This window comes from Mobula birostris, chromosome 29 (assembly GCF_030028105.1).
Source record: "Mobula birostris isolate sMobBir1 chromosome 29, sMobBir1.hap1, whole genome shotgun sequence".
NCBI lineage: Eukaryota > Metazoa > Chordata > Chondrichthyes > Myliobatiformes > Myliobatidae > Mobula > Mobula birostris.
In genome coordinates this window covers 30,412,604-30,556,782 of record NC_092398.1, presented here as the reverse complement: position 1 = coordinate 30,556,782, position 144,179 = coordinate 30,412,604, and the positions used below count along the sequence as shown (strand labels likewise).

The 144,179-nt window shown below is 49.8% G+C and overlaps 1 protein-coding gene across 3 annotated transcripts; it reads right to left on the bottom strand.

Annotated features, from left to right (window-relative positions):
* Positions 1-42,248: 42,248 nt before the first annotated feature.
* On the bottom strand, positions 42,249-140,269 carry gripap1 (GRIP1 associated protein 1). Of its 3 annotated transcripts, XM_072246234.1 has the most exons (29): positions 140,019-140,067; positions 132,540-132,851; positions 128,115-128,181; positions 125,751-125,812; positions 120,598-120,624; positions 119,864-119,971; positions 114,384-114,534; positions 111,520-111,707; positions 110,981-111,029; positions 102,519-102,589; positions 100,577-100,624; positions 98,718-98,749; positions 90,977-91,024; positions 88,982-89,081; positions 88,026-88,103; positions 85,130-85,222; positions 78,798-78,932; positions 65,867-65,941; positions 65,257-65,469; positions 64,059-64,172; positions 61,337-61,414; positions 60,701-60,796; positions 58,211-58,267; positions 55,044-55,143; positions 53,424-53,545; positions 47,590-47,706; positions 47,145-47,238; positions 46,041-46,195; positions 42,249-44,407 (listed from the first exon to the last, which is right to left on the bottom strand). In XM_072246234.1, the coding sequence occupies exons 4-29, from the start codon at positions 125,808-125,810 to the stop codon at positions 44,315-44,317; spliced, it is 2,502 nt and encodes an 833-aa protein (XP_072102335.1). In that variant the 5' UTR covers positions 125,811-125,812; positions 128,115-128,181; positions 132,540-132,851; positions 140,019-140,067; the 3' UTR covers positions 42,249-44,314. The 3 variants fall into 3 exon arrangements, with proteins under 3 accessions (XP_072102335.1, XP_072102333.1, XP_072102334.1); XM_072246232.1 differs by lacking the exon at positions 132,540-132,851 and having other exon boundaries at positions 140,019-140,269; XM_072246233.1 differs by lacking the exons at positions 85,130-85,222; positions 132,540-132,851 and having other exon boundaries at positions 140,019-140,269.
* Positions 140,270-144,179: the final 3,910 nt, after the last annotated feature.

The window sequence follows — 144,179 nt, the reverse complement described above, 5'->3', positions numbered from 1 at the left end:
TGACTGCAGTTCCATCCACCTACAGTTTGAGCCACTTTACACCCGCTCGTTAATGCAAATATCTAATCAGCCAATCATGTGGCAGCAACTCAGTGCATAAAAGCATGCAGACATGGTCACGAGGTTCAGTTGTGGTTCGGACCAAACATCAGAATTGGGGGAAGAAATGCGATCGAAGTGACTTTGACAGTGGAATGATTGTTGGTGCCAGACGGGGTGGTTTGATTATCTCAGAAACTGCTGATCTCCTGGGATTTTCGCACACAACAGTCTCTAGAGTTTACAGAGAATGGTGCAAAAAAAAAAGAAATCCAGTGAGTGGCAGTTCTGTGGGTAATAAAAAAGAGGTAGCTAATAAAGTGTATAAAACCACAAGGGACATTGATAGAGTCTCTTTCCAGGGGTTAGGGATTCAGATCTCGAGATCAGAGGTTTAAGGTGAGAGAGAGAGAGAAGAAACTGAAAATGGATTGGAGGGGCAACTTTTTTCACCCAGGCGGTGGAGGGGCACATCTCTCTTCACCATCGTTAATACCTACAGGGGGCACTGCCATCATCAAAGATCCCACAATCCGGGCCATGCCATCTACCATCGGGCAGGAGGTACAGAAGCCTCTAACCCCATGCCTCCAGGTTCAGGAACGGCTAATTCCCTTCAACCATTCAGTTCTTGAACCAACCGGCAGAACCCTAATCACCGCCTTGGTACAGCGGCCCTGTCACCACTCCCTGATCACTTTACACATGGGCTTTCTGCAATTGGCTTCATTGTTTGTTGTTCTCATTGTGAGATTTAGAGTCACAGAGCACTTCAGCACAGAAGCAGGCCCTTCAGCCCATCTAGTCTGTGCCAACCTGTTCTTTTGCCTAGCCCTCACCCAGACCTCCCTCCATACCCCTTCCATCCATTTACCTACCCAAACCTAAGTGTTTAAATCAAACCAATATCCCACACTTGCGCTGCTATCCACACTCTCACCACCCTCTGAGTGAAGATGTTCCTCCGCACGTCCCCCTTAAATCTTTCACCTTTCACCCTCAACCTATGACCTCGAGTTCTAGTCTCACCCAACCTCAATGGAAGAAGCCTGCTTGCATTTACTGTCTGCCTGTCTGTCTGGGTACCATATCCGATGTGGACGTTGGTGACCTTGGTTTTCCATATAGATCTATCCTTCGTTCTTTGGATGACTTCCATTTCCTTGATGTGTAGCCACCTGGCTATACTTTTGATGTACATAAGCCGAGATCCTCCTCTAGGTTTGCTCCCCTCAATCTTTCCAGAGAGAATGAGTTTTTCTAGCTCATGCTTCCGCATGATGTGTCCTAGGAATCTGAGTTGTCTTTCTCTTATTGTTGGTATGAGTGATTGAACTGCTTGGGCTCTTCTGAGAACTTCTTCATTTGATGTGTGTGTGGTCCATGATATTTTTAACATTCTCCTGTAGAACAATAATTCAGCTGCTTCTAGTGTCTTTTCCATTGCTGGAGAAATGGTCCAGCATTCTCTTCCATAAGTCAGGATAGAGTAAATGTGGCACTGCAGTATATCTGTATACCCTATCTGTAACCCTCATAATTTTGTATACCGCTATCAAATCTCCCCTCAATCTCCTTATGCTCTGGGAAGTCCTAGTCTATTCCACCTTTCCCTGTAGCTCTGATCCTCTAGTCCCAGCAACACCCTTGTAACTTTCTCTGAAGTACCTCAATCTTATTGACATCTTTCCTGTAGGTGGGTAACTAGAACTATGCACAATAACCAAATTAGGTCTCACCAGCATCTTACACAACTTAAACTTAACATCCCATCTCCTGTACTCAATGCCCTGGTTTCTGAGGGCCAGTGTGCCAAAAAAGCATGCGTGCGCGCGGGCACACACACACACACACACATACACACACACACACAAACACACACACCACACACACACACACACACACTCACACAAACACACACACACACATGCACACACACACACACACACATACACACACACACACCACACATGCACACACACCACACACACACACACACACACTCACACAAACACACACACACACATGCACACACACACACACACACATACACACACACCACACACACACACATACACACACACATGCACACACACACGCGCACGCACACACACACACACACCACACATGCACACAAATACACACACACACACACACAAACACACACACACACACACACATGGATGGAGCCATCACTATGGAGGCTTCCTGGATGGAATATGAGGGGTTGCTTTTCTGCCCTGAGAGTGGTCTATGGTCCATGGACCGACACGTCGGAATGGGAATGGGAGTCAGAATTAAAATGGTTGGCCACTGGGAAATTCCGCTTTTCGCAGATGGAGCTGCGGTGTTGGACAAAGCGGTCGTTCATTTGGCGACGTGTCTCGCCAGCGTAGAGGAGGCCGCATTGGGAGCGCTGGACACAATAGACAACACCAACAGATTTGCAGGTGAAGCGTTGCCCAACCTGGAAGGATTGTTTAGGGCCCTGAATGGAGGTGACTGGGATAAGTGCCGGGAGGGAGGGATAAGTGGGCAAGGGAATCATTCCTTGTCCATTTGTCCCCGTGGAGAGTTGTGGGGGGAGCTAAAGGTGTGTTTGGTGGTTGAAGGTGCTGGAAGTTGTGCTTGTGGAGGCTCCCAGGGTGATAGGTGAGGACAAAGGGAACTTACCACTGTTACTGCTAAAGCCCGCTTTACAAACCCTGTAACGGAACGTCCAAGGACTTATGAATGTGTATTCCCAGGTCATCTTTATTTTACATCACACCTCAGTATACCACCCTGAGAGTCTAACCCTGGTTTGTCCTCACAAAAAGCAACACCTCACACTTGCCTGCATTAAATTCCATCTAATATTTTTCAGCCCATTTTTCCAGCTGGCCCTGATCTCGCTATAAGGCTTGATTGTCTTCCTTGCTGTTCATTCCCACCCCGTCTGATCTTCGCTGATCCATGTTGCGCCTCGGAAGCTGCATGCATGGGAAGGTTTTAAGCAACACACATAAAAGTTGCTGGTGAATGCAGCAGGCCAGGCAGCATCTCTAGGAAGAGGTGCAGTCGACGTTTCAGGCCGAGACCCTTCGTCAGGACTAACTGAAGGAAGAATGAGTAATGGGAAGGTTTTACATGTTTTGAGTTATCCCTGTTCTACGTGTGACAAAAGAACTTAATTTTCACTTTCAATCTATAATGAGTTGCCAGGGGAAAGGGGTAAAAGTAGACACAATTACAACAATATTGAAGATTGAAGCTCAAAAATTGATCGGTGCTCCCTCCACACCATCCCATCACACACTCCCGGGGTCAGACACAGAGTGAAACTCCCTCCACACTGTCCCATCACACACTCCCGAGGTCAGACACAGGGTGAAGCTCCCTCCACACCGTCCCATCACACACTCCCGGGGTCAGACACAGAGTGAATCTCCCTCCACACCGTCCCGTCACTCACTCCCAGGGTCAGACACGGAGTGAAGCTCCCTCCACACCGTCCCATCACACACTCCCGAAGTCAGACACAGGGTGAAGCTCCCTCCACACCGTCCCATCACTCACTCCCAGGGTCAGACACAGGGTGAAGCTCCCTCCACACCGTCCCATCACTCACTCCCGGGGTCAGACACGGAGTGAAGCTCCCTCCACACCGTCCCATCACACACTCCCGGAGTCAGACACAGAGTGAAGCTCCCTCCACACCATCACATCCTATCGAACTCTTACAGTATACCTTCGTGTACCTGAACTCAATTCTGTCTATTTCCATTCCAACATTCGGATCCCGAAACCCCACACATCTGTGTCTGATAGTCAATCTGGATCCAGTCCGTGGACTTGGCTGGAATATTGACAGGATAGAGTTCTCAGTGTATGGATTGTGAATATGTGGATTGGAATATTTAAGTGGAATGTGTAGTCAGAAAAGATGTACATTATATGCCACAATCAGAATGTAGGGATGTGATTGTATGGATCAATATGAGTGGTTCTTGAAATATGGATCAGAATTTATTGATTATCATACAGTTATTTCCAGAGGATAAATGTGTTGCTGAAATTTTATAAGGCATTGGTCAGACCACATTTGGACTATTGTGAGCAGTTTCGGGCCCCTTATCGAAGAAAGACCAACAGAAAGCAACTGGAAAAAAAACATAAGGAGACAGAAGTTGAAATCTGAAGGTAAGCTAGCCAATAATTTCAAAGAGGATACCAGAAGTTTTTCTACAGATATATAAAGAATAAAAGAGAGGCGAGATTGGATTTTGTACCATTGGAAAATGATGCTGGGAAGTAATGCAGGACAAAGAAATGGAGCTCCCTCCACACACATCACACACTCCCTCCGTCCCATCGCACACTCCCGGGATCAGACACAGAGTGAAGCTCCCTCCACACCGTCCCATCACACACTCCCGGGGTCAGACACAGTGTGAATCTCCCTCCACATCGTCCCATCACTCACTCCCGGGGTCAGACACAGAGTGAAGCTCCCTCCACACCGTCCCATCACACACTCCCGGGGTCGGACACAGAGTGAAGCTCCCTCCTACACTGTCCCATCACACACTCCCGGGGTCAGACACAGAGTGAAGCTCCCTCCACACCGTCCCATCACACACTCCCGGGGTCAGACACATAGTGAAGCTCCCTCCACTCCATCCCATCACACACTCCCGGGGTCAGACACAGTGTGAATCTCCCTCCACATCGTCCCATCACTCACTCCCGGGGTCAGATACAGAGTGAAGCTCCCTCCACACCATCCCATCACACACTCCCGGGGTCAGACATAGCGTGAAGCTCTCTCCACACCGTCCCATCACATACTCCCGGGGTCAGACATAGAGTGAATCTCCCTCCACACCATCCCATCACACACTCCCGGGGTCAGACACAGTGTGAATCTCCCTCCACACCGTCCCATCACACACTCCCGGGGTCAGTTTTTCTTAGTATTTCATGTCACTCTTCTCTGTGGAAGACACTAGCAGTGTGCCAGAAATTTGAGAGTGTCAGGGAGCAGAAGTGAGTGTGGTTGCTATTGCTATGGACAAGGTTCTTAGAAAGCTGTAAGTTCTGAAGGTAGATACGTCTCCTGGACCAGATGGACTGCAGCCCAGGGTGCTGAATGAATTATCTGAAGAGATTGTAGAGGCTTTAGCAATGACCTTTCAAGAATCACTAGGTTCTGGAATAGCTCCAGATGAATGACAAAAACTGCAAATGTCTCCCCACTCTTTAAGGAAGGAGGGAGGCAGAAGAAACAAAATAGTTTGATTTCAGTGATTGGGCAGATGTTGGAGTCCTTTATTAAGGATGAGGTTCTGGGGTTCCTGGAGGTGCTATGATAAAGTAGGCCAAGTCAGCATGGTTTTCTTAGGGGGGTTTCTTGCCTGACAAATCTGTTGCAGTAATGAAGTTCCTCTCGTCCTCATCTGCCACCCTGTGAGCCTCCATCATCCCCTGCAACTTCCGCCATCTACAAAGGGTTTTCTACCGCCAAACATAACTTTACCTCTCCCCCTCTCTCTCTGCTTTCTGCAGGGATCACTCCTTCCGTGATTCCCTTGTCCATTCATTCCCTCCCCACTAATCTCCCTCCTGGCACTTATCCCCATAACCGGCCCATCCAACTCCTCCCTCGCCCCCACTCAGGGCCCCAAACAGTCCTTCCCGGCGAAACAACACAAATCTGTTGGGGTCGTCTGTTACATCCGGTGCTCCCGATGTGGTGTCCTCTACATTGGTGAGACCCTTCGTAAATTGGGGTACCGCTTTGTCTTGTGCCAAGGGGAGGCCACGGTGAAGGAGCAATGTCTGGGTAGCCTCCAACCTGATGGCATGAATATCGATTCCTCCTTCCAGTAGAATAACTTTTCCCTCCTCCTCCTCTCTTCTTCTATTCCCCACTCTGCCCTCTTACCTCTTCTCAGCTGCCTGTTACCTCCCCCTGGGTGCCTCCTCCTTCTCTTTCTCCTCTGGTCTACTCTCCTCTCATATCAGATCCCTCCCTCTCCAGCCCTTTACCTTTCCTATCCTCCTGGCTTCATGCATCACCTTCCAGCTATCCTTCTTCCTCTCCCCTCATCTTTTTATTCTGGCATAAACATTCCCCATTCCGGTTAACCAAAGAAGGGCATTGGCCCAAAATGTCAACTGCTTATTCACTTCCGTAAATGCTGTCTGACCTGCTGAGTTCCTCCAGCACTTTACGCACGTTGTCTCAATTTCCATGCTCTGCAGACCTCCCTGTGTTTAAAATCTGTTGGAATTCTTTGAGGAAAGCAGGATGGGCAAAGGAGAATCAGTGGATGTTGTGTACTTGGATTTTGAAAAGACCTTTGACGAGGTGCTGCACATGAGGCTCTCAGCAGGATGAGAGCCCGTGGTATTACGGGGAAGATGGATAAAGCAGTGGCAGGAGGCAAAAAGTGGGGACAAGGGGAGCTTTTTTCTGGCTGGCTGCCGGTGACTAGAGGTGTTCCATGGGGGTCTGCGTTGGAACTGATTCTTTTTATGTTATATGTCAATGATTTGGATAACAGAGTTCAAAGGTTTGCGGCCAAGTGGTGGAGGGGCAGGTGGTGCTGAGGAAGCAGGGGGGTCTGCAGAAGGACTTGGACAGATGAGGAGAGTGGGCAAAGAAGTGGCAGATGGAATACAGTGTCGGGAAGTGTGTGGTCAGGCAGTTTGGTAGAAGGAATAATGGTGTCAAACATTTTCTAAATGAGGAGAAAATTCAAAAATCAGAGGTGCACGGGGACCTGGGAGTCCTTGTGCAGGTTAACTTACAGGTTCAGTTTGTGGTGAGGAAGGCAAATGCAATGCTAGTATTCATTTCACGAGGACTAGAGTATAAGAGCAAGGATATCATGCTGAGGATTATAAGGCACTGGTCAGACCGCACTTGGAGAATTGTGAACAGTTTGGGGCCTTACCTAAGAAAGGTTCTGCTGACATTGGAGAGGGTCCAGGGAAGGGCCCTGAAATGATTCCAGGAATGAAAGGTGCAGTAGGAACAGAGCTTGCTGGCTCTGGGCCTGTACTCGCTGGAGTTCAGAATGAAGGGGTTGCAGGGGGCGGGGGGTGGAATCTGAATGAAACGTATCGAAATTTGAAAGGCCTCGATAGAGTGGATGATTCCTTTAGTGGGAGAGTCTAGGACCAGAGGGCACAGCCACAGAATAGATGAGTGTCTGCAGAAGCCAGCTCATTGAGTATATTGAAAGTGGCGTATGATAAGATCTTGCTTAGTAAGAGTGTCAGCATTTATGGTGAGAAGGCAGGAGAATAGAGAGTTCAAAGTACATTTACATCACCATAACCAATCCTGAGGTTCATTTTCCTGCAGCAATCACAATAAACACAGATAAAGACCATCGAATTTGTGGAAGACTGCACCCAACAAGACAGGCAAGCAACAAATAATTTGCAAAAGACAACACACTGTGCACATAAAAAAATAAATAAGTGAGCAATAAATATTGAGAGCATGAGATGAAGAGTCTTTGAAAGTGAGTCCAGAGGTGTGGGAACATTTCAATGATGGGGCAAGTGAAAATGAGAGAAGTTATCCCATCTGGTACAAGAGCCTGATGGTTGAGGGGTAATATCTGTTCCTGGGGGTGTGAGTCCTGAGGCTCCTGTACTTGCTTCCTGATGGCAGCAGCGAGCAGAGAGCATGTCCTGGATGTTGGGAGTCCCTGACGATGGAGGCTGCTTACCTGCGAGATCGCTCTGATTAGATGTGCTCAGTAGTGGGAAAGTCTTTCCCCGTGGTGGACTGGGCTGTGTCCAGCACTTCTCCAAGGATTTTCCCTTCAAGGGCCTTGGTGTTTCCATACCAGACTGTGATGCAGCCAGTCAATATACTTTCCACTACACATCTAAAGAAATTTGTCAAAGTTTTAGACATCATGCTGAATCTTCGCAAACAGTTAAAGGAAGAAGAAAGAGGTTCTGCTGTGCATTTAGGTTCTGAACCCAGGACAGATCCTCTGAAATGATGCACTGAGGCATTTAAAGATGCTGACCCTCTCCATGTCTAATCCCCCTCCCCCCCAAAGAAGACTGGCTCGTGAAACTCCAGTTTACTCCTCCTGTATTCAATAATCAGCCATGAGGCAATAACAGTGCACACTCGATGGGCCAAATGGCCTAATTCTTTGACCATGTTCCTTAGGTCTTATTGCTGCTCCCACAGCACAGAGCTCCCTCCTCACCACCCCTCCCTCGCTGTAGAACTCCTTCCTCACCACCCTCTCTCGACGTGGAACTCCCTCCTCACCACCCCTCCCTCCTCTTCATCCCTCCCTCACTGTAGAACTCCCTCCTCACCATCTGTCCCTCCCCACCACCCCTCCCTCACTGTAGAACTCCCTTCTCTCCATCCCTCCCTTCTCATCACCCCTCCCTCACTGTAGAACTCCCTCCTCTCCACCCCCCTCACTGTAGAACTTCCTCCTCTTCACCCCTCCCTCACTGTAGAACTTCCTCCTCTTCACCCCTCCCTCCCTCCTCACCACCTCTTCACCCCTCCCTCATTGTAGAACTCCGTCCTCACTGCCCCACCCTCAGCACAACACTGCCTCCTGCTGGAAATTGTTGCCAGTGTCATTGCAAACCTCGAGGCCTTGAAACGTCCATCAGAACCAAGATGTAAAATCCCACCCTCCACAAAGAACTGGGAGGTGAGTTTGCATTACAGATGTGTAAATGAGCTCTGTGTGAATACAATTCCAGTCAATGTGTCACACACCCTACCCCCCACTGGCAGGTTGGAGTTGATCTCAAACTACTGATAGCAGAGAGATTCTCTGAATATCATCCCGCACTCCCGGGGTCAGACACAGAGTGAAGCTCCCTCCTCACCGTCCCATCACGCACTCCCGGGGTCAGACACAGACTGAAGCTCCCTCCGCACCGTCCCATCACGCACTCCCGGGGTCAGACACAGACTGAAGCTCCCTCCTCACCGTCCCATCACGCACTCCCGGGGTCAGACACAGACTGAAGCTCCCTCCGCACCGTCCCATCACGCACTCCCGGGGTCAGACACAGACTGAAGCTCCCTCCGCACCTTCCCATCACGCACTCCCGGGGTCAGACACAGACTGAAGCTCCCTCCACACCGTCCCATCCCACACTCCCGGGGTCAGACACAGACTGAAGCTCCCTCCGTACTGTCCCATCACACACTCCCGGGGTCAGACACAGAGTGAAGCTCCCTCCACACCGTCCCATCACACATTCCCGGGGTCAGACACAGGGTGAAGCTCCCTCCACACCCTCCCATCACACACTCCCGGGGTCACACACAGGGTGAAACTCCCTCCACACCGTCCCATCACACACTCCCGGGGTTAGACACAGGGTGAACCTCCCTCCACACCGTCCCATCACACACTCCCGGGGTCAGACACAGAGTGAAGCTCCCTCCACACCGTCCCATCACACACTCCCGGGGTCAGACACAGAGTGAAACTCCCTCCACACCGTCCCATCACACACTCCCGGGGTCAGACACAGAGTGAAGCTCCCTCGACAATGTCCCATCACACACTCTTTGAACACTGAGGAAGTTTACATTCTGTATATGATCCCTGGGTGACCCCCCCCCCCCCCAGAACATCACCACTCCCAGGGGAGTGGAGGAACATCGGGATCAGTTGATGTACAAACTCACGGCCTTGGGTCTAATGCCTATTGATCGTTTTCTGCCGTATTTTTAGATTTTGCTTATGAGCCTGACTGCCGCGGCCAAGTGTGTGTCCTGATGGGAAAATCTGTTTGTCATTCCTCTTCCAGGAGTCAAGCTCTGCCTGAAACCACCTTCCCACTATGTTGCTTCTGACGGGCCAGGTGGCTTTCCAGTGGTCTCCTGCACTGCTAGTGCCCGGGGTTACAAAGAGATCTAGATGCCGGTTTCTGACGGGCTGTGGGTGGGGTGAGGGGTCTCTTCGAAAATGCCCTGTACCAGGTCATGAGGGAGGGGATGGGAAAAGATGGGTGAATTGGTTAACCGGAATGGGGAATGGAAACAGAGGGAAGTAGGTGTACCTGAAGTTAGAGAAATCGATGTTCATGTCATCAGGGGTTGGAGGTACCTCCTTCTCCCTCTGACACCCCTCCTCCTTCCCTTTCTCTGACAGTACACTCTCCTCTCCTATCAGACTCCTTCTTCTTCTGAATCTTACCCCTCACCTATCACCTCCCCCACCCACCTACCTTCCTGCTCATCTATCACCTGCCCCTCAACCCCTCCCCCACCCACCTACCTTCCCCCTCACCTATCACCTGACCCCTTCCCCCAACCACCTACCTTCCCTCTAACCTATTACCTGTCCCTCAACCCCTCCCCCACCCACCTACCTTCCCCCTCACCTATCACCTGACCCCCTCCCCCACTCACCTACCTTCCCCCTCACCTATCACCTGACCCCTTCCCCCAACCACCTACCTTCCCTCTAACCTATTACCTGTCCCTCAACCCCTCCCCCACCCACCTACCTTCCCCCTCACCTATCACCTGACCCCCTCCCCCACTCACCTACCTTCCCCCTCACCTATCACCTCCCAGTTTGTGCTTTCCCTACCCCCACCTTCCGATTCTGGCTTCTGCCCCCTTCGTCTCCAAACCTAATGAGGGTTCTCTGGCTGAAACTGTCGACTGTTTGTTCCTCTCCGTAGATGCTGCCTGACCTGCTGAGTTCCTCCAGCATCTTGTGTGTGTTGCTGTTTATCGAGCCACTCAGCGACCCCCTGACTTAATCCTAGTCCAATCACGGGACAATTTACAATGACCAATTGACCTACCAACCAGTACGTCTTTGGACTGCGGGAGGAAACCGTGGCACCTGGAGGAAACCCACACGGTCACGGGGAGAACGTACAAACTCCTTACAGACAGTGGAGGGAATTGAACCCGGTCGCCTGTTTTGTAAAGCCTCGTGCTAAGCTCTATGCTCCCACGTCATATTTGCATAGCTCGAGATTTCCAGCTACTATAAACTAGGAGTCTAATCTGACACTGCAGAGGGTTATCAGGGGTTCAGCAGCAGTTGCTTAACCGGGCTGAATATGGAGAGCTTAGATTCCTGGAATTTGACCCAACTTCTCCACGCCGACTATATCTGACTACGTTTGGCCCATATTCCTTTAAACCAGGGGTTTCCAACCCAGGGTCCATGGACCCCTCAGTTAATGGTAAGAGCTCTGTCCCATAAAATAGTTGAGAACCCTTCTCTAAACCCTTCCTGTCCAAGTGCCTTTTAAATGTTGTGTTTGGTGTCAGGGCGGAGAAATTTCTCTACCAAAGGAGATGTAAGGAGCTTCCTCCTCTGCTAGCCTGCAGGTCACCCTGGGGCGAGGTGTGGCACCCGCTTAGCCCCCTGATCAGGGTCATGTGAAGCCATGGGAGCAGGTGGTGGATGGTCGTACGAGTAGCTGGTGCATATCAGAAGTCCTGTTTATGCGACCACTGACGCCTGGCAGACAATCTCTGAATAGTATTGATAATGGCTGGGGTCACCTGACGTGTAAAGACACTGCCCAGATGAAGGCAATGACAAACCACTTCTGTAGAAAAATTTGCGAAGAACAATCATGGTCATAAGACCATGATCGCCTGTGTCATACGACGGCACATAATGATGATGTCATACAACACAGCACAAAATGATGATGTCATATGATACAGAACAAAATGATGATGATGATAATGATTGCACCTTCTTGTTCCATATATCCACCATCCTCTGGGTGGCAATAACTCCCCCTCACATCCCCTTTCAAATCAAAGTCCAAAGTAAAATTAGATTATTAGATTATGAGGACACTCAGTCCTTGTTTATTGTCATTTAGAAATGCATGCATTAAAAAATGATACAACGTTCCTCCAGAATGATATCACAAGAAAACACGGGACAAACCAAGACTAAAACTGACAAAACCACATAATTATGGCATATAGTTACAACAGTGCAAAGCAATACCATAATTTGATAAAGAACAGACCATGGGCATGGTAAAGGAAGTCTCAAAGTCCTGATAGACTGATCTCACGTAGCAGCACCGTTGGAAGCACCCTGAGTCCGTCTGAAAACTTTGAGTCTCCGACCAGCCCCTCCGATACAGCCTCTCTGAGCACCATCCTCTGCCGAGCACTTCGACCCCACCCCGGCCGCTGAGCAACAAGCAAAGCCGAGGACTCGGGGCCTTCTCCTCCGCAGATTCTGGATCACACAGTAGCAGCGGCAGCGAAGCAGGCATTTCAGAAGTTTATTATCAAAGTGCATATATGTTACCATACACTACCTTGAGATTCATTTTCTTGTGGGCACTCTCAGGTAAAAGTAAGGAATACAATAGAATTTACCAAAAAAACTCTGCAAAGAGTGACAAACAACAGCGTGGAAATGAGCGTGCAATAACAAGTATATCCCGAACTTGATTTGTAAAAGGTGCTTGGAAGTGAGTCTCTAAGCTGTGGAATCAGTTCAGAGTGGAGGTGAGTGAACCCTGGTTCAGGAGGCTGATGGTGGTAGGGTGATAACTGCTCCTGAACCTGGTGGTGTGGGACCTCCTGCCCGGTGGGAGTAGTGGGAAGACAGCACCGGCTGGGTGGTTGGGGTCCTTGATGATGGATGCTGTCTTCCCATTGGCAGCGCTCCTTGTAGACGTGCTCAGTGGTGGGGAGGGCTTTCCTGGGATTGACTGGGTTGTGTCCTGCACGTACCGAGGTCTTTTCTGTTCCTGGGCTCTGGTGTGTCCATACCAGTCCATGATGCAGCCAGTCAGGATCGTCTCCACTGTTCGTCCAGAGAAGTTTCTCGAAGTTTTGGATGACATGCTGAATCTACACAAACTTTGAAGGAGTAGGGGCACCGTTGTGTTTCCTTTGTACTGGTCTCGGGACAGACCCTCTGATATGGTAAAGTGAAGGCATCGTCAGTCTTGCCAGACCACGGATCAGCACCTGGAAAGTCTTCACTCTCCAGGGCGCAGGCCCGGGCAAGGTTGTATGGAAGACCGGCTGTTGCCCATGTCTCCCCCCTCCACGACACCGATGGGCATTAGGACCCATACAGCTTGGCACCAGTGTCGTCGCAGAGCAATGTGTGGTTAAGTGCCTTGCTCAAGGACACAACACGCTGCCTCGACTGGGGCTCGAACTCATGACCTTCAGGTTGCTGGTCCAATGCCTTAACCACTTGGCCACGTGCCCACTCTAAAAAAAACAAACAAACTTTAATTTACTCTTTTAGAAATCAGCGTGCTTTCTCTGTACTCAGAGAAGCCAGAAGTGTTTGGGGAGACAAACACTTCAGGTCGCTGGTCCGATGCCTTCACCACTTGGCCACGTGCCCACTCTGATGTGGTACTGCCGAGGAATTTAAAGTTGATGAGCCTCTCCACGTCTGATCCTCCGGTGAAGACTGGCTGATAGACTCCGATTCCTTCCTGCTGAAGTCAAAGTTCAGCCCCTTGCTCTTGCTGCTACTGAGTGAGAGGTTGTCATCGTGGCTTCACACAGACAGACGCTCAGTCTCCCTCCTGTTTGGTGATTCGGCCAACGACAGCGGTGTCTCCAGCTAACTGGCACACGGCCTCGGAGCTGTGCCTGGCCTCACGGTCACGGGTGTGAAGGGAGCAGAGCCGGGAGTACGCACACAAGACTTGTGGTGCATCTAAGCTGATGGGGATGTTGCTGCCATTCCAAGCTAACTCCCCTACCCTGGGGGAAGAGACCGAGGCTTTGCGAAGAAGGGGGTGGTGGAAGACGCAAGGGAACGAGTCGCAGTTCATCCTGAGTAGCAGTCTGATAGAGCACTCTCTGATCCCCGGGCTGTTCCCAGAGAGCTGGTGGACCACCAGCTCGGTGAAAGGCTCCCCTCGGTCTGCCAGCACACCGAGGCGCCCGTAGAGGGGTGCTGCCGACTGGCTCGTTCCAAGCCGCAGGGGTGCCCGCTGAGGGTCGCAATGGAGTTCGGTGCAGCCATCGCAAGGGCTCGGTCGCAAAGGACCACAGCGCAGGATTCTCCTGCTAGAGAGTGAGGGGCCGGGTCGGGTGATTATTGTCGTAGTGCACCACCTCAGGGGGCCAGAGGAGAGGCAACAGTCCTAGTGCTTTGAAGCATTGTTTGCAGTAACACACTGACTATCAGTGTTAGACTGAAGACGCGTTGCACCATTTATTATAGAGTCATAATATTTGGCCCATCTAGTCCGTGCTGGACTATAATTCCCATTGACTATAGTCCCACCGATCTGCACCCGGACCACTGCCCTCCATTCCCCTCCCATCCACATACTTATCCAAACTTCTCTTAAACGTTGAAATCAAACCCATATCCACTGGCATCTCATTCCACACTCTCACCACCCCCTGAGTGAAGAAGTTCCCCTGAAACACTTCACCTTTCACCTTCAACCCATGACCTTTAGTTCTAGTCTCACCCAACCTCAGTGGAGAAAAGCCTGCTTGCATTTACCCTATCTATATCCCCCCGCCATAGTTTTGTAGACCTCTATCAAATCTCCCTTGATCTTCTACCTTCCAAGGAATAAAGTGCGAACCTATTCAACTTTCCTCTTAACTCAGGTTCTCAAGATCATTGTAATTTTTTCTGCACTCTTTCGCTCTTATTGACGTCTTTCCTGTCGGTGGGTGACCAGAACTGCGCACAATGCTCCAGGTTAGGCCTCACCAACGTCTTATACAACTTCAACACAACATTCCAATCTGCAGTACCCAGTGCATTGACTTATGAAGGTCAATGTGCCAAACGCTCTCTTTATTTCACTATCTCCCTGTCACTTTCAAGGAATTATGGCTCTGTATTCCCAGATCCCTTTTCTACCGCTCACCACAGTGTCAACCGTTCACCACAGTGTCCTACCGCTCACCACAGTGTCAACCATTCACCACAGTGTCCTACCGCTCACCACAGTGTCCTATCACTCACCACAGTGTCCTATCACTCACCACAGTGTCCTACCATTCACCACAGTGTCCTACCGCTCACCACAGTGTCCTACAGTTCACAACAGTGTCCTATCGCTCACCACAGTGTCCTACAGTTCACGACAGTGTCCTATTGCTCACCACAGTGTCCTATCACTCACCACAGTGTCCTATCACTCACCACAGTGTCCTATCGCTCACCACAGTGTCCTATCACTCACCACAGTGTCCTACCACTCACCACTGTGTCCTATCACTCACCACAGTGTCCTATCGCTCACCACAGTGTCCTATCACTCACCACAGTGTCCTATCGCTCACCACAGTGTCCTACCGCTCACCACTGTGTCCTATCACTCACCACAGTGTCCTATCACTCACCACAGTGTCCTACCACTCACCACTGTGTCCTATCACTCACCACAGTGTCCTACCATTCACCACAGTGTCCTACCGCTCACCACAGTGTCCTACAGTTCACAACAGTGTCCTATCGCTCACCACAGTGTCCTACAGTTCACGACAGTGTCCTATTGCTCACCACAGTGTCCTATCGCTCACTGTGTAAGACCTACCCTGATTTGTCCTTCTAAAGTGCCAATACAGACCTGTGCAAAAAGCTTAGACACATGTGTTGTATATATTGAGGGAGCCTAAGACTTTTGCACAGGACTGTAGTCATTTTATGTATTGCACTGTACTGTTGTCACAAAATAAACACAAATTTCATTACTTACATGAGTGCTGATAAATCCAATTGTGATATGGCTCTCTATTGTGGACAGACAGTGGGAAGGGGGCAGGGAGAGGGGAATCATGCTTGGGAAAAGGGGAAGGGAGAGGGGAGGGAGCAGGAAGCACCAGAGAGACATTCTGTAATGATCAATAAACCAATAGTTTGGGATCAAATGACCTTCCCTGGAGTCTCAGGGCCAGCCTATACTCACGTCACCCCCTACCCCACCTCCCCCCCGGCCCTGCTTCTCTGCCACCTGTCCCACACCCCTTCCTCGCCATTCCCGACGCCCTTTGCCCCCAGCAGATTTACAAACTGGCTGTCCGCTCCACGTTGACAAGTACAGTGCTGTGCAAAAGTCTTAGGCAGCCTAGCTGTGTACACGCAGACATCGGGCCTTCCCCAGCCAACCCGCAGAGATTCACAAACACCGGGCTCCGGTTACCGGGCCTCGAATTCTGGATTTCTGACTGACCTTCGAGCTTCGGTCTTCAATGTCAAAGGACTCACTGGTGACAGGGTTCCCAGCACCAGGTCTCGGACCCCCAGGTCTTGTGGCTAGTGTACTCATGGGGGCCACCGGCCATCGCTTCTCCATCCCACACGGAACCCCGATGCCAGGACATGCCAATAACTCTTTGGCCTGGATGGGAGCCGTCAGCCCTCATCGTCGCTCGTCTGCTAGCCCAACATTCTGGTTCTGCTCAGTTACACTCAGGGGCCATTTTGTTAGGTACACCTGCTCTTATCTCATCAGCCAATCACGTAGCAGCAACTCAGCGCATAGAAGCACGCAGGCATGGTCAAGAGGTTCAGACCAAAGATCAGAATGGGGAAGAAATGTGATCTAAGTGACTTTGACTAGGGAACGAGGGGTCACAGTTTAAGGATAAAGGGGAAGCCTTTTAGGACCGAGATGAGGAAAAATTTCTTCACACAGAGAGTGGTGAATCTGTGGAATTCTCTGCCACAGGAAACAGTTGAGGTCAGTTCATTGGCTATATTTAAGAGGGAGTTAGATATGGCCCTTGTGGCTAAAGGGATCAGGGGGTATGGAGAGAAGGCTGGTTCAGGGTTCTGAGTTGGATGATCAGCCATGAACATACTGAATGGCGGTGCAGGCTCGAAGGGCTGAATGGCCTACTCCTGCACCTATTTTCTATGTTTCTATGAATGATTTTGGTGCCAGACGGGGTGGTTTGAGTATCTCAGAAACTGCTGATCTCCTGGGATTTTCACACACAACAGTGTCTGGAATTTACAGAGAATAGTGTGAAAAACAGAAAAAACATCAGGTGATGGCAGATCTGTGGGTGAAAACGCCTTGTTAATGAGAGAGGTCAGAGGAGAATGGCCAGACTGGTTCAGACTGACAGTAACTGAAATAGCCACACGTTACGATAGTGGTGGGCAGAGGAGCATCTCTGAAAGCACAACTTGTCAAACCTTGGCGTGGATGGGCTCCAACAGCAAAGACCACGGACACGCACTCAGTGGCCACTTTATTAGGTACAGGAGGTGCCTGGTGCAATGCTCGCTGAGTACGTGTCCCTCGGGACTTCAGTCACTTGCGGCCTCTCTCCCGGTGAACCTGTTGGTCGCAGTTGGCGTTGTCACCTGGCGGGAAGACGCAGGAAATGACTCGAATTTAATCTCTGGCCCATGGAGAGGCCACTGCACAGGATCGGGAAACACTGCAGAGGGATGTGAACTCGGCCGGCCCCATCACGGCACGAGTTCCCCCACCATCAAGGACATCTGCAAAAGGCGGCATCCATTACGAAGGACCCTCCCCACCCAGGACGTGCCCTCTTCTCGTTTCTACCGTCAGGGGGGAGGTACAGGAGCCTGAGGTCACACACTTGACGTTTCAGGAACAGCTTCTTCCCCTCTACCAGCAGATTTCTGAATGCACAATGAGCCCGTGAATGCGACCTCAGTACTCTTTTTCTTTTTGCACTAATTTAATTTAGTTTTTATACACAGAATCTCTCACTCCCTCCTTTGCCCGTTAGGCTCCTGGTTTTTAGGACAACAGTGAAGTTCGCTGATTCCTTCATTGTGTCAGAGGCTTCTTACCTGTGCTACACAGTATATAGTTGGTATTGCAATTTATAGTTAATTTATATTATGTAGTGCTTCCTCAGACCAACATTTTCCTGACATATATCAGTGATGTTAAAGCCGATTCTGATTCTGACTACACCCCCACCCCCCAGGCTTCCCGCAGGGTGACCTTGGCTGCAAGACACACTGTCCAGTCTCCTGCTCAACTCTGCAGCGAGTGAAGGACTCGCTCCGGCAGGAATTGTCGAGTCAGTTCGGAAGGCAGGGTCGGCCCTCCCTGAGAGTCCTTTCCAGCCTGACTGACATCCTCTCTAATCACTGCTCGAAAGACTCGGTGCCAGAAGGCGCAGAGTGCAGAGATTCATCAGCAGCTGTGGGAAGGGTGCCACAGAAGCCGGAAAGATTCACAAAAGATGTTACCAGGACTGCAGATGTCCTTGATGGTGGGGGAACTCGTGCCGTGATGGGGCCGGCCGAGTTCACATCCCTCTGCAGTGTTTCCCGATCCTGTGCAGTGGCCTCTCCATGGGCCAGACATTAAATTCGAGTCATTTCCTGCGTCTTCCCGCCAGGTGACAACGCCAACTGCGACCAACAGGTTCACCGGGAGAGAGGCCACAAGTGACTGAAGTCCCGAGGGACACGTACTCAGCGAGCGTTGCACCAGGCACCTCCTGTACCTAATAAAGTGGCCACTGAGTGCGTGTCCGTGGTCTTTGCTGTTGGAGCCCATCCACGCCAAGGTTTGACAAGTTGTGCGTTCAGAGATACTCCTCTGCCCACCACTATCGTAACGTGTGGCTATTTCAGTTACTGTCAGTCTGAACCAGTCTGACCATTCTCCTCTGACCTCTCTCATTAACAAGGCGTTTTCACCCACAGATCTGCCATCACCTGATGTTTTTTCTGTTTTTCACACTATTCTCTGTAAATTCCAGACACTGCTGTGTGTGAAAATCCCAGGAGATCAGCAGTTTCTGAGATACTCAAACCACCCCGTCTGGCACCAAGAATCATTCCCCGGTCAAGGTCACTTAGATCACATTTCTTCCCCATTCTGATCTTTGGTCTGAACCTCTTGACCATGCCTGCGTGCTTCTATGCGCTGAGTTGCTGCTACGTGATTGGCTGATGAGATAAGAGCAGGTGTACCTAACAAAATGGCCCCTGAGTGTAACTGAGCCGAACCAGAATGTCGGGCTAGCAGGCGAGCGACGATGAGGGCTGACGGCTCCCACCCAGGCCAAAGAGTTATCGGCATGTCCCGGCATCGGGGTTCCGTGTGGGATGGAGAAGCGATGGCCGGTGCCCCCCCCCCCCCCGAGTACACTAGTCACAAGACCTGGGGGTCCGAGGCCTGGTGTTGGGAACCCTGTCACCAGTGAGTCCTGGGTCGACATTGAAGATCAAAGCTCGAAGGCCAATCGGAAATCCAGAATTCAAGGCCCAGTAACCGGAGCCCGGTGTTTGTGAATCTCTGCGGTCCGATGTCTGCGTGTACACAGCTAGGCTGCCTGACACTTTTGCACAGCACTGTACTCGTCAACATGGAGCGGACAGCCAGTTTGTAAATCTGCTGGGGGCAAAGGGCATTGGGAATGGCGAGGATGGAACGCCCGTGGGATGCGCGTTGGGGGTGACAGAGGAGGAGTGCCAGGGTGGGGGTGGAGAGGGTGCAGACACCCCCAGCCCTGAGACCCCAGGCAAGGTCATTTGATTCCAAATTATTGGTCTATTAATCATTACAGAATGTCTCTCTGGTGCTCCCTGCTCCCTCCCCTCTCCCTTCCCCTTTTCCCGACCATGACTGTCCCTGCCCCCTTCCCACTCTCAGTCCACAATAGGGACCCGTATCAGAATCAGGTTTACTATCACTCACATGTCATTGTTTTGGTGGCAGCCGTGCAGTACAATACATAAAATTACTACAGTATTGTGCAAAGGTCTTGGAGCATTCTGACAGGCTGCACCACTGACTGGTATGGGGGGTCGGGGGGCTACTGTACAGGACCGAAAGAAGCTGCAGAAGGTTGTAAATCTAGTCAGTTTCATCTTGGGTACAAAGTATCCAGGACATCGTAAACACAAATCTGCAGATGCTGGGGTCAAAGCAACACTCACAACACGCTGGAGGAACTCAGCAGGTCGGGCAGCATCCGTGGAAACGATCAGTCAATGTTTCGGGTCAGAACCCTTCGTCAGGACTCACCCAGGACATCTTTAGGGAGCGGTGTCTCAGAAAGGCAGTGTTCATTATTAAGGACCTCCAGAACCCAGGACATGCCCTTTTCTCACTGTTACCATCAGGTAGGAGGTACAGAAGCCTGAAGGCACACACTCAGCGATTCAGGAACGGCTTCTTCCCCTCTGCCATCCGATTTCTAAATGGACCTTGAACCCGTGAACACTACCTTACCTTTTTTTAACATATAGCATTTCTGTTCTCTGCACGATTTTTAATCTATTCGATATACGTATACTGTATAAAGTATACTGAATGAGATTTACTTAATTATTTATTTTTTTCTCTTCTATGTTATGTAATGCATTGAACTGCTGCTGCTAAGTTAACAAATTTCATGTCACGTGCTGGTGCTAATAAGCCTGATTTTGATTCTGATAACACACACAAGTTGCTGGTGAACGCAGCAGGCCAGGCAAGGAGGAGGTACAGTCGACGTTTCAGGCCGAGACCCTTCATCAGGACTAACTGAAAGAAGAACTAGTAAGTAATTTCCTTGTGTTTGATTGTGATTGTGATTCTTGGGCACCCTAGCTATGTATATGTCTGTGTATGTGTGTGTGTTATGTGTGTGTGCGTGTGTGTGTGTGTGTGTGTGTGTGTGTGTGTGTGTGTGTGTCTGTGATAGCGTGTGAGCACCCGAGATTTTTGCACACCCTGTATGGAGGCTGGAGGCCAAAGATGTCCTGTCCTGGGACTGGAGCGCTGTCCATGTGCTTGGGAGGGAGGGAGGAATGGGGCTTGTTTCACTGTTACTTTTCTGCTGCTTGCCGCGTTCCGTGTTTCTCTGCCGAACACGGCCGGCATGTCATGCCAACGCCGGAACGCGTGGCGAAGCTTGTGGGCTGCCCCCAGCAAATCCTCGCGTGTGCCGGTTGCCAAACGCAAATGACGCCCTGATGCACGGGCCATCAATAAATCTGAATCTGTATTCCCTCGCTGATGTGAAATTTGTTTTGCAGCAGCAGTACAACTGCAAAGATATAAGATCACTATAAATTATTAAGCAGGTGATGAGTGCAAAATAAAAACAAGATAATATTCACGGACCTTTGAGAAATCCGATGGGGGAAGGGGAAGGAGCTGTTGCTGAATCGCTGAGTGTGTGTCTTCAGGCTCCTGTACCTCCTTCCTGATGGTAGCAATGTGAACAGGGCACGTCCCAGATGGTGAAGAGGGCACGTCCCAGATGGTGAAGAGAGCATGTCCCAGATGGTGAAGATGGCACGTCCCAGATGGTGAAGATGGCACGTCCCAGATGGTGAAGAGAGCATGTCCCAGATGGTGAAGATGGCACGTCCCAGATGGTGAAGATGGCACGTCCCAGATGGTGAAGAGAGCATGTCCCAGATGGTGAAGATGGCACGTCCCAGATGGTGAAGATGGCACGTCCCAGATGGTGGAGAGAGCACGTCCCAGATGGTGAAGAGAGCATGTCCCAGATGGTGAAGATGGCACGTCCCAGATGGTGAAGATGGCACGTCCCAGATGGTGAAGATGGCACGTCCCAGATGGTGGAGAGAGCACGTCCCAGATGGTGAAGATGGCACGTCCCAGATGGTGAAGAGGGCACGTCCCAGATGGTGAAGAGAGCATGTCCCAGATGGTGAAGATGGCACGTCCCAGATGGTGGAGAGAGCACGTCCCAGATGGTGGAGAGAGCACGTCCCAGATGGTGAAGAGGGCACGTCCCAGACAGTGAGGGTCCTTGATAGTGGATGCTGCTTTCCTGAGGCTTTGCCTCATGACAATGCCTGCGATGGTGGGGACGATGGTGCCTGTGACGGAGCTGGCTGGGTTTACAACTTTCTGCAGCTTTTTCTGATCCTGTGCAGTGGCCCCTCCACACGGTGATGCAGCCAGTCAGAATGCTCTCCATAGTACATCTGTAGAAATTTGCCGGAGTCATTGGTGACATACCAAAGCTTCTCAAACTCCAAATGAAGTATAGCTATTGGCATGCCTTCTTCACAATTGCATCAAAATGTTGGGCCCAGGATAGATTCTCAGAGATGTTGACACCCAGGAACTTTCCACTGCTGATCTCTCACTGAGGAGTGTTGTGTGTTCCCCTGACTTCCCATCCTGAAGTTCACAGTCAATTCCTTGGTCTTTCTGATGTTGAGTTCAAGGTTGTTGTTGTGACACCACTTAACCAGCTGATCTACCTCGTTGCTGTACACCTACTCCTGTACGCCCACTCCTGTGTGCCCACTCCTGTATGCCCACTCCTGTGTGCCCACTCCTGTACGCTCACTCCTGTATGCCCACTCTGGTATGCCCACTCTTGTATGCCCACTCCTGTGTGCCCATTCCTGTATGCCCACTCCTGTATGCCCACTCCTGTGCGCCCACTCCTGTACGCCCACTCCTGTAGGCTCACTCCTGTACACCCACTCCTGTGTGCCCATTCCTGTATGCCCACTCCTGTATGCCAACTCCTGTGCGCCCACTCCTGTACGCCCACTCCTGTACGCCCACTCCTGTATGCCCAGTCTTGTATGCCCACTCCTGTATGCCCACTCTTGTACACCCACTCCTGTATGCCCATTCCTTTGTGCCCACTCCTGTATGTCCACTCCTGTATGCCCACTCCTGTGTGCCCACTCCAGTATGTCCACTCTTGTACGCCCACTCCTCTACACCCATTCCTGTACGCCCACCCCTGTATGCCCACTCTTGTACACCCACTCCTGTATGCCCACTCCTTTGTGCCCACTCCCGTGTGCCCACCCCTGTATGCCCACTTGCCACCATCTGAGGTTCTGCTGGCAACAGTGGTGTCATTAGTGAACTCACCGATGGTGTCTGATCTGAGCCTGGCTACACGGTCATGGGTGGAGATAGCGTGGATGGCCAGCACAGGCATGATGGGCCAAAGAGCCTTTTCTAAATGTGGAAATTTCGGAGATCCCAACTCATTAACAGTGGAAGATATCACAGTTATCCCAGCAATAATAGAAAGACAAATCATTATAGAAGTAAGACAAGAGAGCACGAACGAGGCAAGCTAGCAAGCCTAAATCCAGACAAGTCCCTGAATTGGTTGGCTTATCGAAGATGTTGACTGCAAAATGCCCTGGATTCTGGCGAGTTCCCAAAGAAACTGGCCAACAGTAGGCTGCTGTCCAAGAAAGGAAGAAAGCAGTGGTAGGAAACTATAGACAAATTGATCTCACTTTGGGCTTCATTATTACAAAGGTTAAAAAAAGTCCCAGGGTAATGGGACAAAGACAACCTAGTTCTATCGGACAAAATAGCATTTGATCAATTTTCCGGGTCCTCTTGGGGATGTAACTAAGAGGGTGGATAAAGGGGATCCAGTGGATGTAGTGTATCTGGATTTACAGAAGGCATTTGATAAGGTGCCACAGGGTTGGTGTTAACTCACGGATAATAGGGGACTGATAGGAAGCAGGAAGTCAGGGTGTAACTTGGAGGATGATACTGAAGGTATCAATCAACTCCAGTTCAGACGTGGGCACTACTGCAGAGTAGCGGTTAGTGCTGCGCTATTACAGCGCGGGACGTCAGAGTTCAGATTCCAGTTCTGAACCGCGTGGGTTTCCTCCGGGTGCTCTGGTTTACTCCCACATTTCAAGGTCATACCACTTAGTAGGTTAATTGCTCATTGTAAATTGTCCCATGATTAAGCAAGGGTTAAATGGGGGGGGGCTGCTGGGTGCTGCAGTTGGGAGGGCCAATTCAGTGCTGTACCTCAAGTTCCAGTCCAACTTCCAGTCCAAGTTCAGGTTCAGTTCCAAGTCCAAGTTCAATTGTCATTCACCCAGACATGAATACCCCTAAATACAGCCAAACGAAACAGTGCTCTTCTGAGGCCAAGGTACAAAACGCAGAACCAACAGACATACACAGCACAAGGCACACAGACCACATGTAGGACAGCAGTAAACATTCAGTCACACAAAATAAAACTATATATATGATGATATGATTATGAAGACATGTAGTCCTCTCTTATTGTCATTTAGTAATGCATGCATTAAGAAATGATACATTATTTCCTCCGGTGTGATATCACAAAACACAGGACAGATCAAGACTGAAAAAACTGACAAAACCACATAATTGTAACATATAGTTACAACAGTGCAACAATACCATGACTTGATGAATAAGTCCATGAGCACAGTAAAGTTCAAAGTTTCTCAAAAGTCCCACATCTCACGCAGATGGGAGAAGGAAGAAAAACTCTTCCTGGCATGCCGACCACAATCTGACTCTGAGTCATCTGAAAACCCCAAGCTCTGATCAGCTCTCCGACACCGAGTACTGAGCGTCCTCTCTGTCCGAACGATTCGACCTTCTTCTCAGTCACCAAAAGCAGGCAAGGCTATCCACGGCCTCCTCTACTGTAAAGATGAAGCCACACTCAGGTTGGAGGGAAAACACCTTACATTCCGTCTGGGTAGCCTCCAACCTGATGGCATGAACATTGACTTCTCAAACTTCCGCTAATGCCCCACCTCCCCCTCGTACCCCATCCGTTATTTATTTATATACACACATTCTTTCTCTCTCTCTCTTTTTTCTCCCTCTGTCCCTCTGACTATACCCCTTGCCCATCCTCTGGTTCCCCCCCTCCCTTGTCTTTCTCCCTGGGCCTCCTGTCCCATGATCCTCTCATATCCCTTTTGCCAATCACCTGTCCAGCTCTTGGCTCCATCCCTCCTCCTCCTGTCTTCTCCTATCATTTTGGATCTCCCCCTCCCCCTCCCACTTTCAAATCTCTTACTAGCTCTTCCTTCAGTTAGTCCTGACGAAGGGTCTTGGCCCGAGACGTTGGCTGTACCTCTTCCTAGAGATGCTGCCTGGCCTGCTGCGTTCACCAGCAACTTTGATGTGTGTTGCCTGAAATTCCAGCATCTGCAGATTTCCTCGTGTGTATTGCTTTTCATTGTACTTTATCAATTTATTCATTTACGGGATGTGGGCATCGCCAACTAAGCCAGCATTTATTGCCCATCCCTAGTTTCCCTTGAGAAGGTGGGGATGAGCTGCCTTCTTGAACCACTGCAGTCCCTGAGGTGTAGGTACACCCGCAGTGCTGCTGGGGGGGAATTCCATGATTTTTGACCAGCGACAATGAAGGAACAGTGATATGTTTCCAAGTCAGGATGGTGAGTGACTTGAGATTTCCGCGTGGTGGTGTTCCCAGGTATCTGCTGTTCTCGTCCTTCTAGATGGTTGTGGTTGTGGGTCTGGAAGGTGCTGCCTTGGGAACTTTGTTGTCTTGTTGCAGTGCATCTCGTAGATAGTATCTTGAAGTCCAACGCTGATGCCACTGCACCACTGGCTGTATCTGCATTACAGACGAGTAAAGGGAACTACAGAGGATGAGAGAGGAGCTGGCCAAAGTCGACTGGAAGGGGACACCAACAGGGATGATGCAGAGCATCATTGGCTGGAGTTTCTGGAGCAATTCTTTGTATCGATCTCGTGATGAACAAGTATTCTAAAGGGAGAATGAGGCATCATTGGCTAGAGTTTCTGGGAGCAATTCTTTGTATGGATCCCGTGGTGAACAAGTATTCTAAAGGGCTGGCAAGGGAAGTTAAGGAGCATAAAACCAAAAGAGAGGGCAAAAAGTTGTAGGAAGCTGGACAGTCTTTTAAAAATCAACAGAAGGCAACTAAAAAACATGAGATAGATTAATTATGAAGGTAAGCCAGCCAGTAATATCAAAGAGGATACCAAATGTTTCTTCAGATATATAAAAAGGTGAAAATGGATATTGGACCGATGCTGGAAATGTCATAATAAAGGCCAAAGAAATGAAAAATTAACCTAATAAGTATTTTAATCAATAAAACCGTAAGAGATAGGAGCAAAATCAGGCCATTTGGCCCATCAAGTCTGTTCTGTCATTTCATCATGGTTGATCCATTTCCCTCTCCTGCCATCTACCTGTAACCTTTCATGCCCTGACTAATCAAGAATCTATCAACTTCTGCCTTAAATGCACCCATTTAAGGTTATAGCCCGGACTGGCTGACTGGTAGGAGGCAAGGAGTCAAGGTAGGCCCCCTATACTGGCTGGCATAGTGGTAGGTATTGGGACCACTTCTCTTCATGTTAAGTGTCATCGATTTGAATGATGGAGCTGGTGGCTTTGTGGCCAGGTTCGTGGACGATACAAAGATAGGTGGAGGGACAGGTAGTGTTGAGGAGGCAGGGAGGCTGCAGAAGGACTTGGATAGATTGGGAGAATGGGCAAAGAAGTGGCCGGTGGAATATGGTGTCTGGAAGCATATAGTCACGTAGGAGGAATAAAAGCAGAAATTATTATTTTATAAATGGGGAGAGAATTCAAAAATCTGAGGTGCAAAGGGACTTTTTAGATTAGGTTATGAGGACAGTGAGTCCTCGTTTATTGTCATTTAGAAATACATGCATGCATTAAGAAATGATACAATGTTCCTCCAGAATGATATCACAAAAAAACAGGACAAACCAAAGACTAACACTGACAAGACCACATAATTATAACATATAGTTACAGCAGTGCAAAACAATACCATAATTTGATAAAGAGCAGACCATGAGCACGGTAAAAAAAAGTCTCAAAGTTCTGATCGACTCTCGATAGCCCCCGATAGCAGGCGGCAGAAGGGAGAAACTCTCCCTGCCATAAACCTCCAGGCACCGACAACTGCCGATGCATTGGAAGCACCCGAACGCAGTCGACTCTGAGTCCGTCCAAAAATTTCGAGCCTCTGACCAGCCCCTTTGAACACCATCCTCTGCCGAGCGCTTCAACCCCGCCCTGGCCGCCAAGCAACTAGCAAAGCCGAGGACTCGGGGCTTTCTCCTCCGGAGATTCTGGATCACACAGTAGCAGCAGCAGTGAAGCAGGCATTTCAGAAATTTCACCAGATGCTCCTCCGTGCCCTCACGTCCGTCTCCATCAAATCAGGATTGTGCACGGCACCCTACTTGACAGATTACAGATATCATTCACCGGAGTGTCTGCGCGGGCTGTGTCGCGCCGCCATCTTCTCCTCCTCCCTTTCACCCTTGTGCAGGATCACCTAAAAGTTAACCGGCAGGTTGAGTGGGTGGTGAGGAAGACAAATGCAAAGCTAGAATTGATTCTGAGAGGACTGCAATGTATTTATTTATTTAGCCATACAAGGAGGAGAAAGCCCGTTGGACACTTCGAGCCGCATTAACCCCACAACCCCTAATCACGGGACAATGACCAGTTAACCTAGCCGGTACGTCTTTGGACTGTGGGAGGAAACCAGGATCTATAGGGCACTGGTCAGATGGCACCTGGAGTACTGTGCGCAGATTTGGGCCCCTTATCTGAGACAAGACGTGCTGGCATTGGAGAGGGTCCAGAGGAGGTTCACGAGAATGACTCCAGGAAGGAAAGGGTTAATGTATCAGGCTTAGTCAGGGTGTCAAAGGTTACGGGGAGAAGTGGAGAATGGGCTTGAGAAGGATAATAAATCAGTCATGATGAGGAACAGACCCAATGGGCCGAGTGGCCTAATTCTATCTCCTATGGTAAGGCAGCATCCATCATTAAGGACCCCTGTAGTCTAGAGCAGGCCCCCTTCTCATTGCTAGCATCAAGGAGCCCGAAGAGCCACACTCAGCGAATCAGGAACAGCTTCTTCCCCAGTGCCATTGGATTTCTGAATGGACATTGAACCCGTGAACACCACCCCACTTCCCTTTTTGTTCTGACTGTTCACTTATTTCAGTACTTTGGAGCAATCCTGCGCCTTTGCTCTGCATTCCTGCTGCAGGATAATTCTCATGCCAAATGCAGTACTGTGCACATACGTACAGACAGGGAGCCTAAGAGTCTAGTATTTGTCAATGTGGAGCAGAGGGCGAGTTTGTAAAGCAGGCGGGAGCAAAGAATGTCGGGAATGGGGAGGGTGGAGCGCTGCGGGAGGGGTGCGGGTCGGGGGGCAGAGACGGAGTGCCAAGAACCAGTGGTGGCGTGAGGGCAGACGCACTCAGCTCTGAGACACCAGGCAAGGTCATTTGATTCCAAGCAATTGATTTATTGAGCATTACAGAATGTCTCTCTGGTGCTTCCCACTCCCTCCTCCTTTTCCCAACCAAGATCCCCCTCTCCCTGCCCCCTTCCCACTCTCACTCCACATCAGAGACCCATATCAGAATCAAGTTTATCATCACTCACACATGACATGAAATTTGTTTCTTTTTTTGTGGCAGCAGTACAGTGGAATACATAAAATTACTACAGTCCTGTGTAGAGTCTTAGCCACCTGAGCTATGTGTATGTGCCTCAGAGTCTGTATAATGTATCTAAACAAAGAGATTCTGCAGAGTAACACACACACACACACACCAAATGCTGGAGGAGCTCAGCAGGTCGGGCAGCATCTATGGAGATAAATTCAGAGCTGATGTACCAGGCCAAGATCCTGACCAGGAGAATAAATCTAATCCTGACATGAAGAAGGCCGACTGCTCTTTCGCATCTGTGGAATCTGAGATGCCCACGCCTCACCCTCTGCTCCTGCTGCGGTGAAATCCCTGGCTTTTCAGTCATGCAGTTCACCTGCATCGGAACTGTCCGTTTCTGCCAGTCATTGCTCTGGCTTGGAGTTCAATATTTTTTCTTTCGTAGTGTATGGGTCCGGCCAATTGGCCAGGCCTCTGGCTTTCCCATTAGCAGCACATTAGGCAGAGCAGGCGGGTTAATCCAATCTTCAGTGCTGCTCGCTCTCATTGACCACTTTATCAGGTGCACCTATACATCGGCTCGTTACTGCAAGTATCTAATCAGCCAATCACGTGGCAGCAACTCACTACATCAGAGCACGCAGACATGGTCAGGAGGTTCTTTTGTTCAGACCAGACATCGGAACGGGGAATGAGTGGGATCTAAGTGACTTTGACCGTGGAATGATTGCTGGTGTCAGATGGGGTGGTTTGAGTATCTCGGAAACTGTTGACCTCCTGGGATTTTCACCCACAACCGGGAATGGCGTGAAAAACAAAAAGCATCCAGTGAGCAGCAGTTCAGCGGGAAAAACACCTCGTTAACGAGAGAGGTCAGAGGAGAATGGTCCGACTGGTTCAAGCTGACAGTAACTCAAATAACCACACGTTACAACAGTGGTGTGCAGAGAAGCATCTCTGAGCACACAATATCTCGAATCTTGAAGTGGACGGGCTACAACAGCAGAAGACCATGGAGACAAACTCAATGACCAGTTTTGTCGGTACGGGGGTAGCTAATAAAGTGGCTGCTCAGTGTAATTGTCACATTAACTGTTTTGATCTTGCCTTACTGGTGATATCCTGCTCACCCCCTCCATCTCCCTGATTGGGTTTCACTTTTCAAAAAGCTCATCAGGTCGGCCAGGGTGTGTGGTGGGGTGGGGGGATGGACCTGTGACGTTTCGGGCCGAGACGCTTCACCCTGGACTGGAAGAGTAGGAGGAAGGCAGCTGGTATACAGAGGGAGGGGTGGATCCAGCCCCGGAGGGGGTGACAGGCAGATGGGGGAGCGAGGCAACAAGAGATTCTGCAGGTGCTGGAAATCCGGAGCAACAAACACTCACAAAATGCTGGAGGAACTCGGCAGGCCAGGCAGCATCTATAGAGGGGTATAAACAGTCCTCTCCATAGATACTGCCTGAGATGCTGAGTTCCTGCAACAGCTTGGAGCAGGGAGAGTGGAAATAGTGACAGAGGCTGGGCGGTGATGGGTAGATCCAGGGAGGAGGGAGAGTGGGAATAGTGACAGAGGCTGGGAGGTGATGGGTGGATCCAGGGAGGAGGGAGAGTGGGAATAGTGACAGAGGCTGGGAGGTGATGGGTGGATCCAGACGAGGAGGGAGAGTGGGAATAGTGACAGAGGCTGGGAGGTGATGGATGGATCCAGGGAAGAGGGAGGGTGGGAATAGTGACAGAGGCCTGGAGTTCATGGGTGGATCCAGGGAGGAGGGAGAGTGGGAATAGTGACAGAGGCTGGGAGGTGATGGGTGGATCCAGGGAGGAGGGAGAGTGGGAATAGTGACAGAGGCTGGGAGGTGATGGGTGGATCCAGGGAGAAGGGAGAGTGGGAATAGTGACAGAGGCTGGGCGGTGATGGGTGGTTCCAGGGAGGAGGGAGAGTGGGAATAGTGACAGAGGCTGGGAGGTGATGGGTGGATCCAGGGAGAAGGGAGAGTGGGAATAGTGACAGAGGCTGGGCGGTGATGGGTGGTTCCAGGGAGGAGGGAGAGTGGGAATAGTGACAGAGGCTGGGAGGTGATGGGTGGTGACGGTGGACAATGATTCCCCCAGGGAGTTTACTTAGGAACAGAATTAGGCCATTCAGCCCATCGAGTCAGCTCTGCTATTCTATCATGGCTGATTTATCATCCCTCTCGACCCCATTCTTGTCTTCTCCCCCGTAATCTTTGTCTGTCTGATTAATCAAGAGTTTTAAATCTAGCCAATGACTTGGCCCCCATGGCCATCTGGGCCAATGAATTAACGCAGCAGCATGATCTCTGATTCTGAATGATAGAGGTAGACAGCACAGCAATAGGCCATTCTGCCCATTAGGTAATGCTAGCCAAGATGCCCCTTCCAAGCTTGTCCAATTCACCAGCATTGCATCTTCTACCTCTTTCCCCTCTATGTCCCTGTCTGATTGTTTTTTAAAGACCGATAATGTACCTCGGTAGCAGAGTGAAGGTACATCTCTACCAAAGGAGGTGTAAGGCGCTCTTTCCTTCCGCTAGCCTGCAGGTCACCCTGGGGCAAGGTGTAGCACCTGCTTAGCCCCCCCCCCGCCCCGATCGGGGTCACGTGAACCCATGGGAGCAGGTGGTGGATGGTTGTACGAACAGCCGGTGCAGGTCACGAGTCCTGATTATGTGACCACTGACACCAGGCAGACAACCTCTGAAGAGTATTGATAATGGCTGGGATCACCCGTCTTGTAAAGACACTGCCCAGAAGAAGGCAATGGCAAACCTCTTCTGTAGAGCGATTTGCCAAGAACAATCATGATCATGGGAAGACCATGATCGCCCATGACAGTACGACACAGTGCATGATGATGATGTCATATAACATGTCACATAATGATGATGATGAAATTGTACCAGCCTTAACATCCTCTGGCGTTACTTTCCACATGATATCTCCCTTTGCATGAAAAGGTTATGCACTGGGGCCTCCAGATGGTGACACAACCAGTCCGAATGCTCTCTGGTGTACATCTGTAGAAATTTGCCAGAGTCCTTGGTGACCGAATTTTCTCAAACTCCTAATGAAGCGTAGCGCAGCTTCTGACTGGCTGAGTTAGATCTGAGGAGGGAATTATTGATGTCGGAGACAGAGCTGAAGATTCTGGGTCTACGCTCACTGGAGTTTCACAGGACGAGACTGATTTGACAGGATCCATGGAACAGTGGGAGGAGTGCGGTAGAACGAATCGGACTGGGAATACAGATCCAAAATCCCTTGTAAGTGGTGTTACAGGTAGATAGGGTTGTAAAGAAAGCTTTGGACACATTGACCTTCACAAATCAGGGCACTGAGTACAGGAGCTCGGACGTTATGCTATGCCCAAGTCATATAAAGACGTAGACTACTTACTAAATGGGGAGCAAGTTCAGAATCCAGAGGTGCAAAGAGGTTTCGGAGTCCTGGTGCAGGGTGTTTGCAGGAGGACTTCGATTGGCAGGATGGGAGACGGGGAAGTGCATGGTCATACTCTTTGGTAGAAGGACGAAAGGCACGGACTATTTTGTAAACGGGGAGAAAATTTAGAAATCAGACATGCAAAGGGACTCGGGAATCCTCCTGCAGGATGGAGGTTAACTTGCAGGTCCAGTTGGTGGTGAGGAAGGCAAATGCAACGTTAGCATTCATTTCATGAGGACTAGAGTATAAAAGCAGGGGTATAATGCCGAGATTTTGGTCAGACTGCATCTGGAGTGTTCGGAGCAACTTTGGGCTCCCTATCTAAAAGATGACGTCCTGGCTTTGGAGAGGGTCCAGAGGAGAAAATCATCACAGAAATGATCCCAGGAATGACAGGGTTAACATATGAGCGAAGCATTTGATGGCTGAGCGCTGGAGCTCAGAAGGATGAGAGGGGATCTCATTGAAACCTATCGAATATTGAAAGGCCGAGACGGAGGGTAAATGGAGAGAGTGTTTCTTATAGTTGGAGAGTCGAGGATCGGAGGGCACAGCCCCAGAATAGAAAGACGCCCTTATAGAAACGAGATGAGGAGGAATCCCTTTAGCCAGAGGGAGGTGAATCTGTGGAATTCATGGCCACAGATGGCTGTGGAGGCCAAGTCATTGGGTATATTTAAAGCCGAGGTTGATAGGTTCTTGGTTAGTCAGGTTATCAAGGGGTTGAGAGGGATAATAAATCAGCCACGATGGGAAGGTGGAGCAGACTCGATGGGCCGAACGGCCTGATCTTATGTCTTATGGTCTTAGAGTCAGTAACGTCAGGAAGGATCCCACCTACCCTGCTCATGGACTGCTTGTCGCACCCCCTTTGGGGAGGGGGCTGCATAGCTTCCAAACAGTTACTTCCGCTAACCGGTCAGGCTGATGAACCCACTAACCTACCCCTCCCAGCACTGCTTTATCATTCCTGTCAGTCACCTTACGTACAGACACTCCTGTGCCCAGCGTCACTTCGTGCACAGTCACTCTGCGTTTATCAGCTATCTTAAATATTTATATTTACTGTGTTTTTTATTATTGTGCTCTTTATCTCTTTGTGGTTTATTCTGTGCTGCACCGGATCCAGATACACAATTATCTTGTTCTCCTTTGCACTCGTGTACTGGAAATGACATTAAACAACCTTGAATCTTCAATCGCGGCCTGCTGAGGCGTAATAGGGAATATTATGTTCACTTCCGGTCACCTACCTACAGGGAAGAGATCAATAAGATTGAAAGAGTGCAGAGAAAATTTACAAGGACGTTGCCGAGACGAGGGTCTGAATTATAGGGAAAGGTTAAGCAGCTTCCGATTTTATTCCCTGACTATAGGAGAATGAGGGGAGATTGGACAGAGGTATACTAAATTATGAGGGGTAAATACAAGCAGACTTTTCCCACCAAGTTTGGGTGAGACTACAACTAGATAGAGGTCATGGGTTAAGGGTGAAAGGTGAAATACTTAAGGGGAACATCACAATCAGGTATGTGAAGTGAAATTTGTTAATTTAGCAGCAGCAGTTCAATGCAATACATGATCACATGGAAAAAAGGAAATAAATAAGTCAATCAAATGAATAGATTAAAAATGATGCAAAAACAAATAATATGCAGTTTTAAAAAATGTGAGGTAGTATTCATGGGTTTAATGTCCATTTAGGAATCGGATGGTAGAGGGGAAGAAGCTGTTCCTGAATCGCTGAGTGTGTGTCTTCAGGCTTCTGTACCTCCTACCTGATGCTGACAGTGAGAAAAGGGCATGCCTGAGTGATGGAAGTCCTTACTAATGGATGTTGCCTTTCTGAGGCATCGCTGCTTGAAGATGTTCTGGTTACTACAGAGACTAGTGCCCATGTTGGAGCTAACTAGTTTTATAACTTTCTGTGACTTTTTTCGGTCCCTCACACCAGACAGTGATGCAGCCTGTCAGAATGCTCTCCACAAGTTTTCAAGTGTTTTTAGTTGACAAATCAAATCTCTTCAAACTCCTAATGAAACATAGCCGCTGTCTTGTCTTCTTTATAGCTGCATTGATATGTTGGGACTGGGTTTGATCCTCAGAGATCTTGACACCAGGAACTTGAAGCTGCTCACTCTCTCCACTTCCGATCCCTCTAAGAGGATTGGTGTGTGTTCCCTCATCTTGCCCTTCCTGAAGTCCACAGTCAGCTCTTTGGTTTTCCTGACGTTGAGTACCAGGTTGTTGCTATGACACCACTCAACTAGCTGGTATGTCTCACTCCTGTAAGCCCTCTCGTCTCCATCTGAGATTCTACCAACAATGGTTGTACTGTCAGCAAATTTATAGATGGTATTTGAGGTATGCCTGGCCACACAGTCATGTGTTTATAGAGAGTACAGCAGTGGGCTAAGCACACACCCCTGAGATGCCCCAGTGTTGATCGTCAGCGAGGAGGAGATGTAAACCTCAATCCGCACGGATTATGGTTCTCTGGTTAGGAATTCAACTGCAGAGGGAGGTACGGAGGCCCAGGTTCTGTAACTTCTCAATCAATGCTGAGCTCTAGCGGATGAACAGCATCCTGACATGGGTGTTTGTATTGTCCAGGTGGTCTAAGGCCGTGTGAAGAGCCATTGAGACTGCGTCTCACGTGGTGAGAGCGTGGAATGAGCTGCCAGCGGAAGGGCTGGTTGCAGGCTGACTTGTAACGTTAAGGAGAAGTTTGGATAGGTAGGAGTATGGAGAGCTATGGTCTAGGTGCCGGTCGACGGGACTAGGCAGAATAACAGCCTATTTCAGCACGGACGAGATGGACGAGATGGGCTGAAGGGCCCGTTTCTTTGCTCTCGCGTTCTGTGAGTGATGGTCAAATTTCCAGCGGCGAATCCCTCCGGGATCGAGCCAAAAGAGTGGCTGCTGGATCCCATGGTGGTTGTTGGGGGCACTTCTGCGGATATTTGGGTAGAACCCCCACCCGTCCGCGCAAGCTCCTCAGGAAAGGCCATTCCCGGAAGGTGGCGGCACACCCTGTCGACCTGCAGCATGCGAGGCAGAACACGACGCACTCATCTCCCCTCTCAGTCCAGCGTGTGTCCCATCGCTTTTAATAGAGCACTTTCGACGCCGCTAAGAATTGTGGGTAAAGACAGCCACCATTGGAGTTTGCAGAGCCTATCCGCGTTTCACCCCTGTTCACCCTCTCCAAACCTTTCCCTTTCCCTCCTTACAGCACCACACCAATTCCCAATTTCAATAGTTCCCCTTATGTTAGATTAACTCACTCAGCAACTACAGGCCGTTTGCCCTTGCTTCTTAATGACAATTCATTACCCTTCCCTCTCCAGTTCTTTCATCTCTGTACGTAGCCGATTTCAATCCCCATCTGTGGTCCAAAGGTATTACTGATGAGCGTAGCGGTTGGCGTAACGCTATTATAGAGTCAGCAACTCGGATTCAATTCCCGCCACTGTCTGTAAGAAGTTTATTCGGTCAGGTCCTGACAAAGGGTCTCGGGCCGAAACATCGACTCTTTATTGCTCTCCACATGCTGCCTGACCTGCTGCAGTGTGTTTGTGTGTGTGTGTGTGTGTGTGTGTGTGTGTGTGTCTGTGATAGCGTGTGAGTGTGTGTTAGTTACTTGGAGTGAGTTGGTTAGTGTTGTTTGTTAGTATCTGGGACAGATAATTCCAAAGACTTCTCATATCAGTTACAGGTGCCTGAAAATCCCCGAACACTACTTCAGTACAGACCCACACTCAGCGATTCAGGAACAGCTTATTTCCCTCCGTCATCGGATTTCTGATGGACCATGAACCCCTGAAAACTACAGCATTTTCCTCGACTCTTTCCTATCCCCCTTGGTTCAGTTCCTTCCCACCTACATCTGCGGCACCACACGCTCTCGATCTTCTCAACAACTTTCAATTCCTTTGCCTTTGACGTCCAGTCTTTATACAATTCAATCTCCCATCAAGAAGGCCTTAAAAGCTCTCCGCGTCTTTCTTGACAACAGACCCGACCAGTTCCCTTCCACCACCACCTTACTCCTCCTTCTGGCAGAACTGGTCCTCACGCTCAACAATTTCCCTTTTGGCTCCCCCCCCCCCGCCCAATTTCTCCAAATTGGAGGTGTAGCCATGGGCCCCAATGCCAGCCTTTTCGGTAGCTACGTGGAGCAGTCCACTCTCCAAGCCTTCCCCGGTAATACTCCTCTGAGGACTGCATTGGTGCTGCTTCGTGCACTCACACTGAGCTCGTCAATTTCATCAACTTTGCCTCCAACTTCCACCTTGCCCTTAAACTCACTTGGTCCGTTCCCGACATCTCCCTCCCCTTTCTCGATCTCTGGAGACAAACCGCCTATCGATATATTTTTTAAAAACCTAGCAACTCCTCTGGCTATCTTGACAATACCTCTTCCCACCCCCATCTCCAGTTAAAAAAAAAATCCCCTTTTAGATTAGGTTAGATTAGATTCAACTTTATTGTCATTGTGCCGAGTACAGATACAAGGCCAATGAAATGCAGTTAGCATCTAACCAGAAATGGTTTTCTCCGTTCCTTTGTCTCCACCGCATCAATTCCCAGGATGGGGCTTTCCTTTCCATGATTTCAGAGAACGGGGTTTCCCTTCCTCCACTATTGGCGCATCTATTCCATTTCCGAGCCATCAGCCCTCACCTCATCGTCCCGCCTCCTTAACAGAAGCAGAGTTTCTTTTGTCCTATAACCGTATGGGCATAAAGCAGGGAAACAGGCCCTTCGGCCAACCCGTCCATGCCGACTGGGGTACCCACCAAGCTGGACCCATATGCCTGCGTTTGGCCTGTGAATCGTAGCCATCTACGTACTCGTGTAAATCTAGTTTTGAATATTAATATGATTGCCTCCGGCTTCACTCTGTGTGTGGGAAGTTGTCCGCTCTTAAATCTCTTCCCTCTCACCTTAAACCCGTGCCCTTTAGTTCCTGGCAAACGAAACGTGTGCATTTCTTACTTCAGTGGTGGGCAAGTTGTTGGAGAAGATCCTGAGAGGCAGGATTTATGAGCATTTGGAGAGACATAATCTGATTAGGGACAGTCAGTCAAGGGCAGGTCGTGCCTTACGAGCCTAATTGAATTCTTTGAGGAGGTAATAAAACACATTGATGAAGGTAGAGCAGTGGATGTAGTGTATATGGATTTCAGTACGGCAGTTCATAAGGTTTCCCATGTAAGGCTCATTCAGAAAGTAATGAGGCATGGGATCCAAGACCTTGCTTTGTGGATCCAGTATTGGCTTGCCCACAGAAGGAAAAGTGTGGTTGTAGATGGTTCATATTCTGCATGGAGGATAGTGACCAGTGGTGTGCTTCAGGGATCTGTTCTAGGACCCCCCCCCCCCGTTGTGGTTGTGATTTTTATAAATGACCTGGATAATGAAGTAGAAGGATGGGTTAGTAAGTTTGCTGATGACACAGAAGTTGGGGCTGTTGTGGATGGTTTGGAGGGGTGTCAGAGGTTACAGCGGGACATTGATAGGATGCAGAACTGGGCTGATAAGTGGCAGATAGAGTTCAACCCAGATAAGTGTGAAGTGGTTCATTTTGGTAGGTCAAATCTGAAGACAGAATATAATATTAATAGTAAGACTCTTGGCAGTGTGGAAGATCAGTGAGATCTTGGGGTCCATGTCCATAGGACACTCAAAGCTGCTGCGCGGGTTGACTGTGTTGTTAGGAAGGCATATGGTGTGATGTTCTTCATCAACTGTGGAACCGAGTTTAGGAGCTGAGAGGTAATGTTACAGCTACAGTATATAGGACTTTGGTCAGACCCCACTTGGAATACTGTGCTCAGTTCTGGTCACCTCACTACAGGAAGGATGTGTGCAGAGGAGATTTACAAAGATGTTGCCTGGATTGGAGAGCATGCCTTGTGAGGAGAATAGGTTGAGAGAACTCAGCTTTTTCTCCTTGGAGTGACCTGATGGAGGTGTATAAGATGATGAGAGGCATTGATCGTGTGGATAGCCAGGGGCTTTTTCCCAGGGCTGAAATGGCTAACATGAGGGGGCATAGTTTTAAGGTGCTTGGAAATAGTTACAAGGGGGATGTCAGAGATAAGCTGTTCACACAGAGAATGGTGGGTGTGTGGAATGCACTGCCAGCGACGGTGGTAGACAAGGACACAATAGGATCTTTTAAGAGACTCTTAGATAGGTACATGAAGCTTAGAAAAATACAGGGCAATGCGGTAGGGAAATTCTAAACAGTTTCTAGAGTAGGTTACATGGTCAGCACGACATTGTGGGTTGAAGGGCCTGTAATGTGTAGATTTCTGTCACAAGGATAGTTACAGAAAACCTTTCTTATCAAATGCAATAAGCCTATCCAACAGTTCATCTCTGTGCAACGGGAGAACAACGGGAGAACACACATTATAGTACAATAGTCTCTGTTTTATTATTTCCTACATTATTACTGTGTATATTAGTATTCTGTACTTTATTATTAGTTAAGTCTGCTAAGTGTGTTTTTAAATGTTGCTGCTGTAATGAAAGAATTTCCCACTCGGGATCAATATTTATTATTATTTATTTTTTGTATTTGTACTTTTTCACATTTGCATTGTTTGCAAGTCTGTGTGTAGTTTTCATTGATTCTGTTTAATTTCTTTGTTCTACTGTGAATAAATCTCAGGGCAGTTTACGGTGATATATACGTACTTCGGTAATATATAAATAACATAGAGAGATTTACTTATGGACCAGACGGACTACACGCCAGGGTTCTGAAAGAGGTGGCTCAGGAGATTGTGGAGGCACTGGTAGTGATCTTTCAAGAATCACAAGATTCTGGAATGGTTCTGGAAGAGTGGAAAATTCCAAATGTCACTCCACTCTTTAATAAGGGAAGAAGGCAGAAGGAAGGAAATTAGCTTGAAATTAGCCAGTTAGCTTGATTTCAGTGTTGGGAAAAATGTTGGAGTCTATTACTAAGGATAAGGTTTCGGGGTACTTGGAAGAGCATGATAAAATAGGCCAAAGTCAGGATGTTTTCTTTAAGGGCAATCTTGCCTGACAATTTTGGTGGAATTCTTTGAGGAAATAACAGGCAGGATAAACAAAGGAGAGTAGTTGATGTTGTGTATTTGGATTTTCAGAAGGCTTCTGACAAGGTGGCACACATGAGGCAGCTTAATAAGTCCATAGCATTACAGGAAAGATACTATCATGGAGAGAGTAGAGATTTACTAGAATGTTGCCTGGGTTTCATCTCCTAAGTTACAGAGAAAGATTGAACAAGTTGGGTCTTTATTCTTTGGAGCATGGAAGGTTGAGGGGGGACTTGATAGAGGTATTTAAAATTATGAGGGGGATAGATAGACTTGACGTGGATAGGCTTTTTCCATTGAGAGTGGGGGAGATTCAAACAAGGGGACATGAGTTGAGAGTTAAAGGGCACAAGTTTCGGGGTAACATGAGGGGGAACTTCTTTACTCAGAGAGGGTAGCTGTGTGGAACGAGCTTCCAGCAGGAGTGGTTGAGGCAGGTTCGATGTTGTCATTTAAAGTAAAATTGGATGGATATATGGACAGGAAAGGAATGGGGGGTTATGGGCTGAGTGCGGGTCGGTGGGACTAGGTGAGAGTAAGAGTTCGGCACGGACTAGAAGGGCCGAGAGGGCCTGTTTGCGTGCTGTAATTGTTATATGGTAGAAGATTGGCTAATTGGCAGAAGGCAGAGTGGGAATAAAGGGGCCTTTTCTGGTGACTAGTGGCAGGGATCAGTGTGGGACCGCACCTTTTCACATTATATGTCGCATTAGCTGAAGAAATTGATAGTTTTGTGGCCAAGTTTGTGAATGAGGATAGGTGGAGGGGCAGGTAGTGTTGAGGAAGCAGGGGGTCTGCACAAGGACATAGACGGACTGGGAAGAAAAGTGACAGATGGAATATAGTGTAGGGAAGTGTATGGTCATGCACTTTGGTAGGAGGAATAAAGGCATTGACTATTTTCTAAACAGCAAGAAAATTCAAATATCAGAGGCACAAAGGGACTTGTGAGTCCTCCTGCCGGATTCCCTAAGAGTTAAATTGTAGGCTAAGTCGGAAGGCACTTATTTTGAGAGGACTAGAATATAAAAGCAAGGATGCAAAGCAGAGGCTTTTTAAGTCACACACACAAAAAATGCTGGTGAACGCAACAGGCCAGGTGGCATCTATAGGAAGAGGTACAGTCGACATTTCGGCCCAAGTCGTTGACTGTACCTCTATCTATAGATGCTGTCTGGCCCGCTGCGTTCACCAGCATTTTTTCTGTGTGTTGCTTGAATTTCCAGCACCTGCAGATTTCCTTGTGTTTGCGGCTCTATAAGGCATTGGTCAGACTGTACTTGGAGCATCGTGAGTAGTTTTGGGCTCTTATCTAAAAAAAAAGGTGCTGGCATTGGAGAAGGTCCAGAGGTCCAGAAGAATGAAAGGGTATGAGGAGCATTCACAGGCTCCGGGCCAGTACTCACCGGAATTTAGAAGAATGGGGGATCACATTGAAAGGGTCTATGTTGGGTAATCTAGGACCAGAGAGCACAGCCTCAGAATAGAGGGACATCCTTTTAGAACAGAGATGAGGAAGAATTTCTTCAGCTTTCCGTCGCCCAGTTTCTAGTCCTCCGGGATCTCTCCAGAATGCAGAGAACTTTGCAGGCAACACTTTCAATAGGCCGACTGGTCCAGACACTTGCTAGGATTTTGGCTCGTTCATTTGCCTTGTTTGCGCTCTGTAGTCCTGTCCTTTCTCACTCAGTGGCCACTCTATTGGGCAGCTCCTGAATCTGATAAAGTGTATGTTGGTGGTCTTCTACTGCTCCGTCTGGTACAAGCAAGCATTCCGCCGTCACAGTCACTTCGATCGCAACTCTTCCCCATTCTGATGTTTGGTCTGAACAACTGAATCTCTTCACCATGTCTGCATGCTTTCCTGCACTGAGATGCTGCCACATGATTGGCTGATCAGATATTTGCATTAATGAGCAGGTGAACCTCACACTGTGCGTAATGGCTTCTTTATCTATTATTGCTGAATGGATGGTGAACCCACGAACACACTCACTATTCCTTTCTTTCAATATTTATTTCAGTAACTTTTAACATTTGTTTATGCCTTGCACTGCACTGCTGCCACAAAACAGCAGAATTCACAAGGCTGGTCAGTGACAATAAAGGCGACTCTGAGGCCGATGCCACCTCCCGGCAGCTCTACCACCTCACTCATACACTCGGGGCCGATATACCCATCCACCCCACACCTCTGTGGGACGTGGGTGGGGGTGGGGAAGGGGAGAACCACATGGTCAGAGAAGGACATGCAAACTCCATGCACAGAGATAGTGGCAGAGATGGGCTTTCAACCCAGGTGTCTGGACCTGTAAGGCAGTGGGTCTATCACTGTGCCACTGAAAATGTCTATGGAGAGTTCCACACTAATCCCCTAAGGGGCCAATGTGAGCTTTATACACCTGTTATGATATTTTCTAGTTTATTCCCGCAACCTATGGTCTTTTAAGGGTTAAGACATTTTACTAATCCTGTGGTTTAACACTGTGCACCCCCGTTGTTCAAACCATTTCCATCAATAAGTAGCAACAAGCAGTCTGTGGGTCTCAGCAGGTTGATGCTCAGAGAGAAGCTGAAATTTAATTTTGTTGTGATCACTCTTCCTCCCAAGAGATCCTTCAATGATCTCACCATACAACGTCAGATTTAAAACAGTCTTCAAATGATCTGAAATGCAGTTGCAAACTTGCCCGAGCAGGTTTATCAGCTGCGGCTATATTCCACTGACTGCTTCCTCGTTTCTTCAACCACAGTGTGTGGTGGGGGGGGGGGTCATCTGCACCCCTCTCCACCTGGAACACGTTGTACAAGTTCACTTACTGAGTCAAACACATTCTCTCTGGCAGAGTCACCACTGCTATAGGCTTAAGCAGATCCTACCAGTGGTGTGTGCACTTGGGTACAGAGACTCAAACAGAAATAAGTTCCTTCACCAACTCTTAAGCGGAGAGGAAGAGTGAGGGGGAGTGGAGGGTGGAGAGGGTGAGATAGGGGAGAGATGGTAAGAGTGTGAGGGGGAGGGGGAGATGTGTGAGAAGGGGGTGAAGGGGAGGGGGAGAACGGGAAAGGGGAGAGAGGGGGAGAGGAAGGGGGAGGGAGAGGGGGGAGGAAAGGGGAGAGAGGGGGAGGAAAGGGGAGAGAGGGGGAGGAAAGGGGAGAGAGGGGGAGGAAAGGGGAGAGAGGGGGAGGGGGAAGGGGGAGAGAGGGGGAAGGGGGAGAGAGGGGGAAGGGGGAGAGAGGGGGAAGGGGGAGAGGGGGGGAAGGGGGAGAGGGGGAGAGAGGGGAGGGGGAGAGAGGGGAGGGGGTGGAGGGTGGAGGGGGAGGGATGAGGAGGAGGGGGTCAGAGATGACTCACTGGTGAGACTGTCCATCCTCAGGAACTATGGGTGTAAGATTGATGAAGAGGGAGTTAGAGAGAGAACAAGTCAGTGCACGGACGAGTAACCTGGCAGAAACACTTTATTCCACTCCTGTTCCAGGCAGCTCAGTGACAACAGGACAGGGAGCACGAGCACCAGGGGAGCTACCCCCACACAGTCCACGGGAGGAGAATCTTCCCTGTCCCTACCCCACGGGGCAGGGGGATGTGATGGTGGGGCTGCAGAGAACTGGACACACTCCACCTGACCTCACCCCCTCCAGCTGTGACTCGGAGAGGGAGACTCGGAGCACATGGGGCTAGAGCAGGGGGAAACACATTTTGGCCCACCGCGACCGCTCCGACCGTCAAGAACCTGACCTGCGCCGATCCTATTGAGTAACGCACAAACACACACTCATGCACAGACAGGACAGGATCGAAGGCAGGTCTCGTGCGCTGAGAGCTGGCAGCTCTACCCGCTGTGCCACTGTGGCAGGGAAGGCGCAGTGCCTCAGGCGTACATCCGTAATCCACCCTGTAGGCTTTCCCTGTTTCTACACCCCTGCCAAAGCGAGGATGTAATGCCAAGGCTTTATAAGGCATTGGTCAGACTGCACTTGGGAGTGCAGTGAGCAGTTCTGGGCCCCCTGTCTAGGAAAGTATGTGCTGGCATTGGAATGGCTCCAGAGGAGGTTGGTGTAAATGATCCTGGGAATAAAAGGGTTAACGTATGAGGAGCGTTTGAAGGCTTTGGGCCTGTATTCACTTAAGCTTAGAAGAATGAGAGGGGGGAATTCATTGTAACCTCTCGAATACTGAAAGGAGTGGAGGTGAACAGTATGTTTGCTACGGTGGGGGTGGGGGGGGGGGGTCTAGGACCAGAGGGCACAGCCTCACAACACAAAGAACAGAGACCTGGAGCGATTTCTTTAGCCAGAGATGCACCTGTGGAATTCGTTGCTTGGAGGCCATGTTGCTGGGTATAGCTAAAGCGGACGTTCTCGATGCGTCACAGTGCCAAAAGCAGGAGGATGGGCTTGTGAGGGAAAATAAATCAGCCGTGATGGAACGGCAGAGCAAATTCGATGGGCCGAATGGCCCAACGCTGCCCCCACCATACTGTGGAACAGGATTAACCCTTCTATAGTCACAGGGAGATGCCAGGCTCACAACATGAGAGCGTGAGAAATTAACCCTTATGCAGATTTTTCCCACTCTCCCGTCGTCACTGGACAAGCCAGCTCCGCCAGGGGCGGGGAGGGCAGGGGAGCAACACGAGGTGCTCGCCAACATCTTCCATCAGAAGACACACTTGGCCAAAGCAGTCAGGCTGATAAGCAAAATCTAAAGATATGGCAGAAAAGGATCACTAGGCACTAGACCCAAGGCAGTGAGTTTGTACGTCACCTGATCCCAATGTTCCTCCACTCCCCTGGGTGTGGTGATGTTCCGGGAGGGGGCGGGGGGGGTCACATGGATGGTATACAGAATTTAAACCTCCCTGTCCCTCCTCAGTGTTCAAGGAATGTGTGGAGGGAGTTTCACTCTGTGCCTGACCCCGGGAGTGTGTGATGGGACAGTGTGGAGGGAGCTTCACTCTGTGTCTGACCCCAGGAGTGTGTGATGGGACGGTGTGGAGGGAGCCTCACTCTGTGTCTGACCCCAGGAGTGTGTGATGGGACGGTGTGGAGGGAGCCTCACTCTGTGTCTGACCCCAGCAGTGGGTGATGGGATGGTGTGGAGGGAGTTTCACTCTGTGTCTGACCCCGGGAGTGTGTGATGGAACGGTGTGGAGGAAGCTTCACTTGAGGATGTGAGGAGATCCATTGTTACAGATGAGAACGTTATGTAGAAACAAAATCCCTCGGTTTATCCCACAGAGTGAGGAAATATGAGGTGGGTGGGTGGGGGTCAGGAGGTGCAGTTACAGTCAGACAGACAGGCAGGCTCCACAGGAATGATTAGCAGAGAGGAGAGGCCCTCGGGAATTTGAACAAAACCATAGACTGCTTTATATTCACACTATACATTACATATATATATATAGACATCTGCTTTATATATACACACGCATTATGTACAGGTGCACAGTGTGGGCTGGGGGTCTCTCCCCCATCTCGCAGTGACCGGTTGGTTGACAGGCCCTTCAGCTGTGAGCGGGAGGCTCGTTCACTTCGTCACCTAGTGTTGATTGAGCTTTGCTCAGTCTCACCAACTCCTGAGACATCACCTCCAGGTCCTGCGGTTGGGGGGGTGGAGGGGGAGGGAGAGAGATTGTGGGTGGGAGAAGTATAAGGGGGTCACAAAGACAGAAGGGATATGGATTGGGGAGGGGGGGGATTCACAGTTGGGGAAGATGGGACACAAGGAAAAACAGGGATATCCAATCATAATAGGGGAGTGCCGGAGCCCCACCCTACCCCTCCCTTGGGACCCCACATCCCTCCCTCCGCTGGGGAATCGGCCCAGTCCTCCCATTGCCCCTCCATTGAGATGTTGTCCTGTGCACTCTTGGGCATCACCCTGCTCTGTGCCCCAACCCTGCCCAGCCTGGCCCTGCGCCCCAACCCTGTCCAGGCCAGCCCTGCGACTGGACCCTGCCCTGCGCCCCCACCCTGCCTGGTCCTGCGACTGGACCCTGCCCTGTGCCCCCACCCTGCCCGGTCCTGCGACTGGACCCTGCCCTGCGTCTCCACCCTGCCTGGTCCTGCGGCCGGACCCTGCCCTGCGTCCCCACCCTGCCCGGTCCCCGCGGCCGGACCCTGTTCAGCCTGGCCCTGAGGCCGGACCCCTGCCCTGCGCCCCCACCCTGCCCGGTCCTGCGGCCGGACCCTGTTCAGCCTGGCCCTGAGGCCGGACCCTGCCCTGCGCCCCCACCCTGCCCGGTCCTGCGGCCGGACCCTGTTCAGCCTGGCCCTGAGGCCGGACCCTGCCCTGCGCCCCCACCCTGCCCGGTCCTGAGGCCGGACCCTGCCCTGCGTCCTCACCCTGCCCGGTCCTGAGGCCGGACCCTGCCCTGCGCCCCCACCCTGCCCGGTCCTGCGGCCGGACCCTGCCCTGCGTCCCCACCCTGCCCGGTCCTGCGGCCGGACCCTGCCCTGCGTCCCCACCCTGCCCGGTCCTGCGGCCGGACCCTGCCCTGCGCCCCCACCCCTGCCCGGTCCTGAGGCCGGACCCTGCCCTGCGCCCCCACCCTGCCCGGTCCTGAGGCCGGACCCTGCCCTGCGCCCCCCACCCTGCCCGGTCCTGCGGCCGGACCCTGTTCAGCCTGGCCCTGCGCCCCCACCCTGCCCGGTCCTGAGGCCGGACCCTGCCCTGCGCCCCCACCCTGCCCGGTCCTGAGGCCGGACCCTGCCCTGCGTCCCCACCCTGCCCGATCCTGCGGCCGGACCCCTGCCCTGCGTCCCCACCCTGCCCGATCCTGCGGCCGGACCCTGCCCTGCGTCCCCACCCTGCCCGGTCCTGCGGCTGGACCCTGTTCAGCCTGGCCCTGAGGCCGGACCTTGCCCTGTGTCCTCACCCTGCCCGATCCTGCGGCCGGACCCTGCCCTGCGCCCCCACCCTGCCCGGTCCTGCGGCCGGACCCTGCCCTGCGTCCCCACCCTGCCCGGTCCTGAGGCCGGACCCTGCCCTGCGGCCCCACCCTGCCCGGTCCTGGGGCCGGACCCTGCCCTGCGTCCCCACCCTGCCCGGTCCTGCGGCCGGACCCTGCCCTGCGTCCCCACCCTGCCCGGTCCCTGCGGCCGGACCCTGCCCTGCGTCCCCACCCTGCCCGGTCCTGCGGCCGGACCCTGCCCTGCGTCCCCACCCTGCCCGGTCCTGCGGCCGGACCCTGCCCTGTGCCCCCACCCTGCCCGGTCCTGCGGCCGTACCTTCTGCAGGTGCATGTTCTTGGTCAGCTGCTCCTCCAGCATGTTTTGCAGCTTCTTGTTCATCTCCCGCACGTTCTCGTCGCCCGGCTTCACCAGGTCCCGCAGCACACTGCCCAGGCCACTGCGCTCGCCCGGCCCATGGCCCATCGTCACATCTGTGGGCACAGGGCACAGGTCAGCAAGCAACACAAAGGCAGAGGGGATGGGTCACAGGTCAGCGAGCAACACAAAGGCAGAGGGGATGGGTCACAGGTCAGCGAGCAACACAAAGGCAGAGGGGATGGGTCACAGGTCAGCGAGCAACACAAAAGCAGAGGGGATGGGTCACAGGTCAGCGAGCAACACAAAGGCAGAGAGGATGGGTCACAGGTCAGCAAGCAACACAAAGGCAGAGGGGGGGCTCACAAAGGAAGTCAGAGAGAAGGAGGGAGTGAACGAGACAGAGAGGCGAGATAGAGATATTACGAGACAGAGAGCGATAGTGTGACAAAGTATGAGAGACAGAGAAGGGCAGGGAGGGAGAGAGAGAGGACACACACACTCAGACAGAGAGGGGGATGGGGGGAAGGGAGAATGTGAGACAGAGTGTGAGACACAGAGAAAAAGGGGGAGGGAGAGAGGGGAAGGAAGAGAGGGAGGTGTGAGGAGGGGAGGGGAAAGGGAGGAGAGGAGGGGGAAGGGGAGAGGGGAGGGGGGAGGGGACTGTGTGAAAAGATACAGAGGGACTGAGAGGTTACCAGGACTGCTGTGGCCCTGAAGTTGGTCAGGAGTATGCACTGCAATGCCAATGTATCCTGGCCATTTCTCCTCTTCCTGTCGTCACCAGCCAGTTAACTGAGTCCACTGGTCTCATACACCTGACCGTCTCTCTCTCTTTATCTCCATGTCCCATCCTTCTCTGTCTGTCCTTCCTCTCTGCCACCCTCTCCCTCTTCCCTCAGTCAAACCTGGAGCCAGGTGAATGGACAGGGGCCGGCACAGCGGACCCGAGTGCCTGTCGTCCTTCGTCATCCCAGGACCCAGGACCCAGGCCTCTGGTACATACTTTGTCCTGTCCATCCCCCTGGTGCTGGAGATGTCAATGCATCCCTGACGGACACTCACCAATCCGGCTGTCCATGACGTAGGTTTCGATAATGGAGCTCTTCCTGCACAGGTCGTCTGCCATCGAGGAGCAGCTCACCTCCAGGTGCTTCACCTGTGGGCAGAGGTGGGATCTCACAGTGAGCCAACACAGCATGGGCGGGAGAAAGAGAGGGTGAGAGAGGTGGCGGGGAGAGAGAGGGAGGGACAGTATGAAGGGTGAGGGTGGGAGGCCGTGATGGGTGGTATTGAGAGAGAGGGGAAAGGGGGTGGGATGGGGAGAGGGATAGGGGAAGGTGGAAGGGGTGAGGGGTAAGAGGGTAGTAAAGGGTTAGGTTCATTTTCCCCTTCCTTCTGTCCCTCCCCTCCTTCCTTCTGCCTTTTCCCCACCCTCTCCTCTTTCTTCCTGCTCCCTCCCCTCCCTCTCCCTTTCCTCCTGCCCCATCCCATCCCTCTTCTCCCTCACCTTCTCCTCCAGCATCCATTTCTCCTGCTGCACTTCAGCCAGCCTCTGGAACAGGTCAGAGATCTCGTCGTCGGACAGGTCTGCCGGTCGCTGTGACTGTGGACTGCCCGTGTTGGACTGTGGGGTCAAGAGAAGCAACAACTGAGAGATGGGGAGAGTTCGGGCCACACCCCAGCGCGCGTTCCACCAGCTCCATGATCCTTTCCTTTTCTCTGGCACCCTGAAACCCCTCCACAACCCCCCCCCCCCGAATATTTCCCATCAGCTGAGCTCCTTGGGCAGAGAATTCGAAGAACTTCCCATCTTCTGGCTGAAGAGATTTCTCTCCATCTTTGTCCTGAACCCTCTTGAGATCCACTGGCTTTAGACTCGCCAAGCGGGGAGATACCATCCACAAACTTGAACGTGGCCCCATCCTCCCCATCTCATCAAGCCTTGCAGGATCTTAGAAGCTCACATCTTCCTGGAGGAAGCAGCCCTGGTCTGCTTACACTCTCCTCATGGACCCACCTCCAGAAATCAACATTCACCCTATCCTCATTATATGCGTCTTCAGACTATGCAGATTCAGTTATGCGAGGAACCTATTCTACCAACTTCATGTTATATGCGTCCAAAACTCACAGTTATGCAAGGAGCACTGATTACCCACCAATGCAAGTCACGTGCGCACGCCTCACAGTCTCACTCCCGCCAGTCTCGCATTGGTTTTGGCAACGCGTGGATGTGCGATCTTGCGCTCTTAAACTTTTGTGTTTTTACCGACGGTGCAGTGATTTTGTGCTTGAAATATTTAACTACGCCTCCTAAGTGTCCGATGTCAAGTCCTGGGCCATCAGCCGAGTGGCAGAGAACCGCTTTAACACTTGGAAAACAAGCTGGAAATTATAAACAGGGCAGCATCAGGTGAAGGTAACACAGCTCTGGGACTCTACCCTGTGCAGTTGTGGGCTTTGATAGCTGAGTTAGGCATCACACCAAAGCAGGTGTTTAATGCAGACGAGACCGGGCTTTTTTCGAACAGTATGCCGAAACGTACTTACATAAGTAAGGATGAGAAAACTGCGTCAGGTTTCAAGGCAGCAAAGGATAGATTGACTTTGCTTTATGTGTTCCAACGCCGAAGGAGACTGTAAGATGAGCCGCTCTTAGTTTACCATTCACTAAAGCCCCGTGCTCTTAAGGGTTTGAGTAAGAATATGCTTCCTGCCCACTGGGCAGCTAAAAAGAAAGCATGGGTCACTGGTCAAATCTTTGAAGATTGGTTTGCTAATCATTTTGCTGTTGAGGCTGAACACTACTGCCAGGAACAGAATCTTGCTTTTAAAGTTCTTTTGTTGCGTGACAATGCACCAGCCCGTCCTAAACATTTGGACAGCATTCATCCTAACATAACAGTGCGTTTCCTGCCGCCTAACACATCGCTGATTCAACCACTCGACCAAGCTGTGATATCCACATTCAAGGCGTATTTTTTTTACGGCGAACTGTCTCTCAGATGCTGCAAGCAACAGACAGTTTTGAAAATCCCGGGAGTTTACCAATGGTGAGGGAATGGTGGAAGCCCTTCAACATCAGACATGCCATCAACAACACTGGTGAATCCTGGAAAGAGGTCAGGTCTTCCACTCTGAAGCAACTGGCAGAATTTTTTTAAGGCTGCGGAACACTTGGCACAAATGGCAATGGACATGGACCCAAGTTTAGAACGGAGTCAGCATTTCAGTCATTCCCTGCAGTCAAGCCTTCTTCCCTACGAGCAAATTTATGCTGAAAAACAAAATGTTGCCAAGCAAACAACCCTCACCACTTTCTTCACACCGACGTAATCTCCTGCTGCCGGCAGTACTGAGAGTTTTGTGAATCTTCCTTCACCCCTTGCTGTCCTTGATGATCCTGACGACACACAACCATCCACCTTATCCATGTAAAGCTGCCTGACACCACAACAGCTACTCATCTCCCGGAGCCAACACACCTGCCACTATTGGTGAGTACCTTACACCCTAGTAAGTTACCTTTCTATGATTTCTTACGTTGAATATTACCTTAAACTGATGAAATATAATATGAATGTTGCCTTGTGGTACTGCTTTTGTGTCGTATTGGTATGAAAATGTGAATGAATTACAGATAAAACATATTTAGGAAGCCCTCAAGAACTCATCCCTATTTTCTCCCTTTAAATAATTCGACTTTGAGGAACGTATCCCCAGCATATAACGAGGATAGGATGTTTGCCGCACTCCCTCGATCCCTTCCTTGGGAAAGGGGACCAGACTCATGCACGGTATTCCAGTCTCACTGGGATTCTTTATGTAAAACATGTTTGTTCCTAACTCAAATCTCCTTGGCCCAATCGGTAGAGCCTGTCCTAATTCACTTTCCAAGGCTGCACCCAAATGCAAACATTCTTTTTATTGTCTCATCTCCTCCCCTTTGCTGAAAGCTTAAAAATTAATTTCTCATTTGTTTCAAGGCCATCGATCTCACCGTCGCCCCTACTTCCTGGCTTTAAGAAATCTGGTGTGTCCAGTTGACTCTTACTGATTGTTTATTGATGCACCCCAGAAAGCATACTATCTAAACGCACGACAGCTCGGTACGGCAAATGATCCGCACGTGACCCCAGAGAGCTGTTGCCACAGCTCAGCACATCATGGAAACCAGCCTCCCCTCCACGGACTCTGAATGTGCTGGCTGCTTTAGCGAGGCAGCAGTAAGTGTAGGCAAAATCACCTGCCCACCCTGGACATTCTCCCTTCTTCCTTCTCCCATCGAGCAGAAAATACGTCCCGCCAGGCTCAACGACGGCTTCTCCACTTCTGTTATCGGACTTCTGCAGAAACCGCACAACCTACCTGGTTATGATTGTGCACTTTACCGTCTACCCGCACTTGCTCTGTAGCGTTTACACTTTGGCTGAGAGTGCAGTAGAGTACCAGCACCCGGGTTCAATTCCTGCCACTGCCTGTAAGCAGTTTGTACGTTCTCCCCACGAATGTCTGGGCTTCCTCCCACACTCCAAAGACATGCCTAACGGTCGGTAGATTGATGTCCCGTGATTAGGCTAGGGTTAAATCGGGGGTTGATGGGTGGAGTGGCTTGAAGGGCCGCTACCTATCACCCTATAAACAAATAACTTCTGCACTGTTGTTGTTTTACTGTGTTCTACCTCAATGCGCTGTGTAATGATCTGATCAGTATGATCAGTCTGCAAGACAACTCGAACATATGGCAATAATAAACCAATGCTAATACGACACAGGAGGCCATTCAGCCCATCTCTTACCTTGCTTGCTTCCTGATATCCCGTACTCCCCACATGAACAACCTGCGCCCTGCACAACCTGAATCACTGCGTCAGTACAGCAACACTGTGACCAGCTTGCACTACAATGGACACTTTAGTGTTAATGGTGCTTATTTTTATACACACTCAGTGGCTACTTTATCAAGTACACCTAAACACGAGGAATTCTGCAGATGGTGGAAATTCAAGCAAGACACATCAAAGTTTCTGGTGAACGTTCACCAGCAACTTTGATGTGTGTTGCTTGAATTTCCACCATCTGCAGAATTCCTCGTGTTTATGTTTTTAAATTCACTACTGCGAAGCCTCTTCTGTGATGCCTACACTGAAGAAGTTAAAATCTTCTCTTCGACGGGAGTTCAGTGAAACCATCAATAGAGTTCCCCTGGTCCTCACCTACCATCCCACCAGCCTCCGGGTCCAACATATTATTCTCCGTAACTTCCGCCACCTCCAACGGGATCCCACCACTAAGCACATCTTTCACTCCCCACCCCTCGCTTTCCGCAGGGATCGCTCCCTACGCGACTCCCTTGTCCATTCGTCCCCCCCATCCCTCCCCACTGATCTCCCTCCTGGCACTTATCCGTGTAAGTGGAACAAGTGCTACACATGCCCTTACACTTCCTCCCTTACCACCATTCAGGGCCCCAGACAGTCCTTCCAGGTGAGGCAACACTTCACCTGTGAGTCGGCTGGGGTGATATACTGCGTCCGGTGCTCCCGATGTGCCCTTCTATATATTGGTGAGACCCGACGCAGACTGGGAGACCATTTTGCTGAACAGCTGCGCTCTGTCCGCCAGAGAAAGCAGGATCTCCCAGTGGCCACACATTTTAATTCCACATCCCATTCCCGTTCTGATATGTCTATCCATGGCCTCCTCTGTTGTAAAGATGAAGCCACACTCAGGTTGGAGGAACAACACCTTCTATTCCATCTGGGTAGCCTCCAACCTGATGGCATGAACATTGACTTCTCAAACTTCCGCTAATGCCCCACCTCCCCCTCATACCCCATCCGTGATTTATTTATATACACACATTCTTTCTCTCTCCCTCTCTCTTCTTTTTCTCCCTCTGTCCCTCTGACTATACCCCTTGCCCATCCTTTGGGTTTTTCCACCTTGCCCACCTTTCCTTCTCCCTGGGCCTCCTGTCCCATGATCCTCCCATATCCCTTTTGCCAATCACCTGTCCAGCTCTTGGCTCCATCGCTCCCCCTCCTGTCTTCTCCTATCATTTTGGATCTCCCCCTCCCCCTCCCACTTTCAAATCTCTTACTAGCTCTTCCTTCAGTTAGTCCTGACGAAGGGCCTCGGCCTGAAACGTCGACTGTACCTCTTCCTAGAGATGCTGCCTGGCCTGCTGCGTTCACCAGCAACTTTGATGTGTGTTACACCTGTACACCTGCTCATTAATGCAAATATCTAATCAGTCAATCATGTGGCAGCAACTTCATGCATCAAAGCATGCAGACATGGTCAAGAGGTTCAGTTGTTGTTCAGACCAAACATCAGAGTGGGGAAGAAATGTGATCGAAGTGCCTTTGACTGGGGAATGACTGTTGGTGCCAGATGGGGTGGTTTGAGTATCTCAGAAACTGATCTCCTGGGATTTTCATGCACAACAGTTTCTAGAGTTTACAAAGAATTGCGTGAAAAACAAAAACACATCCAGTGAGCAGCATTTCTGTGGGTGAAAACGCTGTGTTAGTGAGAGGGGTCAGGGGACAGGTTCAAACCGACAGGAAGGTGACTATAACTCAAATAACCACCCGTTACAACAGTGCAGAAGAGCGTGAATTGTTCCCCACCCCGAGTGTGAGAGTGAAGGGTTTTGGTGGGGGGGTTTGGAATTGAGGGGAATGAGAGGGTGGTTCATGATCAGTACATACTCAGTGAGCCAAAGGGTCTGCTTCTATGTACGTGAGGGAGAAAAGCCCCTGGGGAAGGAAAGAGACACTCAGATTAGAAGATTCAACCACTGACTGAGAGCCTGGTGTGGGGACTTCGGTGCACAGGAACGCAAGAGGCCACAGAGAACATACGGGGCATTGTGTCAGGAAGGTGACCCTCTCTACCCCACCAACTGGACCATGCCCTCTTCTCAATGCTGCCATCAGGTACAGGAGCCTGAAGACCCATACATCAAGTTTCAACGATAATCTCTTCCCCACTGCTGTCAGGTTCTTGAATGCTAGGTCGTACTGTATTTCCATGAACTTGGGAGTTATTCTGTCCTGTTAATCTATATTACCTTACGTTAATCACATTCATTTTAATGAAGTACATGTTAATTCATGCTAATTTATGATTGTAATGAACTGTGCTGTTTCTGCGAAGAGCTAACTACAATGGCATTTGGCGATGTACACCTGTGACAACAAAAGCTGCAGTTGTCGACACGGTTCAGCCTCTCCTTCGTGAACTTCTTGCTGACTCGGTAAATCAGCCAGCATCATCAAGAATCCCCACCCCGGACATTTCTCCGTTCTCCCCTTCTCCCAGTGGGCTACTCACCTTGCTGCCGGACGCCCCCTCCTTGATGGCCTCTCGGTAACTGAAGGAGGAGACACTGCTACTGTCACCTGTCTGCGTTCGACTGGGCGAACTGATCTCTGCCAGCATCAGATCCTCCAGGCCTGAAAGAGATGGAGAAGATGAAAGGGGGTTTAGGATGAAGTTAGGGTCGAAATGTCTAGCAATAGATGGCATGAGAGGGAACGTCACTGGAATTCGTCGAACATTGAAAGGCCTAGACAGTGTGGAGAGGATGTTTCCTGTGGTGGGGGAGTCTAGGATCAGAGGGCACAGCCTCAGGATAGAAGGGCATCCCTTTACAGCAGAGATAAGGAGGAATTTCTTAGCCAGAGGGTGGTGAATCAGCCAGGGAGGACAAGTCATTGTGTGTATTTAAAGCGGAGGTTGGTAGGCTCTCGATTAGTTCTGGGGTGAAGGCAGGAGAATGGGGATGAGAGAGAAAATAAAGCGGCCACAATGGAATAGCACAGCAGGCACAAATGGCCAAATGGCCTCCTACAGTTCCTATATCTTGTGCATTAAGATTAAAGGAGAAAATTTAGAGGAGACATGCAGGGCAAGTTTTTTTTAAAAGCACAGAGTGGTGGGTGCTGGAGTGTGCTATCAGGGAGATAGGGTAGAGAGGGTAGAGATGTTTCAGAGGCTCTTAGGGATGCAGGGATTGGTGGGATATGGACACTGTGTAGGCAGAAGGGATTAGATTAGACATTTAAGTACTTGTTTAACTAGTTTGGCTTAACTTCAGTAACTGTTGCTGTACTTTACTGTTCTAAATTCAGAGTAAAACCAGCCTCAGGGAGTGGCAGACCCACCCACACTCAACGAATCAGGAACGGCTTCCTTCCCCTCTGCCATCAGGTTTGTGAACAGACAAGGAACCCGTGAACACAACCTCTCTATTTCCCTCTCTTTTGGCAATGCTTATTTCTGACAACAAAGTTGTAAAAAAAAATGCATTGCACTGCCATTGCAAAACAACAAATTTCATGACGTGTGTCAGTCACGAGAGAGAGAGAGAAAGAAAGAAAGAAAGAGATGGGCTGGGGTTGTATTGGTATCTAAGTGTGTGGTTTTTACTCTTGGTGTGCTGAAGGGCCTGGTTCCATGCTAGCTCTTTCTTTGACTACTGAGTACAGTCCTCACTCCCAGGAGTACATTTTCCATTTGGTCGCTAATCCTCTTTCACGGAGGCACCAGACAGCCATTAGCGACCTTGGAAATTGGGAGGAAATTAGACACATACAGACAGACACACACACACACACACACACACACACACACACATACATACATACAGTCATGAAGAGGATGTACCAATTCTATGTACACGCACACACAGAGTCATGGGGAGGACGTGCGTACACACACACACACACACACACACACACACACACACACACACACACACACACACACACACAGAGGACAGCATTCGGGATCGAACACTGGTCCCTAGTGGTGCGAGACAATAGCCCTACTCACTGTACTGGAACTGGGGATGAAGCAGATTTGTTACGAGAGGACACTGCAGGGATGGGGAGGTCTGCGTTAGCCCTTCCTCCCATGCCTGCCCAGCTGAGGGGGAGGGGGCCAGCCTACCTGTCCTGGACTTGGTGTTGGTGAGGATGTCCTGCAGCCGCTCCTGAAGCTTGTCGGCCCTCTTGCGTTCGAGCTGCAGCTGCCTCTTCAGGTCCTTCAGCTGAGGAAGAGAAGGTGACCGAGAGACAAACAGCGTCAGCAAGCAGCAAAGACCCAACCCGCTACGCCTGCTTCCAGTGTCGATGGAGGGACCTCTTCACTGCGTTCAGGGGCAATCGCACCGCCTGACCCTGAGCAGGTGCACCCCGTCCAAATGGACGCAGGGAAGGTGCCCCTCAGCAGGGGCGAGAGTGCACAGCATCGAGAGTGTTGCCAAAACTCTTGGGTGAAAGGGAAAATGAGGTGCTGCCACAGTATCATGGCGGTTAGCCCGACCCTGTTACACCTTGGGGTGTCTGTAAGGAATTGGTATGTCCCCACCGAGCCTGCGTGGGTTTCCTCCGGGTGCTCCGGTTTCCTCCCACAGTCCAAAACCGTACTGGTTAGTAGGTTAATTGGTCATTGTAATTTGTCCTGTGATCAGTGAGTTGCCGGGTGGTGAGGTTCGTTGGATTAGAGGGCCCGTTCCACTCACAGCACGCTGGAGGAACTCAGCAGGTCGGGCAGCATCCGTGGAAATGATCAGTCAACGTTTCGGGACGGAACCCTTCATCAGGACCTGTGTGTGTGTCCTGATGAAGGGTTCCGGCCCGAAATGTTGACTGATCATTTCCACGGATGCTGCCCGACCTGCTGAGTTCCTCCAGCGTGCTGTGAGTGTTGCTTTGACCCCAGCATCTGCAGAGTATTTTGTGTTTAGGGCCTGTTCCACACTGTGTGTCTCAATTAAGTAAATGAGGGGAAACTTCTTCTCTCAGAGGATGGCGAGAGTGGAGAATGAGCTGCCAGTGCAAGTGCTCCTTGTAAGTGGCAGCACAGGCAAAAAGTGTGCTTTTGGCACATTGGCCTTCATAAATTAAAGTATTGAGTACAGGAGTTGGGATGCTATGTCGAAGTTGGTGAGGCCTAATTTGGAGTATTGTGTGCAGTTTTGGTCACCTACCGACAGGAAAGATATCAATACAATTGTAAGAGTACAGAGAAAATTCACAAGGATGTTGCAGGGACTGGAGGGCCTGAATTATAGGGAAAGGTTGAATAGGTTAGAACTTCATTCCCTGGAGCAGAGGAGAATGAGGGGAGATTTGATAGAGATATGCAGATTTATGAGGGTTATAGATCGGGTAAATGCAAGCAAGCTTTCTCGCCAACACTGAGGTTAAGTGAGACAAGAGGTCATGGGGCAAGGCTGAAAGGTGAAATATTTAAGAGGAACGAACCTGAGGGGGGGCTTCTTCACTCAGAGTACAGAACGAGCTGCCAGTGGAAGTGGTGGATGGGGGTTCGAGTTCAACATTTAAGAGAAGTTTGGATAAGTACTTGGAGGACTACACTCCAGGTGTGGGTCAATGGGGCAAGACAGATTAATAGCTCAGCACAGATTAGAAGGGCTGAAGGGTCAGTTTTTCTGGTGTCTTGCTCTGTGACTTGAGTGACGGGGAGGGTTTGGGCAGGCTGGGACTTTATTTCTTGGAGCATAGGATTCGGGGATGGGGGGGTGGAAAATATGAGGGGCAGAGATAGCGGGAGAATGCATACAGTCTCCTTCACCCAGGACTCAAGGGCAGAGGTCTAGGTGAGGGGCAGAGATTTAACAGGAATCGGAGGAGCATCTTTCTCATGCAGAGGGTGGTCCGCATGTGGAACGAGCTGCCAGAGGAAGAGGCAGGTACAATAACCACTTTTATAAAGATGTTCGGGCAGGTGCATGAACAATGATGGCGAAAGAGCGGCCAAGAGATTTCCCTGCCGGGGAGGTAATACAGTGCTCACTGCCCTTGGTGGGGAAAGAGGCTCGGGTTCAGGAGGGGCAGTCAGAGTGGCTCCAAGCGAGGGACCGCAGTGCCTCCTGTAGATGGTGCAGCCACAGTGGCAGAGGGAGGGAGCGTTTCAGAAGGTGCCGGTCGATAGTGGTGCCCTGTCCCGGACTGTACTGAGCTCCTTGACAGTTGTTAGAACCACCCCTTCCTAGGGGTGTCTTGTCACACACCTGACTTGTAGACGGGGGAGGTACTGCAGCAGATGTGGAGTGCATGGACTAAAATCCACCCAGCATGAGGGAATGTCCCATCACACTCCTGACTTGTAGACACGTGGAATATAATGTGGTGGATGTGGAGTACATGGACTAAAATCCACCCCCAGCATGAGGAAATGTCCCATCGCACTCCTGACTTGTAGACATGTGGAATATAATGTGGTGGATGTGGAGTGCATGGACTAAAATCCACCCAGCATGAGGGAATGTCCCATCACACTCCTGACTTGTAGACATGTGGAATATAACGTGGTGGATGTGGAGTGCATGGACTAAAATCCACCCAGCATGAGGGAATGTCCCATCACACTCCTGACTTGTAGACATGCGGAATATAATGTGGTGGATGTGGAGTGCATGGACTAACTCCACCCAGGCAAGTGGGGATAGTCCTATCACACTCCTGACTTGTAGATGTGGGAGAGGTAATGTGGACCAATTCCATCTAGGCATGTGGGAGTGTCCCATCACACTGCTAACTTGTGGATAGGGGAAAGGTAATGTGGCGGATGTGAAGTGCATGGGCTAACTCCACCCAGGCAAGTGGGGAGTGTCCCATTACATTGCTGACTTGCATATAGGGGGAAGTGGTAATGTGGTGGATGTGGAGTGCATGGACCAATTCCATGCAGGCAAGTGTTGAGTGTTCCGTCACACACCTGATTGTAGATGAGGGAGTATCCCGTCAGGTGGATGGGGGAAAGACCTTGGGGCTTCAAAATGTGATGACTTGCCGCAGAACCCCCGCCCTCCAATCCACATGAAGAGCAGTTTCTCTTCCCTGCTCTGGATTCTAGGAGAACCGGCTGCCACCATGCAGATGAAACGGTGGCATTTCCCCCTCCCTCCATGCACAGCAAGAACCCAAACCTTTCTTGTTGGAACCGTGGGTGGTGGTGGTGGTGGAAGAAAGGGTGGGTGAGGAGGCCCTCTCCAGACCTCAAGGTCTCGGATCCTGACTGAGAAGCGATCCAATCACAAGTCCCCCCCCACCCACCGATATTCGCCGCCCACACACCCTTCAGCTTACCGCAGAGCTCCCTTTCTTCTCTAGGATCCGCTGACCATCCACCGTGTCCTTGATTTCCTGAGGGGGAGGGGGAGGGAGGGGAGGGACACGTCAGCCGTGGATTAATGATGCGCCCAAGTAGCACACCCAGAGCAACCATTGAACAATCTGCTGGAGGAACCTGGAGGAGGGGGTGCGGACAAGATCAGTTTCTGCAGACAGAAGAAGAATGGCTGCTCTCTTGGGTCGAGGCCTTTACCGCTCTTCCTAACAGGACAAGACCAAGAGGGGATAAGACCATAAGACACAAGAGCAGAATTAGGCCATTCAGCCCATCGAGTCTGCTCTGCCATTCCATCATGGTTGATCCCAGATCCCACTCAACCCTATACACGTGCCTTCTCGCCATATCTTTTGATGCCCTGACTGATCATCTTCTGCCTTAAATATACCCACAGACTTGGCCTCCACCACAGTCTGTGGCAGAGCATTCCACAGATTCACTATTCTTCGGCTAAAAAAAAATCCTCCTTACCTGTTTTAAAGGCTTGCCCCTCAATTTTTAGGCCGTGCCTCTAGTTCTGGATACCCCCACCATAGGAAACGTCCTCCCCACATCCACTCTACCTAGTCCTTTCAACATTTGGCAGGTTTTGATGAGATTCCCACGTATTCTTCTAAATTCCAAACACTCCTCGTATATTAACTCCTTCATTCTCAGAATCATCCTCGTGAACATCCTCTGGAACCTCTCCAGCAACAGTACATCCTTTCTGAGATATGGGGCCCAAAACTGTTGACAATATTCCAAGTGCACCCTGACTAGTGTCTTATAAAAGCTCAGCATTATCTCCTTGCTCTTATATTCTATTCCATTTGCCTTCTTTACTATGAACTCAATCTGTAAATTAACCCTCTGGGACTCTTACACAAGGACTCCTAAGCCCCTCTGATGTTTGAACCTTCTCCCCATTTCGATATTAGTTTGCACTATTGTTCCTTTTACTGAAATGCATTATCATACATTTCCCAACGCTGTATTCCATCTGTCACTTGTTTGTCCATTCTTCCAATCTGTCTAAGTTGCATTGCTTCCTCAGCGCTACCTACCCCTCCACCTACTTTCATATCATCCGCAAACTTTGCCACAAAGCCAACAAATTCCATTATCCAAATCACTGATAAACAATGTGAAAAGTAGCAGTCCCAATACTGACCCCTGAACAACACCAGTAGTCAATGACAGCCAACTGGGATGGATTGTTTCAAAGGCAGGGAAAGAAACAACAATAGACAATAGGTGCAGGGGTAGGCCATTTGGCCCTTCGAGCCAGCACCACCATTCACTGTGATCATGGCTGATCATCCACAATCAGTACTTCGTTCCTGCCTTCTCCCCATATCCCTTGACTCCACTATCTTTAAGAGCTCTATCGAACTCTTTCTTGAAAGCATCCACAGAATTGGCCTCCACTGCCTTCTGAGGCAGAGCATTCCACAGATCCACAACTCTCTGGGTGAAAAAGTTTTTCCTCAACTCTGTTCTAAATGGCCTACCCCTTATGCTTAAACTGTGGCCTCTGGTTCTCGACTCCCCCAACATCGGGAACATGTTTCCTGCTTCTAGCATGTCCAATCCCTTAATAATCTTATACGTTTCAATAAGATCCCCTCTCATCCTTCTAAATTCCAGTGTATATAAGCCCAGTCGCTCCAATCTTTCAACATATGACAGTCCCACCATCCCAGGAATTAACCTCGTGAACCTACGCTGCACTCCCTCCATAGCAAGAGTCAAATTTGGAGACCAAAACTGCACACAATACTCCAGGTGTGGTCTCACCAGGGCCCTGAACAACTGCAGAAGGACATCTTTGCTCCTATACTCAACTCCCCTTGTTATGAAGGCCAACATGCCATTAGCTTTCTTCACTGCCTGCTGTACCTGCATGCTTACTTTCAGTGACTGATCAACAAGGACACCTAGATCTCGTTGTACTTCCCCTTTTCCTAACTTGACACCATTCAGATAGTAATCTGCCTTCCTGTTCTTGCCACCAAAGTGGATAACCTCACATTTATCCACATTAAACTGCATCCGCCATGCATCTGCCCACTCACCCCAACCTGTCCAAGTCACCCTGCATTCTCATAACATCCTCCTCACATTTCACACTGCCACCCAGCTTTGTGTCATCGGCAAATTTGCTAATGTTACTTTTAATCCCTTCCTCTAAATAATTGATGTATATTGTAAATAGTTGTGGTCCCAGCACCGAGCCTTGCGGTACCCCACTGGTCACTGCCTGCCAACCTCGCTTGGCCCCTCTTATTTTGATCTCTCGTTTGAACAGGTGACCACACTTCCATCCCAGGAGGGAGAGTTAAGAGTGTATCAGAAAGTGAGGGTGGGATTTTTATTAATGGGGGGGTGGGGGGGATACTGGGGGATGGGGTCATCTACAATTGGACATTTCTGCGCTCTGTCAGAGGGGGTAGGAGGTATGGTACCTGCCGGAGTTTGGCGATGGTCTCTCCATGTCCGTCACGCTCTCCCTCGACCCGGGACAGCTCCTCCCGCACACTTGCCGTTTCCTGCTCCTTGGCCTGGGATTGGGGAGTGGGGGACGGCAGACACACAGACATCAGTGAACTAGGTGCTGGTGCGAGCCCACAGCAGAAACCAGCAGCCCCTTGCTGCCGGCACAGGATGATCCCACACACAGCCACACAATGACTGTCATCTGGTGTTCTTGTTTCTGCACACCACCCCACCAGGGGCACTGGGGGAGACAGGGTCGCCCCTCCTACAGCCCGGTGCTCCCTCTCCGCCGCGCAGCCCTCCCTCCCGGCTGCTCTCGCACTCTGCGGTCCTCCTGCCCTCTTCACCACCCGTCCCAAAGGCACAACACTCCCTTCTCGGTGGCCTTCCTGTGGCGCAGTGCTCCCTTTTCATTTCCTCTCCCATGGTGTGGTGCCACCAACTCAATGCTCCTCCGCAGGGAGGGACGGACGACGGGGAATGAGGGAGTGTCACGCTGTGGGGAGGGAGGGACGATGGGGAGGGAGCACTGAGCCGCACCACAGGAGGGAGGAACAGTAAGGAAGGACATGCTACAGGAGGGAACTCCACGCAAAGGAACGTACCTGCAGCTCGAGAGCGTGGGCTTCCTGCAGCTGCTTCACGTTCTCCTCGTGTTCCCTCTGCTTCTGCTCCACCAGCTCCTGCAGGGTAATGATCACAGAATCTCAGATTACTAGACACCGGAGTAGAACCCGGTGCGGTTTCCTGCTACTGTAGCCCATCCACTTCGAGGTTTGACATGTTGTATGTTCAAAGATGCTCTTCTAAATGCCACTGTTGTAACGTGTGGTTATTTGAGTTACTGTCACCTTCCTGTCAGCTTGAACCAGTCTGGCCATTCTCCTCTGACTTCTCATTAACACGGCAATTTCACTGGATTTAAAACACATTTTTCACACCATTGTCTGTAAACTCTGTTGTGTGTGAAAATCCCAGGAGATCTGGAGAGGCATAATATGATTAAGAATAATCAGTATGGCTTTCTCAAAGGCAGGTCGTGCCTTACGAGCCTGACTGAATTTTTTGAGGATGTAATGAAACACATTGATGAAGGTAGAGCAGTAGATGTAGTGTATATGGATTTCAGCAAAGCATTTGACAAGGTACCCCATGCAAGGCTTATTGAGAAAGTAAGGAGGACATGGGATCCAAGGGGACATTGCTTTGTGGATCCAGAACTGGCTTGCCCACAGAAGGCAAAGAGTGGTTGTAGACGGGTCATATTCTGCAGGCAGGTCGGTGACCAGTGGTGTGTCACAGGGATCTGTTCTGGGACCCTTACTCTTCATGATTTTTATAAATGACCTAGATGAGGAAGTGGAGGGATGGGTTAATAAATTTGCTGACCACACAAAGACTGGGGGTGTTCTGGATAGTGTGGAAGGCTGTCAGAGGTTACAGCAGGACATTGATAGGATACAAAACTGGGCTGAGAAGTGGTAGCTGGAGTTCAATCCAGGTAAGTATGAAGTGGTTCATATTGGTAGGTCAAAAATGATGACAGAATATAGTATTAATGATAAGACTCTTGGCAGTGTGCAGGATCAGAGGGATCTTGGGGTCCGAGTCCATAGAATACTCAAAGCTGCTGCGTAGGATGACTCTGTGGTTAAGAAGGTGTACGGTGCATTGGCCTTCATCAATTGTGGGATTGAGTTTAAGAGCCGAGAGGTAATGTTGCAGCTATATAGGACCCTGGTCAGACCCCACCTGGAGTACTGTGCTCAGTTCTGGTTGCCTCACTATAGGAAGGACGTGGAAACCATAGAAAGGGTGCAGAGGAGATTTACAAGGATATTGCCTGGATTGGAGAGCATGCCTTACGAGAATAGGTTGAGTGAACTCTGCCTTTTCTCCTTGGAGCAACGGAGGACGAGAGGTGACCTGATGGAGGTGTATAAGATGATAAAAGGCATTGATTGTGTGGATAGTCAGAGGCTTTCTCCCAGGGCTGAAATGGCTAGCACGAGAGGGCACAGTTTTAAGGTGCTTGGAAGTAGGTACAGAGGAGATGTCAGGGGTAAGTTTTTCATGCAGAGAGTGGTGAGTGCGTGGAATGGGCTGCTGGTGACAGTGGTGGAGGCAGAAACGGTAGGGTCCTTTAAGAGACTCCTGGATGGATACATGGAGCTCAGAAAAATAGAGGGCTACTGGTAATCCTAGGTAATTTCTAAGGTAAGGGCATGTTCAGCACAGCTTTGTGGGCCAAAGGGCCTGTATTGTGCTGTAGGCTTTCTATGTTCTATCTGAAATACTCAAGTCACCCCATCTGACACCAACAATCATTCCACAATCAAAGTCACTTAGATCACATTCTTTCCTCGTTCTGATGTTTACTCTGAACAACAACTGAACTTCTTGACCATGTCTGCATGCTTTTATGTATTGTATTGCTGCCACGTGATTGGCTGATAAGGAATTTGCATTAACAAGCAGGTACAACCAATGAAATAGCCATTGAGTGTACATAAATAACTTGGATGAAAACATGGATGGGTTTGGCGGCACCGTCGAGGGTGTAGAAGGTTGCCAAAGGATACAGCAGGCTATAGGTCAGTTGTAGATACGGGTGGTGAAATGGCAGATGGTGTTTAATCCAGGCAAGTGTGAGGTGTTGCGCTTTAGGAGACCAAATAGAAAGGAAAAGTACACAGTGTTGATGCAACGAGGGATTTTGGGGTCCATGTGGATGCAAAAGTCAACCAGGATAGTAAAGACAGCATGTTGCATAATCTGCTTTATTAGGGGAGGGGATGGGCTGCGTGCACGCATGGTGGGGGGGGGGGGGCGCGACGGAGGGGACGGACCGCGTGCCTGGGGGTGGGGGGCAATGGAGGGGACGTACTGTGCGCATGGGGGGAAATGTAGGGGACAGATTAGGCACTGTGGAGCACAAACTGGTGGGCTGAAAACCATGAGACATAGAAGCAGAGTTGGGCCATTCTGCCCACTGAGTCATCTCCTCCATTCAATCATGTTCCACAAGGGGCAATGGAGGTGGAGGTGGGAGGGCAAGATGGATAAAGATAAAAATTTAGTCTATGTGTCACATGTACGTACATTAAAATGTCAGTTGTGTCCATGACCAACACGCCCATAACATAGTAAGCCTAAGCCATACGTCCTTGGACTGTGGGAGGAAACCAGAGCACCTGGGGGAAACACACGCGGTCACGGGGAGATCGTACAAACTCCTTATAGGCAGCAGCGGGAATTGAACCGCTGGCCCTGTAAGAAATTGTGCTAAGTGGGCAGGGAGGCTGCCCGCCACCCCCGCAGCCTCACCTCTGCTTCATTCAGTCTCCTCTGGAACCAGCCCTTGGCTCCCTCCGCAGCCTCCAGCTGCTGCCTCAGCCCCTCGGCGGCCTGTTGCAAGCTCTCCAACTCCCGGCCCCGGGCCTGCGTGGGGAGGCAGCAACAGGGTTAATGTCTCACACCCACCCCCCAGCATTCCAGGACTCCCCCCAAGCCCAAATCCAAATCCCTCCCTCACCGATGCCAGCCTCCATACCGTACTCCCACCCCACCCCCACTGTGTAGTCAGGCCTTCTCACTCAGCAGAAGGTCCCACCTTGCTGTTCTGACACCCGGCCCTGATACCCTCTCCCCTCAAATACCCCTCCTACTGGCACTAGCCGCCATCACACCTCCCTCCCCATCCTGCCTGATTGATTGCAATTTCACTCACCCACAGCTCCAACTGATTCTACCCTCCCTCACCTCCATTACCACAGTTCCCCTTACTCCTTGGCCTCCATACACCTCAGGACCCCTTCACCCTTCTCATCTCCTCCTCAGCCTTCCCATTCACTGTCCTCACAGCTTCCTCCCTTCACTCTACTCCCTCCCCTAAACCCATTTTCCTCTCACTCCCCTCTCCCACCTTCTCTTCTCCTCCCTCCTGCACATTCTCATTGACCCCCACCTCCTCCCCTCAGCCACTTCCCCTCCCTCCTACAGTCACCTCTCCACTCTTCCCCTCTCACCACCCTTCACTTCCCACTTCCTCCTCAACTCCCACGTCCTTCCACATCTCCCCCTCCCCTATAACCTCCCCCACCTTATCACCCCTCTCTCCCCTATCATCTCCCCTTCCCCTCACCTCCCCCCTTTCTGCTCTCTGCCATTCCCCTCACCTTCTTCTCTGGAGCAGTGCCCTCAGTTCCCTCCCTCACCTTCTCCTCCCAGAGTAAGGTCCTCACTCCCTCTTTGCCCCTTCCTTCCTGACCTTCTCCTCCCGAGCTGGGTCCTCAGCTCCCTCCCTCTCTCGTTGCTGTTCCCTCCCTCACCTTCTCCTTCCCAGCTCCTGCTCCTGGAGATGGGCCCTCAGTTCCCTCCCTCCCTTCCTGACCTCCCAGAGCTAGCCCCTCCCACACTCACCTTCTCCTGGAGATGGGTCCTCAGCTCCCACCCTGACCTTCTCCTCCCGGAGCTAGACCCTCCTCCCTCCCTGACCTCCCGGAGCTGGCCCTCCCTCCCTGACCTTCTCCTCCCGGAGCTGGGCTTTCAGCTCGTCCTCGCTGTGATTCTTGTTCTCGTACAGCTCGCGCAGCTCCCTCTCGTACTTGGCGCGGACGGCCAGCACCTCCTTCTCGTGCTGCAGTTTCAGGTCGCCCACCGCCTCCTTGTGACGGCCCTTCTCCTGCTGGATCTCGATGGCCAGCTCATCTAGCATGGCCTTACGCTTGTCCGCTGACTGCGGCACAGCTCGACAGAAGTTGGGGGTGGGGGAGACACGCAGTCCAGGATGGGACAGGAATGTGGAGTGGGGAGGGGTGGTAGAAGGGGTTTGGGAGAAAACACAGAGAAAGTTAGCACACTCCTGAGAACTCGAGAATGCACGTGAGATAGAGATATAGAGGGATATATACAGAGAGTGAGAGCTGAGATAGGGACAGAGGGAGGGGGAGAAAGGAAAGAGAGATGACAGAGAGGTATGGAAGGGGAGGGTGACTTGTGCAGAGGGTGGACGGAGAGGAGGTTGAGGGAGACTGTGGGCATCTCGGGGAGGGGGGGGAGGAGAGCACGTGTGTGCCAGCTCCAGGTAAGCGGTTCGGGTGGGGTGGGGAGGGACAGCAGATCGGAGATCTCACCTTCCGAGCCTCCTCCAGCTCCTGCTCCAGCTGCTGTACCTGCTCTAGGAGCAGCCCGTTGGCTTGCGTCACACCCTGCACAAGAGGAAAGGAGAGAAGAGGGACAGTTCAGCAAGGACGTAATGCTGGGAATTTGTATGGCTTTGGTCGGACCTCATGGAATATTGTGAGCTGTTTTAGGCCCCCCATTTAAGGAAGGATTTGCTGGCATTGGAGAGGGTCATGAAAATAATCCCAGGAATGAAAGGGTTAACATAAAAGGTGTGTTTGTTGGCCCTGGGCCGGTATTTGCTGTTGTCAGAAGAATGGTGGGGTGGGGAGGGAAATCCCACTGAAACCTATCAAATGTGGAAAGGCCTAGATAGAGTGATGTGGAGAGGATGTTTGCTATATAGGGACAGCCTAGGACCAGAGGGCACAGCCACAGATTAGAGCGACGTCCATTTAGAACGGAGATGAGGAGGAATTTCTTTAGCCAGAGGGTGGTGAATCCATGGAAATTTTTCCCACAGACGGCTGTGGAAGCCAATCATTGAGTATATTTGAAGCAGAGGTTGACAGGATTTTGATTCGACAGGACGTCAGAGGTTACGGGGAGAAGGCAAGAGAATGGGGTTGAGAGGGAAAATAAGTCAGCCAAGAGGCCAGATGCCCTAATTCTGCTCCCATGTCTTATGGTCAAAGGCAGGCCAATGGGGTTAGCTGAAATCAGCATCTTGGTTGGCTTGGACGATTCGGGTCTGATTCCACCCGTGACTTGGACTCTGAAACACGGAGGGGAGACCTATACACACTGCTGCTGGTGAGCGCAGACCTATGTGGATAGGGTGGAGAAGAAAGCTTTTGGTTTGCTGGCCTTTATTAATCAGAGTATTGAGTATAGCAGTTGGGATGTAATGCTGAATTTGTATAAGGCATTGGTGAGGCCAAATTTGGAGTATTGTGTACAGTTCTGGTCACCGAATTATAGGAAAGATGTCAATAAAATTGAGAGAGTACAGAGGAAGTTTACTAAAATGTTGCCTGGGTTTCATCTCCTAAGTTACAGAGAAAGGTTGAACAACTTGGGTCTTTATTCTTTGGAGCATAGAAGGTTGAGGGGAGACTTGACAGAGGTGCTCCCGGTGAAGACAGACCTATACACACTGTTCCCGGTGAGCGCAGACCTATACACACTGCTGCTGGTGAGGGCCTCGCTCAGATTCCCTGCTCTTGTTTAGTACTTTGCCCACAGATTTGCATGTCAGGACTGCTGCGGGCTTCACCCTGCCCGGGCATCGTTCACCATCTCGTGTTCCAGTGGGCACGCCATTGCGGGACAGTATTGCATTTGTCTTCCTAATCACTGGTGATTTGTTGACTATGAAGTCTACCTGCACCTACGACACAGACAGAGGCTATCTGGCCCATCAGATCTGCGCTGGCAGAGGAAGTCACTCGCTCCATTCCCCAGCCCGTTCTCTGCATCCTTCCAATCTGCTGTATCTCCATCCAAATCCCTACTGACGGTGACAGTGGGACGTTCTCCTCCACCCCCACCAGCAGTGTGTCCCACATTTCAACTACACCCCTGCACAGCCCTTCCTGCTCTCACTTACAAGGATTGGCCCACGCCTCTGTCTCACACTGGCTCCTGGCCTCTCTCACTGATTATTTTTCCCACCGAGGTGGAGGAAATCTCTCATCTCATTGCTTGTCTTCCGACTGATCTCTATAGTGGGAACAGGAACGCTGGCTGATGCTGTCTCTGTCCATCTCTTTCTCTCTCTCTCAAGGGTGACTGGGCAGTGATGGAGAACAGAAACCCTCTCTGATTCTTTCTCTCCCCACTCTCTTCCTGCCCACCCCCCATCTCTCCGTTTCTCTAGCCCCGGGGTGACGGTGCAATTATGGGGAATAGGATTCCTGTTTGAATCCCAACCCCCTCTCTCTCTCTAACCCCGGGGTGACTGGGCAGTGATGGGGAGGAGGATTGCTGTCCGATTCCCCTCTCTCTCCCACCAATCCATCGGTCTCTGGGTAGCAATGGGGAGCAGAAACCCTGGCAGAGGGGGAACAGGAGTGTGTGTAGTCTGATCCCTCCACCCCTCTCCAACACCGGGTTCACTGGGCAATGATCCTCTCGCTCTCTTCCCCGCCACTCCGCCCCCCCATCACAGCCAGCTACAGAAGGCCGTTAACAGCTTTAGCAGTACTTAATGCAGGAAGGTATCGCCGATATTGATACAGACTTGTTATCAAAACCTTGGCAAGATGAATGAAAAATCCTATTATCTAAATGCAGGGAGACAGCAGAGTGATTCACAGATGCGAGTGTGCAGCTACTACAAGTAATTAATAATTATTGATGTTAGTGTTTATTGTGAGGGGAATTGAATAAAAATCAGGAGAGGTTCTGCTTCAGTTTTACAGATCTGGAGCTCTGTGGACACCATCGGTCTCCTTGAGTGCAGAAGAACATCAATGCTTTGGGAGCAGGTTCGGAGAGGGTCGACTAGAGGAGAGTTCCAGACGCCGAGGGCTTATTAGCGTGACAGGGCATTCGACTGAAACAGCCAAGATCCTGAGGAGTGGGTATTCTCTTCTCCAAGAATCTGGTAAGGAGTCAGTATCAGAAGCGTGGGTTTTCCCCCAGTGCTCTGGTTTCCTCCCACAGTCCAAAGACGTACCGGTTGGTTGGTCATTGTAAATTCTTCTGTGATTAGGTTAGGATTAAATCGGGGGATTGCTGGGCAGCTCGACTCAAAGGGCCAGAAGGGCCTATTCAGTGCTGTATCTCAATAAATAAATAAATCAGAATCAGGTTTAAAGTATGTCGTGAAATTTGTTGTCTTCGTGGCAGCAGTACATTGTGATACATAATAATAGAAACAAAAACTGAATTAACAGTAAATATATTTATGAAAAAGTTAAATTCAATAAGTGGTGCAAAAACAGAAATAAAAAAGTAGTGAGGTAGTGACCATGGTTTATTGTCCATTCAGAAATCAGATGTCAGAGGGGAAGAAGCTGTTCCTGAATCATTGAGTGTGTGCCTTCAGGCTCTGTACCTCCTCCCTGATGGTAGTGATGAGAAGAGGGCACGTCCTGGTATCACTGCTCATCAGAAAAGTGAGGGGGTGCCTGTTTAAGACAGGTGAGGTGATTTTTATTTTGAAGGTGATGAATCTTTGAAACGCAACAGTAAGATCAGGAACATTTGATGGCTCTGGGCCTGTATTTGCTGGAGCTTAGATGGATGGTGGGGGGTGGGAAATTTCATTGAAATCTACTGATAACTGAAAGGCTTAGATAAAGTGGTCAATGAAAAGCTTCTTCACACATATCAATTCATTACACAGTGCACGAGGTAAAACAATAACAGGATGGAGATTAAAGTGAAACAGCTACAGAGAAAGTACAGTGCAGGCAGACAATAAACAGGCAGAGCAAGGCCATAATGAGGTAAACTGTGAGTTTAAACTATCTACATACCGAGGGCACGTTACGACAGCTGCCTACTCTACTGACGCACGGGGGCTGAAGATACAAGCACTGCCCCTCTGGAACTGGGCTGAGATCCTGGGCTTCTAGCTGCCTAGCAGGGAATCTCTCGGGTATTGAGGATTTTGTTTTGAAAAAGCAGGCTAGCAGATTAACCAAAATTAGGCCATTCAGCCTATTGAGTCTTCTCCACCATTCTATCATGGCTGATTTACAGCATCACTCTCAACCACATTCTCCCCGTAACCTTTGATGCTGTCTCTAATCAACCTATCAACCTCCGCTTTAAATATACCTAATGACTTGGCGTCCACAGCCATCTGTGCCAATGAATTCCACAGATTCATCACCCTCTGGCTAATGAAATTCCCATTCATCTCTGTTCTAAAGGGCATTCTTCTATTCTGAGGCTATGCCCTCTGGTCCTACACTTTAACCAGGCCTTTAATCAATAGGTTTCAATGAGACCTCCACTCATTTTCATAAAATCAAAACGAGTCCAGATGCCCAAACCCTTTCATTCCCAAAACATGTTTTGAGGAGCTCCTCTGGACCCTCTCCAATGTCGGTACATCCTTTATAAAATAAGGGGCCCAAACCTGCTCATAATACTCCCAACTGCGGTCTGACTAATGCCTTACTTGGCCCAAATCCATCTAAACTGTTCCTCTCCTTATACCTGTTTGAATGTCTTTTAAAAATTGTTACTGGTCCCACTTCAAACATTTCCTTTGGCAGCTCAGCTCATTCCATACACCCACATCGAAAATCAGTCGTTCAGCACCCCTTTAAAACCCTTCCCCTCTTGCTGGGTTTAGACTCCCCTACCCTGGGAAAGTCTGAGACCATTCACCTTCTCTGTGCCCCTCATGATTTCTTTGATCACTCCTTGGCTTCCTGCACTCCTGTTCAGCCTCTCCTTACAGCTCCTGTCCCAGTCCCGTTCCCGTTACCGAACACAATATCTATCCTGTACCCTCTCCAGTCCCGGTCCTGTTACCGAATACAGTTTCTGTCCCGTACCCTCTCCAGTCCCGGTCCCCTGACCGACACAGTATCTGTCCCGTACCCTCTCCAGTCCCGGTCCCCTGACCGACACAGTATCTGTCCCGTACCCTTTCCAGTCCCGGTCCCGTGACCGAACACAGTATCTGTCCTGTACCCTCTCTAGTCCCAGTCCCGTTACCGAACACAGTATCTGTCCCATACCCTCTCCAGTCTCTGTCCCGTTACTGAACAGAGTATCTGTCCTGTACCCTCTCCGGTCCCGGTCCCATTACCGAACACTGTATCTGTCCCGTACCCTCTATGGTCCCGGTCCCATTACTGAACACAGTATCTGTCCCGTACCCTCTCCAGTCCCGGTCCCGTGACCGAACACAGTATCTGTCCTGTACCCTCTCTAGTCCCAGTCCCGTTACCGAACACAGTATCTGTCCCATACCCTCTCCAGTCTCTGTCCCGTTACTGAACAGAGTATCTGTCCTGTACCCTCTCCGGTCCCGGTCCCATTACCGAACACTGTATCTGTCCCGTACCCTCTACGGTCCCGGTCCCATTACTGAACACAGTATCTGTCCCGTACCCTCTCCAGTCCCAGTCCCATTACTGAACGCAGTATCTGTCCCGTACCCTCTCCAGTCTCAGTCCCGTTACCGAACACAGTATCTGTCCCGTACCCTCTCCGGTCCCAGTGTCATTACCGAACACAGTATCTGTCCCGTCCCCTCTCCAGTCTCAGTCCCGTGACCGAACACAGTATCTGTCCCGTACCCTCTCCAGTCCCGTTCCCGTTACCGAACACAGTACCTGTCCCGTACCCTCTCCCGCCTCAGTCCAGTTATCGAACACAGTATCTGTCCCGTACCCTCTCCAGTCCCGGTCCCGTTACCAAGGACAGTATCTGTCCCGTACCCTCTCCAGTTCCAGTCCCGTTACCGAACACAGTATCTGTCCCGTAACCTCTCCAGACCCGGTCCCTTGACTGAACACAGTACCTGTCCCGTAACCTCTCCAGACCCGGTCCCTTGACTGAACACAGTACCTGTCCCGTACCCTCTCCAGTTCCAGTCCCGTTACCGAACACAGTATCTGTCCCGTACCCTCTCCAGTCCCAGTCCCATGACCGAACACAGTATCTGTCCCGTACCCTCTCCAGTCCCGGTCCCGTTACCAAACACAGTATCTGTCCCCTACCCTCTCCAGTCCTGATGTCTTTACTGAACACAGTATCTGTCCACTACCCTCTCCAGTCCTGGTCCCGTGACCAAACACAGTATCTGTCCCGTACCCTCTCCAGTTCCGGTCCCGTACCGAACACAGTATCTGTCCCGTACCCTCTCCAGTCCCGGTTCCGTTACCGAACACAGTATCTGTCCCGTACCCTCTCCAGTCCCGATGTCTTTACTGAACACAGTATCTGTCCACTACCCTCTCCAGTCCTGGTCCCGTGACCAAACACAGTATCTGTCCCGTACCCTCTCCAGTTCCGGTCCCGTGACCGAACACAGTATCTGTCCCGTACCCTCTCCAGTCCTGGTGTCGTTACCCACTCCAGTCCCGATGTCTTTACCGAACACAGTTTCTGTCCCGTACCCTCTCCAGACGGGGAAGGGGAGTGGGGAGGGGGGAGAGAAGAGTGGAATAGAGACAAAGGGAAGGATAGGGGAGGGTGAGTAGGTGAGTGGAGAGAGTGTGAAGCATAAGGAGTGAAAAAGAGAAGAAAAGCTATCTTGGATGTGGGTGACACTGAGTGGTGGTGGACAAGCCGAACAAGAGAGGTTGTAAAGAACAAACAGTTGTCCTCAGTATGGCAGCTCCAGCTCAACACCAGGGCAAACAGACAGTGTCAAGACCTCCCTGTCCATTCACCTGCGGGGTAAGATGCCTGAAGCAGTGATAATGCTGCAGGCAACATGAAATATTGAACAGCAGTGAATGAAATATTTATAACAGGAAGATACAGGGAAGGCAGAAGGTCTCTTGGATCATTCCATTACACCAGAAATATACAGTCCATGAAACATTAAGCCTTGGCACAAATTATTTCTCACGTTGGCCAAATCAGCCGGTAATGCTGGGACTTTGCAGTATACAGTCAGTACTGTGGAAACAAACCAAGTGGCTTATTGGCTAGCGAGCAGATGGGGAGGCTAGTTAGTGTGATATACAGGTGGCCAGGTTTTGGGTCTCCAGGGAAAAAAATGACTCAGTACATCTGTGCTACATTGTGCTTCCAAGATCTCGGTACCCAACCCTAGTGTTATACACTGACTGCCTTGTCCCCATCGGTACGTCACCCCAGCATTACACAGTGACAAATCCGTACCCCAGTGTTATACAGTGACAGACCCATCCCCACCGGTACCATACCCGTGTTATATAGTGACAGACCCGTCCCCACCAGTACCAGTGGGGACGGGTCGGTCACTGTATAACACTGGGGTACGGTACCAGTGGGGACGAGTCTGTCACTGTGTAACACCGGGGTACGGTACCAGTGGGGATGAGTCTGTCACTGTGTAACACCGGAGTACGGTATCAGTGGGGACGGGTCTGTCACTGTGTAACACCGGGGTAAGGTACCAGTGGGGACGAGTCTGTCAGTGTATAACACCAGGCTACAGTACTGGTGGGGACGGGTCTGTCACTGTATAACACCAGGCTACAGTACCGGTGGGGACAGATCTGTCACTGTATAACACCGGGGTACAGTACCAGTGGGGACAGGTCTGTCACTGTATAACACCGGGGTACGGTACCGGTGGGGACGGGTCTGTCACTGTGTAACACCGGGGTACAGTACCGGTGGGGACGGGTCTGTCACTGTATAACACCGGGGTACGGTACCAGTGGGGACGAGTCTGTCACTGTGTAACACCGGGGTACGGTATCAGTGGGGACGGGTCTGTCACTGTATAACACCGGGGTAAGGTACCAGTGGGGACGAGTCTGTCAGTGTATAACACCGGGGTACGGTATCAGTGGGGACGGGTCTGTCACTGTATAACACCGGGGTAAGGTACCAGTGGGGACGAGTCTGTCAGTGTATAACACCAGGCTACAGTACTGGTGGGGACGGGTCTGTCACTGTGTGACCCCGGGGTACGGTACCAGTGGGGACGGGTCTGTCACTGTGTAACACCGGGGTACAGTACCGGTGGGGACGGGTCTGTCACTGTATAACACCGGGGTACGGTACCAGTGGGGACGAGTCTGTCACTGTGTAACACCGGGGTACGGTATCAGTGGGGACGGGTCTGTCACTGTATAACACCGGGGTAAGGTACCAGTGGGGACGAGTCTGTCAGTGTATAACACCAGGCTACAGTACTGGTGGGGACGGGTCTGTCACTGTGTGACCCCGGGGTACGGTACCAGTGGGGACGGGTCTGTCACTGTATAACACCGGGGTACGGTACCAGTGGGGACGAGTCTGTCAGTGTATAACACCAGGCTACAGTACTGGTGGGGACGGGTCTGTCACTGTGTGACCCCGGGGTACGGTACCAGTGGGGACGGGTCTGTCACTGTATAACACCGGGGTAAGGTACCAGTGGGGACGAGTCTGTCAGCGTATAACACCAGGCTACAGTACTGGTGGGGACGGGTCTGTCACTGTATAACGCCGGGATACAGTATCTTTGGGGTGAGGGTAAAGGTCATCGCCAGTACAGCAGTCAGCCGATGAAAGGATCGTATAAAGGATATCCTCAGCATGGCCTTGGCGGGTGAAAGGATAGAGTAAAGCTCATTGTTAGCACGGCGGTCAGACACCAAAAGGACAGCGTAAAGGTCAGGATCAGCACAGCAGTCGGCCAGCGAAAAGTGAGGCTGAATGTCATCTTCAGCATAGCGGTCGGCTGGCATAATGACAGTCTAAAGGTCTACATCAGCACAACCGATGGCTGGCAAAAGGATAGGGTAAGGGTCATCGTCAGCATCACTGTCAGCCGGGGAATGGACCGGGTGAAGAACGGTGATCGGCCAGTGTAAAAGTCATCATCAGCATCGTGGTCGGCCGGTGAGAGGACAGAGTAAAATTCATTGTCAGCACGGTGGTCAGCCAACAAATAGCCCACTCCATTCATTGAAGCCAGAGGAAGCACAAAAAAAAAATCAATTTTGAGCATTTAATATTAATGGGAATGTCTAACCTTGCTTTAACCCTGAAATTGTACCGCAATGGTGATATTACCCACTCGATGGCACTCTAAATAATGTAGCAGGTAAAGGGGAAAATAAGGCGGTTTGGCAGTCAAATTCAAACCACAAAATCAAAACCAGAACTTGCTGAACTTAATCAGGTCTGTCATTGTACGATACCGGGGTACAGTACCAGTGGAATCGGGTCTGTCGCTGTGTAACACCGGGGTACGGTACCGGTGGGGACGGGTCTGTCACTGTGTAACACCGGGGTACGGTACCGGTGGGGACGGGTCTGTCACTGTGTAACACCGGGGTACGGTACTGGTGGGACAGGACCATCAATATATAACACCGGGGTACGGTACTGGTGGGGACAGGTCTGTCAGAGTGGAGAAGCCTTCATCCCGTTGGTATGAACATTGATTTCTTTTCCAGATGAAAAGTTTTCACTTCCCCCTTTTCTCTTGTTCTCTTGCCCACTCTGGTCTGTTAACTCTTCTGTTCACCTCCCCCTAGGTCCCCTCCTCTTTCCCTTTCTGCTGTGGTCCACTCTCCTCTGCGATCCGACTCCTTCTTCTCCAGCCCTTTACCTTTCCCACACACCTATCACTTTTTAGCTTGTCTTCCTTCCCAGTCCTCCACATTTAAATTCTGGTGTCTTCCCCCTTTCTTTCTTGTCCTGAGGCAGGGTCTCAGCCGGAAACGTCAACTGTTTATTCAGCTCCATGGATGGCTGCCTGATCTTGTGAGTTTCTCCAGCATTGTGTGTGTGTGTGTGTGTGTGTGTGTGTGTGTGTGTGTATATCACTATTACTGCCGTTCCTTAATCTGTCTCTCTGCTCGGCATCCCCACCTAGAGGCACCTACAAGTCACTGCATGCACTGATTCCCAGGGAAAGGACAGTACACATGAGGAATCCTGGCACTGTGTGTATGTGTGCACGTGTTCTCCCTGTGCCAGTATGTGATTTTCTGGGTGCTCCAGTTTCCTCCCACATCCCAATGACCTGTGGGGTTGGGGGATTAATTGACTGTCGTAAACTCCCCAGCCCAGAGTTCGTGTGAGGGAGAATGAGATGGGTTGGGGTTATATTGGTATTACAAGTGGGTGGATTAATCGGTGTTGAAGGGTTCATTTCCATACTATCTCTTTCTATGGCTACTCACTGCTGTTTAGATGAGTGAGGAGGGGCTGGATCTCATTGAAACCCATTGAATGTTGAAAGGCCGAGATAGAGTGGACATGGAGAGGGTGTTTCCTATAGTGGGAGAGTCTAGGACCAAAGGGTGCAGCCTGAGAATAGAGGGAAGTCCATTTAGAACGGAGATGTGGAGGAATTTCTTTAGCCAGAGGGCAGTGAATCTGTGGAATCTGTGTGGAGGCCAGGTCGTTGGGAGTATTTAAAGCAGAGGTTAAGTTCTTGATTAGTCACGGTGTCAAATGAATAAACTCTTCTTGGGCTTCCAGCCGGGTACAGATATCAATTATAACCAACGTTTCGATGATAAACTCTGCCATCTTCATCAAAGGCTACAGGGAGAAGGCATGATGGAGAATGAAGCTGACTCAATGGGCTGAATTAACTCGTTCTGCTGTTATGTCTCATATTGTGCAGTCCTCATTTCTAGGAGTACATTTTCCAGTTGGTCTCTAATCCTCTTGCACCGCGGAGACACCATGCAGCCATTAATGACCACCATGTCTTTGGATGTTGGTGGAAATTGTAGCGCGCACACACTGAATTGCAGGGAGTATGTCTCAGAACACACATACAGTCACAGGGATTTTGTGTCTCTCCCTCACACACAGTCATGGGGAGTATGTGACTCACTCTCTCCCTCACACACACAAACTCACACTCACACACAAGAAAACACTGCTGCAGTGGGCAAGGTCACTGAAGCTGAGGCATCAACACTAACTGCTGTATTACCAAGCCGTCCTTACGAACGACAAAATTTCGCTGAAGCATCGTTTCAACTCTGATAAGTTTCCATTAACCTATTAGAGGTTTGTCTGCGAGGTTTCGATTCCCACTTTGCCGAGACATGTCATTTCATATTCTATTAAACCTGGCCTTTCTCCAATTGTTTATGCTTGCCTTGAACCCGACTATTTATTCTTCTAGTCTGAAGTTTACCTTGTGATTGCTGCTTCCCAGATGCTCCCCTGGATACTAATCCTAGGTCATTTCGGTTGGTTCCTTCCCCAAAGCCAAGCCAGCTTCAATGTCAGGGCATGTGCGTTTCCCTAAATTTGCTTTGGAAATTAGACCATAGGAGTAGAATTAGGCCATTCGGTCCATCGACTCTGCTCTGCTATTTCACCATGGCTGATTTATTATCTGTCTCAACACCATTCTCCAGCCTTCTCCCCATCACCTTTGACACCTTTACTAATTAAGTCTATCATCCTTGGTCTCTACAGCCATCTGTGGGTTTCCTCTGACATTCTAAAGACGAATGGGTTAGGGTCAGTGAATTGTGGGCATGCTACGTTGGCAACTCTTGGAGGCTGCCCCAGCACATCCCCGGAAAGTGTGGGTCGTTAATACAAACACATTTCACTGGATATTTTCAATGTACCTGTGACAAATAGGGCTAATCTTTGAGCTTTTCATGGCATTTATACAAATACCCTGGGTATGTGAGCATATGACGATGACATAGACATGAGAAATTCTGCAGATGCTGATAATCCAGAGAAACACACACAAGATGCCAAAGGCAGCATCTATGGAGATGAATGAATAAACGTTCTGGGCCGAGACCCTTCATCAGGACTGGGAAAGATAGGGGAAGACGTCGGAATAAAAAGGTGGGCGAGGGGAAGGAGGAAAGCCAGGTGATAAATGAAGCCGGGTGGGCGGGAAAGCTCAAGGGCTGGACAGGAAGGAATCTGACAGGAGAGGAGAGTGGACCATAGGAGAAAGAGAGGGGAAGCACTAGGGGGAGGTGATAAGCAGCTGAGAAGAGGTAAGGGGTCAGGGTAGGGAATAGGAGGAGGAAGGGGGAAGGATTTTTTCTTCTGGAAGGGGAGATAAATATTCATGCCATCAAGTTGGAGGCTACCCAGACGGAATAAAAAAGTGTTGCTCCACCACCCTGAGGATGGCCTCATTGTGGCACAAGAGGAGGCCATGGACCATCATGTGGGAACGGGAATTAGAATGTTTGGCCACTGGGAAATTCAGCTTTTGGAACTTGCCACTGGCCAAACATTGCAGCACAGTACAGAGACAACAGTACAGCACCCTGTTGGTGCACAACAGCACTATGTTGTTGTGCTGCCCTTTTAACCTAGTCTGAGATCAATCAAACCCACAAACATACCCATCTGTTTTTCCTTTCACCCATGTGCCCATCTAAGGGTGTCTTAAATGTTCCTAATGTATCTGTCTCAATTAGAGAAGGTGCAGAGCAGATATATCAGGATTAGGGAGCACGCCGTTACGTTGGAGAGTTGAGCGAGCTTGGGCTTTTCCCTTTGGAGTGAAGGATGATGAGAGACGTACAAGATGACAAGACGCATAGATCGAGTGGAAAGCCCAAGACTTTTCCCAGGGCAGAAAAGACTAATAGGAGAGGACATAATCTTAAGGTGACCATAGACATAAAACATTACAGACCAATACAGATTCTCTAGCCCACAATGCTGTGCCAACCTTTTAAGCCACTCTATGATCAATCTAACCCTTTCCTCCAATGTAGCCCTCTAATTTTCATGTACCTATCTAAGAGTTTCTTAATTGTCCCCAATGTATCTGCCTCTACCACCACCTCTGGCAATGCGCCCATACGCTTACCACTTTCTGTGTAAAAACCTTGCGTCTGACACCCCCCACCCCCACACACTTTCCTCCAATCACCTTAAAGTCGCACTGCCTCCTATTAGCCATTGCAGCTCCGGGAAAAAAGTCTCTCGCTGATCACTCGATCTATGACTCTTAAAATCTCATGCACCCCTATCAAGTTGGCTCTTATCCTGCTTCGCTCGAGGAGAAAAGCCCTAGCTCGCTCAACTTATCCTCAAAAGAGAAGTTCTCTAGTCCAGGCAGCATCCTAGTGAATCTCCTCTACAGCAGCTCTAAAGCTTCCACATCCTTCCTATAATGAGGCGACCAGAACTGAACACAATACTCCAAGTGTGATCTGACCAGAGTTTCAGAGCTGCAAGTAAAGGTCTGGAAGTAAAGGTCTGCAGAAAATAGTAAAGACAATAACCCCAAACTTCTCGAACCGGCTGAACACCTGGTAGAAGCAGGCAGCCTTGGGGGAGCAGCTCCACACTGGACCTCACCTGCAGCTGGCTGTTGAGGTCGTCCCGCTCGGCCACAAGTCCTTCCACCTCGCCCTGTCGCTGTTGGATGTCAAGGGTCAGAGACGTTACCTGGTCCCGCAACTGGTTCACCTCCTGTGTCTTAGCTGTCTGGATCTGTTCCGGGAGAAATAACAGCAGTCAGGCACAGGAACTGAGCTGTCCCATCGCATACTCCCAGGGTCAGTTACAAAGCGAAATTCTCTCCACTCTGTCCATCACACACTCCCAGAGTCAGGCACAGAGTGAATTCCCTCCACACTGTCTCATCACACACTCCCGGGGTCAGGCACAGAGTGAAGCTCCCTCCACACTGTCCCATCACACACTCCCGGGGTCAGGCACAGAGTGAAGCTCCCTCCACACTGTCCCATCACACACTCCCGGGGTCAGACATAGAGCGGAGCTCCCTCCACACCATCCCATCACACACTTCCGGGGTCAGACACAGAGTGAAACACCCTCCACACAGTCCCATCACACACTTCCGGGGTCAGACACAGAGTGAAACACCCTCCACACAGTCCCATCACACACTCCCGGGGTCTGACAGAGCGAAACTCCCTTCACACCGTCCCAACACACACTCCCGGGGTCAGACACAGAATGAATCTCCCTCCACACTGTCCCATCACACACATCCCGGGGTCAGACACAGAGTGAAGCTCCTTCCACACCGTCCCATCACACACTCCCGGGGTCAGACACAGAGTGAAGCTCCCTCCACACCATCCCATCATACGCTCCCGGGGTCAGTTACAAAGCGAAGCTCTCTCCACACCATCCCATCACACACTCCCGGGGTCAGTTACAAAGCGAAGCTCTCTCCACACTGTCCTATCACACATTTCCAGAGTCAGGCACAGAGTGAATTCCTTCCACACTGTCCCATCACACACTCCCGGGGTCAGACGCAGAGTGAAGCTCCCTCCACACCATCCCATCACACACTCCAGGGGTCAAACGCAGAGTGAAGTTCCCTCCACACCGTCCCATCACACACTCCAGGGGTCAGACACAGAGTGAAGCTCCCTCCACACTGCCTGTTAGGTTCAATGCAGAGCAAGTCTCCTGCTGCATTGTCAGCATGAAGGGGATTACATATTGTTCACCACCTGCTTTGTGGCTCCCGGTGATGATGCTTCAGGCAAGACTGGGACTCCACCTGGCTGTTCCCAAGATGGAAACCAGTATTAAAACATTTGCTTAAAAGGAATACTTTAAAAGAAACTGGTTTGTTCATGGCAAAACCACCTCTGAGGATCAGGCAGGGTCACTGAGGGGAATGTAGTAGATACTGTACATATGTGAGAGAGGGGGCTGATAAGGCTTACTTTAACTCTGTGCCCTTAGAATGCATGGTGAGACAGGGCAGAGCAGAGGTTCCCAAACTGTTTTATGCCATGGGGCCTTACAATTAACCAAGGGGTCCATGTATCCCAGGTTGGGACCCCTGTTGCAGAGACAGCTTTAGTTGGAGAGCAATGAGGGTAGTGAATACTCTGACAGAGTATGAGAGGGGCCTGACCAGCAAAGTACAGTAGGCTTAGTTGCATTGTGTCTAACTACACCCTGGAAATGTGTGATAAGGGAGTTTTACTCTGCGCCTACACTCAAAGAATAGAGAGAGCCAATGAGGACGGCAATATGTGTGAATGTTCTAAATGCACCACACTGCAGACAATCAGAAGTTGGTACTAATGGAGACAGCAAGAAGTCAGCAACGCAATTGGAGAGGGAGAAAGTTGTGAAATACTGATACTTCTGCCTGAGCTGAAGAGCAAAAGTGTGGGGAGAGGGCAGGAGAGTTTGTCAATAAGTATCTTCTCCCCAATGAAGGATGCAGTATTAATTCCCAGCTAAGAGCAGAGATATGTTCTCCCCAGAATGGCTGGTTGTATACTCACTGGCCATTTTATTAGGTACACTTGTTTGTTAATGAAAATATCTAATCAGCCAATCATGTGGCAGCAACTCAAAGCATAAAAGCATGTCGACATGGTCAAGAGGTTCAGTTGTTTAGACCAAACATCAGACTTTGACTGTCAAATGATTGTTGGTATCAAGCAGGGTGGTTTGAGTATTTCAGGAACTGATCCCCTGGGATTTTCATGCACAACAGTCTCTAAAGTTTACAGAGAATGATGTGAAAAACAAACATCCAGTAAGCAGCAGTTCTGTGGGTGAAAATGCCTCGTTAATGAGAGAGGTCTACTTCCTCAAGATCACCTGCCTTTCCACCCACCTTCATATCATCTGCAAATTTTGCAACAAAGCCAGCAATTCCATCATCCAAATCATTGACAGTTAACAAACGGAATCGGTCTACCACACAGACCCCCGTGAAACACCACCAGTCACTGGCAGCCAGCCATAAAAGGCTCCTTTTATTCCCATTTTGTCTCCTGCCGGTTTGGTTGCCGGCCACTCGACCATGATTTTCAGTCGGATGCTGGCCGCTCGGAGAGATTTGGTCGGGGGTGGGCGGCTGGCGCTCGGCCGGGGGCTGTGGTCGAGTGGTCGGCGACTTGGGCCGGCTCCCCCACTGGATTTAGTCTGGTGAGGAGGGTGTGAGGACACCCAGCAGGACTGAAAAAAACAAGGCCTGACAAAGGGCAGATGAGCTCCTTGTGAGCCAACGGCCATCTTCCCTGGAAGAGATTAAAGCCTCACCACGCATCCATAAATCGTACGCTATGCACCTAGTTAGAAGAGACATGATGAACTTGGGCGCTGCACCGTGTGCCTGACCTGCCCAAGGCCTCCGCCTAAGGAAGGGCCAAACCCGAGTTCGGCGGGGGCAGCGGCGGGCGGTGCCAAGGCGGCCAGCGAGAACAAGCTGGAGGAGAGGCTGTACTCGGTGCTGTCGCAAGATCGAAGATGGAGGTGCATAGCCGCCAACTCCAGATTCGGGACGGCACCCACTGACTGACTGACTCCTGCCAGTCAGCTACTGCTTTATCCATGCTAGGACCTTTCCTGTAATACCATGGGCTCAGAGCTTGTCAAGCAGCCTCATGTGTGGCACCTTGTCAAAGGTCTTTTGAAATTCCAAGTACACAACATCAACCAATTCTCCTCTGTCTATTCTGCTTGTTGGTTCTTCAAAGAATTCCAGCAGATTTGTCTGGCAAGATTTTCCCTTGAAGAATCTAGTGATTCTTGAAAGATCGTTACTAATACCTCCACAATCTCATCAGCCACCTCCTTCAGAACGCTGGGGTGTAGTCCATTTGGTCCAGGTGATTTATCTACCTTTCAGACTTTTCAGTTTCCCAAGATCCTGCTCTCTGTTTATGGTGACTTCACACACTCATGACCCCTGACACCTGGAACTTCCACCATACTGATAGTCTCTTCCACAGTGAAGACAGATGCAAAACACTTATTCAGTTCGCCCACCATTTCCTTGTTCCCCCATTTCTACCTCCCCAGCATCTCTTTCCAGTGGACCAATATTCACACTCGCCACTCTGAAGAAACTTTTGGTATCTTTTTTAACATTACGGGCTAGCTTACTTTCATATTCCGTCTCTACCTTCTTAATGACTTTTTTAGTTGCCTTCTGTTGCTATTTAAAAGTTTCCTGATTCTCCAACTTTCCAGTAACCTTTGCTCTATCATATGCCGTCTCTCTGACTTCTAGGCTGGTTTTGACTTCTCTTGTTAGCCACAATTAAGCCATCTTTCCTTGAGAATACTTCTCCTCTTTGGGATGTATATATATTCTGTGCCTTCTGAATTGCTTCCAGAAATTCCTGCCATTTCTGCTCTGCCGCCATCCCTGCCAGTGCTCTTTTCCAATCACTTCTGGTCAACTCCTCTCTCATGCCTCTGTAATTTCCTTTACTCCACTGTAATACTGATATCTGACTTTAGCTTCCCCTCGCATTTCAGGGTGAATTGGATCATATCACGATCACTTTACCCTACGGGTTCTTTTACCTTAATCAATTCTGGCTAATTGCACAACACCCAATCCAGAAAAGCTGATTCCCGAGTGGGCTCTAAAAAGTAGGCATTCTAGAAATTCCTCCTCTGGAATCCAACACCAACCTGGGTTTTCCCAATCTATACCTATATATTGAAATCCCCCATAACTAATGTAATATTGCCCTTTTGCATGCATTTTCTATCTCCAATTCTACCTTGTAGGCCATATTCTTACTACCGTCTGGGGGTCTGTATACAACTCCCATCAAGGTTTTTTTACCCTTGCAGTTCCTTAGCTCTATCCACAAAGTTTCCACACCTTTTGACCCTATGTCACCTCTTTTTAATGATTTGATTTCATTTTTTACCAACAGAGCAACAGTGCGCCTTCTGCCTTCCTGCCTCTCCTTCGATGCAATGTGCATCCTTGGACATTAAGCTCCCAGCTATAATCTTCTTCCAGCCACGATTCCGTGATACCTACAACATCACACCTGACAATCTGCAACTGTGCTACAAATTCAGCTACCTTATTCCCTATACTGTGTGCATTCAAACGTAACACCTTCAGTCCTGTGTTTGCCCTTTTCGATTTCGTCTGCTTTCTACACTGCAACTCACCCTGTTGACTGGAATTTTACCCCATCAACAGCCTCTCCTCACTACACATTGCCTCGGTTTGTAAACCAGCTACCTCATCTTTCAGCACCAACGTCCACCTTTCCTACGATACTTCTCACATTGAAATATACGAAGCTCAGAAGTGGCAGATGGACGACACTGTCAGGACATGTACAGTCTTGCACTTTGGGAGAGGAAATGAATGGTTTACTATTTTCTAAATGGACAGAAAATACAAAAACTAAGGCGCAAAGGGACTTCGGAGTCCTTGTGCAGGATTCCCTAAAGGTTAATTTGCAGTTTGAGTCTGTGGTGAGGAAGGCAAATGCAACATTAGCATTCATTTCAAAAGGACTAGAATATAAAAGCAAGGATGTAATGCTGAGACTTTATAAAGCACTGGTGAGGCCTCATTGGAGAATTGTGAGCAGTTTTGGGTCCCTTATCTTAGAAAAGATGGAAAGGATTCAATGGAGGTTCACAAAAATGATTTCAGAATTAAATGGCTTGTCATATGAAGAGAGTTTGATGGCTCTGGGCCTGTATTCACTGGAATTCAGAAGAATGAGGAGTGACTTGAATATAACCTATTGAATGTTGAAAGGCTTTAAACAGTGGATGTGGAGAGAAAGTTTCCTTGGTGGGAGAGTCCAAGACCAAAGGACATAGCCTCAGAATAGAGGGGCATTCTTTAAGAACCGTGATAGGAAGGAATTTCTTTAGCAAGAGAGTGGAGAACCTGTAGAATTTGTTGCATGGATGGCTGTGGAAGCCAGGTCTCTGGGTATTTTTAAACTGGAGGTTGGTAGGTTCTTGATTAGTCAAAGGCTACAGGGAGAGGCAGGAGAGGGGGGTTAAGAGGGACAATAAACCAGCTCAGATGGCCTAATTCTGGATGCTCCCTCACAGGATGCCTTCACCATCCTGTGGAAGAGACACACAGCACAGAAATGTGGTCTGTGACTCCAGCTTTCAAAAACAAAGCAGAATAATTCACCCCCTCCCCACCCACCAACTCAAAATTTAGGTTCTGCTTTGATCGGGGGCGGCGGGGGGCATACTGTAGGGAACTCAGCCTCAGATTCCAGTGAGACAGAGGTAAAGACAAACCACTTTCCCCAGAGTAGTGACGGTGTGGAAATCTCTTCCCAGGGAACCAGTAGGGGTTACCTCATTAAATCTATTTAAAACACAGTTAGTTAGATGGTTGCACTGGGATCCGGAGGAAAAGCAGGCGGGTGATCACAGCCAGAACACCCTTGATCTAATTACATGGCAGAGCAGACTCAACAGGCCAATTGCCAACACCTGCTCCTGGCTCTTATGTTCTAATGAACCGCTGCAGTCCGTGTGGGGAGGGAGGGAGTTCAATAGATATCCAACTCCGAGCGGCTGGCGGAGCTCACTCCCTTGCCCCTCCCGGGTTTAGGAGCGGACAGGGTGCGGTGCAGCAGCAGACACTGAAATGTACTGCTCGATGCACAAAAGGACCAATCAGGTCGCTTTCTCTAGGGCGAGCACAGGAAGAATGGGCCGAGCAGCCCCCACACTGGTGCTGATATGTTTGGGGAGGGGAGGACACAGAAACAAGGTGGGGGCGGTGGGGAACTCAGCGCCGGGAACAGAGAGGGAGACGGGCCTGGTCGCTGCGAGATCCCCCTCCCTCCGGCACCTCAAAGCTGACCACCACCCTGAGTGGCGATGGTGATCACGCGACCTCGGCGAGCCTCCACCCCGCTTTGACGCTGTGGCGCTGGTACCTGCTCGAGTGCAGCTAGGCCGGTGCGGAGAGCATCGTTCTCAGATAGCATGCTCTCCACCTGCTCCTGACACTCTGCGCTCTGACACTCCATCTGTGGTCACAGCACCGGGGCGGGAGGGGGGGGAGAGAGGGGGAGGAGGGGGGGAGAGAGGGGGAGGAGGGGGGGAGAGAGAGGGGAGGGGGGAGAGAGAGGGGGGGAGAGAGAGGGGGGGGAGAGAGGGGAGAGAGAGGGGAGAGAGAGGGGGAGAGAGAGGGGGAGAGAGAGGGGGAGAGAGAGGGGGAGAGAGAGGGGGAGAGAGAGGGGGAGAGAGAGGGGTTCAGGGGAGGGGGGAGAGAGAGAGAGGTTTGGGAGAGGGGAGAGAGAGGGGGGTTCGGTGGAGGGAAGAGAGGGGGGTTTGGGAGAGGGGAGATCAGGGAGAGAGGGGTTCGAGAGAGGGGAGAGAGGGGTCCGAGAGAGGGGAGAGAGGGGTCCGAGAGAGGGGAGAGAGGGGTCCGAGAGAGGGGAGAGAGATTATAAGAGGGAAGGAGAGAGAGAGAGAGAGAGAGATGATTTATTCAAACAGCCCAGTTACACAAAGACATCCAGGACAGAACAGGGGAAGCAGACACCAAACAGTACAGAGTGGAAGACAGATTGCAGACAGGGGATGTTGTGGGGTGAATGGACACTGCATTGGGTAGGCACTGACCAGAGTGCAGGGGGTGGGGAGAACAGAAGCACGGAGATAGATTCTTGTGGGGAGGTGAGAAATGTGTGTAAGCAAGGAGACCTTGGGGGGGGAGAATCCTCAGGGATGATGGGTGGGGGAGTTAGAGTGTGAAACACACAGACCTCAAGGACGGTGGGGGGTGGTGGTGGATTGACAGTGTGGGACAGAACACAGTCCCTGGGCTGGGGTGGAGTGACTGAGGACAGAACACAGTCCCTGGGCTGGGGTGGAGTGACTGAGGATGGACACAGTCCCTGGGCTGGGGTAGATTGGCTGAGCAGGACGGATACAGTCCTTGGGGTGGGGTTGCTATGCAGCCATGAATTGCGGAAGAGGGCGAGATCTCTGAAAGGAAATGCGAAGCGGGGGGAGGGAGCAGCAGCAGCTGAAGGGGAAGAGATGGAGGACGAGGGAGGGGAAGGAGTAACAGCCACATGGACACTGCTGTACAGCGTTACATTCCACACAGCCAAACGACAAAGCGCGATTGTTCCGCTGACGCCTCTCTGGGGGGCTGGTGAATGTTGTGTGGATGACGAAGAGGAGGGTGGGAGTGGGAGGTCTGAGTGCTGCCTTGCAGACTGAACTCTCAGGAAGTTGGGCTTCAAACTGGGAGGTTTAGAATGAAGCAAATGAAGATCTGCTGTGGAGCAGAACATGTAGCAAGATGGAAGGTCAACTGGGTGAGCACATCTGCCCCATCGCACAGAGCCAGCAGCCCAGGAATGCCCCCAGCAGCCATGCATTCACTGAACCATGAACACCAGCAGTCAGGACCCCTTCCCATTAAGTCCCGTTGACCACACTCCCATCATGACCCACCCCTTCCACTCAACCACACTATCCACAATCCCAACTGGATCCAACCCCTTGCCATTCACTCACAGTGAGACCCCACCCCTTCCCATTCACTCCCACAGTCCATACTCCCAATGGGACCTCATCCTTTCCCATTCACTCCCACAGTCTATACTCCCAATGGGACCTCATCCTTTCCCATTCACTCCCACAGTCTATACTCCCAATGGGACCTCATCCTTTCCCATTCACTCCCACAGTCTATACTCCCAATGGGACCTCATCCTTTCCCATTCACTCCCACAGTCTATACTCCCAATGGGACCTCATCCTTTCCCATTCACTCCCACAGTCTATACTCCCAATGGGACCTCATCCTTTCCCATTCATTCCCAATGGGACCCCACTCCTTCCCATTCACTCTCAATGGGACCGCCCAATTTCCTATCCACTCACAGTGATCTCACCCCTTCCTATTCACTCCCAGTTGTCCGTACACCCAATGGGACCTCATCCTTTCCTATTCATTCCCATTGGGACCACACCCCTTCCCATTCACTCTCAATAGGACCGCCCAACTTCCCATTCACTCTCACAGTCCACACACCCCATAGGACCCACCCTTCCCATTCACTCCCACCCTCTAATCTCCCAATGGGATCCCACCCCTTTCCATTCATTCCTACCATCCACACTCCCAACTGAACCCCATTCCTTCCCATTCACTCCCACCGACCACACCCCCAATGGGGTCAAACCCCTTCCCATTCATTCCCACCATCTGCACTCCCAATTTGACCCCATTCCTTCTCAGTCACTCCCAGTGGACCATACCCCTTCACATTCACTCCCAGTGGACCATACCCCTTCACATTCACTCCTAATGGGACCCCTTCACATTCACTCCCAATGGGACCCCATCACAGTCACTCCCACCGTCCACACACCCAATGGGACCCCAACACTTCCCATTCACTCCCACCATCTAATCTCCCAATGGGGCCAAATCCCTTCCTACTCACTACCAGTGGAACCCCACCTCTTCCTATTCATTCCCAAATGGAACCCACTCTTTCACATTCACTCCCATTGGGACCCGACTCCTTCTCATTCACTCACAGTGGACCTCACCCATTCATTTTCATTCCCAAAGAGACCCCACCCTTTCCTATTCACTCCCAACATCTGCACTCCCAATGGGACTCCACCCTTCCCACTCAACTCACAGTAAACCTCACCTCATTCACTCCAATGGGACCCCACCCCTTCCCAATCTGCACTCTTTCCAACCAATCCCATTCAGCTGGACACAGAAAGTGAACGATGCATGGAGGCTGGGAGGGAAGCTAGGACACAGGGCCGCTGACAGACACCTCACCAACTTACCTGATCTCGGACACCCTGCACCATCACCTCGTGTTCCTTCTGCACTTTCTGCAGGTGCTCCTTCAGATCTGATAGACTCTAGACAAAGTGAAGATCCATGTAATTAAGAGCAGTATAATTCTTCGTGAACCAGAACCCCAGCTATGGGTAAATAGCCTCACTGCCTTGTGGGCAGCCTTGGGAGAGACAAAGGCTACGGGAGTAAAGCCAGACACCAAATTTGAAGTGGAGCCCCTAGGGCAGCTGGACATCACTGAGCATCGTTCAGGCAGCTCCTGCAGCCAAACTGGTGCCAAACGTACTGCTTCATAAACTTTCCTTTGGACTACACTGATGAGGCTGAGAGGGGGATCTGGACGACTGGGCATCTCAGGATCTCCATACCTTCTGGGCAGGCTTGTGATGATCATCACCCATTGTCCTTCAAGACAGACGGATGCAAACCACCAACTATAATTCCAGTCAGAGATCGTCTCTGAAAAGAGAGATTTAAACATCTCTCCTTGATCAATGTCTTGGGGGTCACAACCCAACCAATCACTCAAATACTGTACTCTGGCGAGATCAGAAGGTGGGGGTCCTGCAGTAACTGACTCACTGCAACACACCAAAACCTACCCACCGCCTCCACTGTCTACAAGTCAGAAGTATGACAGGACACTCCCCACCTGCCTTCATTAGTCCATGCACTCCTCATCCGCCACATTACTGCACACCGCCCCCACCCCCCCATTCTACAAGTCAGGTGTGTGTCGAGACACTCCCCACTTGCTGGGTGAAGTAAGTCCATGCACTCCACATCACCGTACAAGTCAGGAAAATGAAGGGGTGCACCCCACTGCCCCCTTATCTGGCTGGCAGCTCGCGTAACCTCGCACCTGGTTCACTATCCACATTCACAATCAGTACCTGATTGGCTGCCCACGTACCCCGCCCCCCCACCCCTACCCCCGTACCTGATTGGCTGCCTGGGCTTCTTGCTGTAGACGCTGGTTCCGGGCAGTCAGAGCCTTCATCTCCTCATCCCTCCTCTGCTGGATCTCATCGATCTTCGTCCTGGAGAGAAATGGGCAGGGAGAATGGGGGGGTGGGGTGAGAGACAGGGGGTGGGGGAGATGGAGGGAGAGACAGGGAGTGGGGGGGATAGAGGGAGAGAGGGTGGGGGGGATAGAGTGAGAGAGGGTGGGAGGGGAGGAGGAGGGTGGGAGAGGGGAGAAGGAGGGTAGGAGGAGGGAGGCAGGAGAGGGAAGAAGGGAGTGAGTGGGGAGGTGGGTGGGTGTGGGGAGACAGGAGACAAGAGGGAGATGGTGGAAGGATGTAAGAATGGAAGGGTGGGAGGAAGAGGGGAGGGGTGTGAGGAAGAGGGGTGGGAGGAAGAGGGAAGGGGTGTGAGGAAGAGGGGTGGGGTGTGAGGAAGGGGGGAGGGGTGTGAGGAAGGGGGGATGGGTGTGAGGAAGACGGGAGGGGTGTGAGGAAGAAGGGAGGGGTGTGAGGAAGAAGGGAGGGGTGTGAGGAAGAAGGGAGGGGTGTGAGGAAGGGGGGAGGGGTGTGAGGAAGAGGGGAGGGGTGTGAGGAAGGGGGGGGTGTGAGGAAGAGGGGTGGGGTGTGAGGAAGATGGGAGGGGTGTGAGGAAGACGGGAGGGGTGTGAGGAAGACGGGAGGGGTGTGAGGAAGAAGGGAGGGGTGTGAGGAAGAAGGGAGGGGTGTGAGGAAGAGGGGAGGGGTGTGAGGAAGAGGGGAGGGGTGTGAGGAAGAGGGGAGGGGTGTGAGGAAGAGGGGAGGGGTGTGAGGAAGAGGGGAGGGGTGTGAGGAAGAGGGGAGGGGTGGGAGGAAGAGGGGAGGGGTGGGAGGAAGAGGGGAGGGGTGGGAGGAAGAGGGGAGGGGTGGGAGGAAGAGGGGAGGAAAGAGGGCAAGAGAAGCAAGATCGTGTGAATGGACAAGGGAGCTGGGATGTGCTGTAGACGTCTAAAGAGGTGAGCTTGAGAAGCCAAAGCTTGTACGTGTGTGCAAAAAGGAAGAAAGAGCCCGGCTCCCGTGCCCACTCACATGGTCTTTCCCCCTTTTGCACACACGTGGTACCATTCCAGCCCTCTCAGAGCGTGGGCCCAGGGGATATTTTGTCTCCATCCAGCACTCTCCCACAGTTAGCCAAGACCTTTTCCCTTCTCACACACCCCTCATCACGGTAGCTCCCACGGGATCGGGAAGTAACGGGTGGCAACGAGTCCGAGTTCAGGAGGAATTAGTGTGGAGTCAGGGCCAAGTAATGGTGAGGTAAACGGGCTGAGACGGGAGAATCTGGAGCAACAACATACGATCCACAGCAGGACATCAGTGGCCCAGGCTGCCTCTATTGCTGAGAGGGAATCACTGACATTTGGGATTGAAACCTGAAGTAACACTGGGAATTCCTCTCGACTCTGACTCTCTGCCGAGGGTGCTTGATGCCCCTGGGGCAGAACATACACCAGCTTATCTAACAGCAACGTCAGGCCCTCTACCACTGCTGAGAGAGAGCATACTCTGTCTGCCTCTCCATTTGTCCCACTGTCTGTCTCTCTCCACTCACTCCCCGTTGATTCTTGCACCCCCTCTCTCTCTTAGTATGTCTCCCTCTCCCAGTCTGTATCTCTCTCTCTCTCACTCTCTGGCTGTGTCTGTCTGTCCCTGTCCCTCCCTCTCTCTGGCTGTCTCTCTCTCTCTCTCTCTCACTCTCTGGCTGTGTCTGTCTGTCTCTGTCCCTCCCTCTCTCTGGCTGTCTCTCTCTCTCTCTCTCTCTCTCTGGCTGTGTGTCTGTCTGTCTCTCTCTCTCTGGCTGTCTTTCTCTTGCTTCCTCTCTGGTTGTCTGTCTCTCTCTCTCCCTCTGGCTGTGTGTCTGTCTGTCTCTCTCCCTCCGGGTGTGTGTCTGTCTCTGTCTCTTCATCCTGTGTCCCGGTTATCAACTATTGTACCTGCTGTCGTTGTAGAGAGCCTCCTTTTCGGTCTGAAGGCGCAGGAAGCTAGGTAGAGAGCAGAGTGTGAAAGATTAGCACTGAGCACAAAGAGAGGACCGTCCCATCATACACTCCTGGGGTCAGATACTGAGTGACACTCCCCCTACACCGTCCCATCACACAATCCCAGGATCAGATACTGAGTGACACTCCCCTACACCGTCCTATCACACATTCTCGGGGTCAGATACTGAGTGACTATCCCCTACACTGTCCCATCACACACTCCCAGGGTCAGATACTGAGTGACACGTCCCATCACACACTCCCGGGGTCAGACACAGAGTGAAACTCCCTCCACACCATCCCATCACACACCCCCGGGGTCAGACACAGACTGAAACTCCCTCCACACCGTCCCATCACACACTCCCGGGGTCAGACACAGAGTGAAACTCCCTCCACACCGTCCAATCAACCACCCCCGGGGTCAGACACAGAGTGAAACTCCCTCCTACACCGTCCCATCACACACTCCCGGGGTCAGACACAGAGTGAAACTCCCTCCACACCGTCCAATCACACACCCCCGGGGTCAGACACAGAGTGAAACTCCCTCCTACACCGTCCCATCACACACTCCCGGGGTCAGACACAGAGTGAAACTCCCTCCACACCGTCCAATCACACACTCCTGGGGTCAGATACAGAGTGAAGCTCCCTCCACACCGTCCCATCACACACTCCCGGGGTCAGACACAGAGTGAAGCTCCCTCCACACCATCCCGTCACACACTCCCGGGGTCAGACACAGAGTGAAGCTCCCTCCACACCATCCCGTCACACACTCCCGGGGTCAGACACAGAGAGGAGCTGTGCTGACTGAGCTGGGAGAAATCGAGGCAAAACTACTGGATAAAGTTCGTGGAATACTTTGGAGGCGGCTCTAAAAGTCTCTTGGACAACCGAGTGAGTGACGGCGCTGGTGTGGAAACTCGGTGTGCAGTTTTACTGCCGGTTTGGGCTGGGTTTGTTGGCGGCTGCTAACTGCGTAGCTCCCAGCTGCGGCCGCTGGCAACTCGCCAGGAAGCCGGTTCGCTCCAAAACCGGAGGCAAACGCCGTCGTTCCCCCCCATTGACAGCGGGGCAACGTTCCTCCTCCATTGTTTTCCTGATTTTCGTCCGGTATTGGTGCCGGAGCATCTGGAAGGACGTTTCGGCCTCTCCCGGCCTGGGTCTCTGCAAGTCCGACGGAGCCTTTCCTGGCGTCGAGCCAGCGAGGAACTGTCGACTGCAAACTTTCCCGGCCAGTTATTCGACTCGTTCCAGGACTTCTAACCGGCACCGCTGTAGGATTCTCGGACTGGAAAGAGCGCCAGCATGCCGGACCGGTCTCCAGGGAGTCGCGGGCCTTCGGGGAGTTACGCAAGGGCGGCTGCCTCCCTGGCCTCGGACAACGCCCTTTTTCGGTCGGTGAAGGTGGAACGTGGGGTGCAATGTATTTTGCGCCCTGGAATGACACTAGAAAAGTGTACGGAGGCAATGGAGGACCTTGTTGGGAAAGGTGGTATTCTGGCCACCGAGAAGGAGTTCGGAAAGGCGGTGTTTTATCTGGCGAATGAAGAGCTAGTGCACCGGGCCCTAAGCAGGGGAGTCACGGTAGACAACATCTTTTTACCTATGGAGCTGGTGACGGCCCCCACGCAACGTATCGTGCTTGGACATGCTAAGCCTTTCATTCCAAATGAGGACTTGCTACCCCCACTGGCCCGTTTAGGGCAAGTAAGGTCGGAGATCACTGCCATCCGACACAAATTTAAGAGACGCACCCTCCGCACCGTAATCTCTTTCCGGCGTCAGGTATTCATGCAGCTGGAAAGGGAGGACGATGTTGAGGGCCGGTTTACTGTCCAGCACGAGGGAGTGGATTATCAGGTGTACTGGAGCTCTGAGCGCCCGTGGTGCCATGCGTGCAGGGGGGTGGGGCACTTTCGGAGGGACTGTCCTGCCGCCCGGAACCCGAGGGAGCCCATTTCGGGCACCAGTGCCCCAGCTACCTCTGCCCCTGATCCTACTCCTGCGCGTGCGTCTGCGCCTGCATCTGACCCTGCCCCCGCCCATGATCCTGCCCCAGCCCCTCACCCTGCCCCTACCCCTACCCCTGTCCCTACTCCTATGGTTGGGTCGGTCCCTGCTCCTCTCCCTGTGGTTCAGGTGGGGGACGGGGTGGAGTCTGTGCGGAGTAAGAAGGCAAAGGGGGAAATCCAAACACAGTAAGAAGCGGGCCTTTGAGGCCGCAGAGCTCACGCCCATTTCGCCTGAAGTGGAGCGTGGGGCTTGGGGAGGTGCGCAAGCAGACGGGGCGATGGAAACAGAGAGCGCCGCCCCATCGGTGAAGCCTGCACCTGTGTGCTCCTCCGGTGTGAAGAGGAGAAGGGAACGTTCCCGCAAGAGGGCAGGGGATGTAGGTGCGGAGGAGTCCCAGGAAGGGGTGGGAATCCGGGTAGGGGTTGGTTCTAAACCTGAGTCCCCAGATGTAGCCACCAGTCCTGGGGAAGATGGTGTGGTTGTGCAAAAAGCTTGTGATAGCCCTGTTTGCACAAATGAGGCAGCCCTGGAGGCCTCCACCCAGGACCTACAAGTCAGCGCCTCTCTGGAGGCCAGTGTACCGAATAATGTAAGAGGAGACGAGACAAAGCTCTCTCATTCTCAGCACCAGGCTGCTTGTGAATCCCTTGGACCAAAGGTGCCGGGTTCCCCTCTATGCCTGCCCCCTGGGGAGGGCGTTTTTCTGTGCACGTCGACCCCAGCAATTAATGACTTGCAGGGAGTCCCTGGGGATTGTCCCTCCACTGTCGCAAATGTGGATGAGGCTGATGCGACGGTGGAGCGGGCAGGTAAGAGCGAGGTGCCCGCTGCGTGGTATGGGTCACAAGCGCAGCCATCTTTTGGAACATGCGGGGAGGCCGATGGGGATTCTGTCTGCAGTGATGGGTTGGAGGGGGACTCTTTCGATAGTGAAATAATGGACATCCTCACCCCTCCTGAGAAGTCCCCATTGATACCTGTAGAGGAAATTAAGCATTTTATTCTCACCTCTGAGGGTGCCAAGCACCGGCCTCAACTAGCCTCGCTACGCTGGCCCAGCATGCCGAGGCTGGTGAGGTCCCTGCGAGTCATCCTCGGACGAAAGGGAAAGGGAAAGAGGAATGCGGTGGCGGGGAACGACAGACGGCAACTAAAATCTTTCCTAGATGACCTAGTAAGGGACATTAGAGGGAGAAGCAGCCTCGCTGCTACGGGGGATGGTGGGTCACAGGGTGTCGCTGGTACCGCTCGAGCCCGGAAGGCAAAAAGCAACCTTGCTTTCTTTCCGGTCAGTGTGGTGGAGGGCGCCTCCGCTCTCACCGAAATGGGCACAGCTGCTGAGACCTAGTGTGCTCCCGCCATGAAGCTTACCATAGCCAGTCTCAATGTAAACGGCAGCAGGGGTCCTCTTCGCAGGCATAACAATCTCTCAGCCCTCAGGGATGGGCGGTATACGGTGAGTTTCCTGCAGGAAACCCATACCATCCCTGGGGACGAGTCTGCTTGGCTCCTGGAGTGGAGGGGCAGGGTCTACATGAGCCACCTCAGCTCCATTTCTAGCGGGGTGGCGATCCTGTTGGCCCCGACCTTCCAGCCAGTAATTGAAAGAGTCCAGGACGTTGTGCCCGGCCGTCTGCTCCACCTGGTTGTGCGCCTGGATGGCGTACCATTGCATTTTATCAATGTGTATGCTCCCAGGCACGGTGTGATGCAGAAGCGCCTATTCTGCCAGCTGTCCACCCTGCTGAGCTCCATCGATCCTGAGGATTGCATCATCCTCGGGGGAGATTGCAATTGTACCCTCGAGGTGGAGGACCGTTCGGGCCTCCAACGCGACCCAGCATCGGCAAAAAAGTTAAAGGAGCTAGTCGGCTCCTTTGACTTGGTGGACAGCTGGCGGAATCTTCACCCCAACTCTAGCGCCTTCTCGAGAAGGTCTAGAGAAGGAGGTTCCAGGATAGACCGCATTTACATCTCTCGGGCCTACGTCTCCCGCGTGTCGGCATCCTCCATGCGGCCGGTGTCGTGCTCGGATCATCACCTTGTGTGGATGGAATTTATTCCACTACACCCTCGGGTGGGATCCGGGTATTGGCATTTTAACAACCGGCTGCTGGAGGACAGCCGATTCCGGGATTCGTTCCGAGCTTTCTGGGTCTCCTGGAAGGAGAGGCGGAGAGAGTTCTGCTCCCTACGGCTATGGTGGGATGTGGGCAAAGCCCACATCCGGTTTTTATGTCGGGAGTACACTAGGGGGTCGACAAAGAGGCAGAGCTCTGAGGTTGAGTGGCTTGAGAGAGCGTTGCTTGACCTGAAGTCGTGTCTCGGTCCGACCGCTGGAGACCAACAGCTGTGGCAGGAATACCAGGAGAAGAAGGACGCACTAAGGAACCTGCAGCTCCAGCAGTCCCGAGGTGCGTACGTGAGGTCACGGATCCAAATGCTGCAGGATTTGGACCGTGGGTCACCCTTCTTCTACTCGTTGGAAAGGTGGCGGGGAGTTCAAAAGCAGCTAGTGGAGCTGCTGGCTGCCGATGGCTCGTCCATCACGGGCCCTGATGGAATTAACAACGAGGTCCGTTCATTCTATCGGTCCTTATTCTCGCCTGATCCGTCAAATGCGGAAGCGTGTAATGAGGTCTGGGAGGATTTACCGAAGGTCAGCCCAGAGGACGCAGTGCGTCTGGATGCCCCCCTGACTCGGGAGGAGCTGTCCACTGCCCTTCGGCAACTCCGGAGGGGCAAGTCCCCTGGTTTGGATGGACTGAGTGTTGAGTTTTATCAGGCTTTTTGGGATGTCCTGGGGGATGATTACAGCCTTGTCCTAGGGGAGAGCCTAGCCACCGGAGAAATGTCCCTCTCATGGCGGAGAGCTGTTGTGGTCCTACTGCCCAAGAAGGGAGACCTCCGCCTGCTAAAGAACTGGCGGCCGGTCTCCCTCTTGTGCGTGGACTACAAGATCTTCGCCCAGGCAATGGCCAACCGTCTGGGTTCGGTAATTGGACAGGTGGTCCATCCTGACCAATCTTATACAGTCCCGGGCCGCTCCATCCAGGACAATGTCCACCTAGTACGGGACCTGATTCACCTACTCCAGGAGACTGGGACCCTGGCAGCGTTTCTTTCTCTTGACCAGGAGAAGGTTTTTGACCGGGTGGACCACAGTTTCCTGGTGGGCACCCTGCAGGCTTTTGGGCTCGGACCACACTTTGTGGCCCGAGTTCGGCTCCTGTACTCTGCTGCAGAGTGCCAGTTAAGATTAATGGATCATTGACAGGACCTATCCACTTCCGAAGAGGAGTGCGTCAAGGGTGCCCCATGTCCGGTCAACTGTATGCGATCTGTGTCGAGCCATTCCTCAGCCTTCTTCGGCGAAGGCTGACAGGTCTGGTTCTGCGCGAACCGGACATGGGGGTCGGCCTCTCGGCCTACGCCGATGACGTACTCCTCATGATGACAGACCCCTGTGACCTGCGGAGGATGCGCGAGTGCCAAGATGTTTTCTCGGCGGCAACTGGGCGAAATGTTCCGGACTCTTAGTAGGCCAGTGGCAGGTGGACTCCCTGCCGGAGGAGATGAGAGCTTTTGAGTGGAGCACCAGACGTCTTCTCTATCTGGGAGTCTACCTGAGTCCTTCTGGGGAGACCTGGCTGGCGAACTGGCAGGACCTGGAGACAAAGGTCATGGCCCGGCTAGGGCGCTGGTCAGGCCTTCTCAGGGTGCTTTCCTATCGAGGCAGGGTGGTGGTCATAAAGCAGCTGGTGGCCTCCATGTTGTGGTACCGGATGGTCACCTTGGCCCCCCCTGCCCCTTTTGTCGCAAGAATGCAGAGGAAGCTAGTGGACTTCTTCTGGGGAAACAGGAAGCACTGGGTCTCTGCAGCGGTTCTGAGTCTCCCAGAAGGAGAGGGCGGACAGTCGCTGGTGTGTGTACGCACACGACTGGCGGCTCTCCGCCTCAGGACGCTGCAGAGATTCCTGTATGCCGAGCACCCTCCCAGGTGGCACGTGTTGGCGACTTTCTTCCTCCGGAGGGGCTGCTGTCTTGCCGAAGATATGCAGCTACCACCGGCGGGCGTCAGCCGTGCTGCTTTGCAGAGGCTGCCCGGCTTCTATCAGGACCTACTGAGAGTCTGGAACATGGTTGCCTCAGGCCGGGAATCCCCTCCTTTGGCAGAGGGCGGGGTCCTGGCCGACCCCTGCCCTGCCTCAGCGGATGTCGGTGCGGCTCGGGTGTGTGGAACGACTCGGGCTGAGCTGCTCGTCGGGCCCAGGCCCCGCAGCCTTACCCGAGAGACGAATCCACACAACTTGAGCCGTCTTTCATCAACACCCACAATCCCATTCAGGGATGCAGGCAGGAGGTACCTTTATGGGCTGCTGCTCCACACCCTCCACTTCCTAGCATTTGTCCACCGTCCCGACACGCCATGGCGGTCGGTCTTTCCACCTGGAGGTGAGGGGGGTCCCCAATGGAAGTCCCTCTACAAGGGAGTCCTTCCCATGCACCTTGGGGATCTCGGCTGGAGGGTGCTGCATAAAGCGGTGCCCTGCAATAAGTTCTTTAGTCTGTACACGGATCTCCCAGCCGCGTGTCACTTCTGCGGGCTGGAGGAGACCGTGTACCATATGTACGTGGAGTGTGTGAGGCTGCAGCCCCTTTTCGCGTATTTGCGTGGGCTGCTTCTCGCCTTCTGGTTGCATTTCAGTCCCACCCTATTCATATATGGTCATCCAGTAAGGAGGGGGGCACAGAGGGATGAGGATGTCCTTGTCAACTTGCTCCTGGGGCTGGCGAAAATTGCCATCCGTGGCTCCTGGAAAAGGGTGGCAGGAGGTTCTCCCCGGGCGGACTGCCTGGCTATGTTTAGGGGGTATGTTCGAGCCCGGGTGAACATTGAAAAGGAATACGCACAGTCCACGGTGACCGTCGAGATGTTCCGGGACCGTTGGGCTCCGCAGGGTGTAAATGCCATCATCGATGAGGATGGCAATATATTGGTTTAACATGTATTGTCTGTTTGTAGTGTAGTAAATGTGTTATTCACTGGGTTTGTAAATATTGTATAGCACCGACATTTGTAATAAAGAATTTTGTTTAAAAAAAAAAAAAAAAGGGGTCAGACACAGAGTGAAGCTCCCTCCACACCGTCCCGTCACACACTCCCGGGGTCAGACACAGAGTGAAACTCCCTCCACACCGTCCCATCACACACTCCCGGGGTCAGACACAGAGTCAAGCTCCCTCCACACCGTCCCATCACACACTCCCGGGGTCAGACACAGAGTCAAGCTCCCTCCACACCGTCCCAGCACACACACCCAGGGTCAGACACCGAGTGAAGCTCCCTCCACACCGTCCCATCACACACTCCCGGGGTCAGACACAGAGTCAAGCTCCCTCCACACCGTCCCATCACACACTCCCAGGATCAGATACTGAGTGACACTCCCCTACACTGTCCCATCACAGACTCCTGGGGTCAGATACAGAGTGAAACTCCTAGGGTCAGGCAGTGAACTCTTGCCCTTGGAAAGGAACAGGTGGGAGAAGGATGAGAATGGTTTAACAGAGGAAGTGAGGTCGTGACCACCCCCAACCCCAGGACAGAACGAGACCCACCCAACACCCGTTTTCCAGCCCGAACTGGTGATCTCAGGAAAGGACTCACCTCTCCTGCTTCTTCTTCAGCTTCTCCGAGAGCTGTGCACAGAGAGGACGAGTGTCAGACTAATGCTGGAAAACCCCCCTACTTCCGATGAGGAAGAAGCCGGGGGGGGGGTGGGGGGATGCTTTTGTAACGGAGGACGATGGTGGGCAGCCATCCTGGACACCTTGCTGAACAGTTAAGTGGAGTTTGTCGGGGCGGGGAGGGGGGCATTTGGTTATCAATAATCGATCAGCTGGCACCTAGTCGAAGGAACACCAATTGGATTGTTGCGAGTAGTTTTGGGGTCCTTGTCTAAGAAAGGATGTGTTGGCATTGGAGAGGGTCCAGAGAATGATCTCAGGAATGGAAGGGCCAATGTATGAGGAGGATTTGATGGCTCTGGACCTGCACTCACTGGAGTTTAGAGAATGGGGTGGGGGGAATCTCATTAAAAACTACAGAACATTGAAAGCCATAGGTAGAGTGGACATGGAGTTCTCTGGGGGAGTCTAGGACCAGAGGGCACAGCTTCAGTCTACAAAGATGTCCATTAAGAGATGAGGAGGAATTTCTTTAGCCAGAAGGTGGTGAATCTGTGGAACTTGTTGCCACAGAAGGCTGTGGAGGCCAAGTCATTGGGTGTATTTAAAGCGGAGGTTGATAGATCCTTGATTAGTCAAAGGTTACACGGAAAAGGCAGGAGAATAGGGCTACGAGATTAATAGTCAGCCATTATAGAATGGAGAAGCAGACTTGAATGGCAAAATGCACTCATTCTGCTCCGATGTCTCACGGTCAGAAAAGACAAGAAGTTTTGATGACACCTGAGTTCTAGGAATTTCACTGATTATATGCACCCATTGAATGGCAGGGTGGAGATACGTCTCTACCAAGGGAGGGTACAAGGCTCTCCTTCCCTCCACTAGCCTGCAGGTCACCCTTGGGCAAGGTGTAGCACCTGATTAGCCTCCCCAATCGGGGTCACGTGAAGCTGTGGGGGCAGCTGGTGCATGTCATAAGTCCTGATTATGTGACCACTGACGCCAGGCAGACAATCCCTGAAGAGTATTGATAATGGCTGGGGTCAGCCGTCTTGTCAAGACACTGCCTAGAAGAACGCAATGGCAAACCACTTCTGTAGAATTTGCCAAGAACAATAAAGGTCACCGTAATTGTCCACATCACAAGACATGCCACATAATCATGACGATGATTGTTGTAATAGAAAATTGTGTTTGTGAACAATTTTATTCTATATTCAGGACCTAATCTGCTACTTAATTGAGCATTCTTGTAGCCGCAAACTGTTATCAAGAAGTAGTTTTACAGGTAACCTTGTCAACTGAGAATGTAAACGCTGTACCGAGTTCACATTCAGGTGAATCAGCTTTGGCTGGACTCCTGGTGCGCACCAGTTTTTAACAAAAATCACAGTATTTCAAGCACCAACTCCACATGGCCTTCAATTTGTTTTTACAGAGGTGTACAAGATCAGGAGAAGGTACAAAGATGGGGTGAGTGCACAGTCTTTTCTTCTCCAGGGAAAGGTAATCAAAAGGTGCCAGATGAAGGTGGGAGGGGAAAGGTTTAAAAGGGCATCCGAGTGACAAGCTTTTCCCCCCCACGCAGAACATGGTGTGTATATGGGACGAGCTGGTGCAGACAGGGACAGTCACAATGGAGAGGTGAATGGATTGGAACGCTGGGATATGGGCCAAATGCTGGGAGGTTCATGGGGATCTTGGTCGGCGTGGACGGACCTGATTCTTTGCCATGTAACTTGGTGACAGTGTGGAAAATTGTCAAGACGCCGCAGGAACAGTCCCGACAACCATCCCCGTCCCCGTCAGCAGAGAGCACGAGTTAAATGGACTCTGTACCTTGGTGACTTCCTCCTGGAGTTTGCTCAGCTCACTTTGCTTTGATATCTGTGGGCAAAGAAGAGAATCAGTGGGATTTTGCCCGAGGATTCGTATTGCCTCACTCAAGCAAGGAATTTCATTACATGCACGTGTGTGTGAGAGAGACAGGGAGAGACATTTGCGTGCATGTCTATGTGCGTTTGAGTGTCACTGTAAACTAACCAGAATCTGAACGAGATGGCTTTCCTAACACAAGGGTAGGCAATCTGGATCTGTATTCCTTGGCACTTAGGGAAGTGAGGGGTGATATTGTTGAAGCATATGATACCCTAATGGGACTTAACAGGGTGGATGTTGGGATGCTTTTACCAGTGGGAGGGTCATGAACAAGGGGACAAGCACACATCATTTAAAACTGAGTCACCGAGAAATTTCTTCTCACAGAGGGTGGCAAATCTCTGGAATTCCCAATCCCCAGGGGTGGGGGGGGGGGGGAAACAGGGGAGAGGGAAAGAAAATAAGTGGCAGTCAATAGTGAAGAAGGTCATCTGTAGTTACAAAACAACAAATGGAAACGAGACAAACTGGGACACGGGCCCAGGAGTGGCAAATGGAATGTAACTCAAGCAAGTATGAGGTGATGTACTTCTGTTAAGTGAAACCGCAGGAGAACTAAGTTTGTGAGCAATTGTAAGGAAGGATGTTCTAGCGATGCAGAGGCTCCAGAAGAGGTTAACAAGAAGGATCCTGGGAATGAGAGGGTTAATATGAGGATGGTTTGATAGCTCCTGGAGTTTAGAAAAATGAGGTTGAATCTCATGGAAACCTATTGAACATTGAAAGGCCTAGGTAGAGTGGCCTTTGGAGAGGATGCTTCCAGTAGTGGGAGAGTCTAGAACCAGAAGCCACAGCCTCGGAATACATCAGAGGACATATCCTCAGAATAGGATGTCCCTTTAGAACATAGTTGAGGAAGAATTTCTTTAGCCAAAGAGTGGTTAATCTATGGAATTCATTCCCACAAACGGCTGTGGAGGCCAAGTCATTGGGTATATTAAAGCAGAGGTTCTTGATTGGTCGGCGGGGGGGGGGGGGGGGGGGGGGGGTTGCGGTTAGCCTAATTCTGTTCCTGTAGGTAATGGTGGTCTGGAGGGTGAAGGGGGTGTTTTGGGATTTAGAACCAGTCATGGTGAAGGAACTGGGATTGACTTTCAGGTTGGCTGTTTGGGATGTAGGGGAGGGAGGAACCTGTGGGTGGTGGTGCTTCCCCTTACCAATCAGGAGCTTATCAATCTCTACCTTCAAGACACCTAACAACTTGGTCTTCACAGCCGTCTGTGCCAATGAATTCCACAGATTGACCACCCTCTAGCTAAAGAAATTCCTCCTCATCTCTGTTCTAAAGGGCTGCTTCAGGTGGAGCTGTTAGAGTAGGCCCTAGTGTGTTGTGGCCACTGTGGTGGAGGGAGGGAGCATTTCAGAGGGTGGGGTGTCAATCGAGCAAGCTGTTCTGTCCTGGATGGTGTCAAGCTTCTCGAGAGCTGTTGGAGCAAGTAGGGAGTGCCCAGTCACAATCCTGACTTGTTGATGGAGGGGAAGAAAAGTAATGTGGTGGATGCAGAGTGCATGGACTAACTCCACCCAGGCAAGTGGGGAATGCCCTGTCACACACCTGACCTGTACATGGGGAAAAGGGATGGTGAGGAGGCGAGTCACTCCCTGGAGGATTCCCACCCTCTGATGTACCTGAGGTGTTTGTGTGGCTGGTCCGCTTGAATTTCTAATCAATGATGACCCCCAGCCACCCGGACATCAATGGTGGGTGCCCTGGTGATAATAATGTCACTGAGTGGCCAACCTTCTGTAAGCTCTGTGGTGTCTCTGGGAATTTTATAAAACCCTGGGATGAGAAGGACCTCATTTCCTGCCCCGATTAACTTACGACCTCGAACTCCCTCACCTCCAGAGATTGAAGCTGCTCCTTGACCAGCCTCTTCTCCTCCCGCTCCGTCTCACACTTCAGCTCCATCTCTAAAGGGGTGTTGACAAAAACACAAACAGTGTCATGAGGAGCAAGCCCATTTATTCTTTCCACTTCCCCTCCCCACCAGCAAGCTCCCACAAAGAAAATGCAATTAAAATCCATCAGCCCCAACCTGTCCAGTCAACAGGCACTGCCACCCCGGTCCATCTAATTAGTCAGTACTGCTGCCTCGACCGTCCAACTGGAGAATTCCTGCATTGCTGTTGGACACCACCGATTAGTCCAAAGAATTGTCACCGAAGGACTGATGGATCCATTTTTGGTGTTAGATATCACCACTCAACTTGAAGAATTTATCAATACTGAATCCTACCAATCAAACTGGAGAACCCATCAAGTTTTGGATCTCACCAATCACATTGAGGAACTGATTAGTGCTGATCCCACCAATCAGACTGAAGAACTCATCAGTGTTGGATCCAACCAATCATGCTGAACAACCCATCAGTGTTGGTTTCCATCAATCAGAACAAAGAAATTTGTTGGTGCCGGATCCCACTTGGGTTTCAAACCAGATATGTAACAGGCACCGACTGGCTCATCACCACCAACTGGAAGTAATTAGTCATTCGGCAGCTGTTAACAGAAAGGTTCAGGAAAACTGAAGCTCCTCCCTGGGATTGCCCAGATAATCTCCAACAACTTAACTAAACTAAATAGAGAGCAAGCCTCACAGCGCAGGCAGACTCCACCCCCCATCCTGATACGAGAGCCAAACAGAGTGCAGAACACAGTCCACCCTTCAGAAAATAGGGGAGCGTCTGGGCAATCTCTCTCAAGGAGCAGCAGCAGGCCAGGTGGCCTGTCAAGCTTGCACCACCATTCTATATGATCATGGCCAATCTGGCCATGCATCTACCCACCTTAACACTTAATTCCCCCACTACGCAAAATAGGCTGTCGGTGTAGAGATACGTCTCTACCAAAGGAGGTGTAAGGCCTTCCTTCCCTCAACTAGCCTGCAGGTCACCCTTGGGTAAGGTGTCGTACCTGCTGAGCCCCCTGATCAGGGTCACGTGAAGCCATGGGAGCAGGTGGTGGATGGTCGTATGAGCAGTGGGTGCAGATCACAAGTCCTGGTTGTGCGACCACTGATGCCGGGCAGAAAATCTCTGAAGAGTATTGATAATGACTGGGGTCACTCGTCTTGTAAAGACACTGCCCAGAAGGTGGTGATGGCAAATCACTTCTGTAGAAAAACTTGCCAATAACAATCATGGCTATGGAGACCATGGTCACCCACATCGTACATCACGGCACATAATGACAATAACCATGCAAAAACACAACTGAACTGTGTCTTAAACATATTTGGCCAGGTAGCCTTGGGTAGAGAATTCCACAGATTCACCTCTCTGAGAAAAGCAGTTTCTCCTCATCCCCATCTTAAATCTACTCTCCTCGAAATTTGAGGCTCTGTCCCCCAGTTCCAGTCTCACTTACCAGGGGAAACAATTTTCTTCCTTCTATACAGACAAGAGATTCTGCAGATGCTAGAAATCCAGAGAAATACACGCAAAACACTGGACAAACAGCAAATTGAACATCGATTTCTCTAACCCAGTAATTTTTCCCCTTCCACTTCTCTTTTCTCATTCCCCATTCTGACACCCCTATTCTCTTCTCTGCACCTGCTCTATCTTTTCTCAGTCTTCGCAGAAAGTAAGACGCTGCTGGGCTTTCTTTGCTATGGAGCTGGTGTTGAGGGACCAGGTGAGATTCTCTGCCGGGTGAACACCATGCTCTTTATGATCTCTATGGAGGAGTCATCGATGTTCAGCGGAGAGTGGTCGCTCCGTGTCCTCCTGAAGTCAACCACCATCTCTTTTGTTTAGTTCACATTCAGAGACAGGTTGTTGGTTTACTTATCCCTTTCTCAATTTTCTTAGTTTACCTTGTTTACACACACGCTAACCAGAAGCCATGGATGACCGCGAAGGTGCGTGCGCTGCTGAGGACCCGTGACTCCACCTTCAGAGCAGGCGACAAGGCAGTCCTAACAACAGCGAGGGCCAAACTGTCCCAGGCCATCAGAGAGGCAAAGCGTGCACACGCCCAGCGAATCCACAGCCACTTCCAGGACAGCGGCGACACGCGGCACACGTGGAAGGGCATTTGGGACATCACCAACTACAAGACAACACCACCTGCCTGTGCTGGTGATGCCTCCCTCCCAGATGCTTGAACAACTGTTTTGAAGAGGAAAATGACGTGGCGGCAAGGAAGACCACCCTTCCTCCAAAAGACCAGGTACTGTGTCTTACCGTGGCCGATGTGAGGAGAACCCTGTGCAGGGTCAACCCACGGAAGGCTGCTGAACCAGACAATATTCCTAGCAGAGTGCTTAGAGGATGTGCAGACCAGCTAGCTGAGATTCTCACTGACATCTTCGACATTTCCCTGGGCAGCGCTGTCGTTCCTATGTGCTTCAAGGCCACTACCACCGTCCCCGTGCCAAAGAAGTCTTCAGTGTCCTGCCTCAATGACTACCGTCCTGTCACACTCACGTCCATCATCATGAAGTGTTTCGAGAGGCTCGTCATGAGGCCCATCAAGACCCTGCTGCCCCCCTCACTGGGCCCCCTGCAGTTCGCGTACCATCCCAACCGCTCAACAGATGACACCATTGCCATCACCCTCCACCTGGCCCTCACCCACCTGGACAAAAAAGACACGTACATTCGAATGCTGTTCATAGACTTCAGTTCAGCATTCAACACAATCATTCCTCAGAAACTGATTGGAAAGCTGAGCCTACTGGGCCTGAACATCTCCCTTTGCAACTGGATCCTAGACTTCCTGACTGGGAGACCTCAGTCAGTCCGGATTGGAAGCAGCATCTCCAACACCATCACTCTGAGCACGGGGGCCCCCCAGGGTTGTGTGTTCAGTCCACTGCTGTTCACTCTGCTGACCCACGAGTGTGCTGCAACACACAGCTCGAACCACATCATCAAGTTCACCGATGACACGACCGTGGTGGGTCTCATCAACAAGAATGATGAGTCAGCATACAGAGAGGAGGCGCAGCGGCTCACAGACCGGTGCAGAGCCAACAACCTGTCTCTGAATGTGAACACAACAAAAGAGATGGTTGTTGACTTCAGGAGGACATGGAGCAACCACTCTCCACTGAGCAGCTGCATCACTGCCTGGTTCGGAAATTGCACCATCTCGGATCGCAAGACCCTGCAGCGGATAGTGAGGTCAGCTGAGATCATTGGGGTCTCTATTCCTGCCATTACAGGCATTTACAACCACACGCTGCATCCATGAAGCATTATGAAGGACCCCACGCACCCCTCATACAAACTCTACTGTGACTATTGTCTTGTTTATTATTTATTGTAATGTCTGCACTGTTTTGTGCACTTTATGCAGTCCTGGGTAGGTCTGTAGTCTAGTGTAGTTTTTGTGTTGTTTTTACGTAGTTCAATGTAGTTTTTGTATTGTTTCATGTAGCACCATGGTCCTGAAAAACACTGTCTTGTTTTTACTGTGTACTGTACCAACAGTTATGGTCGAAATGACAATAGAAAGTGACTTGACTTGACTAGACTAGTTTCTATAAGATTGCACCTCATTCTTCTGAATTTCAGCGACTTTAGCCCCAGGTAATTCAATTTCTACTTATGGGCGAAACCCTCAACCCTCAAATCCACCTGATGAACCTCCTCCCCTCAGTTCCAAAACTAGTACACCTTTCCTCAAGGTAGAAGACCAGACCAGGTGCGGCCTCACCAATACCCTGTAGAGTTGCAGCATAACCTCCCAGGCTAAACAAAACCCCTAGGAGAGACACGGAGTCTGGAGGCGGGAGAAGAGTGGGAAGTGAAACAAGAGGGGAGAGAGGAAGGACTGGAGAACATCAGACACACAGAATGCTGGAGGAGCTCAGCAAGTCTACGGAAATGAATGAATAGTCGACGTTTCGGACTGAGTCCCTTCTTCAGGACTGAGACCGGAGAAAGTCATTGGACAGTCAGGATGGGTGTGGAAAGCAAGAAAATCAGACAAATCTGCTTCAGCCGCACTTATTGTGAGCAGTTCTGTTGAAAATGTCAGTGACGTCTGAGGTCTGGTACTTGATAAAAGGAAGATGACAGCAGACTGTTATTTTAAAACCGCAAACACAAGGAAATCTGCAGATGCTGGAAATTCAAGCCACACACACACACACACACTGCCTGGCCTGCTGCGTTCACCAGCATTTTTTGTGTGTGTAGCAGACTGTTATGCAAGCAGGGCCTTAATAGTACTATTTGGCACCATGGCACAAAGAGCGAGTTTGTAAATCTGACAGGAGCAAAGAATGTTGGGAATGGCAAAGGTGGGGTGTGGGACAGGTGGCAGAGGAGGAGTGCCAGGAACAGAGGGTGCTGCGGATGCAGACACACCCAGCCCTGAGACACTAGGTAAGGTAATTTGATTCTAAACAATTGATTTACTAAGTGCCTCCCTGGTGCTTCCCTCTCCCTTCCCCTTTTCCCAACCATGATTCCCCTCTCCCTGCCCCTTTCCCACTCTCAGTCAACAAGAAACCCACATCAGAATCAGGTCTACCATCACTCAAATATGTCATGAATTTGTTTTTTTTTTTGGTGGCGGCAGTACAGAGCAATACATAAAATTATAGTGATGTGCGAAAGTCTTAGGCTATACCCACGCTAGATCGGATAATTTTGAAAATGCTGCTTTCGCGTAAAAACGATAGGCGTCCACACCAACCGTTTTTGAAAATACCTCTGTCCACATTAAAGCGGGTATTTGGGCGAACCTCCTCCTACTGGGCATGCGCAGGACACATCTACAGAAAACAAGCGGCATGCTTGGTGTCGAATCTCACTGTGAAAGTGCGCGTTTGTGCAGTTACAGACTAGAAAAACTTAAAAGGAAATTGCCAAACGACAGACAGCTGCTGGCTCTCACGCAGGAGGACTTAAAACTAAAAGAAAACAAATACTGGAGCGTATGGAGGCAACCGACAGGGAGTTCACGGACAGTATGACCCAGCTGACGACAAACATTGAAAAACTGACTAACTCTGTTGCATTAATAAAGCACCTTGTTAAATGCATAAAACATGTCTGCATCAGTGTTATCTTGTATTCCCATACAATGTTACATTAGGCTGTTACACATCTGTTGTCAGGTAAATACTTGCATAAATAGGTAAATCACCTTCATACAAGCAAGGACAGAAAACAGGGAAAAGTGTGTATACTTATTTACTCAGTAAGTTATGGGTCAAGGTATTTGGTGAGTACATTTCTAACTCTTCTGGCTTCAGTCTCATTGCTGTCTGTTCTGAAATGGTTAGATTGTGTGGGGGGGTTACGGTAAAGAAAACAATGAAATGCCACGCTGCTGCCACCATCTGTTCCAGCACGTCATGACAGCGTTTTTAGAAATCTCTGGTTACCCCATCCACACTACTCTGTCCAATCAGCCTTTTCAAATTTACGCACTCTGGAGGGCATTTTAGAAAAGCCCTGTTTTTGGGGGAGGAAAACGCCGTTTCAGTGTGGACGGAGGGTCAAAACGAAGAGGAAAAGCTTTAGTTACGGATTTATCCGGTCTAGTGTGGACGTAGGCTTAGGCTTTTGCCCAGTACTCTTCAGAGGGATATTGGGGTTCAAGTCCACGGCCACACAAGCTGACAGGGCAGTAGAGAAGGTGTATGGCATGCTTGCCTTATTTGCTGCAGAACTGAATTCAGGAGTTGGGAAAATATAAAACTCTGCCACATCTGCAGTACAGGTGTCCCCCCGCTTTTCCAACGATCGCTTTACAACACCTCGCTGTTACGAAAGACCAACATTAGTCACCTGTTTTCGCTAACAGAAGGTGTTTTCATTGTTACGAGAAAAGGCAGCGCACACCCCGAGCAGCCAAGCTCCTGCCCCAGAACTGCATTCTAGCCGGCATTGCTTAAACACGTGCCCGTGAGTATCTGTGCTTTATGTCGATTTATTTTGAGCATCCGTTAGCAAGATGAGTTCTAAGGTATCGGAAAAGCCTAAAAGAGCTCGTAAGGGTGTTACACTTAGTGCAAAACTAGACATAATTAAGCATTTCGCTCATGGTGAACGAAGTAAGGACAAAATGAGTTTGGCTTGTGGAAGTCGACGAAGATGATGTTGAAGAGGTTTTGGCATCCCATGACCAAGAACTGATAGATGAAGAGCTGATGCCATTGGAAGAGGAAAGGATAACAATCGAAAACGAATGCAGTAGCGAAGGGACCGAAAGTGAAGTCATCCAGGAACGTGAAGTAACTGTGTGAAATTTTCGCTGCAATGACTGCAGAAAAGTATGACTTTAATTTTGAAAGGGTACGTAGGTTTAGGGCATATTTGCAGGATGGCTTGAGTGCTTACAAAGAACTGTATGATAGAAAAATGCACGAGGTTAAGCGGTCAAGCATAGTGTCGCTTTTCAAGCCTTCCACATCAGACGACGAACCTCAACCTTCGACCTCGAGGCAGGCAGACATAGAAGATGACCTGCCTGCCCTGATGGAAACAGATGACCATGAGATGACACCCCAGTGTCCCACCACCCCAACCTCTAGGCCGCGGACCGATACATTGCCGCGAAGAATGCATCAGTGCAGCAGTAGCCAGGACGCACCCAGCACATCTTTAAGAAAAAAGCCAAAATAAATAAGCTAATTAATTAGGTGCCGCCCGGCAAGTAAATGTCGGCCCAGATCAGAGGCTACACAATCAGCAATCGCTCGTGATATCCTGATCTGAGCCAACATTTATGTGCCGGGCAGCACCTAATTAATTAGCTTGCTTATTTCGGGTTTTTTCTTAAAGATGTGCTGGATGTGTCCCGGCTACCGCTGCACTACTGCATTCTTCGCGGATTGGTATCGGTCCGCGGCCCGGAGACTGGGGTCCACTGCACCACCCCAACCTCCAATGACTCAGCCCAACACACCATCATCAGTGTGCTCAGTGCTGTCTTCCCGGTTCAGGTAAGTGATACTACACTGTACATACATTATTTCTACTTTATATGGGCTGTGTATTTTTATGTGCTGTTTGGTATGACTTGGCAGCTTCATAGCTTAAAGGTTACTGGAGAGAGTGTTTCTGCCGAGAGCACTCGCGTGAGATTTTCGCTACGGTGGACAGTGCGGCAATGATTGCAGAAAAGTATTTCTACTTTATATAGGCTGTGTATTTATCATATTATTCCTGCTTTTACTATATGTTACTATACATTATATATTTTAGGTTTTATGTGTTATTTGGCATGATTTGGTAGGTTATTTTTTGGGTCTGCGAACGCTAAAAAAATTTTTCCCATATAAATTAATGGTAATTGCTTCTTCACTTTACGACATTCCGGCTTACGAACTGTTTCATAGGAACGCTCTACCTTCGGATGGCGGGGGAAACCTGTACTGCATTCAGTTCTGGTCACCCCATGACAGGAAACATGTAGAGAGGGGGCAGAAGACGTTGCCTGGATTAGAGGGCATGAGGTCAGACAGACTTGGGTTGTATTCTCTGGATTGGCAGAGGCATGAGAGGAGACCTGATACAAACTTAATGATGATGATGATGACAATGGCAGACAAAAAATTAATTTAATTTGGCATTGTGTGTGTGCACAGACACTGTGGGCCAAAGGATCTGCACGGTTCTGTGTCTTTAGTGCTCTGTGCAACATTCTCCATCTCATGGCCCCATTGTAAAGGGGGAGGACACCTTCAGAGGGAGACCTCACCTGGGGAGCACCTTGCAGCTGACTCCCTTCTCTGACATCAGGGGAGCCTGCGAGTGATTCTCCTTGTTTTATGACACAGGAGGTTCACCAGAATGACCCCGGGATTAAAAAAATTAACGTGAGAGGAGCATTTGATGACTCTGGGCCTGAACTTGTTGGAGATTAGAAGAATATGGGGTGGGGGGGGGGATCTCATGGAAACCTATCGAATATTGAAAGGCCTCGATAGGGTGGATGTGGACAGTATGCTTTCTATCGTGGAGCAGTCCAGGACCAGAAGGTACAGCCTCAGAATTACAAGGATGCCCCTTTAGAACAGAGGTGAGGAATTTCTTTAGCTAGAGAGTGGTGAATCTGTGGAATTCATTGCCACACACAGCTGTGGAGGCCAAGTCATTGGGTATATTTAAAGCAGAGGTTGATAGGTTCTTGATTAGTAAGGGCGTCAAAGGTTACCAGAAGAGGCAGGAGAATGCGACTGAGAGGGATAACAAATCAGCCATGATGGAATGGAGGAGCAGACTTGATAGGCTGAACGGCCTAATTCTGCTCCTACGCCATATGGATATCGTGTGTCTCAGGCTCTTGGTAAACCTCGTGCATACCACTCTACCCCCAATACCTCAGGGACCTACCATTGAAGTCTTTCAGCTTCTGCTCCAGTTTGGCACACTTGGACTCCAGCTGCGAGAGGAACAGACAGAGCAGCACGGTCAGAGTAAGGCAGATCAACATCAAACCCCCACCACACCAAGGGCATCGGCACCAAACCCCCACCACACCGAGGGCATCGGCACCAAACCCCCAAAAAACCAAGACCATCAACACCAACCCCAACCACACCACGGCTACTGACACAAGAAGTCAGAGAGATACAGAGCGACACCAAGTCCAACCACAAGGGCAATGACACAAGAAGCGTTCATTGCCATCACCAATTCCCTCTTCACAGTAAACTTAAATCCCCCTCCATACTGTCCCATCGCACACTCTGAAGGTCAGATACGGAGTGAAGCACCCTCCACACTGTCCCGTCACATACCCCTGGGGTCAGAGAGTGAAGCTCCAACGCACCGTACCAACAAACAACCCTGAGGCAGTGTCTAGACACAGCAAAGCTCCGGCGATTCTGCCTGGAGCTGTGGAGGACCATTCCAGATCAACCCTCTCTCACCTGCTCCATTTTCTCCAGCGTAGCTTTGCTTGACTCCTGGGCCTCCTTTTGAATCTCATCAGCCACATCTTCCCTCGTGCTCCCATCGACACCCTGTCCATCCAAGATGGCCACCTCACTACCACTGGCTTCTTGGTCCTCACCATGCCGCGTGGCTTGTACCTCCTGATCATAGCGATGTTGTAGGGCTGAAACAGGTCAACAAGAATCACACGTTTATATTTCACAATAGAAGAGAGTTCCTCCCATGGCAGAGACGCCCCTGGGGTCACACACAGAGTGAAGCTCCCTCCACACCGTCCCATCACATACTCCCGGGGTCAGACACAGAGTGAAACTCCCTCCACACCACCCCATCACACACTCCCGGGGTCAGACACAGAGTGAAACTCCCTCCACAACGTCCCATCACACACTCCCGGGGTCAGACACAGAGTGAAACTCCCTCCACACTGTCCCATCACACACTCCTGGGGTCAGACACAGAGTGAAACTCCCTCCACAACAACCCATCACACATTCCCGGGGTCAGACACAGAGTGAAACTCCCTCCACACCGTCCCATCACACACTCCCGGGGTCAGACACAGAGTGAAGCTCCCTCCACACCGTCCCATCACATACTCCCGGGGTCAGACACAGAGTGAAACTCCCTCCACATCGTCTCATCATACACTCCTGGGGTCAGACACAGAGTGAAACTCCCTCCACACTGTCCCACCACACTCTCCCGGGGTCAGACACAAGAGTGAAGCTCCCACCACACCGTCCATCACACACTCCCAGGGTCAGACACATAGTGAAGCCCCCTCTAAGCCATCCTATCACACACTCCCGGATTAACATAGAACACAGAATAGTACAGCACAGTACAGGCCCTTCGGCCCACAAAGTTGTGCCGACCCTCAAACCCTGCCTCCCATATAACCCCCCACCTTAAATTCCTCCATATACCTGTCTAATAGTCTCTTAAACTTCACGAGTGTATCTGCCTCCACCACTGACTCAGGCAGTGCATTCCATGCACCAACCACTCTCCGAGTAAAAAACCTTCCTCTAATATCCCCCTTGAACTTCCCACCCCTTACCTTAAAGCCATGTCCTCTTGTATTGAGCAGTAGTGCCCTGGGGAAGAGGTGCTGGCTATCCACTCTATCTATTCCTCTTATCATCTTGTACACCTCTATCATGTCTCCTCTCATCCTCCTTCTCTCCAAAGAGTAAAGCCCTAGCTCCCTTAATCTCTGATCATAATGCATACTTTCTAAACCAGGCAGCATCCTGGTAAATCTCCTCTGTACCCTTTCCAATGCTTCCACATCCTTCCTATAGTGAGGTGACCAGAACTGGACACAGTACTCCAAGTGTGGCCTAACCAGAGTTTTATAGAGCTGCATCATTACCTCGCGACTCTTAAACTCTATCCCTCGACTTATGAAAGCTAACACCCCATAAGCTTTCTTAACTACCCTATCTACCTGTAAGGCAACTTTCAGGGATCTGTGGACATTTACCCCCAGATCCCTCTGCTCCTCCACACTACCAAGTATCCTGCCATTTATTTTGTACTCTGCCTTGGAATTTGTCCTTCCAAAGTGTATCACCTCACACTTCTCTGGGTTGAACTCCATCTGCCACTTCTCAGCCCACTTCTGCATCCTATCAATGTCTCTCTGCAATCTTCGACAATCCTCTACACTATCTACAACACCACCAACCTCTGTGTCGTCTGCAAACTTGCCAACCCACCCTTCTACCCCCACATCCAGGTCGTTAATAAAAATCACGAAAAGTAGAGGTCCCAGAACAGATCCTTGTGGGACACCACTAGTCACAATCCTCCAATCTGAATGTACTCCCTCCACCATGACCCTCTGCCTTCTGCAGACAAGCCAATTCTGAATCCACCTGGCCAAACTTCCCTGGATCCCATGCCTTCTGACTTTCCCTGTGGAACCTTGTCAAATGCCTTACTAAAATCCATGTAGATCACATCCACTGCACTATCCTCATCTATGTGCTTGGTTACTCCTCAAAGAACTCTATCAGGCTTGTTAGACACGATCTACCCTTCACAAAGCCATGCTGACTGTCCCTGATCAGACCATGATTCTCTAAATGCAGACACAAGAGTGAAGCTCCCTCCACAATGTCCCATCACACACTCCCAGGGTCAGACAAAGAGTAAAGCTCCCTCTGCACTGTCCCATCACACACCCCCCGATTCAGACACAAGAGTGAAGCTCCCTCCACAATGTCCTAACACACACTCCCAGGGTCAGACACAGAGTGAAGCTCTCTCTACACTGTCCCATTAGCAGGAAGCACAGGCCTTGTGTTGAAATGTCAATCATTTAGCACAGGTACTGGTTTGATTTATCGCTCTTCCAGTTACTTTCTCGAAACTTTGAATTTGATCAGAAAGTTTCTCTTCTTGCTTTTACTCTCAGTATGGGCTGCCCAGTCCCTTTTTTTTCCCCTTTTCTTTTTTTTAACCTTTTGTTTTTGTTTATAGAGAATAGTGGGGTTCTCTTTTTTAAATATACATAAAAAATTATATAAGTTCCTTTATCTTTTTTCTTTTTATGAAATGATAAGAGGAGAATTGATTATCTTATTTTTATTATATATTATTAGATTAATACTATGTATGATCTTGATAATGTTGATTTTACCTTTTATATGTATTGTTATCGATATAGATATTTGAGATAATTCTCTTGTTTGTACTTTTTTTTTAATTATTAAAAAGATTGATAAAGAAAGAAAGCAATTACCAGGAATGACACCAAGTAATTGTCATTAGCTGCACTGGTGACCCCTTTTACAACAGGGAGGTGCGTGGGAGAGGACGGAGACATTACCTGCCAGGTTTCTCTGCAGCGCCGTGTTCTCTGCCTGGAGCCTGAGTAACTCCCCGTCCACAGGGGTACCCGCCGGGTTGGAGTCAGATCCCGGAGCCTTCTCCTTCAGCTGTCTGTTCTCCGCCTCCAGCTCCTCGATCTGAGCGCAGAGCTGAAAGCAGGTGGCCGCACCATGTCAGACAGAGGGTGGAGACTCAATCTGCGCCGTGCGCCAGTGTCCAAATACTCCACCATCACCACAAACCTCAAACCTTCTCCTGAATCTGTTCCCCATTGTTGAAAGCTGTACTAAGGTCCACGCAGACCGCGTTCACTGCCCTATCCCCGTGGAATGAATCACTAGTAATAAAACACCCAGTGTAGCGGTCAGTGCAATGTTTTACAGCACCAGCAACCCAGGTTCAATACCTGCCGCTGTTGATAAGGAGCTTGCACCTTTTCCCCATAACCGCATGTGTTTCTCCTAGTGCTCCAGTTTCCTCCCACGTTACTGAGACCTACGGGTTAGGATTGGGAATAGTATGTTGGCGCCAGAAGCATGGCGACACTTTTGGGTTGTCCCCAGCACAGTCCTTGGTGTCTGATCACAAGGCACACTCTTTGTTATGTGATTCTTGCTTTTACAGTACCGTGCGAAAGTCTCAGGCACAGATAGGGTGTCTAAGACTTTTGCACAGTACTGTATTTGTCAACGTGCAGCGGAGAGCGAGCTTATAAATCTGGAGGGAGCAAAGGACGTTGGGGGTGGCGAGGGTGGAGCGCCACAGAAGGGGTGTGGGACAGGTGGCAGAGAAGGAGCGTCAGGGGTGGGATGTGGTGAGAGGTGCAGACACCCCCAGCTCTGAGACACCAGGCAAGGTCATTTGATTCCAAACAATAGATTTATTGATCTTTACAGAATATTTTTCCGGTGCTTCCCGCTCCCTCCCCCTTGCCGAAACATGATTCCCCTCTCCCTGCCCCCTTCCCGCTCTCAGTCCACAGTACAGACCCAGATCAGAATCAGGTTTACCAATGCTCACATATGTTATGAAATTTAATTTTGTTTAGTGGCAGCAGTACCATGCAAATGTCTTAGGCACCCTATGTGCCTCCCACTCCCCCTCCAAGTCAGCAAACCCTGGGGTCCCAGTTTCATGCAGGCAGGAGGCCCGAGGGCCAGTGACTAACCCCTCCCCCCCCCCCAAGTTAAGGAGACCCGGGTTTGAGGTCTGGTGATCAAATACATATGATTGGCCAGCCCTGGGATCGAAACCCAGCGGTCAGTTGTTAGAGGTCAAAGTCCCAGGGATCACCACTCAGAGACCAAAGCCTGAAGGTTGAGTCTGGAGGTCAAAGCTTAAAGGTCGGAGGTCTGAGAGTCCTCGAGTCTGGGCAAGGTTGGAGGCCCAGTGTCTGCAATTCAGAGAGTCCGTGCCAAGGACTGGACGTCGGTGGTTGGAGGTAGCTTGTCCTGAGGCTGGAGGCCTGTCTGCGTGTGAGGGGATGGGCTGGTGTAAAGGTAGGCAAGTGGGTTGTTTTGCTGCTGTTGTTTCATTTTGTTTTGAGGCTGTGTTATTGTTGCTTCTCTACTGAATACTGTGGGCATGCTACGTCGGCACTGAAATGTGTGCCCCCTTAGGTTACAGTTATAGTGTCATAGACGAGGACAGCACAGAAACCAGGCCCTTCAGCCCATCTAGTCCATGCCTAGTCCCATCGACCCACGTCTGGACCATAGGCTTCCCATCCATGTATCTATCCAAGCTTCTCTTAAATGTTGCAATCGAACCCGCAGCCACCAGTTCTCACCACCCTCTGAGGGCGACAGTATAGAATGAGCTGCTGGCAGAAGTGGAGAGTAGGGGTTTGACCCTCTGAGTGAAGAAGTTACTGGTAAATATCTCACCTTTCACCCTTATCCTATGACCTCAGGTTGTAGTCCCACCCAACCTCAGTGGAAAAAGCCTGCTTGCATTTACCCTATCTATACCCTTCATAATTTTGTACACCTCTATCAAATTTCCCCTCAACCTTCTACGTTCCAGGGAATAAAGGCCTAACATATTCAAACTTTTCCTAAAATTCAGGTCTTCCAGTCCCGACAACATCCTTGTAAATTTTCTCCACATGCTTTCAATCTTATTGATGGCTTTCCTGTAGGCAGGTGACCAGAGCTACACACAATACTCTAAATGAGGGCTCGCCTACGCCTTATACAAATCAACATTACATCCCATGTCCTGTACTCAACATTTGATCTACAAAGGCCAGCATGTTTCTCTACGGCCCTATCCACCTGTGACATCACTTTCAAGGAATTATGGATCGCTATTCCCCAGTTCCTCTGACTACCGCATTCTCCGTGTAAAACTTACCCTGCTTTCCCCTCCTCTCCAGCAAGAGGAACCAAAAATCAAAAAATCTCTTTACTATGTCTTGAAGTATTCAACCGCCACAACTATTTTCACACTTCACTGTCTCGTTCTCTAAATTTAAATTATATTGAAGTAAGATTTTTTGAGTTAATCTACAAAACTTGAGCATCATTGTCAAATCTTAAGAAAAATTCCAAATCCTGTCAATTTATTGAAAAAATGGAAAATTACAGGGTTGAAAAGGCATTCATCCCCTCTGTAATTAATATGCTAATTTCCCTCAGGCGCAATACTGTAATAGTACCCTGCTGACGCAAAAAATTGGAGGATCAGCTGCTTTCAGTGAATTCATAAGAATAAATACCCCCTCCCTCAACAGTATGGTCGATTGTCAACAGATCAAACCAAACTGAAGACAAGACAGCATTCATGGTAAGTCAGGGAAATGATTACAGAGAAGCACAAATCTGGGGAAGGGTACAGGACCATCTTAAAGGCGCTGAATATACCACAGAGCTCAGTGCAATCCATCGTGAAAAGGTGGAACCACAGCCACACTGTCAAGGTCGGGCTGCCTCTCCACACTCAGTCACCAGAGACGAATGGCACGTGTGAGAGAGGCTACTGAGTGCTACTTGTAAGAGAGTCACTCTGAGTGAGGTACAGAAGTCAGTGGCTGCAACTGGAGATGAAGTCCGTGGTTTTACAATCTCCAAGGCCTTGCACAAAAAGGGTACTTATGGAAGAGTAGTAAGGAAGAAGCCCTGGCTAAAAAAAAACATACCTTTGCCCATAAAGACTCTGAAAAGCTACACTGAGAAGATATGTAAAGATGTGGAAAAAGGTCTTGTGGTCAGATGAGACTAGAGTGGACCTTTCTGGCCTCAACACTAAACAGCACGTGCATGTGGCCTAAATCTAGTACTGCACATCAACCAATAACACCATCTCTACTGCAAAGTAGGTAGCATTATGCTATGGTGATGCTCTTCAGCAGCAGGGACTGGAAATCTGGTCAGGATGGATGGGAAGATGGATGCTGCTAAATACATGGATAAAAACCTGCTCATCTCTGCCAGAAAGCTTAAACTATGGAGGAAGAAGTTCAACTTTCAGCAGCACAAGGACCCAAAGCACACTGCCAGAGCAACCATGGAGTGGCTTCCAATGAAGAAAATCGATGTCCTTGAGTGGCCCAGTCAGAGTCCTGACCTTAACCTGACTGATCATCTCTGGCAAGACCTCAGGATTGCTGTCCACCGTCACTCCCCAACTACCTGGCACAGCGTGAACAATTTTGCAAGGAGAAATGGGCAAATCTTGCTCCATCCCGCTGTGCAAAGCTAATAGAGAATTATCCAAAAAGACCACTGGCTGTAATAGCCGTGAAAGGTGGTTCATTTAAGTACTGAGTAAAGGGGGTGAATACTTTCGAACTGCTGACATTTCAGTTTTTCATGCTTACAATTTTCCCTTTATTGGGCTCTACTGTGGAAAAAGGTAGCATGTGATTCACAAATTAAAAATCTCAGTTAAATTGATCAAAATCTCTGGTTGTAACACTCATTTCTGTGAAAAGAAGGTTGGGGGCTGATTACCTTTACACATCACTGTATTCCTTAATTACTTACACAGGAAATACTACTCACTCTTCTGCAGTGCCCCATCGGCACGGAAACAAGCCCTTCGGCCCATCTGCACCATGCTGACCAAGATGCCTGTCCAGAGTCATAGAAAATTACCGTACAGAACCAGGCCTTTCTGCTCTGCGCCGAACCATTTAAACTGCCTAGTCCCATCGAACTGCACCCTGATGATAGCCCTCCCTACCCCTCCCCTCATGGTACCTATCCAAACTTCACTTAAACATTGAAATCGAGCTTGCATGCACCATCCGCACCGGCAGTTCGTTCCACGCTCCCACCACCGTCTGACTGAAGAAGTTTCCCCTCATGTTCCACTTAAACATTTCAGCTTTCACCCTTAACCCATGACCTCTAGTTGCAGTCCCACACAACTTTGGCGGAAAAAGCCTGCTTGCACTTACCCTATCTGTACTCCTCATAATTTTGTATGCCTCTATCAAATCTCTCCTCAGTCTTCTACGTTCCAAAGAATAAAGTCCTAAACTATTCGATATTTCCTTATAATTCAGGTCCTCCAGAACCGGCAACATCCTTGTAAATTTTCTCAGTACTCTTTGAACCTTATTTACAACTTTCCTAAAATCAATCATCCTTCTAAGCCAGTCATATTTGCCAGCATTTGGCGCATATCCCTTCCTCATCCCTAGTAACACACACAGAAAATGCTGGAGGAACTCAGCAGGTTAGTCAGAATCTGTGGAGAGGAGTAAACAGATGACAGGGCTGAGAACAACCTTAGTTTTGTTGTGTTGGTTGTTAACATAAACAATTCATTTCAGTGTACGTTTTTGAATACAGGTGTCCCCCGCTTTCTGAACGTTCATTTTACAACTGTTCGTTTTTACAAAAGACCTACATCAATACCTGTTTTTGCTAACCGAAAGAGGATTTTTCCTTTTATGAAAAAAGACGCCCGCTTTAAACTTGTGTTTACCCCAAGAAAGACTACCATGACCGTGAAGCCTTGCGCGGTAGGTGTGTGCACATGTGTGTACGTGCAGATTTTTTTTCTACAAATCAGTTTTGGCTCAATCTTCCCGATTCTGTTAAGTGAAACTAAACTGTACATACATTATTTCTACTTTATATAGGCTGTGTATTTATCATATCATTCCTGCTTTTACAATATGTTAGTGTTACTTTAGGTTTTATGTGCTATTTGGTAGGTTATCTTTTGGGTCTGAGAACGCTCAAAAATTTTTCCCATATAAATTAACGGTAATTGCTTCTTCACTTTACGCCATTTCGGCTTACGAATGGTTTCATTATGCTCCACCCTCGGATAGCGGGGGAAACCTGTATGTACGATAGATAAATGAACCTGAATCAGAATCCACCGTCAACGATCACCAATCTGCTCCTGACCATTCTCTGAGCCTCAGGAAAGCTGGGGGCATTCGATTCACTGCCCGGAGGATAGGGAGTTGGGGGGGAGGAAGAATTTCTACCCTGGTTGGATGGGCGGGCTATAGCTCACCTTGGAGAGCTCCTGCATGAGGGTGCTGTTCTGCAGCCGGAAGTCGTCCTCCTGACTGTGTAACTTCCCCTGGAGCATCTCATTCTCGCTCAGGAGGGCGTCCACTTCCTAGGGGGGAAAGAGGTCGTCACCAAGAGGGCGGAAGGTGGTTTTAGGACCTGCACGTACTTCACCACAGTCGAGAAGCTGTGCTCCGACACACGCCACGCCAACACCACCTCACCGCTTCTGCCAGCACAAAGGGCATCGCTAGACCCATGACCCAGGGAGCTAAAGCACTTCCGCTCACACCCAAGTTGTGAGCCTCGGGACCAGCCTCCTCACCCCCACCACAGCCCAAAGGCTCATGACCCTTCCATCCCTCGTGCCCCCAGAGCTCCACCTGAAATCATTGACCCAGCACCCCCCTCTCCCCGAGCCCTCATCCTGAGGTTACTCTCTGGATGGAGGCTTCACCACCCTAGGGGTTGGGAAGAGGTGGGTCAAGGGAAAGGGAGAGAAAACCTCCCACCAGACTGCCATCTTAAAATGGGAAAAGGCGGGGCAGGGACTAGATGCCAAGGCGCCCTGTGAGTAACACGGGCGAGAGAGACGCAGACCCAAATGCACATGTGGGACCAGGTGACATACCATTTGCCACTCCACCCCCCCCCCCCCCACCACCACCAATAACCTGTGGAGCCCTGGACCCTTGGAGTATGTGGGCAGGCAGCTGTCCCTCTCTGGATCCTTACCTGTGCCTTCTTGCTTTTAGTGACAGCCTATGGGATAGAAGAGAGAGAGGAGGAAGGTTAAATTTGCAGCAAGAGGTCTTGGTACAGCAGAATGGAACCAGTTGGGAGCTCCGCACGACAGATGGGATCTCACAAGCCCATTCTGTCCCTGCCAACACCCCCTCCCTCCACCACAGGCCCAGCCCAGGAAAAGAAATGCAGCAGGAGTGTGGTGACTTGTTGCAAGCTGCTCTCTAAACACACACTCATTACTTCAGAACATTAGGAAACATTAGTAAGTTTTTGACAAGAACAGACCTTTCGACCTAACAGAGCTTGGCAAATTCCTATTCACGTTGTTTATTGAAGTAACTATCGAGTTCAGATTTGAAGGTCTCGAAGGTACTACTCTCAACTACACAACTAGGTACAGTGCCTAAAAAAGGCATTCACCTCCTTGGAAGTTTTCATGTTTTATTGTTTTACAGCATTGAATCAGTGGATTTAATTTGGCTTTTTTGACACTGATTAACACAAAAAGACAGTTGTGTCAAAGTGAAAACAGATCTCTACAAAGAGATCTAAATTAATTATAAGTACAAAACACAAAATAATTGATTGCGCAAGTTTTCACCCCCTTCAAATCAGATGCACCTTTGGCAGCAATTACAGCCTTGAGTCTGTGTGGATAGGTCTCTATCAGCTTTGCACATCTGGACACTGCAATTTTTCCCCATTCTTCTTTACAAAACCGCTCAAGCTCTGTCAGTTTGCATTGGTATTGTGTGTGAATAGCTCTTTTCAAGTCCAGCCACAAATTCTCAATTGGATTGAGGTCTGGACTCTGATTTGGCCACTCCAGGACATTAACTTTGTTGTTTTTAAGCCATTCCTGTGTAGCTTTGGCTTTATGCTTAGGGTCATTGTCTTGCTAGAAAACAAATCTTCTCCCAAGTTGCAGTTCTCTTACAGACTGTATCCTGGTTTTCCTCCAGGATTTCCCTGCATTTTGCTGCATTCATTTTACCCTCTACCTTCACAAGCCTTCCAGGGCCTGCTGCAGTGAAGCATCCCCACAGCATGATGCAGCCACCGCCATGCTTCATGGTAGGGATGGTTTGTTTTTGATGATGTGCAGTGTTTGGCTTATGCCAGACTTAGTGTTTAGCCTGATGACCGATAAGCTCAACTTTGGTTTCATCAGAGCATAGAACCATCTTCCAGATGACTTCAGTCTCCCACATGCCTTCTGGTAAACTCTAGCCGAGATTTCATATGAGATTTTTCCAACAGTGGCTGTCCGTTTGCCACTCTCCCATAAAGCTGCAACTGGTGAAGCACCCAGACAACAGTTGTACGTGCAGTCTCTCCCATCTCAGCCACTGAAGTTTGTAGCTACTCCAGAGTTGTCATGGGTCTCCTGGTGGTCTCCCTCAGTAGTCCCCTTCTTGCACAGTCACTCAGTTTTTGAGGACGGCCTGCTCTGGTAGATTTACATCCGTGCCATATTCTTGATTATTGACCTAACTGTACTCCAACGGATATTCAGTGACTTGGGAGATTTTCTTGTATCCATCTCCTGACCTGTGCTTTTCAATAATCTTCTCACGGAGTTGCTTGGCGTGTTTTTTTGTCTTCATGGTATTTTTGCCAGGCTACTGACTCACCAGCAGTTGGGCCTTCCAGATACAAGTGTATTTTTACTGTAATTAAATGAAACACAGTGTCTGCACACAGATCTCCATTTAGCTAATTATGTGACTTCTAAAACCAATTGGCTGCACCAGTGATGATTTGGTGTGTCATATTAAGGGGCGGGGGGTGAACACTTGTGCAATCAATTATTTTGTGCTTTATATTTGTAATTAATTTAGATCACTTTGTAGAGATGTTTTCACTTGTTCAATGTTTAAAAAGTCAAACTAAATCCACTGTGATTCAACGTTGTAAAACAATAAAACATGAAAACTTCCAAGGGGGCTGAATACTTTTTATAGGCACTGTAGTTTGTTCCATGCGTCCACAATTCACTGTGTAAAGTAATGCTTCCTGATGGTAGTCTGAAATCTTCCTTTAACCAGTCTCCACCTATGGCCCCATGTCCTCATTGATGGATTAAGTTTGAAGTAGCAGCTGTTATCCACTTTACCCTTAATGATTTTGAACACTTCTACAATGTTGCCTCTCATTCTACTTCTACTTGGGCTAAGAAGATTTAATTCTTTCAATCTTTCTTCATAGCTTATATCCTGCAGACCTGGAATGAGTCTCACTGCCCCTCTCTGAATTCTCTCCAGTGCCGTCACATTCCTCACTCAATATGAAGGTCAAAATTCTACACAGTATTCACAAGCCAATTATATAGCTTACGGAGAACGTCTCTGGACTTGTATCACATTAGAAGAGCTGCACTCTTAAAACTTAATTCTCTGTCTAATACTTATTAAGAACGTCCATTTGATGCTTAATACACCATATTGTGGCACTGCACTTTCTCTGTAACACTACACTCGGTGGCCAGTTTATTAGGTACACCTCTACACCTTGTTAATGCGACTATTTAATCAGCCAATCACATGGCAGAAACTCAATGCATAAAAACATGCAGACATGGTCAAGAGGTTGAGGTTCAGTTTTTGTTCAGAGCAACAGCAGAATGGGAAAGGAATGTGGATCTATGTGACTGACCATGGAATGATAGTTGGGGGGGGGGGGAGGTTTGAGCATCTCAGAGACTGCTGATCACCTGGGAATTTTACACATAAGTCTCTGAGTTTACAGAGAATGCGTGAGAAACTTTTTTTAAAAAATACAGTGAATGACAGTTCTGTGGAAGAAAACGCCTTGTTAATGAGAGAGGTCAGAGGGTCAAGCTGACAGTAACTCAAATAGCCACGCATTACGACAGTGGTGTGCAGAGGAGCGTCTCTGAACACACAACATCTCGAACCTTGTAGTGGATGGGCTACGGCAGCGGAAGACCACGACAGGCTCCAGTCCTGTACCTGATGAAGTGGCTACTGAGTGTATATTCTGCACTTTGCTAACAGCTTTACTGGTGGAGAGATCTGTATGAACAAAAGCTTGAAAGCAGGTACCGCCAGGCTCTAGGACGGCATTGAGCCCACTTCGTGATGGCCCTTGCATCTTACCGTCCGTCTGCTCTGCACTTCCTCTGTGACTGTGACACTTAATTCTGCGTTCTGTTATTGTTTTCCTTCGTATTATGGGTAAATAACTCCCTGTGCCATAACGAAATGCTCTGCATGGACAGCAGGCAAAACTGATTTTTCACTGTATCGCCACGTCTTTGAGGTGGCATGATAGTGTAGCGGGTAACATAACGCCATTACATCCCCATCAACCCAGGTTCAGTTCCTGCCAGCATCTGTACATTCTCCCCGTTACAGCGTGGGCTTCCTCCGCGTCCTCCGGTTTCATTTACTTTTTTTATTATTTTTACTTTAACGATACAGCCCTTCGAGCCGAGTTGCTCCAGCAACCACCCGACAACCTTGATTTAACCCTAACCTAATTTACAATGACCAATTATCCAACCTGGAACACCTTTGGACTGTGGGAGGAAACCAGAACACCAGGGAAATCTCACCCCATCCACGGGGAGGTCGTACAAACTCCTGACACAGGATAGAAACATAGAAAACCTACAGCACAATACAGGCCCTTCGGCCCACAAAGCTGTGCCGAACATGTCCTTACCTTAGAACTACCTAGGCTTTACCCATAGCCCTCTATTTTTCTAAGCTCCATGTATCCATCCAGGAGTCTCTTAAAAGGCCCTGTCATTTCTGCCTCCACCGCAGACAGCCCATTCCACACGCTCACCACTTCCTGCGTTAAAACTCCTCTGTACCTACTTCCAAGCACCTTAAAACTGTGCCCTCTCATGCTAGCCATTTCAGCCCTGGGAAAAGGCCTCTGACTATCGACACGATCAATGCCTCTCATCATCTTATACACCTCTATCAGGTCACTTCTCATCCTCCATCACTCCAAGGAGAAAAGGCCGAGTTCACTCAACCTATTCTCAGAAGGCATGCTCCCCAATCCAGGCAACATCCTTGTAAACCTCCTCTGCACCCCTTCCTTGGTTTCCACGTCCTTCCTGTAGTGAGGCGACCAGAACTGAGCACAGTACTGCAAGTGGGGTCTGACCAGGGTCCTATACAGCTGCAACATTACCTCTCAGCTCTTAAACTCAATCCTGCGATTGATGAAGGTCAATGCACCATATGCCTTCTTAACTACAGAGTCAACCTGCGTAGCAGTTTTGAGTGTCCTACGGACTCGGACCCCAAGATCCCTCTGATCCTCCACACTGCCAAGAGTCTTACCATTAATACTATATTCCGCCATCATTTTTGACCTACCAAAATGAACCACCTCACATCGGATTCCAGGATTGAACTCCAAACCCTGGAATGCCCTGAGCTGCAATAACATCCTGCTATCCGCTATGTTATCATGGAGCCAATGCTTTTTTGTTTCCTCCCACATTCCAAAGACGTGCGAGTTAAAAGGCTAATTGGCCTCATGGGTGTAATTGGGTGGCGTGGGCTCGCTGGGCTGGAAGGGTCTGTATCTCCAAATAAATATATTCTGTGACAACAATAAACTAATTTACCAATTACAAACTTAATTTACTCCCTACTCTGCTAAATCCCCTAACAGCTCCAGTCCGATTCCCCTGTGGGGCACCAGCTAAGTGTTTCTACCTGCCCTGACGACACAAAGGAAACTACTCCCCAACACTGCATCCCACCCCCCCATACCCATCAGCCATTCTTGGGTTCTTCTCGTGTCCTGTAGCCTATTCCCATCGACTCCCCTCCAAGATCCTCCCCCTCCCCCACACACTGGGAAGTGAGACTGATGAATTGGGACGTAGGGGGAGGGGGGAAACAGGAGTGTTGGGGTAGTGGGAGGGGAGTCCCACATTCCCAACGGGAGCTCAGTGTACCGATTTAATGCATTTACTACTTCAACTGGATCTCCCCGAGGCCTTTTCTGGTTCTGCGGAGAGGAGCCCGAACCTGTTCACACCATTCCTCACGGAGATCAAGTCCGGGATCTGACACCCGTATTTCTCACTGCACCAGCCCCGCCTGGAGCTGCTTCCCCCACGTCACTTACACAGACAGTCAGGTGCCTACCTTCTGGGCCTTGGCCAGGTCCTTCTCCACATTGGTGGACCTCAACCGCAAGGAGTTCATCTCTACAGGGGGGAGGGAGAGGTAGAAGGGAGGAGAAGGGGGTAAGAGGGGATGAGGGGAAGGAAGAGGGATGATTTTTTATTTCAGGAATAAGCATTATTCATGATAAAAAAAAATGCACAATCATCAAAAAAAAGGGTGTTGACTCTTTACATTTGTAGTGTATTCATAGTGTTCATTCTGGACATTGTATCACACACCCCAGGGGTCAGACACAGTGAAATTCCCTCCACACTGTCCCATCACACACTCCCAGGGTCAGACAGAGTGAAGCTCCCTTCACACCGTCCCATCACACACTCCCGGGGTCAGACACAAAGGGAAGTTCACTTCACACCGTCCCATCACACACTCCCGGGGTCAGACACAAAGGGAAGTTCACTTCACACCGTCCCATCACACACTCCAGGGGTCAGACACAGAGTGAAGCTCCCTCTATACCATCGTATCACATATTCCCAGGGTCAGACACTTCACACCATCCTATCACAGACTCCCAGGATCAGAGGCCTCCTCATCAGTTTGCTCCTGGGTCTGGCTATTGACTGCTCTAGGCACTGTGCTGTGGGATATGGCGGGGCTCAGGGACCAACTGTCTGCATCTCTTCCCCGGGTACATCCATGCCCAGGTGCCCCTGGACTGGGAGCAAGTGGCATCCACAGGTACATTGGGGACCTTTAGGTAGCAGAGGGAGCCACAGTGGCCTGAAAGTGTTCTGGAATAAGGCTGTGTCTGTGTTGCAATCTGAAGATGTTGGTTTAGACTGCGCAATCAGCAGAATACTGAAATAATCTAAAGATGTGGAGCTAGAATAGGGCTGATTAGCAGCCGGCAAAGAGCGCTAACAAAGGGAGCCTTTTCTGATTGGCTGACTAGCAGGGGCAATGAGTGGGAATAAAATGGTCGGTGTTGGGACCACACTTTTTACACTGTATGTCAATGATTTGGATGACAGAATTGATGGCTTTGTGGCCAAGTTTGCAGTCAATACAGAGATAGGTGGAGGGGCAGGGAGTGTTGAGGAAGCTAGGAGTCTGCAGAAGGACTAGACTGATTGGGGGAATGGGCAAGTAAGTGGCAGTTGGAATATAGTGTTGGAAAGTGTATGGTCATGTATTTTGGTAGAAGGAATAAGGGTGTAGACTGTTTTCTAAACAGGCAGAAATCAGAAGTGCAAAGGCAATTGGGAGACCTCATGAAGGATTCCCTGAAGGTTAACTTGCAAATTGAGTCAGTGGTGAAGAAGGCAAATTCAATGTTAGCATTCATTTCAAGAAGACAAGAATATTCAATTAGATTAGATTATGAGGACACTCAGTCCTCATTTATTGTCATTTAGAAATGCATGCATTAAAAAAGCAAGGCTGTGATGCTGAGGCTTCACAAGGCATTGGTCAGACTGTACTTGGAGTATTGTCAGCAGTTCTGGGCACTTAATCTAAAGGATGTGCAGGCATTTAGAAAGGGTCCAGAATAGGCTGAAGAGAATTATTCCAGAAATGAAAGGGTTAATACATGAAGAGCAGTTGATGACTCTGGCCCTGTACTCACTGGGGTTTACAAGAATGGGGATGGGGGGGGGGGTTCTCATTGAAACCCATTGAAACACCTATGTAGATATGGAGAGGATGTTTCCTATAGTGTTTAGGACCAGAGGGCACAGCCTCAGAATAGAGGAATGTCGATTTAGAACCCAAGATGAGGAGAAATATACTGGGCCAGCGGGTGGAGAATCCACAGACGACTGCGAACGCCAAGTCATTGGGTATATTTAAAGCAGAGGTGGGTAAGTTTTTGATTAGTCAGGGTGTTAAAGGTTATGAGGAGAAGGCAGGGGAGTGGAGTTGAGAGAAATAATAAATCAGCCATGATGGACTGGCGGAACAGACCCAATGGGCCTATGGCCTAGTTCTGCTCCTCTAATGGAATGGTGGAACAGACTCGATGGACTGAGTGGCCTACTGTTCCCATCTCTTATGGACTTATGGTAATCACGGAATAAACTTCAAATACAAATGTGTTGTTTGCGTTAACAATCAATACAACCCAAGGGTGCGCTGGGGGCAGCTCGCAATCCTCGTCACACCCTCCAGCAACAACGTTCTTGGCAGAACAACACAGAACATACCAAGTGACAAAGCAACAACTGCAGAACAAACCCCGTTCCTGCCTGCCGCCCGCCCCACGCAGATACACAGTCCACTAAGCCCAGGACTGGCCGTCTTCAGCCTCCAGCAGACCTGCGGGCTCGCAAATATTGAAAAGGATGAGGAAAAACAGCAGGGTTGCGCGCCAGCCCTCACCTGCAGTCTGCTTGCGTAGTTCATCGGAGAGTTGGTAGTTCTGGGTCCTCAGCTCCAGCAGCTGTGCCTAGGCGACAAAAAGCAGAAGTTATACGGGATCTGATGGCCAGCTCATCCCAGATGGACAGACCTATGCTGGCTGCTGGTTTGCCACAAGACATAGGAGCAGAATTCGGCCAATCAGCCCACCAAATCTGCTCCACCATTCCATCATGGCTGATCTATTATCCCTCACAACCCCACTCTCCTGCCTTCTCCCCGTAACCACTGACACCATTTCTAATCAAAAACCTATCAATCTCTGCTTTAAATATACTCAATGACTTGACCTCCATGGTTGTCTGTGGCAATGAATTCCACAGATTCACCACCCTCTGGCTGAAGAAATTCCTCCTCATCTCCGTTCTAAAGGGATGGCCCTCTATTGTGACGCTGTGCCAGTTAGTTCTAGGTTCCCCCTCTATTGGAAACATCATCTCCCGTCCACTGTAGTCCTGAGCAAACAAAAAAATACGTGTACGTACTCATGAATACAGCCAAACAAGACAGCGTTACTATGGGGTCCAAAGACACATTACTTACAATCACACACAAGATCACAATCACATAGTAAGTGTCCCAACACCCACCTCACACCCCTCCCCACCGCGACACCACAGCTTGATGCATACAAGTCAACAAACCCATATAGAATATCAGTAAAATAAAATGCAGAGTGAGTGAGGGTGAGAGAGTGTGTGTGTTTGTGTGTGCGTGTTTTTGTGTGTGTGCGTGTGTGTGTGTGCGGCGCGTGTGCGTGCGCGTTTTTGTGTGTGCATGTGCGCATGTGTGTATACACAACAGGACTTCTTCTTCCAGGACAGCTTCTTCCACCAGGCCATCAGACTGATCAATTCACGCTGATACAACTGTATTTCTATGTTGTATTGACTGTCCTGTTGTACACACTATTTACTACAAATTACTATAAATTGCACATTGCACAAGGAAAGATTTTTACTCATGTACATGATAGATATAAGAAATAAAGTCAATTTTATTTACAAACGTTTGTGTGTATATATTTTTTTTCATTCTAAACTTTTGCACAGTACTGTAGTAATCTTACGTATTGTACTGTACCGCTGCCACAAGAAAAAGGATGGTGCCCAGCGAGGAGTAGTTCTTTCTACACTACATACAGTACTGTGTAAAAGTCTTAGGCACACATATATAACTAGACTATTTGTCAACGTGGAGCGGAGAGCGAGCTTGTAAATGTAGCGGAAGCAAAGGGCACTGAGAATGGTGAGGGTGGGGCACCACGGGAGGGGTCTGGGACAGGTGACAGACAAGGAGTGTCAGGGACGGGGCGGGGGGTTGCAGGTGCAGACACACCCAGTCCTGATACACCAGGCAAGGTTATTTGATCCCAAGCCATTGTTTTAATGATCATTACAGAATGTCTCTCTGGTACTTCCCGCTCCCTCCCCTCTCCCTGCCGCCTTCCCACTCTCAGTCCACAAAGATCCCCATCAGAATCAGGTTTATCATCACTCACATATGTCATGAAATTTGTTGTTATTTCGAGGCAGCAGTACAGTGCAATACATACAATTACTACAGTACTGAGCAAACATCTATACCTGCCTCAGACTTTAGCACAGTACTATAGGCCCTTCAATATTCCTAGGTTTCAATAAGATACCCCCTCATGCTTCTTAACCATCCGCAGGCACCCAACGTGCTCTGGGGTCGAGCTGTGGACCCCATACCCCTGCCGGGCTGGGCTCGATCGGCCAGACCTGCCCCCCACTCAGCTCACCTGGCGCTAGGTTTCCAAATCTAGCTGCTGCTAAATCATTACAGACCCCACCCACCCAGCAAACTGCCTTCTCCAACAGTTCCCTTCTGGGAAGCACGACAGGATTATTAAAACAAAAACTTCATGCCATCTCAGTTAATTTGATCAACATTCTAGTTAGCAAACCCCCAATCTATTACCCGACACTACCCTGCACTGTAAATACTTTAAACCCCTTTTTATGAGGTGCTTTGTTGGTCAGGGTCCACCATGGATATTGTGTCCTGCGATACACAAGCCTGGGCTGTGGGATATGAAGAGCAAGTTGTTGCCCTCGAGTGGGCACGTGGCCAAGTGATTAAGGCATTGAACTAGCTACCTGAAGGTCGTGAGTTCGAGCCCCAGCCGAGGGAACGTGTTGTGTCCTTCAGCAAGGCACTTAATCACACATCGCTCTGCGACGACACTGGTGCCAAGCTGTATGGGTCCTAATGCCCTTCCCTTGGACAACATTAGTGTCGTGGAGAGGGGAGACTTGCAGCATGGGCAACTGCTGGCCTGTGCCCTGGAGAGTGAAGACTTTCCAGGCGCAGATCCATGGTCTCGCAAGACTAACGGATGCCTTAATAATAATAATAATAATAATAATAATAATAATGTGTTGCCCCTCTCCCCCTCCACGCAGCTGATGAACCCAAAGGAACGGCAGAGTTTGGCACCAGCATTGTCGCAGGAGTTGCCAGTCAGCACTGAACTCGACGTAGGACTGCCTCAGGGACTCCAGCTCTGGATTTCTTCCCAGGGTTTACTCCCGAAGCCTTCCCCAAGGCAGCGGAGGTTTGACATCAGAGTTTTCCTTCTGCAACCACTTTTTATAATGTTGTTTAAATTGTAAATCCTGTCATGGTTTGGAGGTTAGCGTGCCTGAATGACCCAGAGAGATATGTTGGCTGAGGTCAGGGCTCTATGCTTTGGCTCTTGGCAGAGTAACCCATGCCAAACAGGCCAAAGGGTAGAGGCCAGACTAAGAGAGGTCCACCAGTCCTCCAGGTTCAGGAGTTCTCCTCTGGGCTAACAACCCCGACAGGTAGAACAAAATTTTTACAGGATCAGCGGTTCAAGAAGGCAGCTCATCACCGTCTTCTCAAGGGAAACTAGGGATGGGCAATAACTGCTGGCTTAGCTGGCGATGCCCACATCCCGTAAATGAATAAATTTTTAAAAAAGCAATGAAGAATCCTTCTACATCTGAGTGCAACAGAGATGGAGGTCCTTCATTGCTGCCCTAAACACCAGTGGCGTAATGGTCAGTAAGTTAGTTAAATTCTAAATAGTTGCTATTTATCTATTTATACCTATTTTATTCCATATCCACACTTTAACCTCTAACTTCATAATAATGAGAGGCATTAATCGTGTGGATAGGCAGAGGCTTTTTCCCAGGGCTGAAATGGCTGGCATCAGTGGGCACAGTTTTAAGGTGCTTGTAAGTAGGAACAGAGGAGATGTCAGGGGTAAGTTGTTTTTTTTAACGCAGCGACTGGTGAGTGTGTGGACTGGGCTGTCGGCAACGGTGGTGGAGGCGGAAACGATAGGGTCTTTTAAGAGACTCCTGAATAGATACATGGAGCTTGAAAAATTGAGGGGTATGGGTAAGCCTAGGTAGTTCTAAGGTAAGGACATGTTCGGCACAGGTTTGTGGGCCGAAGGGCCTGTATTGTGCTGCAGGTTTTCTGTTTCATTTTTATATATAATTCTTTATTCTCTATAATTGTTGAATGTTGTTCTTTGTTGCGTGTTGAACCCTGACCAACACACAACAGGAGAAGGTGACTGAGAGAGGGGTGGTGGAATGGTGGAACAGAAGTGACGGGCCGCATGGCCTGATTCTGCTCCTGTCTTATGGTCTTGGTACAGGTGACAATTCCAATTAACCCAATGACCCCCTCCCTTGCATTTCCAGTTTGTGGGAGGAACTGGGGCACCCAGAGGAACCGTATAGGGTCACAGGGAGAACACACAAACTATATACACACACACACACACACACACACACACACAGCCGCAGACCAGAATCAAACCTGAGTCTCTGGGGCTGTGAGACAGCAGCTCTACCCACTGTGCCACGGAGTCTCAGCAAACTTTTAGCCAATGATTCCCATTTTAAGTTGTGCATTTGGCTTCTTCTATTCCCCACTCCAGCCTCTTACCTCCCCTCCTCAGCTGCCTATCACCTCCCCTGGTGCCCCTCCTCCCCTTTCTCCTATCGTCCATTCTCCTCTCTTACCAGATTCCTTCCTCTCATGCCCTTTACTTTCACAGATTCCAAGGAAATTTATTATCGAAGTATGTACAACTCTGAGATTCGGCTTCCCACAGACAGCCACAAAACAAGAAAACCATGGAACCCTTTCAAAGTAGCATCAAACCGCACCCCACCCACCCAACACACAAAAGAGCAAATTACTCAAATGCCAAAAAAAGAAAGTGAGCAACAAATACAGAATATAAAAACACCAAACCACAAATCGTTGAACGAGTCCAGGCATATTCAGTTCAATCTAGCTCTGTGTCGTTCATTAACTGCAAACTAGAAAGCTTGTTCTCCCTGATCAAAATTGCACAAAATCTTTTCCACTTACCTAGCTTCATCCATCACCTTTCTAGCTATCCTCCTTCTCCCTTCCCTCCTCTTTATTCTGGTGTCTTCCCCCTTCCTTTCCGCTCCTGAAGAAGAGTTTTGGTCTGAAACGTCGACCGTTTATTCGTTTCCGCAGAACTGAGTTCCTCCAGCAGTTTGTGTGTGCTACCTTGGATCCCAGCGTCTTGTGCCCACGTGTCAGTGCCTTGGCTGGGTGATTCTGTGTGGTGTGGCAGCCACTGTACTCGAAAACTGTGCAGGGTGACAGAGGGAGGAAGGAGCTGGAGGTGGGCCGACAAGACAGCTGTAATGACTGAAATTAAAGAGGGATTGTTCAAAGTAAATTTATATTTGTTTGTTCTTATTTCCACAGTGCGTCTTCTTTTGCACATTGGTTGTCAAGTCAAGTCACTTTTTATTGTCATTTTGACCATACACAGTACACAGTAAAAACGAGACAAGGTTTTTCAGGACCATGGTACTACATGAACAATACAAAAACTACACTGAACTACGTAAAACAACACAAAAACTACACGAGACTACAGACCTACCCAGGACTGCATAAAGTACACAGAACAGTGCAGGCATTACAATAAATAATAAACAAGACAATAGACAGTGGAGGGCAGTAGGTTGGTAGTCCGATGGCTTGGGGGAAAAACTGTTACATAAATAAACAGCTGAATGGCGACGGCTGTTTCTGCACTCCCGCCAAGTATTTCGCCGGAGTCGAAAGTAGTCCAATTTAATGTCCATTGGAAAGCAGAATGGATGGGAGAGCAGGCCGGCTAGGCCTTGCTTTTTTCCTGGCACGGACTCCTGCCGGCTCGCCTCGCTTCCGCTTCCTTGCACACCGCTTACGATGTCCCCACCTCCGGCCACCGGCATCAGGCGACTCCGAGGACTGCGGGCCCGATTCCCTCAGCAAGCCGAGGTCGCGCAATTTAACCAGCAGATCTTCATGAAGGTTTGTTTTTGGGCGATCTCTGTATTGTGGCAGTATCTGGCGATGGTAGATAGTCGCTCTGTTACCCATTGTCCTAAACCCTAATTGTGCCTTAAAATTAAATTTAAAAACTAAATTAAAGTAGCACCAGATCCGAAAGGCCGCTGCTGCCATGCCGTACTGTGTCAGTCTTTCCGTGCAGTTTTTCACTGATTCTACCGTATGCTTTTGTTCTACTGTGAATGGCCACAGGAAAATGAATCTCAGGGTAGTATATGGTGATTTACAAGTACTTTGATGATAAATTTACTTTGAAATTTGATTCAGATTCAGGTTTATTTATCGTGTACGTTGAAACACACAGTGAAATGTGTCACTTGCATTTACAGGCAACAGTCAAGGATGCGCGGGGGGGGGCAGCCCGCAAGAGTCGCCACACATTCTGGCGCCAAGGGAAAGCACAACAACGGAACAAAACAAGACAGCAACAGCAAAATAAACCCCTTTCCCATCCCTCACACACAGACAGGCCTCCAAACCCAGGACAGGCCACTTCCGGGCCTCCAGCCCTGTTCCCAGATTGTCAGATGAATCACTGGATGATCACTGGCAACTTACACTCGCTGACAGTCTGCTGCATTTAATGAACACAAATCCCAGGCCTTTCACATCCACTGCAGCCTCTAATTCTGTCGTCAATACACCACCCCCGGCACCAGTTTGTTCCTCAACCTGCTGACATTTACCGTCATCAATCACTACAGCCCATCGGGTCCGTGTCACACTCCAAAATCAGTTAACCTTTGAGACATCATCTCCACCAACAATCAATCCAACCCAAGTCCTGATGAAGGGTCTCGGCTCAAAACGTTGACTGTCTGTTCTTTTGCATAGATACTTCCCGGCCTCCTGAGTTCCTCCAGTGTTTTGTGTGTGTTTCTAGAAACATAGCAAAACCTACAGCACAGTACAGGTCCTCCAGCCCACAAAGCTGTACCGAACACATTCTTAGCTGATAAACTACCTAGGGTTACCCACAGCCCTCTATTTTTCTGTGTCCAGGAGTCTCTTATAAGACCCTATTGTATCCACCTCCACCACCGTCGCTGGCAGCCCATTCCACACACTCACTACCCTCTGTGTAAAAAACTTACCCCTGACATACCCTCTGTACCTACTTCCAAGGACCTTAAAATTGTGCCATATCGGGCTGGCCACTTCTGCCCTAGGAAAAAGCCTCTGATGATCTCCAGCATCTGCAGACTTTTCTTGTTTTTGTGACACAGCCCAAGGATGTGCCAACATAGCATGCCCACAATGCTCGGTAGAACAACAACAGAACACATGTGACACAAAAAACTAGGAAACAAATCACTTCGCTCCCTCTGCCACCCCCCCCCCATACATACATACATACACACACACACACTCACTCACTCTCCTCCAACTCAAGCATTGGCCTGAGGAGGAAACTTCTCCAGAAGGTGGTGAGGGTTGGAACGAGGTGCCAGATGTGTGTTCAATTGTAGTATTTAAGAGAGGTTTGGATAGGTACACCGATTGGAGGGGGTCCAGGACTAGGCAGAAGACCAGGTGGGCACAGACTGAACGGGCTGAAGGGCCTGTGCTGTTTTACTCGATGATTATGGGCAGGCATGTCTGGTACTGAATGAGGGCTCCCAGCAGACAGGTCAGGAAGGTTCAGCTGCTCGACATTTAAAGGCTGATTTATACTTGTGCGTACCAGCTTACACGGTAGCCTACACAAGTGGGCTACGCCGTTGTGAGCATTTATACTTGTGCGTTGGCGTGTCTGCGTCGCGCTGCAATTCACCACCAAAACGCTAGTTGGCGGTGGGGTTTCTATGCCACTGTGTTGAGTTTCTTTGTGTTGAAACTCAACACGAAGAAACTCAAACTTCAAACAATGGCGACCGAAACTGAAGGAGGGTGAATTTTCTGTGCTTGTCCGGCCACTGAGAGACATGGACGAGGAAATGCGTTTCAAATATTTTCGGTTGTCAGCAGGTAGATTTGACGATTTGGTTCATCGTCTCCAACCATTAATATCGCATCAGCGTACACACAGTATACTCAGAGACTGGCAATCACCATTCGAGTTTTAGCTTCAGGTGGAAGTCAGTCAACAGGCTGTGGCAGCTAGCTACAAATTGGCATCAAGCACAAGGTCCTCCATAATTTTGAAGGTCTGTAAAGCTTTATGGAAAGCATTGCAGCCAGAGTTCCTTCCCTGCCCTTCAGTTGCCCAACGGGAAGCTATTGCAGCGTAGGAGGAAATGCGATGCTACCAAGCGGCCCAATCGCAGCTGTTGCGGTCTGCGTCGCCGCAACACGTAGTTACATTTTGGGAGAGGTGGGCGTTACGCTACGGCGTAGGGTTTGCGTAGAGTACAGTGAGGGTACACGGCTACACCGTACCTACGGCATATATTTGACGCACAAGTATAAATCAGCCTTTAAGATGAGGTAGTAAATTGGATTGGACATTAGCTTTGTCAGAGAAGACAGAGAGTGGTAGTAGACAGTTGTCTCTCTGACCGGAGGCCTGTGACTAGTGGAGTGCCGCAGCTCTGTTGTTGTTTGTCATCTATATCAATGATCTGGAATATAATGTGATTAACTTGGATCAGCAAATTTACAGATGACATCAAGATTGGGGGTGTCGTGGATCATGGCTGGTAGCGGGATCCAGACCAGCTTGAAAACGGGGCAGGAATTTAATGCAGACGAGTGTGAGGTGTTGCACTTTGCTAGAACCAGCCACAGTAGGTGGGACACTGAGGAGTGAAATATGTAAACAAAGTTGAAAGAGTACAGATAAAATTTACAAAGATGTTGCCAGGACTGCAGGATCAGTGCTATAAGAACAGGTTGAATAGGTTAAGAATTTATTTCTTGGAACGTAGAAGATATTGAGGAGATACAAAAGATTTTGAGGTATACAAAATTATAAGGGGTACAGATAAGGGGAACTTTCCTCACTATCTCTTCTTTCAGTTAGTCCTGACGAAGGGTCTCGGCCCAAAATGTCAACTGTACCTCTTCCTGGAGATGCTGCCTGGCCTGCTGCGTTCACCAGCAATTTTTATGTGCGTTGCTTTTTCCACTGAGGTTGAGTGGGACTACAACTAGAGGTCATGGGTTAAGGGTAAAAGGTGAACAGTTTAAGGGGAAATTTCTTCACCCAGAGGGTGGTGTGAGTGTGGAATGAGCTGCCAGCAGAAGTGGTACATGCGAGCTGGATTTCAACGTTTGAGAGAAGTTTGGATAGGTACATGGATGGCAGAGGTATGGAGGCCTATGGGTCCGGTGCAGGTCGATGGGAGGAGGCAGTTCAAATGGTTCAACACAGACTAGATGGGCTGAAGGGCCTGTTTCTTCTCTATGACTATGACATTCGGAAAGGTTAGGGGCCCTTGGCTCCCGATACAGCTTCATCACCACCTGTTTTATTGTTAATTGTCACCAAAAACAGAAACAGGCCCTTCAGCCCATTGACTCCCTGCTGACCTTCGACTTATTTACATTAATCGTAGTGTGATCACTATGAAACATAGACACATAGAAAATAGGTGCAGGAGTAGGCCATTCAGCCCTTCAAACCTGCACCGCCATTCAGTACTATCACGGCTGATCATCCAACTCAGAACCCTGTACCTGCCTTCTCTCCATACTCCCTGATCCCTCTAACTCCCTCTTAAATATAGCCAATGAACTGGCCTCAACTGTTTCCTGTGGCAGAGAATTCCACAGATTCACCATTCTCTGCGTGAAGAAGTTTTTCCTAATCTCAGTCCTAAAAGGCTTCCCCTTTATCCTTAAACTGTGACCCCTCGTTCTGGACTTCCCCAACATCGGGAACAATCTTCCTACATCTAGCCTGTCCAATCCCTTTAGAATTTTATACATTTCAATAAAAATTCCCCTCAATCTTCTAAATTCCAGAGAGTATAAGCCTAGTCGATTCAGTCTTTCATCATATGAAAGTCCTGCCATCCCAGGAATCAATCTGGCGAACCTTCTTTGTACTCCCTCTATGTCAAGAATGTCTTTCCTCAGATTAGGGAACCAAAACTGCACACAATACTCCAGGTGCGGTCTCACCAAGGCCTTGTACAACTTCAGTAGTACCTCCCTGCTCCTGTACTCGAATCCTCTTGCTATAGATGCCAGCATACCATTTGCCTTTTTCACCGCCTGCTGTACCTGCAAGCCCACTTTCAATGACTGGTGTACAATGACACCCAGGTCTCGTTACACCTCCCCTTTTTCTAATTGGCCACCATTTAGATAATAATCTGTTTTCCTGTTCTTGCCACCAAAGGGGATAACCTCACATTTATCCACATTAAATTGCATCTGCCATGAATTTGCCCACTCACCCAACCTATCCAAGTCACCCTGCATCCTCTTAGCATCCTCCTCACAGCTAACACTGCCGCCCAGCCTCGTGTCATCCACAAACTTGGAGATGCTGCATTTAATTCCCTCATCTAAGTCATTAATATATATTGTAAACAACTGGGGTCCCAGCACTGAGCCTTGCGGTATCCCACTAGTCACTGCCTGCCATTCTGAAAAGGTTCCGTTTATTCCCACTCTTAGCTTCCTGTCTGCCAACCAATTCTCTATCCACATCAATTCCATACCCCCAATACCCAATACTCCTCAATACACTTGAGTCCAGTATGATGTTATTCACTTAATGGAGAAATATACTAAAGGAACCCAGCAATTTTCTTGATTAACTTTTGATCTTTAAGAGTTGTCCCAAATAAGCAGCTGCCCCGATTAACCAATGGCTCAATCAACCGCAATGCACTATATTTAAAGTAGAGGTTGTCAGATTCTTGATTAGTCAGGGCGTCAAAGGTTACAAGCAGAAAGCAGGAGAATGGGGTTGACAGGGGACGGAAGAACGATGTTCCCAATAGAGGGGGAGATCTAGGAACCAGAGGGCACAGCCTCAAAATAGATGTTACTTTAGAACAGAAATGAGGAGGAATTTCTTTAGATGGTGAATCTATTGCCACAGACAGCTGTGGAGGCCAGGTCAGTAGATATATTTAATGTAGAGGTTGTTAGGTTCTTGTTAAGTAAGGGTGTCAAAGATTACAGGGAGAAGGCAGGGATTGACAGGGATAATAATTCAGCCATGATGGAATGGCAGAACAGACTCGATGGGCTGAATGGACTAACTGCTCCTGTGGTCTTATGGTCTACAGCATCTGATTAAACCAACCTTGCATGTCTTTGGGAACTCACAAAGTCAGAGGGGAAAGAGACTGAGTCCACAGCCTAAGCTTGGGATTAAACCCCGGGTCTCTGGAGCTGCAAGGCCTTAGAGAGATCCAGTAACCAGGGCAACCAGGACTGCCCCCACGACTGTCTGTGTGCCTCCGTGCGCTGTTGGGAAATGATCAGCACAGACACTGCGGGCCTGTTTCCACGCGGAGCAGTTTTTTTTCTTTAAAAGAATTCTCTCCCACCCCCTACACAACCTCAGTAGCTGAAGGTTGGCTTTTGGGCAACACACGGTTAGCACGACGCTTTAGTACAGGTGATATGGGTTCAATTCCCACCACTGCCCTTAAGGAGTTGGTGCATTTTCCCCATGACAGCATAGGTTTCCTCCCTCAGTACAAAGACAGACCAGTTGGTAGGTAAATTGGGCATTTGTAGATCGGCCCGTGATTTATTTTTATTTACTTATTAAGCGGAACTGATCCTTCCAGCCCTTTTGAGCCACACCAGCCAGCAATTCCCTGATTTAACCCTAGCCTAATCAGAGGACAACTAACCTACTAACCGGCACGTCTTTGGACTGTGGGAGGAAACCAGAGCACCCGGAGAAAACCCACATGGTCACAGGGAGAGCGTACAGACAGCAAAGATTGCTGGGCGGTGCAGCCAGAAGGTCCATTATAACCTATTCCACGGTGCATCTCAATAAAAAAACAATTTATGTGTCATCGGCATGCAAACCCAGTGTTTTGTGAACACAAAAAAAAACATCTCCAATCGTGCATTATGAAATATGACATTTCAGTTAGTTTGTACAAAATGTGAAAACTATATACACAACGTACAATAAGAACATACGTGTGTATATAAACTAGAAACACATACAGAAATGTTCACACATTACAAATAAAGGTAGGATTACTTCCTGGTCTTGTTTATTATGTAGAGGTAGAGAGAGATTAAAACATCTACATTAAATCCAGGCAGTTACTGGTTCTGTAAGGGGCGGGGACTAAAAAAACAGCCTCGGAGAGGTGGCCGAGCCCCAGCGCCCTTCATCCGGCTGACGCCGCTACTCGAGGCCGGGGACTGCCTGCGGCCTGCACCACCTGCTGCGGTCTGGCGGGCGGCGTTTAGCTGGTACTTCTCACCCCGTCCCGGCTCGGTGTCGAGGGCGGTGCGCCCTCCCCCAACCCCGCAGGAAGGGGCGGTGAATGTGAGTGAGGGGAGGGCCAGGGACCCCGTCACCTTCCCTCAGTGCCTCACCTGCATCCGCTGGAACTCCTCCTCCGACAGAGCCTGCGCCATCTTGCTCCGTTTGCCCAACCCGTGCTGGAGCGGGCGGCGCCTCCGACCACAATAATCAGCCTCAGTCCCGAGAGGGGGAAACAGTTTTTGTTTTAGCGTCCGCCCTCCCCAATATCCTGAGGAAAATGGACGGTGAATCGAAGAAACAATCGGGACTCTGATGGTCAGAGGTCGGCGCTCGCCCACGTTATTTTTGGACCGACGTAAATTCCTTAAAGAGGTGTTAAAGGGGAAGGTGCTCTCTGGATTGAGAAAGCTACTATTGCCACAGAGTATTGTGCGTGAGGGAGCGCCCCGCTGCGGGAGAGGCAGGGAGGGAGCGCCCCGCTGCAGGAGAGGGTTGTAAACTCCCCAACATCGAGGACACCTCTAAAAGGCGGCCCTCGCCTCTCCAGGGAGGAGTCTGAAGACCCACACCATCATTGTTATTTTTCCTTTCTTTTTCCTACTCATTTAATTATATATACTGTATATTGTAATTCATCATCATCATCATCATCAGGGGCCGAGCCCAGTTTGAGCTATGACTGCCGTGGCCCACACACTCCTGTTTCGGGTCAAGTGGATCAATTCATTGGTATTCATTTTCAGTTCTCTGGCTGCTGTCTCCAACATCATTTGTCTTTATCTTCCTCTTGCTTTCTTCCCCTCAATCTTTCCCATAATTACCGTGCATTCTAATTCCTCTTTCCTAATCACATGTCCAATGAAGTTATGTTGCCTTTTCATGATCTCATACATTATTTCTCTTTTTGTGTTTGCTCTGTTCATGACATCCTCATTAGATATTTGTTTCATCCATGATATTCTTTGCATCCTCCTCAAAATCCACATCTCTGCTGCTTCAATTCGTTTCCTCATGTTACTAGATATTGTCCAACATTCTGAACCATGTAACATAACTGGATAAACGTAACATTTCAGTGCTCTGAGGCGGGTTGTCATGCCTAGTCAGTATACTCTTCATTCTCGTAAAGGTGTCTTTTGCCATCCCTATTCTTCTTTTGATGTCCATGTCGCACCTGCCATCTGATGTCACCCAGCTTCCTAAGTAGCAAAAGTTCTGTACTTGTTTTATGTCTTCCCCATCTATTCTCAGCCTGCGGATAGGATTCGCCTTCTTTTTGGATATCACCATACATTCTGTCTTCTTGCAATTGATAGATAGGCCCATTTTTGCACTTTCTTCAACAACTATATCAATTAAGTTTTGTAGTTCTTCCTCCGTACTTGCAATTAACACAGTGTCATCCGCGTATCCAAAGTTATTGATGTTTTCACCGCCTGCTTTGATTCCCAAGATGTCTCTTATTTTTTGTAATATTGTTTCACTGTCCACATTAAATAAATCAGGGAAGAAAACACACCCCTGTCTAACGCCTCTCTTGATTTTCATAAACTAACTCACTTCTTACAGCGGCAGTTTGTTCCCAGTACAGATTTCTGATTAGACGGAGGTCTTTCAAATCTAGATCTAGAGTTTCCTGTAATATTTCGAATAACTTGTGCTTCACTTTATCAAATGCTTTTGTGTAGTCGGTAAAACAAACAAACAAATCTTTTTGCACTTGAATAGCACATTCTGATAGTATCCTTAACATCAATATCGCGTTTCTTGTACCTTTGTCTTTCACAAAACCACATTGTTCTTTACCTGTCTCAGCTTGTATCTTACTTTTAGCTCGTCATCAAAATTCTTATAAGTATCTTGGTGATATGACTCATTAAACTTATGATCCTATGTAATTCACATTCTATTGCTCCAGCTTTCTTAGGAAGAGTGATAAATACTGATTTTTTCATCTCTTCTGGTATTATTCCAGTCTCATAAATGTCATTGATTAAATCAGTAAGTTTTTCAATTCCATAATCTTCAAGGGCGATAATTTGTTCTATTGCTAATTCATCAGGACCTGCTGCCTTTCTTTTCTTCATCTTATTTATTGCATTACGAACTTCAGTTTTTAAAATACTTGGACCTTCAATGTTCTTCTTAATTTCTGGTTTTTCGCCTCGATCGTCTTCAAACAATTCCTGAATATACTCAGTCCATCTGTTCATAATCTCATCTATTTCCATGATAATGGTGCTGTCCTTTGCTTTCAAACATCCACCTGAAGAACAGAGGAGCTTTTTACCAGGGATATTCTTGACTTGTTGATGTAACCTTTTTGGATCAGTAATAGGGATTCTTTCTAATTGCTCACATTCCTGGTTTAACCATTCTCCTTTGGCTTTTTGACATAAGCTTTTAACTTTTTAATCTAAGGATTTATATTCTATAGGATTTGCTTTCTTCTGTCTTCTTTCTTCCATTAGATTCTTGATTTCATCCGTCATCCATTTATTCTTTATGCTTTTTTCGTTTTTTTAGGAATCACTAACTTTGCTGATTCTACCAAGGCATCCTTTAGAGAGTTAAACTTCATTTCTACATGATTGCTATCATCTTCAACAGATCCTATTTCTAGACTTTGAAATCTATTCCTTACTTCAATTGTAAATTTTTGTCTTAAGTTTTCTTCTTTAATTAATTGCAAGTAGTCAAGGAATTGTTCAGGTTTTTGCTTCTTTAGTTTTTTAAGTTTTACTTTTACATGACATTCTACTGGGTTATGGTCACTATTACAGTCTGCACCTGGATATGTTTTGCATTGAGTCACTGAGTTTCTAAATCTTTGGTTTATAGAAATAAAGTTAATTTGATTTCTAGTGTTATCACCTGGACCTTTCCAGGTCCACAAGCATCTTGGATAGTTTTTAAGGTAGGTATTCATAATGACCTGATTATTCATCTTGCACCATTCTACTCATTTCTCACCTCTTTCATTTCTTTCCCCTAGTCCAAATTTTCCTATGGTATTTCCATCAGCACCTTGTCCTACTTTAGCATTTAGATCTCCCATGACAATAACAATATCTTGAGATTTGCATCCATTCTTCGCTTGTTCAAGCTCTTCATAGAATTTATCTATATCCTCATTTGTTCCATCTGTTGCTGGTGCATATACCTGTATAATCACTAAATCAAATGGTTGTCCTCTGAATCTAACAAGGAGCACTCTTTCTGATACTGCTCAATGTCCTAAAACACTTTTTGCCATGTTTTCATCCATAAGAATTCCCACTCCATTAGTATGGGATGTTCCACACGAATAAATTAGTGTTTTATTTCTATTCTAACATGTTCCAGCACCTATCCAACGAACTTCACTAATTCCCATGATGTTAATCTTTAGTCTTTTCATTTCACTTATCACATTGTCCAATCTTCCTGCTTGATATAGGGTTCTGACATTCCAAGTGGCAATAATTTCTTTTGTGTTACTTGAATTTTATGAGCAGTAGCTTGATGACGGTCGGGGATCCTCTGCTGACCAGAATCAACCCTACCGAGCAAAACATCTTCAGAGTTGCCTTGAAGATCATCTTGACGCTGTTGTTGTGCGATACATTTTGTGAGTTTGACCATGGTTTTCTTAGCAAATAGATTCTAGGAAACCTAGTATTTAGCAACGGTGGTTTGCTATTGCCTACCGTTGGGCGAACTAAAGAAATTGCTATTTCTCTTCCCAAATGTTCATCTGCCTGTACTATAGCCATTGACATTTGAGGTCCTAGCTCATCTACCTTCTCCGTCATGAGTTCAGTTACTGAACCTGCCGGATCTGCCATTGGCCTTCGCTCGTATCCTGAGCAGGAACCCTTGCAGGTGCTACCATTCTGGGTCAGAGTGGCCCTGGGAACAATGGATGACTGAGGGGTAACTCCACTTTCCCCAAAGCTTTGAAAGTCCCCAGTCAGAGCTTCATCCCTGGTTGCAGTTTAGAGTCATACCCAGGACTAGTTGTAACTTATACAATAAGAAATTCCACAACATATACCAGTGACTGATTCAGATGTTAAAATCTTGAGCAAGATACACAAAATGCTGGAGGAACTCAGCAGGTCAGACAGCATCTGTGAAATGGGATAACCATTTTGGGCTGAGATATTTCACTCAGGACTGGAAGAGAAGGGGGCCAGAACCTTGACCCACTTTATTCTAGCTTGTGTATGTATTGATGAATAGTAGCCTTGAAGACGTTCTTGCTTTTTTTTCAAAATCACAAACTCGAG

Excerpts from the sequence above, each read along its gene's own strand:
- gripap1 (XM_072246232.1), bottom strand. The coding sequence starts at position 140,060 with ATGGCGCAGGCTCTGTCGGAGGAGGAGTTCCAGCGGATGCAG. Across the intron at positions 119,972-120,597 it reads CTAAAAGCAAGAAGGCACAG|GAAGTGGACGCCCTCCTGAG; the intron begins GTAAGGATCCAG and ends TTTCCCCCCTAG. Across the intron at positions 47,707-53,423 it reads AGGGGGCGTCCGGCAGCAAG|TCCAACACGGGCAGTCCACA; the intron begins GTGAGTAGCCCA and ends TTGACCCCACAG.